Consider the following 121,896-nt stretch of genomic DNA (forward strand, 5'->3'; position numbering starts at 1 on the left):
AAATATAAATGAGGCAAACTCTTTCAATCTCATGAATTCTTTTTTTGAAAGTCAGCTGTGATTGTTTTACTTTTTAGAAGTCTGTTGTATTAATTCACTGCAAATTCTGTGGTTATGCAGGCAAAGTAATCCAGCAGTAATGAGAGCTGGTATTTAAAGCTGCATTATTGATTTTTCTCTTCCATTGAAAACAGCAGAAAAGGCTGAAAACACAATATCGACTTATCATTTACACATCCAACTAAAAAAAGCGGCATTAGTTTACAGTCGTGTTTTTGTCCACCCGCTGAATTTAAGGCCAGTATTCATTCTTTGTTTAGCTAAGAATACATAGTTTCTCTTTAGTGGCTAAACGCTCAACTATGTTTTCCAGCTCATTGCTAACATTGATTGCCTGGGGTTTAGTGTTTTTAGGGAGCGTACAATCCGTTTATCAGACCTTTTTTTTTTTTTTTTGCTGAAAAAAAAAAGCTGCCTGTTGGAAACAAAGTTGATGAAAGTGGAGTTGAAAGATTTAAACATCTTTGTGAAGGGAACTGCTGAATGAAGTGAACATTCACTGTGGCTATGTAACCTTTTCGCATTGCACTTAGTCATTTGGTCCATTGTTAATATAAAATAGCATTGATTAGTGCAGCTTTAAGTAGACCATTCATGTTCAAAAATAAATGCACAAGTCTTAAGAAAACTAATTTCATTTTTAAAGCAACCATCCAAGACTCATTACAAATTTGATTTCACAAACTGGGCAGATGCATACTTTATTACTCTACAATTTATTTATAAGTTACAAGTTTTCAGTTTACAAGCTTAGTTGCCGCTCTTGAAAATTCAGCCTTTTTGTGAACAGAGCAGTCTTTTTTTTACGTTGATTTTTGTTGCCGCATTACATAATACCCAGTGAAAATATTAATCAGGATTATGTTGTTATTGCCTGGGCTGTAAATAAAGCCGAGTATATTTCTGTTGATGTTAGAATCAGAGAAGAGGTGTTAATCGATACCAGAAACACATTTGACCAGAAGCTTCTGACTTTCCAGCTTGAACCCGGCTCACTACACATTGGACTTGCATGCCACGGACCTGTGTAGGAGAAGTTCTATAAATGTTGATGCAACTTCTCCTGGCCCTGTAAAAGGTCATAGTTTATTTTGTGTGGTCTGTTCCTACTACTGAATGTAACGTATGCCAACCTATTAAATGCTGGAACAGCTTCATATTATAATAACAGTCCATCTACATCCTAGAGATTCCTCCACTTTGTTCGATAACTGTCCCTGTGGACAACTGTTCTCACATATTAAATGTAAGCCCATTAAACATATCAAACCTGTTTCTCTATTCGTTTGCCAAACCGAGGCCTAAAGGCATCTTCAGACTTTATTGGTTTACAGCAGTTATTTTGAACCCTGGAGCACTTTCTTCCTCAGTTGGATTTTTTTGAGCATTAGGGAATGTGGCTGTCAAAACCAATGGGCTAGAGACCATGTGGAGGGGCTGGCTCCTCTTTAGGTTTTCAAACCAGCCTTGAGCTTCATCTGGAGAGAGAATGTGATCGGACTAGCTACAGGAAGTGCAATCAATATATAAATATCACACAGTGGGACTGGCTTGTGAAACATAACCAATTCCAAATGTAAAAAGAAATGTAAAATCACCTATCATATGTTCATCATTGTTTTATGCTATAGGTAGCCCTCGAAAATAGTCTATTTTTTATTTATTACACACACACACACACACACACAAACACACAAACACACACACACACACACACACCACCTCTGTGGTGCCTGTACAGTTCTATCTTAGAGGCACAGCAACACTGGGCCTAATTGTGTCTTGGAGCTACTGTGCTGCTCATCTCTGGAGATCTCATTATAAGATCCACAAGCTGTTCAGGCACGTACCAGCTCTCTTCAGTCTCTCATCCCATCAGCTTGTACATCATAACTGTCTGAAATCTCCATTGCCTCTCTGCAGTATTGACAGAATAAAACAATTATTGTTGATTAGGAAATTGCACTATGCACCTAAAGAGAGAGACGCACAGAGACAAACAGATAAACTGCTCTGCGAGGTGTTTGATCTTGCCGTTAGCTGTCAATAGCAAGTGTCTAGTTAGCAACTCTGATCCAAGCCATGAGAGTAGTGCGGGTTTCAAAGTGTTCAGAAAGTTTTGTCCATTTGACAGCAGATATTGCAATTGAAGGGCCTAAAAGCATGACTTTTTTTCACAGTCCTATCATGCTCTCATACCATTTTCACTCAGGGATAGTTACATGCTGTAACTATTTCTTGATGCTGAGACTCTACACAGAAGTCATAGCTGTATGGATAAAACTTTTGTTGTCAAGAAATAATAACGCCACGTAACTTTCTGTAAATTATTACATTACATTTTTTCAACACTGCTTGCGTACAGATAAGAAAACACGCAGAACTTTTTAGTTCTGTCTCTTCAGTTTAGGAGCCGCTGGAAGAAATATTTTTGAACTTTGGAGTGAGCCAGGCTAGCTGCTTCTTCCATTCTTTATGCTAGCTAGACAAGTGCAAAGGCAATAACACAAAAACAAATACACAATAAAAGCAAGAAAACAAAAAAATAAAATCGGGAAAGGCTCTCCTATAAAAATATGTTTTAAGAAGGGATAAAAGAGTTCACTGACTCAGCCGACCTGATTTCCTCCGTCAGGCTGTTCCAGACTGTTATGTGTACGTAAACTGGACTCCAAGGCACGACAGAGACAGCAGTATAGATAGCAAGCGAAGGGGGTCTTTATTGGAGAGTTCGGCAAATTTCTCAGAGGGCAAGGGGGAATGATCTGGGTCCAGACGGGGAACTACTGGGCTTATGGCGAGGCTGGAGCGGCGAGTGATGAGCAGGTGGGCAGGCAGGTTCGGGTGGTTCTGTGAGAACAAGGGGGAACAGACAAAGGTTAGCATGCACGAGGGAAGGTCACAAAAACTAGGTTGCTATGAAGCAGGCCAAGGTGCGTACCACAGAAGATATGATGTCTATGAAGATTCTCAGTCATCCAGGTCATAGTTATCCAACGAAGGTTAAAAATCAAGGGCAACTGGACTTGGTTGAAGATACTGAAAATACGCAGACAATCACGCGAAAACTGGTGTGCCGGACCCTGGTGTATAACAGGCGGTTGATTGGAATGAGGTGGTGGTGGAGACACAGCGAGCAGGAGCCAGGGGGAGAGAACCACGCCCACCTGCAACCAAGCAGACGCACAAGGGGAAAACAGACAGACAGACACAATAGGATGGGGGAAACAGCAGAGAACAAAAGGTAAACAGAGGAGAGGTACCACTAGATACAACACTGACAGCAAACGCTCTGTCCCCTTTAGTTTTCAGTCGAGACTCTGGAACAGACAGCAGACCTCTGCCCGAGGATCTCAAGGTACATGCTGGTGCATATGGGACTAAAAGGTCAGATATATAACAGGGAGATAGGCCATGAAGAGCTTTAAAAGTGATCAATAAACCTTCAAAGTCAATTCTAAAACATACTGGGAGCCAGTGTAATGAAGCTAAAACAGGGGTGATGTGGTCAAATTTCTTTGTTCTGGTTAAAAGCCTGGCAGATTTGTTCTGGACAGTCTGGAGTTGATCAATAGATTTTTGAGTTAAGCAAGTGAAAAGGCTGTTGCAATAATCGAGGCGTGATGAGATGAAGGCGTGTAAAATGCTCTGTGTCCTTAAAAGTTAACATTGATCGTGTTTTTGACATATTCCTAAGCTGGTAAAAACATGATTGCAAGTTTTATGGTGTGCTGCTCAAAACTGAAACTACTGTCAAACCAGACACCAAGATTTTTAGAAACAGGATTAATGTGCTGGGACCCGATGACCAGGATGTCTGTTTTGTCTGAGTTCAGCTGGAGGAAATTATTTGACATCCAGTTTTTGACTTCAGAGAGGCAGTCGGTGAACTCAGCATTCTAGGGTCTCTGGATTTGACAGGCAGGTACATTTGTGTGTCATCAGCGTAAATATGAAAAGAAATACCATGTTTATGGATAATATGTCCAAGGGGAAGCAGATACAAGGAAAACAAAATGGGTCCTAAGACCGACCCCTGAGGCACACCATATTTAACTGGACAGAATGAAGAGACATAGTTGTTTACAGAAACGCAAAACTTCCTATTTGACAGGTAGGATGAACACCATTCTAGGGCAGTACCAGAGATCCCCACCCACTGCCTCAGTCTGTCTAACATGATGTTGTGATCAATGGTGTCAAAAGCAGCGCTAAGGTCCAGGAGTACCAGGACTGAGCACATACCTTCATCAGCAGACATTAAAAGGTCATTGGTGACTTTAAGCAGGGCAGTCTCAGTGCTGTGGTACTTCCTGAAACCAGACTGAAACTTGGACTTGGAGACTGGATTTTTTCCATCTGCGCTCTGCTTTCCTGCATTCCCTTTTTAGGCTGCGAATGCTGTCATTTATCCAGGGTTGCTTACTAGCTTCAGACGTAGGCCTAACCTTTAGAGGAGCAGTAATATTTAGTGACGACAAGCAGATATGGTTGAAGTGATCGAACAGATTGTTGGTGTTGGAATTAGACGTGTTGTCTTTGGCTCTGAAAGAATGCGCAAAACTTTGAAACACTTTGTTCATTAAAGATGCGAAAACACACGGAGCTTGGTGAGGCGGCATGAGTAACAGGCGAATCGCAGCTAAAAACAATACATCTGTGGTCAGATATGGTCATGTCCACTAATTCCACCGAGGAAATGCTGACACCCAGGGTAAAAAACAAAGTCCAGTGTATGACCACGGTTATGTGTTTGCTCTTTGACATGTTGTTTGAAGTTAAAAGAAGTGGTCATATTTAAAAAGTCAGTTGCATTAACATTGGTTGGGTCATCAACATGAATATTAAAATCTCCACAAAGAACAATTCTGTCATAATTTATAACCAGAGTAGATAAAAATCCTCCAGGCGGTTTTGGGAGGCGATAAATTATAACATATGATAGGTTGCAGCCCTCCAACTGTGAGTGAGAACTTCAAAGGTGTTAAATTCATCACAGCGTACTCGATGACATTTAAAATTTTTTACTATACACGCTCACTAGCCCACCACCACGACCACTGACTATAAAAGAGGTGTCGGCTTCTGATCTCCAAACTTGAGACCTCTATAAATGAATGAATTATTTGATGCGTCTTTGTGGCCGTACACCTCCACAGTTTGCCCGGTTAGAACAATTAAGATGTTGGTAATCTTCCCAATCCAATGACACTGTTTATGTGTACGTGTGACTGTGTGTGTTAACTATGTGTGGTAACTGTAAAGAGAATAAACAAATGACATTTTAGACATCTGAAATAGTAATGAATAAAGGCAATATAATATGAAATAAACAAGTGCGAATAATGACATACATGAGGACGAAATGAACAAAAACTGCTGAAGAGAAAGCATGAACTAAATAAGGAAGCTTCCATATTTTACACACATGGACTGAAAAGGCTCTGTTGCATAGGCTTACTAATGACACACAGACTAGGTAATTTCGTGATGGTCCCTTACTGGCCCGTCAGCATGTGTGCCGTACTAATAAACGGGAGGGAAAGTCCGACCTAAACTATATATATATTGATTATAAACATGAAAACAAACACAGCAATATATAATATATGCTACGAAGTGAGACAGGGTGATAAAACACACGGCAACATCACACGTGATAAACCAAACAAACTAGACACTGTACTCAGGATATGAATGAAGCATTATCCATAAGTCCAGCAAAACTCCTCTGAACTAGAGACAAAAGATGTGACAACAGTGTCCTCCTGAACGGTTGCAACTGAAAGAGGGGAGACTGAAAACCGTCTCTTCGATTGAGGCACTTAATAGCTGACATGTCATGGTCCAGGATGACACGAGGGCCGCATTCACGGCGCCACAGACTGCGCATGCATGTTAGGTGGTGCAGTCTATGGGCCGAGTGAGAGACCTTCTGAACACTGACCCTCGGTTGACCAAAACAATCATATTGAGGCGGACACAGTTCAGCTAGCTGGCTATAGTCATTTATTTACAACCATGATTCAGTTAAAAACATCAAATCTAGGTTTGCAGACAAGATAAAATCATTTAAGGTAAAAGTCTTACTTGAAAGTGATCTCACATTGAAGAGAGCCATTTTAAATGAGTTTGTTCTAGGTGCTAGAGTTGGTGCAGTTGTCCTAATCCTTAAGAGATTACTAATATTTCTGTGTGGGATGTGCACATTTTGGTTTACTGGTCTATGCGTGCTGATGACAGGAATAGAAGTCTTTGGAACAGCGCTGGGAGCAGACGGCTTTACATGCCAGCAGGTGGAGACAGTTGTTTGTGGCAGTGAGCCAGAGATCTGTTCAGTGAGTGGTGGTGTGTCCAGGTGTGCTGCATGAATGATTAGTCATTCACGTAAGTCACGTGTGGACCGCACCACATGCTGTATGTGAGAAGCTAATATTTCTGAGCCCCGTTTGTTTGGGTGAAGTCAGTCTGTCTTAAAAAGAGACTTTCTTTGCCAGAAAATATTAAAGTTATCGACATAACACACACGATGAGCCCTGCAGGCGGACTGGAGCCAGTCGTGGAGGCCAAGGAGTCTACTGAAGCGGCCAGCACCGCGACCAACTGTGGGAATGGGACCGGAGATAAAAACGGACTTTCCACACTGCTTTAAAAAGTTAAGAAGATGGTTAAAATCTGATTTTTGTCAGCTCAGACTGCTGAAGAGCTGTGTCATTTGTTCCCACATGGACTATCACTCTTGTGATGAAGGACGAGAGCGACGGCATCAGGTCCTGGAGTTTTTTTAAAATGACAGCCGTGGTGGCACCGGGGAAGCAGTGAGTGGTAGCGTTAAAGAAACGGATGTTTCTGGTTATGGAGTCACCAATTATTAGTGTGGTTGGGGAGAAAAGAGGACGAGGAGATGCCGGTTGTGGGGTTCCAGAGCAGGACTGAGCAGAATCTGCTTCAACACTGCGTGCGGACTGAGGATGGAGTGTGTGAGCTGCCGAGTGTTGGGTTGGAGTAGCAGTAACAGACCTGAGAGAAGGGCTACCCGACAGTGCAGGGTAGAGACGGCCTCCGGAGCGTCTGAGCACAGCCTCCTTCAGGATCCTACGTCGGGAAGCGAAGTTTTTTGACCGGGCTGACGGCCGCCGATCAGGCCCAGCGGAAGACCGCGGGCCCAGCAGATCACCATTTGCCGCCAGTGCAGGAGATGTAGCCAGTGGAGGAGATGCAACAGTGTCAGCCGGCACTGTCCGCTGAAAGAGATCTGTATCAGGGAGACTCGACGCCGCAGGTGCATCCGCTGGATGGACCGGAGTGTCGTCAGACAGGGCTGCATAACGGTTGGAGAGGCTGAGGAGAGGAGGAGAGGCAGCCCTGTCTGAGCCTCTCTTGCAGCCACGGACCACCACTTCAGCCCAGGTTGACTGATGCTTCAGAGTCAAGCAGGAGGAAAGCCTTGGAGATGCAGTGGGGTCCCATAACACGGTGTCCTGGATGTTAGCGGTTGCGCTAAGAGAAACAATCTGTTTGGCTTGTACTGAAGCCACATCCATAAAGCCAGTCAGCAGGGAATCTTTGTCTTTGAGTTCCTCTGAAAGTCGTCGGATGTCTTCCATCAGGTCAGCAATTTTTTGTTCGCTTTCTTAAGGAGTGTGCAGTCCTCATGGGCCAGAGTTATCTCGGCTAGCATAACGTTAGTTGCCAGTCAGCTGTTGTGATCAGTGTGGCGTTTTTACGGTCATCTAGCTTAAAATCCATGTCGGATGACTAAAATCCTTAACCTGCGTAAAACTTAAGTTAAAAACTTAAGTTAAATAAAAAGGATATAAAAAATGTAACGAAAAAGTGTGGAATAAAACTGGATAAGAGTCAGGTTTTGATTGACAGACTGATCTTTCAGTGTGAGTTTCCTGATGCAAAGAGAACCGCCATGCACTCAGTCAGCTGACTGCCTCTCTCTCCCCCTTTTTGTTATAAAACAGATACCTTTTGCTACGTTTCCACCTCCCAGATTAAAACGGCGAACCAGAAGATGTTTGTTTGAAAACGTTGCTGACCTGGTCTGTTTGGTCTCTGTGCTCCTTTATCTCCTAAATATTTTGGCTACAGCCTTTTTTATTGCAGTTTTTACAGTTAAAGTAATGTATAAAGATGCTGTTTGTTTTGTTTTTGTAGTTTATTCCACAGTAAAGCTATATTTGTTAAGCTATAAGATGTTCACAGTAAAGGCTGCTATAGTTTAAGACTCTAAGACAGATGGAGTGTAATTTGTTGCCCATGTTTCCAGCAATAAAATAAACAGTTGTCATTTCATTATACTTTATCATCTGTTCATTTTAATACTTAATACATTCTTTTTAGGACTTATTAAATAAATATACAGTATACTGTATAATGCTACATGACAAATAAAAGGCTTCAAATAGACCCAGTGATCGGTGATCGATATTGTCTGATACTGCTTTCAGCAATCAGTGATCGTCCCAAAAAATACTGATCGGAGCACCTCTAATATAATCATTGTTTATTAGTAGTAGTGGTAGTATTGTTTTACAGTATATTCCCAGTTTTTGTAAATGGCACACTATGAAACAGGCAAAAATATAACAAGGAGAAATGTTTCCTATTATGCCAGCCCAGTGCCAGAGTGAACATCGGTCATCTAGGACAGGAACTATTAAAGAGGTGAAATATTGGATAGAGAAATTATCATTTTATCACAAGAAGTGCTCATAAACTGTATGACATTAATCTGTGCAGGAATGACCCACTCACAGTTCCCATAAAGTCTGGCTGTTATCCAGACCACAGGAAAATATGAGTTTTTTTAATAATCCCCATTGACAGATTTGAGTAGACGGAGTCAAAAGGTCGTTTCGATTCTATGAGGAAAAAATCAGGGGGGATTTTCTGCTGTGTTTTTCTTTTTAAAGAATTGAAAAAACTTGTGATTTTGATAAATATAGTCATACATATTTATTAAAGATAACATCTGCATTGCACCTATGCATAACATTTTTGACAAGATGAATCTTCATTTGCATCTTGTATATTGTACACTTACTCTACAATTATACAGGTTTTGTGTGTGTTTGCCCCTCAAACTTTCCTCATTAAAACTTTTTTACTTTTTCTCTTATTGCGCTGGCTATCTGTCCAGATAGCTGTGCTTTCCAAACAGGGCAGTAATTGCTGTCAGTTTCTCTGCAGATAAATAATACACAGATTGCACTCCTGGCTCTCTAGATGAATATATGAATATATGTGCAAACAGGATCCGTTCGTGGCCGGTCCAGGGAATTAGCATCAGTTTGGTCTCCCAATAGAAATGCTGCCTTTTGCTACACTTCTATGAGACACCATTGAAAGCAAACCCACAAATCCCTCCACCCCCCAGCCCCCCAGCTCGCAGCTGTCTGAATAATGAAGTCACCTCTCCCTCCTGGCTGTAGCCCAGGAGTAAAAAGACTATTGTCAGTATCACAATGAGAAAGAACGAGGGCCCCGTGCTCATGAGACGGATGCGGTGTCCTTGTCGATCCAACCCTCGGCGCCACTTCCCGCCTCAAGCTCCCTGTCACACACACCTTACACCCACCTTCCCGCCTTCCACCAGCCCATCACTCACTGTCACTCTGTCATCCAAAGTCAGGGAAAATGAAACCTTTAAAGCAGGCTAACCTTCCCTTTCACCTGCTGCAAAGGGCTCAGCGGCTATTGTCTGACTATCACGCATGCAGGGCTCATACACACACATAAACACACTGTGCACATGCAATTTTTACACTATACATGTGACACATTAACCTTAATCCCTAACTTTAATCCATAACCTAACTTCAAATGATAATAATCCACCCAAAATGGATTCTTTGACTATGAAGCTGTCACTCACGCTTTTCTGTAAACAGGCAAAGCACTACATTTTAAGTCTACAAAGGGTGAGTGTTTGCATCACTACTACCCCAAGTCCAACAGTAATTTTAAGCATACATTCAAATAATTATCTGAGAACATTTGGTCCTTTGGTCACACAAATCACTTAATGATAAGCTCCATATAATACCGTAGCTCTCAGGCTCTGCTGTCTGACATGTGCACCACACTTCCTCAGAGCTGCTGTAAATTGACTCAGCAAGCAAGCCTTTATGGCACAGAGCTGTAGCTCAATGAATCCATTCATTCTATCAGGTGGGGTAACATTATTCTGCAGGTGTTAAGTCCGGGGAAACCCATATTGCTAGAATAATAATTTCCCGGTTCAGACTATCTGCTGACATGGGGGCCATGAGACATTGCACTGGCGGTGTGTTTGTAAACCTTGTCGCAGACCAGAGTAAGATATTACCTTAGGAGGGCTAAAGCAGTCTTCGTTTAGAGGACACTCAGATGATGCATTGCTTATATGAAATGATTAGAGGCAAAGAAGCATGACATGGTGGCAAGTGCAGGCAATCTCTCAGGCTAAACCAGCTGGAAACCAAATTAAATTGGGCCTTTGGAACATGCAGGTTGGATAGCATGGCTAACCCCAGTAAAAAGGACTTTTCACTTTCCATTGCGTCCTAAAATACTCTGTATATCTGGGCTGGAGGATAGTGGAGAAATAGATTGGACACACAAGGAAGCCTCTTGTGAACGCAACAAATGTGTTCAGTGCTTTCAGGATAGACAGCACTTTTTAGCTTACATCCACTGTGTATGATGTCTGTGTTAAAGGGAAAAGTAGTCAAGTTTTGTCATTTTATTCTTATTTTAACTTTTATTAATACTTAAATAGTATTTTTATCCCAAGGTAACCCTGTTTGGTTGCTTAACTTGCATACTTGTTCGTGTTTCCGAACATTGATTTTCACGTTGACCGTTGAAAAGAAACTTGCAGCTTACATTAAAGCAAACAAACACACTGTTTAATACTTACTACTAATTAATATTTACACTTCTTGTCTTGTGTTTTTGTAAACGGGTATTTCCAAGTGTAAATTAAAAGCACTTTTAAATGTGTTTCTTGTGTAAGTTGTAACCTAACTTGTTTCCATCTGCTGCGCTGCTGTGTCGCACTCTTAACTGTGTGTATTTTTTTATGTAATTTTAATTTTGGTGTCATTGTTGCATATCTTTTTGGAGAAGTCAGAGACAAATTTTCACTACGGTGGACAATAAAGTCTAATAATAATAATTAAACCCTCTAAACAATGCAAGGAAATCAAAGCTTTTACAGGATTGCTGTGCCTTATTAAAGGTAATTGCGGTTTCAGGGGAGGGACACCAGTAAAGAACCTGCCAATGTTGGTGTAATATATTTATGATGATCTATGTCAACAAATAAAAATTGTGGGTATCTCTTGAACATGTTTTGATATTTAAGTAAAAACTATGTCAAAAGACACTCAAGTCATTCTTCCTTCCTTTGGTTGGACATGACAAAAACTCAGCAAGTAATTAAGTTCCTTTCTGGGTGTAATAATTGGAAAGCTTTCAGTGCTTTCTGAAAACCTGTTATCCAGTGGGTGGACTGAAATGATCACAGTACACAGGGCCAGAAACCTGATGGAGGCTTGAGGTGGTTGTAAGTGTAGGCAAAACAGGCAAATGTACTGGTGCTGGTACAACAGTACAAAAGAAAATGTCCTTATGTAACACCCAGCCAAGGGAGCAAAAGTTGATACTATATTCTCTGAATTGATGACAAAAGTGACATAAACTCTTGGGAAGAGAAAAACGGAGGCGGGTCATCAAAAAACTTTTTTTATTATCCTAATTGTTATCAGTGGACGATATCAATTTTTCACTTTTTACAATATATTACTATCATTAGACTGTCTTATACATTGTTTAATATATTATAATTTTCAAATAATTTTGTACATGCTTCTGGGACTGACATTCCCTGGTCAGATTAAGCAGAAAAATGAGAAAAAAAGGCACATGATTGCTCCTGTCCACAGTGAGCAATACCGTCCAAAGAAACAAAGAACTGTAGAGTTTTGTGAGTGCAGGTGAAATGCCTCCTGATCACATGATGGATTTGGTGACCAGCCCCTTTGAAGCCTATCACACGTCTTACCAGGGTAGCACAATATGTCCAAAACAATTTTCCAAATCACAGCCCAAAATAATCACTTTGATATGGCAACTGACAGCAAACATATCTTTTGATTTGCTCAGATGCACTCAGAAAAAAATGCTCTTTTTCATCTCCAAAGATGTGATAGTTTTACAGTAGAAACAAAAGAATTACTATGAATCTGAACCACCTTCTGGGGCTGCACTCAGGTGTCTTGTTACTTTGTTCTATACATGTAGCTGAATGTCAAAAATATGGGCCATTTCAAGCTGTCCGGCTTGCCGTAAGGTCTCTGTGAACACGCAGTGGAACACATGAATTGATCATATTCTTCTTTAAGACTCCGTGTTGGAAAGCTCTGTGGCCTGAGGGAAGCTCAGTGTGCAGTGCAGTCTGTAGTGTGAAATACCACACACTAGCACCATCAGTCCCTGCTCCTCTCTGAACTGTCCACAGTTTGAGATCCAACCGCTACTTGAAACACTGCCCAAACTGTCTCAGAGGTTGTTCTCTGGCTTCAATGCCTGGGATGCTTAATCCAGTTTCGTATCATCCACTTCTGACCAGAGCATCTCTGGACCACCAGGCGAAGGCCAAAGTTGGCATCTTTGGACATTTCTACCTCCAAGCATCGGCCAGTGTCCCTGCTGATGATTGGACCATTCTGCAACAAAACCACATGAAAATATGACACAATTTGCCGAATAACCTTAAGAAACAAGAGCAGAATAACTCCTATATTCTAATGTCGTTATTAGGAATTCAGTAACATGTGTATCTGTATGTATGTGTCTTATTTCATTACATTTGGTGTGCTGGAAGTGTTGCACATGTGATATTTTTACCTGTGTAAAGTCCCAAAGCCTCTGGGAAATCCTTGAAACAGCATCACATTTTTTCAGTCTGGGCGTACGTCCTCTGCCATCATCAACGAGGCATTTTGTGTCAGGCAGGAAGGTGGTCGACCCCAGGGGTCCTAGCTGGAGAAGACCCTCGGTGGAGTAGCGGGCGAGCTGCAACACAGAGATAACCAATATGTCACACTACTGGACTCAAGTACTGTAGCAGCAATCATAGCTTCAAAAAACACTCAAGTTTTTAGAGAGCACCTCAACATCCGTGGAAAGCACAAGCTGTAAATGATTTGAATGTTTTTTGCAGTGATGCTGTTTATCTGTTCTGTCCTACAAAGACATATAGCAGTAACTACACAACAAGTGAAGTTGGGAACAAAAAGAGCCTGAAGTTTTTAGGCCGTTATGCAGACTGCGTTACAGATAGAAAGGATGTAATGCTTTAATTTTATGCCTTTTTAAGGGGATTATTTTACGCAAAAAAGTTTATCTACATAATACATGGAAAATGCAGATACTGCATTCTGCCTTTGCATAAGCATCGCCGAAAGTCAGGGGGAAATGCTTCTACCATCAAAATGTGTTCCTTCAGCTTCCTTAGCCAGTTCAACAATTTGTTCAAGATCAGAGACTTTATTTCCATTATTTACAGTCCATATCTTATGTGAAATTAAAGTTTCTTTGCCAAGTGTCAAGTGCATCTACTCTAAGTATTTATATTGATATCAATGTAATATGTTAATTTACAATTTAATACATTTAAATGTGTTATTTAAAAGTTTCTTAACTGCAGCACATCACATGGTACATTGCAAATTCCACTTGCATCAAAAGTTAAGATTCTGAGAATCTGCTAAGCTATTTAACCTCAGCAGGTTTAGCTGATGTTTTTCTCTCAATTGTTTAGCGGCTGCCCCATTCATTTGTGTGTGGAATAACAAAATTAATTTCTAAGATGTCATTTTATCAAAATTAGTATTTTTCCATTACAGGTGTGGAAAAAAATCAATTAGCAAACTGTAGCTGAGGCTAGCTTTTGATTAGCTTGATACAGCTCTCGTACTTTAGCTTTAGAGTTTTCTGTTTCTCTGTTTAGTAAGTGAAGTACAGATATATATGTATCTAGCAGTATTTTCTTTAGTTTGGGTTGCAGGTATGTCTGTCTATGTGTGACCCTGCGATGGACTGGCGACCTGTCCAGGGTGTACCCCGCCTTTTGCCCGATGTCAGTTGGGATTGGTTCCAGCCCCCCACGACCCTGTACGCAGGATAGGCAGTTGACGATAAATAGATGGATGGGTTGCAGGTAGTGAGTCACTGTCTTGGTGGTTTTCTTTTCCTTGTTTTGTTCTGTTCCGTTCGGATGGTCTGGCTTAGCATCCTGCGTGTGGGATAAACTTGCCGATTGATTGTGAGCTCCCCTTGCGCTGGGTTAACGTGTCTGCTGGTCATTATATTTAGTTCATGTCAGCTAGTGTGTGTTTTATGGGCTCACTGATATCTCAGCCAATCTTTTTGTGCTTCCCATTGTTTAATACCTGTTTTTTTCTTTTGTTTTTTATTAATAAAGGTTTAGATTTGAACTGCTTTCCAGTCATACTTGCCTTCAGGGTGCTAGGAACATGTTGTTTGTGACTATCTTCCAGTTTCTTTGCTGTTCATCAATTGTATTTTACCTCCATTTATTGTATTTCACCTCTTTAACCAAGAATGATAGAGCTAGAGACTGATGTAATGATTTCTTGGGACCGCTGGGTAGCAGGATTAGGTTAGTTGGCTCTTAGGATTTTCTGTATGTAGGTAAGAAATGATACTGTAGATGTAGCATGTGCTTCATTTATTTGTAGTATTTATTTAGACAACGTGTTAGTACTTCAAATATTTGCTTAGTGTTTGGGCCCATACGTGCAAGCTTCAGATGGCTTAAAAAAGGTGTCCCTTTTCACAAATCTACATTATTCCTAATGATTGTACTTGTATTTTAATGTTTTGTAAAAAAATTAAACTAGACTGAACTGAACTTGGCATCATGCAGCGACAAAGACTACAACTAACACTGACACTAATAAAAACTAAACTAAAACTAAGCGTTTTCAAAAAAATAAAAACTAAACCAAATCTAAAACTAAACTGAAAGAGAAAACCAAAAGTCAAAACAAAATAAAAACAAAAACTTAATAAAAAATTTGGATTAAAAATCCAAAACTATAATAACCTTGTTCCTTATTACATGACGTTTTGTAGAATATTTCAGTGTATAGCATTGCATGAAAACCACAGTGTACAGCTTATTAATGCTGCAATATTTCCCCACACTAAAACTTGATCCCTCACTGTTTAATCCTGCACATGAAAGGCTCTGTGACGATAAGTATCTATTACGTAAGGATACAGTAGAGATAGCATTTATTATTTATGGGAGTGATCCTCTCTGAAAAATGAGATGCCAAAGATGGGGGGAGATCTTTAGTACGGCAGCAGCCCTGCTTTGAGGGTAACACACATACATGTCTGTGCTGAGTCTCACACACACACACACACACACACACACACACACACACACACACACACACACACACACACACACACACAGTTTTCTATTAAGGCAGAGTAGCTAGCTATGTTATTCACTGAAAAGAATGCCTCTGAACCAAGGCTGCTGAAAAGCTGAACAGTCCTTTATTGATGCAAAAAAATGCTATATCCTTTCCTCTCACAATGCAATCTTTTCCCAAAAAAGCTTGGGCTTTGGAGATTTGGGCTAAGAAAAAGAGAAAATACGTTGACTCCATTGTAAAAGCAGGTCTTGTGAGTACTATCTCTACAAACCTGTAAAGGATATCTGTTGAAGCTTTAAATGTAATGGTATGAAAACCTGTTATGTGGTTATGAACTGATAGTCCCTGTCCTTGATAGTACTTTTGTCAATCAATTTTAGCATGTAAAAATCTCTCCAAACTGATACAACCTTGCCCCAGAATATTTGGAGCAAGGACAGAGAATCTAGAGCTGCAGTAAGTGTCCTGTGTGGGTGTTGCTCCTTGTGACAGAATGCAGGTGGGTTTTAATCCAATGTTCTGCCCTAAAGAGCCACTCAGTACAAACAGGAAAACAATAAAGCACTACTTTGTGTGTCACTCAAGGTTCACTTGAGCCTGTTGGGCTGTTCATAAGGATGCTGATATGGATAATTCTTTGGACTAAGCAATGTCAGACATTTACATAGACATATTTCAAACTCTCTAATGTGAAACACATAAAACTGTGAACAATTTTTCTCTAAAGGTCGTTATTACAAGCAGTTTCTGTGTTGCTGTCTTGGGTCTTTCGAGGTTATAATGCTCTAAGCAGATTTATCCACGGTGTAAACTATGACTGGGCACAAGGAAAACCCCATATAATCCCCACTAATACCTGTTTACAGAGCAGTCAGGCAGCCTTTTATACGCTAATACATTTAAAATGGGACCATAACAAATAATTAACACAAGGAAATGATTCTGCCAAGCCAATTAACCTGTGCCTCATGCAGCAACATTAGACGCTCCATTGCCTTCCTGCCATCGTGAAAGTTTTGCAGCCGTATTTTGGAGGTCAAGCTAATCCCAAATTTCTTAATTAGCTCATTAATGGCGCAACACGGTGACAATGTAAATATAAGATGGTTTGTTTGTACATTGTATTGGGTTTCCGCATTTCTACCTTTCCTGTACCTTGCTCCACCAGGAAGTGAGTATGTTCCACACAAATTCCACAGATTATGGCAAATTTCTTAAGAAAGGCTTGGCTTGGGGCCTCAGCACTGGACCTAGCACATGTCCTCTCTATATGGGACTATGGTCCAGCACGGAAATGGCTTAAGAGGCCTCAGAGCATAAGTGCTGCAGAGTGTCCATCAGCACCCAAGTGCACTACACATAGCTGCAATTCCTTGTGGAAGGAAACCCATGACCTGTGTTTTTTATTGGTGAAATGACCAGTGCAAGCAGCACTCTGACTGTTGTTGGCAGATATTGCACTGAGGATAGCTGTCTGAGAAATATTTGGCCAACAACAATAAATTAAACATGATGCAAATGCACAGCAATAATAGAATAAGGCTTCAAATGTAAATAAACTGCTTGAATTAAACACCCATTTAATGTGGTTAAAGCACCGTGCATTGATCAATAAATTAACATGGTTGATTCTGTGCAGTGCCAGAGTGCAGTGCGAACAGAAATCCACTGTGTTTACCTTTAATGACAACAAAATAATCCCATACACCTGTGGACTTTTCATATACAGCCTGTTTATTCAGGAAATGCTTGATTACTGTGGCTTATTACTCCTGTCATAGCCTCCTTTCAAACAATTTTTTTTAGCAATATTGCCATTTCATGTTTTGAAAGGCTACTGCTTCGTGTGTGTCTGTGTGTGTGTATATGTGAATAGTGCAATAATGCGGGCTTGTAGCTCCTCCACTATGCTTTCAATGCATTGCACTATTGGACAAAGGTGAGACATTATCCATGATTTAGATTTCCACTGGGAGAGCCAGGAGAGAGACTCATTCATCAGAAGCACAATAAAGATTTATTCCGGCCAATATCTTTTTCATAAGTAAAAGGAGCAATGGTAAAAAGAAATGCAAAATCACAGTGTCCCACAAAATTAAATTTGGCCCACTCACAGTAATGTCGGTCATCACTGTAATCTAATGATACAAAGACACAAAATTCATCTCCATTTGTTTTTTCCCCCCCAGGGATCAGGATTAAAAGAGTCAGTGAAGCTTTACATTACTGGACCCCACTGACTTCTCCCTGCAGAGGAAAAGAGGAGAGGCTGGTGAGCTGCTGGCCTCCTTATAATAGTCTCTCATATGGCAGATAATGAACATGCCGCTCACCAACAGCAGGAGAAGTGGTTAGGAAAGGTGGGGGAAATGATGCATGAATAGCATTCACATGGTTTGTCTTCAGGATTATCTTTTGTTTCACAGCACAACAGGAAAATAAGCAAAAAAAACCAAACACACAAAAAAAAGACAACAGCCTCCCACCCACAGTGCCATTTGTCCTGGTATGTATTCAAACAAATTATTATGCTGAGCACACATCTTGTTGTTTTCAGAAGCATTCAACTGCATATTCAAATAACTACACCTGGGAGTGGCCCAGTTTTCCAGTGTTTCCTACTGAGCAAATAGAGCTGTTGGCGATGCGTTGCTCACTCTGTACTACCTTGGACCTTTTGCCTCAACTGACTGATGATCAATTTCCAAATACACCATAGATCCTGACATCATATTAAGCTAGTGAAAACATGATTTACCTAATCATGAAGCAGTGTGAATAGTTGGTTTATTATAATACCAAACTTCCAATGCCATTATATTCTGCACTTCTCTACTGTTAAGGAAAAAACACATACATCTCCAGTAAGATCTAAACTGCAAAATATACTGTGTAATTTGGGATTTACATTCTCTGTGTTTTAAAGCAATACATCCGTGACTAGATTAGCTCATTTATGGGAATTCTCAAGCCAATGTGTCTTTCAGATTTAGTCTTTTCAAAAGGACAAAACAGATTGTTCTTCCTGCTACTTATTTAAATGAATTTATAGAGTATATACAGTCTAAATATATATGTAATGTAGAAACTTCTTCAAAACGGAGATCAAAGTTTATTTTAAACATGCTTTGTCTGACTTTAAAGAAGATGTCATTTTAACTCGATGAGAAAAAGAGTTAAGACGCCCTGTAAATGACGTTAAATGACTTCTGCGGGTGAGATATTCGGGAAGATGAAGAAGATAAGACTGTATGGTTGAATAAGAGTGAATCTGTACATTAGTTCTGAAAATATCAACTGTACTGTAAGTGTTATTTTGTCTATTTAACTTTTTAGCATTAAGAACAATCCCCAGATCTTTCAGATCTAGGGTTTCTGAAGGTTAACGGTAATATTATTGATTAAAGGTTCAGTGTGTAATATTTAGGAGGATGTAAGAAGAAGAAGATACTTTATTGTCACATACACATACATGTTGCGAAATACATTCTCTGCATTTAACCCATCCCTCAAGGGAGTAGTGATCTATTGACAGAAATGCAATATAATATCCATAACTATGTTTTCAGTGGTGTATAAAGACCTTACATAATGAATCGTTATGTTTTTATTACCTTAGAATGAACCATTTCTATCTACATACACAGTGGGTCCTCTTACATAGATGTCGCCATTTTGCTCTGCCATGTTTCTACAGTAGCCGACAAACCGACTGTGTTTTATCACTTTGTTGAATACGTACGATGAAGAAGAAGAAGTATTACATGTAATTTGTAATATGGTTAAAACGGTTAGTTTGCTGTCCATGTAGAGTGAACTAGATGTCTGTGTTTTGTTTGGTTGCAATCCGTTTGGTTGCAATCCGCAACCCTCACCACTAGATGCCGCTAAAACTTACACACTGAACCTTTAAACAAATGGTGAGACCTCTTAACTAATTAGCTTATTAGCTTTTAGCTTATTCTAGACTATTGTAGAAGATTATCAATCTTCAATAGTAGATTAGTAGTTTGCATTTATTTTCAGATATTTCAGAACAGTCTTTTTAAACCTGGACCCAAACATTTATTTTTCAAGATGATTACATTTATTAGATGTCCTAAACACAGCGTACAGCCACACAGGTTTAGTGGATGTATCAAGTAGAGATGTGTTGAGACCATGCGTAATTATTATCATTTTGTCATTATAGGCAAGTCATGCCACTCAGCAGCCTTCTTGGCAACTATTTTGGACCAAGCTCCTGTCTGAATGAATGTGCAGTAGACCCCTTACGTCAGTGTGGTTCACACGATTGGCTGAAATATGTCTCCCGCCTCGGCTGTTAAAAGAAGACAATTGGCTTTCGAGCAGGAGGGACGGGACCACCGACATCTTTGGCGTTACAGGCTTTCCCTATAGAGTTGTATTGAGGATTCTTAAAGTGACGTGTCTCCTCTAAATTACGTCTTGTTTTATGTTTGTTAAATTTCCACTTACTCTTATGGTCATTTTACATATATGGAATTTGGTGACCTCCATGAATGAGAACACCTTGTGGGTGCGTGGGACCTTTAAAACTGACAGTAGACTCAGATACTTCTTTATCCATGAGATTCCTGATGTACATCTTTGGTAGTATACAGAAGTAGAATGTGCATCATGATTAAATCCATACAGTCCGTTTATGTATCTTCCAAATGAAGACTTATTATTCACTGCACTGACAATTTATTTTAACTACTTCACTGGTGATTTGGGGTATCATATTATAATCTGCCCTCAGTAGCTGTTCACTTAAAAGCCTTGGCTGAGATGTGTGTGGGGTCTATAGTTTTGTTAAATGGGAAGCAGTCAGGCAAACAGTTCTCTGCATAGTGCTGTTGCTACCACCATTTATTAAATAAAATTTGATTTAACTTCTGTTGGGTTGGAATCACATCAATCTTGTTTTAAAATGCAGAATATTTTCATTCATAAATCTAAGAATCTATAGCCACCCATTCACACACATTCATACACTGATTGCTAAGGTGCCAACTACTCATCAGAAACACAAATTAACATTCACACACTGATGGAACCGCCGTCGGGAGCAATTTGGGTTCAGTATCTTGCCCAAGGACACACAGTAATGTTATTTGGGAAGAATCAACACAATACACCTACTGACTGACAGCTTACTTGCATTGCATTATTGACTGATTGCCTGATGAACAAGGATGCTTTATGAGCACAGCAGTGGACATGGACACACAAACTATTCATGAGGCTGGTCTGACCTGGGAGGACATGCCGTGGCAAGGGTAGAGGATGGCTTTATCGTCGTCCTCAGAGCCCTGGTCCAGGCAGTAGCCGCTAGCTTTGCTGTTCCTCACCTGAAAGACAACACAGGAGTAACTGGTACTAAATGAATGTTTGAATTTTTGAATATGGTTGGAGTCAGTAAGAGACAAGAGAGAAGGTTCTAGTATGGTAGATGCCACCTAGATGGCCTTCAGGATTAAAGGTTGTTTTCTATGAAGCATTTTAAAGGAACAGTTCTACATTTTGGGAAATATGCTTGGTTGTCCTGCTGTTTATCTAATTTCAAGAAATGACTTCACTTTGACTTTTGTGAATTAAACAAACAAGATATTAAATATTAGTAGTGAGCTTTAGAGGTGCTGGAAGATTTTGTTACCTTAGATTGAGCAAGGCTAGCTGTTTCCCTCTGTTTTTCAGTCTTTTGTTAAGCGAAGCTAACTGCGTTCTGGCTATAGCTTTCACTTTAGCGTACAAACATGAGAGTGGTAGCCTAAGCATATTTCCCAGTGTTTCATTGTTGCATGAGTTAAGAAAAGAGTGGCTAACACACAAAAAAGCTATTTTCTTAGCATGACATGGGTTATTACCAAAGACACGTTTAAAATTTTAAACACATTTAAACATCCTGAAATTTAGCTGAAATTTTAACATGGTGTTGAAGATAACAACGACTTTGTTATAACCGCTCAAAAAGAACTTGCTGGCATGGTTACATTTGCCACAAAAGTTAATTTGAAAGCAAATCAATTCCTACTTGCATGTCACACTGACACCTGTCTACCAGATCCATTGTGGCTTGTTCACACAGCAGAGTCTTCTGTCATCTCAAAGTGACGACCTGGCCATGATAGGATATCATCACGCAGTGAACAGTCCCAGTTCCTTTCCCTCTCCTCCAGATGGTGGTGTGCATTGAGCATGAGCTTTGGTTCTGGCCGATTTGAATGCGTACGGCTTCATTTCCAGGTTGTGACATATCTATCATGTGCTGTTGTCAGGGAAGGTTCCACTCTGCTGGTCTGGTCAGCATGGCCGAGCTCGGTGCTGATGCTCAGTGACAGATGAGACTTACTTCAGCTGCAGTGGCTGTGTGGCAACACAAGGTAACTGTTTCCCAGCTTGTCGACAGATCTGAAATAGTGCCACTTAAGTGGCTGCCGCTCTAAAGAAATCCATTAGCTGGGTGTCAGAGCCAAAACAGGCAGCAGGGGAAACAAAGGGGGGAGTAAATTCTCACAACTTTGATGAATCTAGAGGTTAATTCTGATGTATTCTGACATTGCACTCACATTTATTTTCCATTGTAAAATTGATATCACGAAAAATGGTGCATTTCAGCAATCCTCCAAATAGTGTCTGACTCTAGAGTGTGTTCATTTCTTCAACCTGTCATAATCCTGTTTTCTTCCCCCAATGTGCTGAGTGCGTTGCCAAGCCCAAAACAATCAAGTTGGAATGGAAAACTAATAAGTGTTTAATTAAAACTCATTCTGAGGAAATTGCATTTAATCCTGTGCGGTGATGCTGCTTTGCTATAGCAATGAGATACCTTTACCTTAGACGGGCTACAGTGAATGCATATTTCTTTTTGCTTTAACGTGTAATTGTGGATGTTATGAGTCTGTCACTGTGAAGATGCTTGACTCTTTCTCTGTACATATCAGTTTGTGTTTGACCACTGCAAAGGGTTTTGTCCAAACTAAAGGAGATGTCAACTAGCTGCTGACACCTGTGTTGCATGGAAACGTTTCTCAAATAATAATTTCACAGAAAAGATCCTGATAATGTACAAATTAATAACTTCTCACCAACTCATTTTCTCTATTTATCATCTGTGGAATCAAATTAGCTCTCTGCATCCTCTTTAAACCACAGCTCTGTAATAGAATTACAGATGATGATATGGAAACATGCAGAGTATTTCTATAATCCTTGTAGCAAGTATCTTTCTCACCTCGCCGTATGTGATGGTGTTGTTGTAGATCCGCATCTCTGGGTAGACGTGCTCAAGGTACCAGTGGAAACTCCGACATTGCAGCCTCTTCCTTAAGGCCAAGCGCTCCGAGACATCCCCGAAATCAACCCCCGGGTTCTGTCAACAAATGATACAAAATAAAGACGAAAAAACTCTCAGCCAGCGGGCACTTTACTTACGAACCAAGAGAGAGTACTAGCTGCTGGAGATAAGGAAGACGCAAGAGTGCTGAGGTGCTGAGAGGACGCACCAGGCATTTAGTTTAGAGATGGATAGATGTGCCTGTCATGTGGGACCTTCATTGTTCTTTCATTAGACATGATCTGTGCTGAGCAAATTCTAATCAGCTGCTTAATTATGAGCCCTCACGGCCGTGCCTGCATTATGGAGGTGGCTACCCAGATTGATTAGGGGAATGCCTAATAGCTGCACTGCCCGGCACAGAGACCTAATCCTGATGTGCGCACACACACACACACACACAAAGCCCATTCCAGTATATGCATTTACAGTGCACTGCTTAAATGTGCATGAAAATGTAAATAAACACGCATTCTGTTTAACCATGTAAAATATACACTACATGTATATGAAAGGTCAATGACACTGACACATAGACATTGATGTAAAGGTACACACACACACATTACACATTTAGCTTAACTTACAATTTCTATATACGTTAGAGGTTGCACGCCTCTGGAGCAGCTAGGGGTTAAATGTCTTGCTCAGAGACACAATGGTTGATGTGTCACAGTGATAACTGAACCTGGGTCTCTCACACCAAAGGCATGTGTCTTATCCAAACACACACAAGTTGCCTTATTACCAGGCAGTGTTTCTAGGCAAATCCCCCTTATCAGTTCCCCCTCTCTGTTCCCCTGTCCTCAAGTCTACAGCCAGCTACTGAACTGAACTTGCTTTTGACATCTGTTAATAATGAATTCTAGTTGGAAATGTCCACTTTTTTTGTACCATAAAGCAAGTGTAACAAATGCATTCAATTTCAGTGAGATGTTGTTTGGTATTTGGACTTGGGGCTGGCTACTGTGGTGAATCATAAAGCCTTCCCCTACCAAAGTAATTGTACTCTCAGTGGGTACCTCAGACAATAACAAGAATCTGTGATTGTGTGTGTGGGAGGGATGGGGTGGGGGGCTGGATGGAATAATCGTAGTGTTAGGTCTTTGTACTGTACACAAAATAACTCTGCGCCACAGGACAGCTGGGGTAATAACGTGCCACACCACTGTGTTTGTAATTACACTGGAGAAGGGATGTGGCCTGATTGGCTAGTTTGTCAAAATTGCCACCCCCCATCCACAACATGCTGCACACACACAACAGTTACAATATTTCCCCAGTTGGCACTTCCTAACTTGACTTAGTGAGCTCTCATGCAATGATGTTTGTGCCAAATTTCTAGACGACACGCAGGTATCAGCAGCATATCAGACCTGTATGTGACTGCTACACAGCCGGTTATTATTTTGTTATGAACAGCAGTGTTGTTTTGGGCAGCATTCACAGTTCTTCCCTGACAATCATCTCATTCTGCATGGCTGAAGAGGCAATTAGGAGTCAATATTTAACTATTTACTAATGAAAGTAGCTGTTTATTATTTTGCAGCCCATCTCAGAAGACCCTTGAAAGCAATTAAGCTAAACTGATGTGTGCGAAAATAGACTGATTAGACAAAAGGCTCCTCTCACTCACTTGGTGCACCTCTCTCATCTGTCTGGAGTGAAACTCCACTGCTTCCTTGCTTTGCCTTTCCTCTACTGCCAGCGAGAAGGTCAAGTGGGATGAAATCTGAATTTTGAATTTCTATTGACTGGTGTCTCCGGAGACCCGGGCTGCATGTCTGAATGAACAAGTGAGAGGGGAAGAGAGGGGGCAAAGAGAGCTCAGGGATTGAGGGAGGGAGTGATTTAAGACGGAGAAAAACTTACGTTCATGGGAATGTTCCAGGCCATGTAGACGTGGGATTTGTATTCATCCATCCACACCTCAGCGGCTCGCAGGGCATTGCGCTTAGCGTAGTAATCTATGTCATTGTTGTAGGGCTTCTTTGTGCGCTCGATGTGAGCCACTCTGGCACATGGCAGGACTTCCATACTCCCTCCACACTGCCACACCTAGACAGCACCAGGAAAGAGTACATGTTGGGAGTAAAGTGGATTTACACAGTCTGTACTAAGCTATTTTTTAAATGCACATAAACAAAAGCTGGATCCTTAATTTCCACTATCTGCGATCAGTGGGAATTAAAGTATTTCACAGCTATTGCTTACCAGAAGAGTGGGCTCAAATTAGACTAAAGTCACAAATCTGATGACTTTAATATATTAATACATCACAAACTCAAAAAATAAATATTCTTGCACTCAGGAATTCACTTTTACTCAAGTTTTCTGACCCAAAATCGAGAATCCCAAGGCCCTCAGATTTTGGAACACAGCAACAGTGCTACAACAAAGTCAGCCCGGACAAGAAAGAGCTGTCAGAAAATCTGCTAAATTGTAAACAAGCCAGCAGTTTAGCCAGACTATTTTAAACACTGTATTTCAAGATACACCTGAAAGTAGGTTTAGCTATAAAATCTGTAATAATTTTTGCACAGAAAGACAGCAAGTACTGAAGGTCATTGTTGATTTCCGGGGGTTGGTCTGTAAACAGTGATGGATGTTTGCAATGGTTAATGGGAGTTTATTTTAAACCTGTCTGACTGTCTTGCTGCTTGTGTCCCTTGTCCCATCTGACCTTTCTTTTAGTAATCTAACCACATTTCCAGGTTTTAGCAATCTACTCAGTGAGTATAATGTAATTATTACCAATGGGAAGGATGGATAAAACTACCAAAACAATTTACTGCATAAAACTTTTAGAGCCCTATTTATAGCATTATTCCCTTCTCTTCTGACCGTTTCTGTCACATTTGCATTATGTGGCAGTTAGAGAAATTCATGTCTTAGAGCACATGTGTCAAACTCAAGGCCCGCGGCCGAATCCGGTCCGCCACGTCATATTATGTGGCCCACGAAATCTTTAAAGATTCATGATTGTCCTAAAATAAAAGTCTATGTTGCCATAAACTACATCTCCCACAATGCATGTCGATTTTGTGACCCGAGAAGTGACGGCATCCCGCCACTAGATTGCGATGTTTCCACACCCACTACGGTAATTGTCCGACAAGTGGAGATGAGAAATGTATACAAACAATCCCTAAATGTCCAAGACCAGAAAAATTGATGCAGAAGGAAGGATGCAATTTCATGAATGGTGGGAAAGTGAATACATGTTTGTGCTTCAAGGAGAAAACCCGGTAGGCTAGGCCTAGTGTTGTAGTACTCGAGACCGTCTTGGTCTTAAGACCACTTTTGATGGTCTTGGTCTTGTCTTGGACATTGAGGACTCGGGATTTTATTTCAAGGCCAGTCAAGACCATAACTTTGGGAGTATCAATAAATTGTTTTTGCATTGTCTGATTTGTTAACATCCTAACTTTGATTGGAAGTAAAACTTGGGTGTTTTAATGGGAAAGTGGATCTTTCAGATCACTTTGAGAACTACCTGTGATCTCGTTCCACATTTTATTGCGTGCCATGCAATGCAGGGAACTGGTCTTGATCTTGTCTTGGTCTCGATAAACTCTGGTCTTGGTCTTGACTTGGTCTCGGTTTGGGCAGTCTTGACTACAACTAGCTAGGCCTATGTCTTTTGTGTTATGAGGCAGTATCAGTGATGAAGGATCAACGTTAGTTAAGGCTCGTGCAGACTACACGACTGTTAGTGCCATTCACACTACACAACTTGCCGTCTTCTGACGGGATCTTGAAGTCGTTGTGGCGTTCACACTACGTGACTGATCGGTGACAGGGGGTCACACACTACATGAGCTGACAGCGACTCTTATCACCCGACACTGGTCTCCAAACCACGTTTTGTCAAGAAAACACACGTGACATGTGAAACGGGAAATGAGCGAACCTACAGACAAAACAGCTGTTGTTTGTTATTATAAAGAAAGCAATTACAAAGACAAAGAATCTGGGTGAAAGAATGGATTAGAATACGCAGGTAGCAGGGATCATCTGAGCTACAGAGAGAGCTGGAGGGGAGTAAAATATGTTTGTGGTGAAAAGTAGCTGCCTGCTCATTGGCTGGATGTGGATGTCGAGTCGTCCGACTCCTCCAGATATTTGGCATGCTAGATATCTGGCAGACGTCAGCGATGTGGCACAAATGTGTCGGGGAGCCGTTTTGATGCGTCTTTGAGTAGTTCACAGCGACTGCGACTGCCGTTGAATCGCTGATTTACTCCCGATCACAGCCTGACGGTCGCCGAGCGGCAAATCGGGCTAAAAATTGTGTGAACTAGGCTACAGTAGCCTATACGTCTGCATTTTTCCAGGTAATCAAACTATCTCTCATTAGTTGGATGTACGCCCTCTGCAAGGCTGTGTGCAGCTGGACTATTTGTTTTATCACATCTGTCCCTCATGTTATTAGCAGCTCACAATTACTGTATTTGTTTTACCATGGTTCTGCACCTCTGGACTGTGAAAAAATGAAAAAGGTTACTGTAAAAGATTATGTTTGATATTTCTCTTTGTTATTTACTTGAAATGTTTGATCATTGATTGATGGAGTAATGAGGGTTTTTAAATCTGATAAATTCATTTATTTATCTTATCATAACATAAATATTTACTATAAAAACTTTCTTACTAAGGCTATATTTTTTTACATCTGATAAATGTCCTTAACTTGAATACATAATCAAATAAAGAGGCAGTTATTTAACAATATGTTAAGGAGTAGTTACATTTATAGTCTTACAGTTGCAACTGGCCCTTTGAGGGTAACCGTGATGCTTATTTGGCCCTTGGGGAAAATGAGTTTGACACCCCTGTCTTAGAGTATCTCAGTTCAAATTTGATTTTAAATAAATAAAAAAAAAATTCACTCTATTTGTTATTTAAACATTGTGACAATATGAAATCGTGCATTAAATAGTAGTCAAGTGAATAAACCTGACATTTTAACCACTTATCACTGCAGCTCTGCAGCTGACGCCCAGGAGTTTAAGGAGGAAATTACACACTGTGAACATATTCATATCTTGCCACTTGAGAGCAAATTTAAATACAGGGACAAAGGTCAAACATGCATTTTCATTAATGTGTCAGTTGCACTGTGTTCATAACTGCACTTTCTGTAACAAGCCATCTGCTTTCTGATGCAGCTTACTGCTTAACATATAAGACGTATTCATGGACACACAAAAAATGTGCTGTTAAACATTTCTTTTAGCTTTTAACATGACACACATGTGCTGCATGCTGCAATTAGGTGTTATTGTTCTTTATTTTCTGCTGAAGTGAGAGAAAGAGTATGATAAGTGGCTCTGTGAGCCTATGGCCCATAAATGCAAAAGTCCTCGGAGAGTTGACAGCCAGAAAACCCTGGTGCTGTGAAAACTGCGTGTATGGCATAAGGAATGATATATAAAGCCAGGTAAATATAGCAAATATTTGTCATCTGCCAACATTGATTGATTGTAGGCGCAGGGATGTTGTGACACTCGTCCGACATACTCAGCTAAGAAAATAGAGGCAGGCAGTCAGATTGTAGCAAAACTGTCATTTCTTAGAGGGCAGCAAACAATTTGAATTTTAGAATTCTCTGTGAAATAACACCCTGCATTGATTTACAAATCTGCAAATCTATGCCGTGCTGTGGGAAAGTGGCCCAGGAGTTACACACTCGCGCAACGTCATCAGAATGCCATAGCATATGGTAATGTCCTTCCAACCGTATAAACTGCAGAGCCTCTACCACCCACAGTCTCTTAATGATGATCGCCACAATGGGTAACAGATGTTCTGATCCATTAACTTCTCTCTGAACCCAAAACGATGCCCCCTGCATGGTTTGAAAGGAGAATACTGCTGCAAAACTACTTTCTCAATTAAGTCCGGAGCATGGGTGAAGCCTGTGTTGAGCTGACCATGTTTATTTAACGCCATGGAGGTAAATACAGCTTCTTGTGGTTTGTGGCATGTTCACAATAATCATATTTGGAGTGGTTTATTCAAACTTTGGAGCTTTCCTCCAGTAGTCTAGTCAGGCCAGAACAGGGCCTTGAACTTATAGCAACAAATAACAACCTCAGGTGTGGGCCTTCTAATCATTCTCCTTCTGTGTAGTTCGCCTGTGACAAGTGATCTTAAATCAACTGAAGAAATGAAAAGGCTCTGAAGATGATTCAAATTTATTTTGAAAATGTTGCTCTTGCTGGTTTTGTTATTAACACACAAACGTGAATTCACAGTTGTTTGCTACTTTTTAGATTTGTGGGAAGACACTAGGGGTGTGGAAAATATTAGATTTTTAGATGCATCGCGATGCGGACTTGGAAGATTATGAATCAATTCACAAATGTCAATAATCGATTATCTAGAGGTTAATTTATAATGGTAATGTTGACGGATCCAAAGAGGCGGAACTAGAAAATGCAGAAGTGCAGCCCTGGACCGTCTGTGCAGTGCACACAATGGTGACGTGTGGTTCTCCCTGTTCGGCAGACAGACAGCTGTTAAGTGACTTGTGACTGCTGCTACTAACATTTCACATGATCAATAAAATCAATGCGCAAATAACGTTAATGATTTTCAGACTGTGCAGCGCGTCCTCTCCTCATTCTTTAAACGAAAACTAGATGACAGGCGGCAGGAGGTGACGGTGAAAATGAGCGGAGCAGAGGGAAAATATGAGCACACTGTTTCAGTCTGGCTGTAAATGTACAGTGTAGATCACAGTGTGTCAGTTAATTAAAGTCTATCTGGCGCGATCCTGCTACTGGGAAAGTCAAGGCAGTTAGCCCTAGCTAACATCTCCTCTTCAGACTGCGGTCTGGAAGCTGAGCAGGACGTTTTTTGCTGCTATTTAGGTTTGTTCTCATTCATCCACATATTGAGTACACAAATGAACGAAATACTGTTTCTCAAGGCCCAAGGTGTTCAATGCAAGATTACAATAATCAACTTACAGGACAAGACACAAACATGTAATTACACTAGACAAGACATAAAAAAGGTACAGATATATTAAGGTGGAGTGAACGATGTTTGGAGCATTGTAAAGTGCGTAGTTCAACCCCCATCTGAATCTATACTAATAACAGCGGTATCAGAAATGAAAATAGCAGAGGTCAGTAATAATGCAGTAATATTGTAATAATGCTATGCAATGTTAGCTACATTTATATTAAGTAACATTAAATATCTGCATTTCATTACTACCTACTTGTTAGGATTGATATAAATACTTTGCTTGAAAGGTTCAGTGTGTAGGATTTATTGACAGAAATGCAATATAATATCCATAACTATGTTTTCAGTTGTGTATAAAGAACTTGTATAATGAACCTTTATGTTTTTATTACCTTAGAATGAGACATTTATATCTACATAACCAGGGGCACCCCCTCCTATGGAGGTCGCTGTATTTTGTTTCTACCGTAGCCGACAACGAACAAACGGCGCTAGAAGCTGGCCATAATCACCGAGAAAAGTGATGTGTTTCCCCTGTCAGTGGTGTAAAATATGTGATGTTAGTTGTATTTATTTCATGTAGCCTTGTGCTTTTACGGTAACATTAGCGAGACAATCAGCTGATCAGTAATTGGCAATAAAATGGTAACATTCGCTTAGAGCATGGAAGCAATCAGCCAGCTAAACTTCTACTGCCCTGGTAGAAATAAATATGTTGTTGGATGGAATAGCATGGAAGCTCAGACACATAACATGACCATGTGCCTATCAAGTGATCAACAATGAATATCTTCCAAATTTGCATAAAAAAACCCAGTAATAAGTGTAATTTGTAATTTCACATGCTAAATGCCCATTAAAAATGTTGTACATTACAGTACAGTAAAATAATGTATTACAGGAGTATGAGACATCATGTAACATTTCTTGATGTGGCTATTGTTTAAGTAACAATAATATTCACAAAAACATATGGTTTTACTGAACAATCAAGTAAATATAATTTCTATCTAAACAGACCTGATTTCTTGACTTGCAACTCTCTAATATCTCACCAAGGACATCTTTTGTCCTGTCTCAGGCACCGTAGCTATACAAGTCACTTGGATGGGTGGTTGCAATTCGAGACTCTCAACACTAGATGGCACTAAAACTTACACACTCAACCTTTAAAAGTACCAAATCGTCACACAGTGAGAAAAATGCATCTTTATCCTACCCTTGGAATCAAATCGTTGACCTGATAATCATAATCGAATCGAATTGTGAGACCAGTGAAGATGCACACCCCTAGATGACACCTTACTTCACTTTAGGGGGCACAAAAATCGTAAGTAATGGTGAGGTACTCGTGGACGTTGAAGTAATTAGAAATGAATGAGTAGGTATTAGCATTGCACCACTCAGCAGCAGAATCCAGGTTAATCAGGATCCACTCATTAAAGAATAAGCTGATAGTAAATCTATGCAATTTTTTCGTTATTGTCAACAAATCCCATGAAAAGACCAAAATGAACAATGCATTTCCAAATACTTTCAGACTTCCTCACCCTGATCAGCCAAAATAATTACTGAAGATCAGGTCACAAATATGTACTTATTATTAAAAAACAGCTAAATATGTTCCTAAAACAGTTGCGCACTGTAGTTTTTAGCAATTTACTATTTTCAGCGTTGGATTAATACACATGTGGTGCTCTGTTGAGTACTTCTGGCAGCAGAATGGTGTATGTGGGATTGACTTAAGATAAACTACAGTGCCCATGTTTGTGGTAATGAAGGATCAGGGAAATGGTGTGACTCACTGATGTGTTTTTAAAAGCTTTGGATGACAATGGAGCTGTACGGCGAAAAGGATTAAGCTTCATCAGGCTTTGGGTACACACACACACAATACCCGTTAGCAGGATCAATTCAATGTTGATTTGGTCTTTGCGTGGTATATATAATATAGAATAGAGTAATTCTCTAGAAGTGGTATGTCACAAAGACTTTTCTCGAGTAACCTCTCATTATCTACTATATAGCCCTGGATTCAGAGATATTTAGAAGTTACTTATTAGTGATTCATCAATTATTCATTCTTAATTTGTTCCTTACAGCTTCCTTGGTAACTGCTCTGTATTTTGTGTATCTAATGAATAGACTAAAATGATGACAAAAAAACCCGGCAGGCTGAGCATTTGTTAAGGCAGCAAAAAGTCAAATCAAATCACAAGAGTGAGCCGCATCAACTTGTGCTCTTGTGGGAAGGCAAGATGTTTGAATCAGAATGAGCCATATGGCCATAGTGCGCAGCGTTCATGGAAATGAGACACTATCAAACATTTAGCCAAGTCCCAATTATCATAATTTACAGGTTTCTGTAATGCTCAAGGGTGTGTGAAAGCTTGTGCTTAATTGTACATTAATAAAGGCATCCATCCTCTTTTAGTCTCTCTCACCCTGAAACCCTTAATTGCCCTGGCTGTATCAGTAGTGGAGTAGTTCACTAGGGCTGTTTAAACACCTCCATTGACTGGCTGACCCCTCATCTCCACTGCTGGTGATCCACAGTGACCCTGGCCTAAGAAATCCATTAGTACTTTGGAGTAGGCTTCACCTGCTTTGTGCAGCCCATGACAAGTGCTGCTTTTCCACACTAGCCTTTATGGCTGGTGCATTTCTGCGGGAGTAAGTGCAATACCAATTTAATGGTAAGTGTTTAGCCCTTGCAGATTCCATCACCTTTTGTACCGTATTAAGCTCTGTGTAATGCCGTCTTTCTTTAGTTTCTTTATCTAGGTTCCCTGTTTACAATCAATAGTGTATGAGTGTGTGTGTGTGTGTGTGTGTGTGTGTGTGTGTGTGTGTGTGTGTGTGTGTGTGTGTGTTTGTTAAGTGCTTGTGAATATGTGTCGTGAAGCACTCGTGGATAATTGAAAATGTGTATATGTGTAATTGCAGTTAGCAGTTTGCCCAGCACTAAAAGCAAATTGAAGATCAATATTTTCTCAACCACCATTTCCAGAAGGTCAGCAACCTAATAGCTAACTAGGTTTGTGAAACAGGCTTTGGTTTCTTTGCATCAGGCTTCATGTGGTGTCATTGGACACACACACAACACAGTTTCTTTTTTCAGAAATGACGGGATCCACAAATCATCCATGCATTAAAATACATGCATACAATACGTTAAAAATACACAAAAGGCTATAGGTAGATCAAGTGTCAAGTATTTCTTTTCTTTTCTATTTTATTTCTTTCATGTGGCAGCACTTCACTACATATTGTTACCGCTCCAGAGAGCTGATAACAACTGTGAGGCTGTAATCATCTCAATAAGCATAATTTCTTATAATTATATATCACAATATGATGTGCTGTACATCACACGCTATGTAAACTCTAAAGCAACTATTAAATGCGATATTCAACAAAGTAAATCTGTATTATCTACCAATTTTGGTAGCTGTGGGTGGTTTCTGAGTTCTAGATAAAGAGCAGAAAAAGAGCATCTATTCCAAGAGTGTTCCAGCGCAGAAAAAAAAGATAGCATGGCTGAATAAATTGAACTGCTATAGCTTCTTACATACATGCTAAGCTCTGTTTACCTCTGGGAGCAGGGCTGAGAGATGGACCATCTATAAGCCAACTGTATGTGTTTTATCTTATGGGGATAACCTTGTTTGTCAATATGACTCAGTATAATCAGTATGGTTGGTTGTTTGTGTCTGTACAATGTGTGGGATGGTGACAAAAATATTTCCAGTCCTAAAATCCCATTACAGCAAAAGAAGTGGATGAATAGGAGGGTTTCTTGCTGCCACAGTTTAGAAGGAGCTCACATGTACAGTATAACCTGCAGGACACCACATCAAAGATGGCAGTTACAGGGTCAAATTTAGTGGTGCTTCTCAGTTGATAATATTTTACACTGTATTTAGATTGTGATCCACTTCTGGAATTTTTTTATTTTTTTATACTTTATTTAATCCCAAAACTCAATGTTTTCACTCTTGTTATTATGTTAGTATTTTACACACAGGTCCGAAAGACACACATGCACAAACAGGACCCACAGCAACACACTGAGAGATGTCAAAATGAGGGGGCTGCCACTCAGTGGGGATCAAAGGGGCTTGCTCAAGATCTCCTTTGGCAGTGCCCAGGAGTGAACTGCCACCTCTCCAGCTACCAGTCTATGCTCTGCAACTCTGGTCCAAGCTGGATTCAAACCGGCGACCTTCCGGTTCCCAGCCTAATCCTTACGGACTGCCGCCTCAAAGATCTTGAGATCAAACTGCAGTGTTTGCTTTTGCTGATATGTGACAAGTGGACACGAGCCTGTTGACTGCATGGTCACGATGTAACTGAAAAGTAATCGTAATTTGTCTTCTCTCAACAGGCTCCTTTACCAGAGTTAAGGGGGCGGTGGGCGGGGTACACTTACTCCTTGATTCAGCAAGAAAACCTGGGACAAGACATCAGTGCTGATGCGACCTTTTTCTGCGCGTGACAAACACCAATCTGAGGACAAACAGGATAGTGGTTTGCTGGCTTGAACAGTGTGTTTTACATTCTCTCATGAGTTTATCCTGCAGCGTGTCTCTTCGTAACTCGGGCTTTAGTCAAAGCATTAGGGGGCGGCTGTGGCTCAGGACACGGAGCGCGTTGCCCGTTAATTGGAAGGTGAGCGGTTCAATCCCCGGCTCCTCCAGACTGCATGTCAAAGTGTCCTTGGGCAAGATACTGAACCCTGACAGCACCTCTACTAATGACAGTGTCTCACTTCATGTTGTTGTATTGTAAATCATAACTATAAGGTATATACTATATATATATTTACACTAAATAAACTAACCACTAAGCCAAATGGTTATCTGCTGCTGTACTTACTAATGCAATTGGAGTGCTGTGTTATTTAAATTAATTAGGAGACACATGGAAAATAAATGTTTGGCTTCATGTATGAATGGACAATTGATTTCTGAAATATGTTATACCACTATATGTATACCACTGTACAAGAGAAAATTAGCTTTGGGGGGGGGGCATGCTGCAGTTATAGATTGTGGCTTTAAATATTCCATCCTGAGTACAGGGTCGCGGGGGGGCTGGAGCCAATCCCAGCTGTAAATATTATAATATGAAAATCACTTCACATCTAAATACCAAATAAGGCTGTTTTAATCTACCGTGAATCTACCTCTTATGACATCCCACACACAGGTCCTCAGGACTGCATTTTTGCAAGGTCCATTTGGCACTGACCCTTCATAAAATTGCAGCCTGCGTCATTAAGAGGAAGCACTTAACACAGAGCACTTTGATGTAGTGGTAATGTAATTGCTAATTTAATCTAATTGTCTCTGTACATGCAGTTAGTTAATTGCAGCTGGACCATTTGCGTGATAAGCTCCACGGGGCTACAGAAAACATCAGCCATAAAAAACATAAAAGCTATTAACAGCAGTAAACAGGTTTCTATCAGCACCATTACACAATACAGTCAATAAACTGGGAAAATGCAGCATACAGAGGCTTATGATGGGCATGTAGACGGGTCTCGGATTTAAGATCTGGGCCTTTTTCATGACAAAAAAAGTAAAATATACTCACATGTAAGTGAGAAAAGCCACTAGAGCAGGATAATATTTAAAACAACAGACTCCCTGATCTGGTGTCAAGCTATCAGGCTCAATTGATTCTTTTGTTCTGCATCCTTTTATTCTGTTGGCAAGACTTCGGTTAACTTTTGCATGGCCAGACATCCAGAGAAATAAATGGGATTAGAATAAATTTAACAGGCTACTACTTGAAATGAACCTAGTGTTGTTCTTTGGAAATATTGATGCTGCAAGGAATTCCAGCCATCTGACCCGACATATCAAAGGCAAAGTCAACCTTATTGTCAATTGTACCATTTACAAGGCACGCAGAGGATTGAAATTGTGTTTCTCTCATGACTCACGTTGAATGCGAGACAACAAAGGCCCCAATAATTTACAAGTCAAACAAATAAATTACAAATAATTTACAAACTTTAGTGCGAAAAATGTCTAATATAAATAACTGTCTGCGGTGCAATAGTGAAAATATTGTTCATGCTGTTTCCACAGTACAAAGCTAAGTAGCAGCATTTTTTGTTTGTTTTGCGGTCCTTTGTAGTAAGATGGCTGGTGCTGGATATGGGTGGGTTTGGGGTTTGCAGTTTAGACTTTTGGGGCAGAGGGGAGAAGAGGGGGGAGTGTTCAGCATCCTAACAACCTGGGCACAGAGACTCTGGTACCTTCTCTTTGATGGCAAGAGACTAAAGAGGCTGTGTGTGGGGTGCTGACTGCTTAGAGGGGTGGGAGTGAGGCACCTATGATTGTTCCATTGTATTCACTATATGCACTGCAAGGTTTTCAGTTTTTCTTTAGTGCAGCTTCCAAACCACACAGTGATGCAGTTGGTCGGGATACTTTCAATGGTGCCACGATAAAAGGAGGCCATGATTGGTACTTGCTCTCTTCAGTTTGCGGAGGAAGTAGATGCGCTTTTGGGCTTTCTTTGCAACAGATGTAGCATTCATTGACCAGGAGAGGTCCTTTGTAATATGCACACCCAAAGATTAGACGCTTCTCACCTTCTCCACAATAGAACCATTGATGGACAGCAGGGGGGTGTTGAGTGTGTGTTATCCTGAAGTCAATAACAATCTCTTTTGTTTTTCCCACATAAAGAAAAGATTGTTTCCGCTGCATCATGTGGCCAGCTAATTCATCTCATTTCTGTAGTGTGTCTCATTATTGATGTTGATGAGACCCACCGTCCATACACAAAAAGTGCCAAATAGTTTTAGGGGGGGGGGGAAAGAGCTTGAGAGAGAAGTTCAGACCCTGCCTCATTTCTCACTTCCACACACCTGGCCAATCACAGCATGAAGTGGGTGTGAATGTCACATTGTTGGTTTTGGTTACAGACATTGTCAGAAACAGAAATTCTGTGGTCAAAATGGAAAATAGGGCAAAGGAGAAGGAGCCAGTGAGCAGCTAAGAACACGGAAAGAGATGGTGAAAAGTAGTGCTGAAGATATGCATACATGACAGATTTGACAGACAGGGAGGAAAACTATCCTGCAGCAACAGAAGCCCCAGGTTTGCCCAGATGAATGTAGCAGTCTCCTGGGGTCAGCCAGAGTTCATCTCCACCTTTCTCAGCTATTCTGTGTGCATGACAGCTCGGCCACAGACACAGACAACTAGGTGTGAAAATGTGCAGGGATCTACTTTTGAACATAACTGAGAGAACGATTATCTGGAGCTGTGTGCACTGAAGGACAGACTGATTCACTGGGTGTATTGATCTTTTCAAAAAGAAGACGACATAGCATTCAGCCCCTTTCAGCAACACGCACATTCAAAACTGTGTCCTGATTCTCCTGTTTTGTCTTCTACTGTGACATTTTTCAAATGATTTCATCTTGATAGAAAACTCTTTGTTGTGCTCTTGATTGTGACTGTCACTATATATCTTTTTACAAATGTGTAAGTTTTTACCAGGATCCCATTCCTGTCCAGGTCCTGTCCACCCTGTGACCTATGAGACATAATTGCTATTGTCTTTGCTGTGGATAAAGCTATGGAAGTAAATTTCAACATCAGTTTAATTATTTTACATCTGTCTGACACCCCAGATATCGTAGGTATGACTGCATTCCCATCATCCTTATTCAAGTTACAGTGGCTTGCAATTTAAAAAAAAGTAACATTGACTTTACTCATTCTGGTCAGAAACACTGAGGGATATTCACAAAATAACAAAAGAACAAGGCTCTTACTTAATGTGTCATGTGTGAAATTTTGTAACCTCTCTGGGTCACTGGGGGCATTAATTGACTGCCAATCTACCTACTTGCTTGAAGTTTCTTCACTAAATGTCATGAAAATGCATGAATTCCTCCTGTCATTTGTTCTTCTCCATATGGAGCAGAAGATAATTACTACTGTGTCATTACTGCACTGCTGGCAGAACACTGGAAATTAACTTTATATAACTCATCTCTACTTTCAAACTGTTCCATTTATTTAGTATTCTTCGCAGCTCTCAGTGTGGTGGCTTGTGATTATGCAAACTTTCGACAACTCTTTGTGGTCTCTATTTCTGTCTATTCAAAAGAACATTTTACATAATTTCACTATAAGAAATAAGCCTAAATATCTGTTCCTTTTTTATTTTATCTGTTTTTATTCAACAGGCTCCGTTTGCATGCAAGTGACATTTCGAAACCTGAACAGATCATCATCCTGCAGTGTGACTGCTGCATTCAAAATTCATTGATCATAATTATGCATTAATCCAGCAGCTCTCAGTTCTGGTACTTGAGAACACATCAAAGCTGGTTTTCTGTCCTATCAGACAACAAATACCCTGCATGTCAAATGCCAGGTGGTAGTCAGTCCCTGACAAAATGATAAGAAAACCAGAAGGGCTGTAATACTTTTTCACTTAAGATGAGAACTACCACTACAAAACCTTGGTGGTGGTGGGTAAAGTACTGAAAATCTGTACTCAAGTAAAAGTAAAACTTACAATTTCCAACCTACTCAAGTAAAAGCCCTTGGTTAATAAACTACTCAAAGTACAAGTTACTTTGTGGTTTAATATTGTAATATAGTGTGTATGAGATTTTGCAGTGATTTGGCGCCCCTACCGGTTTGGAATGTAATATACCGCTGTCGTAAATAAGGACAGCTGTACGCTTGCATTTGTTATGATTACATTACTTATGATCAAAAACTAGCAAGTTGACAAGTTTTCTAGAGAATGCACTCAGCTTTGCATGTTGATATCTCTAATTTCGCTATTTCTGTTTAAAACAATAATTTTCCTTGATAAGGTCATTTTACAATATCATGCTTGCTGCCTAGCCTACTGGTGTTGCCTGTATCTGCTGTTATCTTGATATGGACATGTAGCCAACTATTTCATATGAAAGACGCTGCATATAATTTGCCTTCTCCAATAGCTCAGGCACCCAAATGCATAGTAGATGAGTTGTAATGAAGGTATAAACTAAATGTAGCAAAGTAAAAGTAGATAACTGTATTTTTACTCGTAAAAATAAAGTCTTAATAAGAAATTAAAAGTTACCCTTCCTAAAAAGAATTGTTGTGATGAGTTACATTTTAGAATTAAATGTGTTTCATATATTGTATGACTATTTTTCACCTTGGTAAAAAAAATAGACAAGACATCAAAAAATACAGAATGTCTGAAAGTCCAGAAGCTGAATATGAAGCTAGATTTTGCAGTCAGAGGAAACAGGGACTGTTCTGCAGCCATCAAATATGCCTCCATCACATTTCTGGTCAGAACCTTCTTTACCAATCAAAGATGATAAAACCTCAAACCTGCATTAATTTATATATAAATATATCATTTTTGGCCACTTTGGAGTTCAGGATGGAAGTCATAAAAAACACTTACAAGTTCTTAATCCGTGAGTGAAACCTTCAGCAGAATAAATAAATAAATAAAAACGCTTCAGGTATTCTTGGTAAAGTTACATTAGATGGATTCATGTGCAGACCTGTGTCACAGGACTTCCTTCAAGTTCACACGGACATTTTCACAATTATCTTGGATGAAAGCCATCCACAAACTTGCTGTATCCACTTGAGATAATGAGTTGTGTGCACTCAGTTGTGTCTGGGGAATTTTACACGTCCCTGTTTTTAATTGAAATGCTCTCCACTCTGCAATCTCTGCACCCAAGGGATGTCTTTTTGCAGGATAACATCCCAAAAAGTCTCACCCGTTTCAGAGAAATGCCAGGAAATGCTTATTAAGGGTGCAGGCTAGCCAGACTGTATGTTTATATTCTCTCTCTCTCTCTTTTTTTTTTTTTAAGGTTATGGGGAGAAAGACATGAAGACACATAGCAAGTGATTTTATGGTGTACTCTGGATACAATCTGACTTCCCAGTGATGTGTTGAATCATCCTGCGCTGGCAAAACAGTTATTAAACACAGAGAAGGCCGAATATATTAAAACAGGCATGGATATAACATTTCACTCATTTAGAATGTGTCACTATCTATGCAATGTTTATTCACACCAACACTAATTTCCAGATATGAAAGCTGTGAATATCACATGGTAGCAAGTCATTTATCAAAGCTGTTGTGTGAGTGAGGAGAGCGTCAATAGAGAAATACAGAGGTAACAATTATAATGTGAACAAACAGCATAAAATAAAACGCTACTCTTATAACATTAATTTTGGTATTCTAGGGATTTGTTTTTGATCTCATGAATTAGACCTTATCTAACACGATAAGGTCAGATGCTTTCATTTCACATTGGCATTTTAAAAAGTTAAGAATCAATGATATATAGACCTTCATCAGCCAAAGAGGAAATGCAACATTGACAGGTCTCTGGCAGAGCCTACTGTGGCCTTTAATTAGCATAAATAATAAATTCATATCTTTACAAAAGCACAATCAAGCTTGCTAATCAGGACAGAGCTCCAACAACATTACATCTAGTTAAGAAGTCACTTAAAATAACTATAATAAATATATAGAGTAAATACATGTGTACTAATAAGTGTTTTTCTTTGAGTGTGAAAACCTTTGAAAGGCAAAAATTAGAGCACCATGCAAAACATACTCACAGAGTCATTGTGTGTTCAGTGACATGAAGCCTGATCCTGAAGTCTTATTCAGTTCACCTGACATTTGACTGATGTGTTGCACCTTGTACGAGCCTTCAACAGCCTATGCCATTTCTTTGGTTTTTAACTGTGCAATGTAAAATAAAGACTGGTAAACGAATAGTTTGGCATTTAGGTAAATATACTTTTTTCACTGTTTTTCTTGTCGACAGGGAGAAGACACATGTTTGTATGCTAAATATGAAGCTACAGCCAGCTGCCAGTTATTTTAGCTTAGCATAGACTCAGTAAAGACTGGAAACAGGGGCAAAAAGCCCACACCTCTAAAGCTAATTTATTAAAATGTCATATCTCTTTGTCCAGGAAGACACTACATCTAACCAAGAAATTGCCCTGCACATAACCACTTGGAAAAACCACAATGTGATGTTTTTACATTTCTATTTTTGTAGAAATTAACAAATATAATATGATATTGACTGACCCTTAGAGGGGCTGCTAGATGAACTTCTTTTGACCTTTGGACAGAGCCCAGAGCCCAGGTAGGTTCCCCACCGTTTCCAGTTTTTACTCAAAGCTAATCTAATTGGCTACTGGTGGGACCTACATATTTACCACACAGACAAGAGAATGATATTAAACAGGTGCAAATGAGAGCATTTCACCAAATGTTTAACTATTCTTTTAAGATTCGTTACCCACGGCAGGGTACACTGAGCCCTCTTTCATTAAACTCATTTTCTTTTTAACACCTGTTTTTTCAACACATTTTCCCCAGTCACTTGACATGTCATGTCACCACTGCCATGCTAGCCTCCTTCACTCCCTTCCTCCCAGGTCTTGTGTAATGATGAGTGATGTTTCAAAGTGTTGGGAACTGAAGGCTCCCTTCTCCGTTGAGAGGCTGGATATGAGCCACTCCCCATAGGCCATCACTTCATTTCATGCCTTCGTTTTCAGCCTCTCCTCCTCATACATCGTTAAAATGGAAGATGTTGATGGAGAGATAGATAGATACAGGGCCCCTTTTAACTATGCCTGTCAAAAGCTAATTCCATCCGGTTGCTGGCCTTTGTCTTTGATTTGCCTGCCGATTTGCTGGTGTGGCCAAATCAATGCGTGCTAGTGCTCTTCAAATACTTCGGCCTTGTCAGATCATTTCAAGTTTTCAGCCTGACTCTGAGACATCTAACAGAGGCAATTACGTGAACAGATTAACTAATGCTAATAATGATAAGATGAGCTTCTTCTTGTTAAACGTTACTGTATTTCCTGGTGATGAGCCTGTCCACAGAGATGCTTCTCCATATAATTCAGTTGTCCTGAGTTGCAGAAGGATGTGAAAAGCACAATTCATCTAAAATTATTTTAATTACCTTGTCAAAATGTGCTCAAATTAAGGTGGGAGTATCTGCAGTCACTCTTGAAAAGAGGTTTTTAATGAAGTTTATGATTCACATGGATAATAGGCAAGCTGACAAGGTCTGTCTAATTACTTATCCCCGTGGCCCTGAACACCAAAGCAGCAACTCTCTGAGGTATGCTGATGCTCAAGAAGCCATGTTATCTTTCCAAAGCCATTTCAGACTGAGGAGTATGCTACATATCATTTTTAAACATAAAATATGCTTTCCAAACACACAATCTGTTGAGGCGTAAATTACGGATATAGCCTGGATCAGCAGGACCTGAAGTAACAACCAGACAATAATAAAAGTCTTGCATGGAACACATAGATGAATGCAAATCATGAGCGTTTATAATGCCAGCTGACTGAATGCAAATCCTACAGTAAATTCCACAACAACACAAAACGTATGCAGAGCTGCTCCTCTTCGCCATACATCAGCAGTTAAGTCCATCAATAGCTGCAGTAATTCCTCTGAAACAATACCTTATCTGAGTCAGAACGTTTCCACCTGCATCTATTCTCACTTGTCTCTCCTCCCTGAGATGGATGCAGGCTGGAACATACAGTAATGAACCATGGAGTAAGCAAACCTGAGTCTATTAAGCCCTATGGATTGATTCAGCCACTAAATAATGCAGACATTGAAAAAGACAAATGCCCAATCGATATCCAATGCTTTTGTTACCTTTACTCTGACTGTATTGATAGAGAGCAGATGGTTCCTCCCATGTTGTGGCGGCACTGTGAGAGAATGCATCAGTTCGGTACCAGGAATGGGATTAGCAAACAGAGCAGGGTTGTAGTTAAGGCTACCTAAGGCCTGACTCAAGTATCACAGCCCTGAAATAGATAAAATCCCCACAGGAGTTACTGTATACAGGAATAATAATAAAATAATATAAAGGAAACTGTATACAGCATGTAACCAAATTATTTTATGTATGGTGCCTTGCCCACAGGTTCCTACAGCATTCCTCATTATGGCATTAATCCAATAATTGTCCGCATTAATCTCTTCCATTTGATGAAGTGTAATATCAGAATCCCTTAAGATTTGTTCTCATTTTTGGAACGACTCGGTTAGTTAGAAAGGGCTCACATATGGTCAGCGCCCACTGTAATTTGCTGCTTGATGGACATGGGCATGCTGGTGATTTTTAAACTGCCAGAATGGTTGGTGTCCACAGATGGCTGGCGCTTAATGCCGCTTCATAACGACATTCCTGCCCTTTTCAAGGTGACCACTTTCGCTATGGAGGGCTGCAGCCTGTATGACTCCAAGGTGACCGGTACAGATATTGGGTGTAAGTCAGAAATGTTCATGATATAATCTGTATGATCTGAATGTTCCTGCATGTTAAAAACATTAGACATCCCACCGAAACACACACAAACATACTTCCATCACCCAGCACAAGAGAATCCTCAGTGTGATGTGGTATGATTGGATAGAGAGAGCGCACACAGCCTTGCTGTTTCCAAAAGGAACTTATCAGGAAGTAACTTGCTCAGGGCTTATCACAGCAGCCCCCGATAACTCCTTGTTGCCTGTAGATGACTTGAAAATTCACTGTGTTAGTCCTGGGAAAAGATCAGTGTTGAGCATGGCATTGCCATCATGTTACTGCATTCTTTCAGAAAGTTGACAGTAAGCCACAACAACTACAATAACATTTACTTGCGGAATGTCATGGTCCTGTACTTGTGATTTATGGGCTAGGCTGACTGAAGTGAGAAGATTTTAACACCAAAATGCAGAGCTTTAGGATCACTATCTGTGAAAAGCAGAGCCGATGTGTATTTGATGGTGTAAGCAGTCTTGCTGAGTCCTGATTCTCAATGCAGTAAGCCTGGATTTAAACTTGATGCAAGGGGTTAATAGGAGTCCCGCTCAAAGCACCTGCAGCTTAGGTGTATGATGCATGCCTGTGATATAACAGATGGTTCAAAAGAGGGATGGAAGAAGGCATTTACACCGTGGTGGAGAAACCATATCTCAACAGGGGAGGAAGGCTGATACACCACTTATCCCCCATCAACAATGCTGTCCTTTCATCCCTTCCCAGTAGATTGAACAATACTCGACCTCATGTGACAATGCTAATGACAGTTTAGACTTGGCATCATGTGACTCCAACTACCACAATGACACAATGTTGTTCCAACAGCCAGGAGCATTAACGAACAAAGTGGTATCCATCACCTTAATAACGACCCCACATAGGTAAATAGCTAGAACACCCTGCCAGTCAGTCAGAACTGAAGAAGCCTCTTGGTTGAAAAGTGAAACTTCTTCAGGTATCTTAAACCAAGTCCTGTTGCCCTTGATCTAATCTCCCTTGTATAACTATGGCCCGGATGACTGAGAATCTTCACAGACATAAGAATGTATTAAAAGATAATGGAGCCTTGTTTCAACTTGCGTTACACTGTATTCGATTTTTTCACTCGTTCTTATCAATCTCTCCCGGCATCAGAAATTTGTAGAATAAAACACAAACGGCCTGTTTTCTTTTTGCCATCTTCATTTTGAGGAAGCACACGGCAGCTACAATTTAGCCTACAGTATAGCTTCAGAGCCTACACACAGAGCCACTATAGGTACGGCATAAGAGGTATAAATCCAGCTTAAGTCAGCCACAGTCACTGTCAACCTCCTTATCCCCTTATAAACTCCAACCCATAGATTAGAACAAAACACAGCATAAAATGAAAGTAACTCCCAAAAATGCAGACAGAACTTTTACCGTGCTTAAGAGAAACATTCAAGAGCTGTTTCACTCAAACAATCCTTTTTACAGTCTCATAATGTTTAACTGTACTATAATAGTAATAATATCCCTGTATTATGACAGGATATGTGCATGTGCAAGTCCATAATTTATCTATTACCATTTAACTTTTGCAGTCACCAATTAACCTGAATGTTTTTGGACTGTGGGAGGAAGTCGGGGGACCCGGTGGAAATCCACACAGAAATGGGGAGAACATGTAAACTGGAATAAAATGTATAGTTATACAGACATGCATACATGTAAGACCTGATACAATACAAAGCAACACATCTGGAGTGTTCTAACTCCCTTTGAATCCATTTGTATCTAGCCAGATGGCTTGTGAGGTTAATCAACCATGTTAAAGTGTCCAGGTTTCATATTTGTATCAGTGGGGCAGATGTTCTCAAAATAAACTACAGTAAAAGCAACATCTGACTGCATCTACCAACTGCTTTGAAGCAGCACCTGTTATTGTAACGCTTGAAAAAATGCTTACAGGCTCATCCTGAGTTCACAGGTTTTTTGTATTTATTTATTTTTTATCAAGCAAAGTCGCAATCTGGAAAAAATTATGGACTGTGATAGGAGAGCGGTGGGAGGCCTAAGATGCAGATAACTTTAGTATGGTTTCTTGGGTTTATTATGTGATTGACTGGTAAATGAAGCATCTTAGTCAAGGGATAATCCATCTTTTAGATCAGGGCTGTTATATAATCTACAATATTTGACCATGAATAAATATTCCTTATTACAAAATGACATACTGTATCATAATAATTTGGAAAATGTTTCCATTCCCAGTTGGAGCTGAAGCAAACTGCATAGAAGCTGAATTTAAGCAGAAGTCACCACAATATTTCAGGAAATTGAACACAGGTGCTATGAGCTGGTCCTGTCTATTCCAGTATGGTATAAGATCAACTTCAGAAACATCAGATGTATAGCTAGGTGCCATAGGTCTGCAGTTCATCTGCCAACAACAAAAACAACAGAGGGAATCATTTCTGTGTTGGTTAAGGCTTTGTCCTGTGCATACATTACAGGGGTTTTTGTAACATTTTGGTACATTGACACCAGTCAAAAGTAAACCAACCAAACTCCTTGATGTGAGTTAAAAGGTAAATAGCAGTGTTCTCATATTAGGCTCACTTTATGAGGGTAACCTCTGACCCTGAGGTGTGACAGACTATTATGTTTATTTTAGGAGAGGCCTCCGATTCGTCCATGTAGATGGCAATCAGTTTTCTAAAATTGTGACTGGTTAAGGGGCGGGACTAACAGGCAGAGCGAATTGGAGTACACCGGTGTTTTGCCGAATGTGTGCGTTTTCTGTGGCGGTAGCGACAAGCTGCAGAAGAAAGAAAAGTGTAATTTAATTAATGTACAGAGACAGTTAGTAGCCTGGCTAGTTTATAATAAGTTTGTCACACTGCTACACAGTTTTGTGTATTGTACTGTGTGTTAGAGCTAATAGTCTGCAGATAGCAACAGGTTAGCACCATCGCTAACAGCAAGCTAACGTGGTACGAGCACTGGAGCCCCTGACAGCGCTGTCTGTGACCGGCTGTTAACGTTATGCTCCGATGGAGACTGTCCTGTGGATTGCAAAACATGCGAACAGCGGGAGTCACCCGGATGATGAAACTGGGCTCAATGTTACTTCGAAGGGCAAACATCGCTGCCCAACAGGCGCTCCATTGAGCAGCACAACAAACACTGCGGGGCCACAACGAGTCGGTGGGCTGTCTGAAAAACTTCAGAGTCATCCAGAAGTTTGCCCAGAGGGAAAGCCATCATGCCGCCTTTCTCCTCAGGTGAGACCTCAGCTGGGGTGAGTGAAAGCATCGTTTATCATCCTGACTCTGCTGCTGGTCCCTGCATGGGCAAATTGTTGTGCTGGATTGTGAGGGATATTTCAAGAATAACTATCGTAGTTGTTTGTAACAAGAATAACACCAAACTTGTGAAATAGTATGTTAATAAATAATTACACAACTCTATACAGACACATATTGTATATTTCAATTTGAATTGTTTGAAAAATTAAAAGAAAAATATTTATGCTCCATGATGTCTGTAATCTTGAGTTGGCTTGTTCCCAGTAAATGTTTTGTTCCTCCCCATCAATGCACTCCTACAAATAAAAGCTGTATTTGTCTCTTAAAGGAAAATGTCAACTAGCCTATTTAAAGAACAATTAATGCCTAACAGATAACACATTAAACAGGATTTCTTTTAGGAATGTTAACTGAACTGGTTTTAGTCTACGGACGTTAGACAATTTTTACTGTGAATTACTTTGGTTTCTTATTTTAGTCTATTATTCCTTAGCTCATATGTGTATGTAGTATTCAACTAGTCTATATACTGCATAATAGAATTCCTGAAATTCAGTTATGGCTTTTGGTTTAGTGTGCCACCCCAGGATTTTTAATGGCCCCATCTGGCCACCCCTAGGAAAATCTTCTGGGGGTGCCACTGATCGAGGATATCAATAGGATATTCTTGGGAAGTGTAAGTCAATCAAAAGAATCTAAAACTTTGTGAATCATGTCTGTGTGTTCAAATTTGACTGTACAACTGAGAGACATAGTGAGGTTTTTGTTGCAAGTTATGGCAATAATTGGGCACTAAGAGTTTTTAAAGTACCCTAACTGCTGCTGCTCCAGCTGCTTACCGTGTTGGTGGTTTTGGTTTTCTATGAAATATTTAATACAAAAAACTTTAAATCAATCTAATCTAAACCCAAAGTAATACATGTACTGAACTGTTGTACTGTAAACTGTCATCACACTGCCATATCTCTGCATGGGATGCAGACGGGACCAAGTGAAGTGTAATTATGTCCCACTCCTCTATAGCTGCTGGTGCTGCTAGACTTTAATTAGCTCCATTCTCCTCACTACAGAAAGATTATGACCAGATGCCCCGAGGCCAAACCCAGGTGGTTATGGAGATGAAACTTCAAAGAAAAAAATTAGAATGGTTTCGATGTTCATTACTTCTGAACGGAGTTCCTGGTGAGTTTAATGAATGTCACTGAGACAAGCTGGCCACCCCATGAGATCACACTTGAGTTTCTTAGATTTGGGAGTGACTGATTTATTGGACTGTTATAAAGACAAGACATATTTCATAAAGCAGCTTGGATAGTTTTCTGATGGCAAACTGAACACATTTTTTAGGCAGAGAGGAGGTTGCCATCATGTTGGCTGGCAAAACATCGAAAGAATGACTGGATGTTGTGATTTTAGTTTCTAAGTAGTGATCTGTACTTAATTGTTTAAGCTGAACTGTGTTTGGGACTGCAGGCCTCTATTAAAAAACTAATTAACATGTGGTTTCAACTTTTTCGAGTTCCCCATTTACCAAGTCTGCACTGGCACACACTGCTTGCATAAAGCTTTCCCCTTCTCCTGCATCAACCAGCAATCAAAATTGAAATAAGCTGCCTTAAACAGATAAAAACGGACCTTTAAAAGAAAAAAAACTTATGTAAAACGCCTCCTGTGTAGACACGCCTTTAGTGGCAATTTTTTCGTTATATATTTATTTAAAGGGGCATTATGTAGTTTCCAGCGGCCACTAGCGGTGCGGTTTTAAAATTGCTACCAGGTGTGTGCTCGTACGCGTGCTCGCTTGAACTCATGAGCGAGTAGAATCCGAAACACAACCACTTTCATACAGAAATCCTGCAGGCTGTGGCTTTTCACTCAGACATGTTCAGGTTCTGTTACTTCAACATTCCCATCTCAGAGGCAGATCGACACCGGCGCCGTACCTTTGATTCAGCGCAGCGAGACACCGGCATATTGGCACAATAACGTTACTCCCGAAAAAAGGCAAAATAAGAGCAGCTATAGACAGGTAGGGAGCCAGCTTCACACAACATGGTGGAAACTCAGTTAAACTCCCACTGCAACGTTACAGTAATATTTTTATCAGCTTGATGTTGAACTAATCCATGCTCGTTACATGATAAAGTTACAGTGACTGCATTGATTTAGCTGACGTGCTACAGCGTTAGCTCGCCTGGTGCTTTCAGTCTTTGCTATCTGTGAATCTGTCACTGGAGGCTCAGCAATTTCAGCACAGCTACATGTACTGGATGATAATGAAACGGTTAGTGAGCTGGACTGAATATTATAACGAGATTGTGTCACACTTTATAACAGTTAGACCGCAGTAGGTAAATTTACTGTAGTGTTAGTGGATGGCTCTTCCACTGGGTTGTATATTATGTGGGTCATGTTAGTTACAGCGACTGAGAGGTGGAGAAGCTGTGTATCGGTAAAAGGCAATAAATCTAAATTGAACGTTTTGAAGCAAACACCAGCAGGTCAGGGTTAATGTAGCGTTAGCTGGCTGCTTGTGGTTGCATTACAATAGGATGACATCACATAGACCATTATAGTTGTTTTGTATCCTTATGTTGAGCCTGTGTTTTGCTGTGAGCCGGTTGTTTTGTGGTGTTAGTGGACTGCATCTCGTTAGCTGCCGTGTGGTCGCTGTAGTCTGAGAGAGGCTCGGGAGCACGCACAGGGCTGAATCCGACCCGGAGACCTCACATTAAAAGCAGAATAGTGGCTGATGCGAGCAACGGAGAAAACAGGCGTGTGCTTCATTTCTGAGTGAGTTTTGAGCCCATTGACAATAAGGCAATGAAAATTAGATTTATTAAAGTCAAAAACTTACATATAGCCCGTTTAAGTACTTTAATTTTGTCATATTAATTTCTGCTACTGTCATGATTCAACATACAAGTGAGTTAGAAGATTTTTTGTGATTTACTGGAAAAAAAATACACATGTAGAATAAACAAAATTATCAAAGTGAGTAAAGTAAAACACTATTATTTCATAAGTTATGAGCTTTATGTACCTTCATACCTTTCTTTACTTCCACTAAATACCATTGTTAGCGTGCCCTGTACACTTGTGGCCTATAAGGAAAAAAACCTTCACTGATATATTTAAAGCCCAGGCCATGTACATGAACTAAGTCAAGGATGTGATTTTGCATTGATCACAGTTTCCCAAACCTGTCTCGATACACTGCGATGATGTTTTAATACAATCTGTCTTTATTTAATTTTTTAACAATATTTTTGAGGATTAATTGTTCACTTAAATGTGGTATGACGTTTCAGAGGCTAGGAAAAATGATTACTTTATAATGAAAAATATAGTATAAACAATGGCCCCTGACAACTTCTATACAAATATAAAAGGTATCATAGTGTGAAAAAATTTGAAAAAAGTGGACCCCAAATGTTAAGGTTTAGTCACCAAATCACTGATTCATATTTAACACTATGTTGACTGTCATTCCCTTATCTTAATTTATACGAGCTGTTAGCTTTGCAGAAGTTGTGAGAGTAATTAAACTATATGTAGAAAAAATTCACTACACATCAGCTTTTTGTGGAACTAGCTGGAGCATATGAGGAGCAGCTGCAGGGATGACCCTTGATTGATTTGATGTAGTAGTATACTTGCTGACAGAGTTACCACAGCATAATACTTGTGCCCACAGGAACTTTGAAATGAAAAGCAATGTCCTGGTCTCCTGAGATGCACTATCAGCAAAGACTCAGCAATGCAGGAGGGGTGGGAGACGCATTACAAGATAAACTCATATCGACACTCCTGGCAGAAATCGTCATTTCTATCCCCAAACATTTTTCTCTGTTTGCAAACGGAGCCTCGTGGCTGGCAGGATGTTCTGTTCAGACAGGCCATTTCCAGTTATTTTAAAAGGTGAGGATATCAAATTCCTACTTAGCTAATAGATGTGGCACAAGGGACAAATGTGTTATGAGAGTAAGAAGCATCAGTTGCAGATCAAGTAAAAAATATATCCAATTGATTCTAGTTAATTTTACAAGGTTTGTATAATGTATTAGTGGTGTGGCTATAGATTATGTAGCCTATATATCGCTCGCTACATCATGCTGGGAGCATCTTTTAGATATCCATTTTCTTTGTCTCTGCAGTTTTACCGTCTCTCTGTTCATTTCTTTTCATTCACAGGCTCTACCCTGTAAATTATTACACCTGAACAAACAGAAAACTTCAGTGGGATCTATGATTTATTTTCCTTTCCCTTGGTTTTATTTCATTCTCTTCCTCATGGAAACAACACCGCACGCAGTGCTTTGTACTCTATCATCAGCCCTGTACATGCCAGTCTCCTTTCTGCTTACAAAGAGGCCAGTTCTTTGGATCCTGGAAGCCGTTTTACCCAAAGCTAGACACAGAATCTGGAACGCACAATAAATTATAAATACGCCATAACCTTTCGGTGTGAACCCTGCCTTTCATCAGCCCCCTGTAGTCAGATGGTCCTGGGCAGGCTCAGCCATTGTGAGTTGCCCTGGCTAATTGTTATACATGTTCTTGTCAATCAAGCCTATCCCAAATGGCAACTCCTCAGCCGGCGCTACAGTGAGCTGCCTGAGCTGTAGTAGCCTTAGAGCAGTAATTGCTGTCCACTCGCCAGAAGCCCATCTCCATTCCATTAGCGGCTGTACAATATGAATGGTTGAAGCTGGTTGTTGACTGCAGACCTATTCAAGCTTGTACATGTGATGAATAGCCCCTTTTCTGTGGCATGTGTTTCACTTCCACATGGACAGGGCAAACAGGAGGAGAGGTAATTACATTTGTGATGGCATTGTGTTCGCAGGCAGAGAGGAATACTTCACTTGCATCAAAAAGCAACAGTAAATATTCACAGAGACTGTGAGTGAGGAGCTTCTGTGTGTGAGAGAACTAAAAGAACATCACTGTTACACTATGTCACATAATTCAACAGGGTTGTGCTAACTTTATTTAGCTGCTGTAGCTGAAGTGATCTCCCCCATGAACCTCGTCTAACTCAGGAGCATGGTTTGTTGGGTACATATAAGCAGCTCTACTAAATGACAAACCACTGTGTAACCTTGGGGGAGGCCGTTGGCAGTTGCCACATAATACATAATGCTAAGATATCACTCTATGATAAGTGCAAAACAACTATCAGGTAAAGACATAAAAAGATGATTGTGTCATTATTGTCAATGGCAAAAAACATGCTATTGACGTATGGGGAAAAGCTACTCTGTGGAATAATGAGAGGCTCTGAAATTGTCACCAACAATTGTAAATGTCTCTGGCTTCAATAAAGCACTGCCGCAATCTGTAAACCAAGATCTATTCTCTGGTCTCAGTGCTTTTTCAAAGGCGTCCGACACTTCAGAGGTGTTGTTGAAGCCATCTCGAGATTTTGAAATGGATGTGGGGATGACGTTAAACGAGGGAGTGGGATCTTTCAAGCATTTCTCATTCCAATAAGCTCAAGGAGTGCGTTTAGATTCAGAATGGTTCCACTTGGCTGGAGAGAAACATTTTCTGAATTTAAACGCTAACCAATTCTTCAGCAGGCCCTTCGCTCACATGAAGCGTTAAATTCAACTCAAAGCAGCAGCAAAAGAGATTTACATTTTCCGTATACAGGTTTTAGAGCCTTTGGTTTGGCTGAAGATTTGCATTAAGGGGATTTTTTTCTCCTGCACTTCCATCTAAGAAACTTTGCAAAGTTTAATCATGGCTTCTGTTGACGCCCCTGGGTTTTGCATCTTAAGCTGTAGCCCTCTGGCTGGGAAACATAAGAAAACTTCATCATAAGCTGTTCTAAAGTCTGAATATAGATTTCACAAATCATTTCCGACCAGGACTGTACATCTAAATATTACCCCCTCAAATATTGGATTTGTAATTGTGGCTTTTTGTGTGGCCTTCCTGGTGTACATCTGCACACTAAAACTCCTCCAGATTTGAAGGGATGGCTCATTAAAAACAACTTTTCTTACAGCAATTCTGTGAGGAATTTCATCTTCTGCTTAACAAAGTGGCTTTTAACTCAGTTTAAAAAAGAATAAAGTCTATATTTCAAGTTATTTATCAGAGTCTCCTTCCAGTGTGAATCCATTCCAACAGCAGCATCAGTAATAATGTATGGTCCTTACCCGCATGCCGAGCTCGATGTTCTCGCCTCCATAGACCTCCATGCCAGGATCCAGCAGACCAATGTCACCAAAGTATTCCCGATCAACCACAAAGGAGCAGCCAATCATAGCTGGAGTTCTGGATGAGCACAGAGAGACAGCATCTATTGAATTATTATTATCTAACCACTAAACCTGTATACACAGAGAGAGAATATTAAAATATTCAATGCAATTACCGGTTCCAGTGTTTTCATAGTAAAGTTAGCGTACAGTCTAGAGACTGATCAACTGAATGTAAATGTCCAGGTATGAAACAGTTTTGGTTTTTCCTTCCTGATTTAGAAACTTGCAAGAGCATGTTCATGCGCGGAGAATTGGGATTTTATGGTAAAATGAACATTAAAAAATATATTTTACCACTGGAGATAAAATTAACTGTGGTTAATGCATGTGTGCAGCATAGAGAGACTCTTGTTTGTTTCAACTCCACAGTCTCATATGTGATTAAGATGCAGTATATCCGATTCTGCAGGGCAACGAGATGATGGGCAGGAAGCGTAAAGTGGCTTTATCAGAGCTTTTTGCTGAAAACAGCTGCCTGCTGCTGCTGGAAATGAGGTTGGTGAGAGTGAACCAAAACAGTAAAGTGAAACCAAAGAATGGAAATATGCAAATAATGCTCTGGATCTCTGAGGGGAACTGCAGAGTCGTGGGATTATTCTCTGTGGGTTCATCTCTGAGCTATACCCTTCATATTACACATAATCATCTGATACACTGTTATAGTAAAATTAGTTAGCAAAAAATACTAATGCAATGAAATTAAAAGTACTATAGAAGATAGAGAAAAAATAATACATTACACAAGTCCTATTCCCCTTCCCATTCCAGTACAACAAACCAAAATGGCATTTTCAATGTAATTATCAGATTTCATTATATTTATCACTAAGCAGAAGTACCTAAAATACTTTCAAAACTACTACCGTTTAAAAGCTACCAAGTTCAGCTAGTAGAGTAAGAGAGTGTTTTTCACTCAGAACACAAAGAAAGTGGTTATTTTCCACCTTTACGAAAAGAAATGGTCCCACTTTAGCTGCTGTCCCCCCAGGGCTGCGTTTCACTACTATTATCTGTCAGTTCTTAAGTGCTCTGGGACAAAGCCCCACAAAAAGCATTACATTCATACAGAGTACTGAGCTACGTTATTTTTTCTCTAAAGTGACCAATGAGTGGCTTTATTATTTTTTCTGAAATGGCGCCCGGGGTAAGTTCACCATATATTATTACACACACACACACACACACACACACACACACACACACAAACACACAGGAGAGGCAAATGTGTGTCTTTCACTTCAGTTTGAAAGACATGGCAGCAGGAAGTACCAGCAGGAGGGAGCTGCATTATGATTCATTGACTCTGTATTAAAAGAGTGCACTGAGCCATACAGTGTGGGAGCCAAAAAGGAAGTTGCTTTTAGATTTAGACCCTTATATAAAACACTGTCTGGATCACCACCATGCAGTGTAAACTTCATAAATCTTTATGCCTCCTAATAGTCGACTAAACTATTAATGTCTTCACAATGTTAATGAGAAGAGTCTTAGTCAACCAACTTTTCATTGGTCAAAAAAACAATCTCAAGCTCCATCCTGGCCGTTAAGCCTGTGACGACAATATCCAAGTATTGATCTCTTTTGTTGCAACGTGGATTAGCTGTCTCTACCTGGGTACTCAGACTACCGGGGGAGTGTTAGCAGGAGCTATGGATCTCCGGGAGGAGGAGGTGTTCAGGCCCGGCGTGAAGGAACCCAGCAGGGAAAGCTGCTGGGGAGCGGCACCAGAATGAGCACCAGAACAGGAGCTGAGCAAGCAGGCAACAGAACCAGGCTCAGCAGCCTCTCATTGAACACAGACCAGGACCGAACACCCCGACACCAACGGAGGCTGGTTTAACCAGAGGGAATACAGTAACGAGATCATTTACATCAGCTTAACATTCATAGCAGGTGCTATGTGTCAAATTGATGTGTTGCTCATTTAAGACATTTTAAAGAAACATTAGTGTGAAGTTATAACTAACCATTTAGTTGTGCTCTTTTATTCGCATATACATCCAACAATACAGTGACAAACACTTCTTAGTGGAAAACACACACTTAAACTAATGCTTAGACTGTCTTTGCTATCATTAGCTAATTATTCCTACTACCTTTGTTCCACACTTGTTAAAATTACTCATGCTTGCTGACTTGTTCGCTCTTATTGTCTCATATAGTTTTTGTTTAAATTATAAGATGGTAACGGGGAGGCTTTGAAGTGCCAGTATTTGCACTCACTGTGCAGATAAAAAGACAGACTCAGCCCTGTTCACCTCATCCTTTCTCCTCTCTTGACAAGTAACCTACCTTGCCTGTCTGCAAACTTTGTGCAGCTCTCTGTGAGTGTTCCTTTTAGAATAAGCTTCCTGGCAATGTTAACAATCTGTGTTTAAGTACAGACTCAGCGCCTTACGTCAGATGCATGTGATGATGAAGTGAAAACCTCTTGCTTTGGTGGGTTATGTATTGATAATGTTTAGTGAAAGAAAAGAGAACAAATTTTAGCAATGTTTCGTACCTCCTGTATTTGCCTAGTGTGCAAGGTGATCAAACATGCAATATTTTGGCATGAAAAAGTAAATCCCCTACTAGAGCCAACTAACTGAAGCCATTTAAATGAATAATCACAGCCAGCTGTTCACCACAACTGCAGATAGTAAGGATGAATACTGTACAAATCTCGAGAATCAAACAGTGACACTGACTCACAATTTTACAGCAGTGTTCTGCAATCAAACAAAGCAAAATCAATCATAGAAGAGGCAGAGGTACCCATTTCTTCACAGACAAAAGTGTTCAATAGACTTTGATGCAATACAACCACAGTCTCTGCTCTGTGTGGCCCTGCCATTAGTTGTGTGTGAAATACAACACACTCTCCAGTGGCTTTTTTGTAACATTTTGTAAGTGGGAATGACACACCCAGCCATTGTTCTCTCTCCATCACCACTTTTTTTCACCTGCACTGTTGTTCTGGCTCTTACCTTACCTACATGTGTACAGCACAGAGTAATCACTGCTCTAAGGTTTGTCAAACAGCAACTCAAGACAAAGTGTGTTTGTGAAAACCGTAGTAGACATCACAGATTGATTGTGGCATCTTCCAGTTCTCACTTAATGTCATTTGGTTTAGTTATTTTTAGTGTACAGATGGTCAGCCTGCAGGGTTTCATCCGCCCTTCACACCCCTTAACTCTGGCCCCCAAATCATTTGCTAGCAGTATGCAGTATGAACATCTGATACATCTGGCAAGTTAAAGACTTTCATTTAAGATTACTCATCCTCTCCCAGATAAAGACATTGCAGTTGAACTGCTTTTTGACCCTGACATCTGACTTGCCTGTGACCTCTCATTACAAATTGTAATGAAAGCCCTGATGCTTCAAGTAAGGTAGCAAAGTAAATGCACACATTAATGACATTTTCAGTAATTAATAAATAGCTTTTTAAAAGTAATAAGTACAGCGATATTTTTAAAGTCATAATTTTACTATCATAAAAAACCTTTTAACCATGAAAGTCACTATTGATATACATAGCCACGCCCAATAATAATGACAGTGTGCGAACTATACCATAGCTTTCAAGGGAGCTCACCTTTTGTTCCTGAGACAGACTGTGATTCTTACTGCTGAATCATTAATAGTTGCAGCATTTGTCTTATTATATTATTATCACATGTAGCCATTTTGCTACAATTACGTTTCTTGTTTGCGACCTGACCTTTCTTTTTTCCGTGAGAGGGACACTGACACTCCTGATTACGCATGGATCCATGATGGAGAAATATAGAAATTAATGGCAATGAAGCATGCTGTCTATATTTTAGAGACCCCCTAAAATATCACAAGTCATGCTTTTAGGGGAGCTGATGTCATTAAGAGGAGCTAATTCTTCTCCCTACGTCATGTTCATGTACTGCACTCAAATGCATTTAGTCAGCAGATTTTTGTAATCTGCTTAAGCAATATGGTTAGACTGAAGTATTTTGTTGAAGTATCCTTTCAACAAACAGGTTCCTTTAGGCCACAACAGATTACAATCTTAAGAAATTACACAGATTTTTTGTGTAGACCTTCCTTATAAAGCTAAAACTTTTTCCACTTAGGAAAGACAGACAACAGTCATTTTGGTTAAAGATTTCAGGCTGTTGTCCACACATCAAAACCACTTGGTAGCTATTTCCACTGTCTTCCTATTCTGTCTTGTCAATAATTGCTGTGTTTGCCAAAGAAAACCTCTTTTTGTCAGATCTCCAAAGTGGTTGCAATCCTCTGTACTCTCAGAATGTGACAGTTTTGTGCCTTCTTGTGCCCTTTTCCTCGCTTTGTTGTTGAATGCATCCAAACTACCAGAAAAGGCAGGAGACCGAGCTCTGGATGGCAGCTGAGCTTCTGTTGTTGATGGGCAGAAACCATGAGGAAACAAGTGGGAGAATGATTCCCAATAGAAATCCACAAAGCCGACACACAGCTGGTCCTTGAGGCGATCAGTCCAAGTGTCAATAGGGAAACACGAACCAGCTCTACAGTGTCTGAGGCTGTTCTCTTATCTTTCTCCTATCTTAAGTCTAGCACTTGATGCTGAATAATACATGACTTTCATGGAGCTTTGATAAGACATTCAATATTTAGGGCCACAGTATGAAATGTTATTCTGTTTATTTGTATGAGACCAACTGTATCAAATGAAACCATTACTGCTTTGGCTACGCTGGACCGAGCAAAGTAATGAAACTCTGGTACTGAATTCAGTTTTTGTTGCCCTTGGTCAAAATCCGCCAGTATGTGTGAATGTTTTAGCTTATAGTTGTATCAGTGTGTTTCATGTGTGCATAGTGGCTAAAATGCAGCAGCAAAGGATTTAAGTGACAAATCAACACATTTGCTTTGTTCTGATTCCAGTAACTGTTCAAGCAACTGAGTGACTGACAAGGTTGACCATAAAATACCACAGGCCTCCCCAGCCACCCATTACCCAGTGTGAAGCCTCTGATCCTGAGGCAGGCTCCTTAAATTCTTGCAATGTCTATTCTTGATACTAAAGTTGACCAGGCTCTAGAGGGGTGTTAGAGAGAGAGAGAGAGAGAGAGAGAGAGAGAGAGAGAGAGAGAGAGAGAGAGAGAGAGAGTTCCTGGATAGCTCACAGGCTAATGCAACTGCCTTTGGTACAGGTGATAGTGGGATTGATTTCTGGTCAGGGTGGGGGTATCCTGGTGGACCCTTAGACAAGGTCCTTAAATCTACTTGTCTACCTCAGGCATGAGTGAAACCGCAAATACAAGAGCCATGAGTGAAACAGCAACCCATACCATAGTATGGCTCATATCAGCCATACTAGGGAACCAGGGAAACCTGATGACAAATGGGCTACTGGAACAAGACTAGAGCATAAAATATGGATCTGATGCAATGCTACTATACAAGCAATCCCGGTGAGAGGGGATATATGCAGAGACTGTGGGATATATGGATGCTTCGAAACCCATTATCAACACTGACAAAGAAACAACTCATAGCTCAGCGTTCAGCAATCATCTCCTATCACAACTAAAGATTGATTAGGTACAACAAATATGCCTTGGAGAAGGCTAGAGGCCAAGATCAAGGCAACACAAAGAGAGGTTCGTCAGCTCTCAGAGATACAGAAAGGAGCAAGGAAGGGGCTACCTAAGAAATACAACATGCTGTTGATACCTGAGGCTCTGGAGACTGCCAAACAAAGACTTACCGCTCTGGCTACCGGCCTAACAAGGGAGAAGCAGAAGCCAGGAGAATAAACCGGATGTTCTCCACCGAACCATCACAAGTGTACTCTCAGTGGCTGGGTAATAACACAAGATCAGATCTACCCAGGGCTGAGACTGAACAGTACTGGAAGAACATATGGGAGAAAGAGGCATCCCACAACATCAGTGGCTAGTGGATCCCACAACACTCAGTGGCTAGTGGATCTAAGAACAGATTACAGCAATCTCCCAGAACAAGATCCAGTAACCATTACAATGGCAGACATCCAAGAAAGAGTGGCAGGTATGAAGAGCTGGACCAGGCCCTGACATGATCCACACCTACTGGCTGAAGAAACTAATTGCACTCCATGAACGCCTGGCAGCACAAATGATCCACCTGCTGATGGATGGAACCCACCCAGAATGGTTAATCCAAGGACGGACAGTCCTAATCATGAAGGATCCCCAGAAGGGAACAATCCAATCCAATTTCCGGCCAATAACCTGCCTCTGCACAACATGGAAGCTCCTGTCAGGCATCTTAGAGGTTAAGAAGAGTAGGCACATGGCTCAATACATGGACACTGGTATAATAAACTGGCCAAAGGAGGAGATAGACGCCACTGACGTCAAGACAAGAAAGCTCCTCACAATGCATGGAGGGTTTCACCCCAAATCCAGCACCCTGAGACTGTACACTAAGCGTAGCGAGGGACGCCGAGGGCTAGTGAGTGTCAAGACCACTGTCCAAGATGAAATACAAAGATCCAGGAGTACATCAGGAAGATGTCCCCCAAAGATGAAGCGCTTAGTGAATACCTCAGGAAGCAGAAACCCGAGGGTGAGGACAAGGAAGACGAAGAACCTTCATGGATAGGCATGTACCACAGCCAAAGAGAAGAAGTGGCTGATATCAAGAAATCCTACCAGTGGGTGGAAAAGGCTGGACTGAAGGACAGCAGAGAAGCACTAAACATGGCGGCACAAGAACAGGCACTCATTACAAGATCAATAGAGGCTGGGGTCTACCACACCAGACAGGACCCCAGGTGCAGACTGTGCAAGGATGCCCCTGAGACAGTACAGCACATAACAGCAGGGTGTAAAGATGCAGGCAGGAAGTGCGTACATGGAACGCCATAACCAGGTAGCTGGCATAGTGTACAGGAACATCTGCCATGAGGATGGGCTGGAAGTCCCATGGTCAAAATGGAAGATTTTTGTGTATTATTTTGCTTTATTATACAAATAAGTTATTGGGCTTGTTAACATCAACTGATGTTAATGTTACAAAACTTTAATTGACTGAAATCATTAAATAATTGGGCTTATTAACAAATTAATACTGTATTATATATAAAACAGTATTGCACTTTGTGGGAGCAGTGACGCTGCACTTTGGACTGAAGGTTGACAGGTCAAGTTTGGGAGTTGAAATGCGAAGGACATCACACAGATGGCTGTCGGTCATTTTGGTTCTTAGTCTGCTTTTGTTCAGAGTTAACAGCGAAAATGTTTGCTCAGATATTTTTGTTGAGCAGAACAGACTCAGTATTTTTTTTGCATGGCTTCTCATCAGAGGAAACTTGGCCTTTTCTGAACACCGGTAGAAGTAAGGTAGGGAGAGGAGCTTTTTTTCACTTTATTTGCATCCATCAGGAAGGGAGTCGAGAACACCTTGATTTCTTTCTCAATGACAGAAAAATCCTGGAAGCGCCGACTTAATTCTTTCATGAGAGATGTTATCACAGACACACATTTCCTTCCTTTTTAGCAGAAAGGTCAGCCTTTGGAAAAGTACATTTGATTATGAACATTGTGCAACACTGAAGTTGCGTATTTGTGTCTCAAAGAGATGAAGCTTTGCACAGAAAGCTTTCCTGTGCGCATAAAGTTGCGTCTCAAGCTGGTCTCTGAACACTTGTTCAGCGTGTTAAGATGATAAGTAAGATCAACCAAAAATGCAAGGTCTGCCAACCACAGAGGGTCACTCAGCTCATAATCATCAATTTCTGATCTCAGGGAATAAACCCGCCACAGCACGGAGCCGCAACTTAGCCAGCTTAACTGAGAATGGTACAGTAGGTCGCCGTATTCAGCATCGACATCAGATAAAAAAGCTAGAAATTCTCTATGGTACTGCAACAAGCAGCTCCTCCTTAATGCAAAGGTTATCCTCAACTCTGTGCTTCCATCACATGCAATCGAGTAAAAGATTTGCTCAATGTTCTCTTCTCGCTCAGTACCAGTGTAAGATGTGTAGTTCTAATGTTGGTTTCATAGCATTGTCGTACATTATACTATCTCATCACTGCAATTATGCACTGCAGTATGTTGTTAGGATTTGCGGCCAGTGGTCCATTTTTAATTGGCCCACAGCTTTAGTTTGGACACCTCTGCTCTAGAACAACCTTGCAGAGAAGACTGTGCTTGAGTAGTTAATTTACTTTTATGATCTTACTTTTATTTTCTAGGTCAGTGTATGCTCTCTATGCTTGTACTTGACCCTGTGGTACCTTTTGTTGTAAAAAAACAAAACAAAAAACTGTACCTTATCAATGTCTTTTGTGATTCCTGCAAAATTCTTGCACATAAACTTCTCTCTTTCCTATAGCCAAGTACTGAATTGTGCTTTTTCCTATTAAAAAACATTGCAGTAAGAATCGTTTCATATGGCTGTGTGTTTTAACATCTTTATTATACATTAACAACTTCTGAACTCAAGATTTTATAGCACTAAGACTGCAGTGGCAATGCACCAAGCCCACAGCAACATTTGCAATCCAGCAGTGCCATGAATATGGAAAGGATGAAAAATAATAGCAGAGCTACTTCATGCTGGCTCCGGCTTGACCTCGCACACTTGGCTCCTGCACCAGCAACTATAGCTACAATTCATCCATGTGAAGCAGCATATAAAAATTTTCAATGTGTCCTTTGAGAGTTTTTAAATGTCCATACCATAAGACAGTTAAGTCATGATATTTCATACATTTTCGTAGTGCCATTTATTTCCTTGCATGTCCCTCTGAGACCCATGCATTTATGCATTTCATCAGGGAGATCAGAGCTCAGGGACACCCCAAAGTGCTAACCCTGCACCTGGGAGGAAGTGACAATGTTTTGTTAAAGGGCGTTTTAATAGGTATTCTACATGCATCTGCTTTTCAAATTTTGCTCATATTTTTTCTAGAATAAAGCCCAGCCAGAGATACTAAATAGTATCAACACGTAGCAATAAAAGACATCATATCAATTTTTGCAGCTACACCTCCCTTGCTGGTTTTGAACATGTTCCAGTTACTGATGTCTCCCTGTTGTTGTGCCTTCAAGTTCATGCAGGCTCAGCCACACTGCCAATGTAACTAAATCATGGTAATCTTCTCTGTTCAATGATGTAAGATGTTCCTATTATCATAACAGTTCTGGCCAATTCTGATTTGAGTATTCAAAGAGAAGCTGCTGGTGGGCTGCATGTCCCAGTATCTCACTTGATATTGCACATCCAAAATGCATTTTAGTGTCCACACTGATTAGAAAAAACATGGAATGGACAAATAAGAAATCTGACTCTTTCAAGCAGATAAACACCCATTGATATTCAAATTCTGTCTACAATACCTCTGTCCACTTTACGCAGATTTGTACAATATCCAGAAAGCCTAACCACAGTTCCACATTGCAAAAACTGAGCTCTCTCTCAAAAACAAGAAAAAGAGCATTAAAACGGGGGAAATATTACTTAAAATAAGCAAAATTATCTGCCAACAGAACAAGAATATTTGGTAAGAAGAAATATCTTGTCAGACAAAAAACAAGTATATTTTGCCTTCAATTAAGATAATTAATCTTACTAAGATTTTAGTTTTTGCAGTGCAGTGTTTTCCTGTTGTCTTGATAAAGTCTTGGTGAGTTTCTCTTTTTAATAGAAATGCTATTTTACAGGGATTTCACTGTTACCTTTGTGGAAATGTTCAATATTAATTTTTTACAGCTTCTATGAGCAATATTGTAATTCTGTGATTACATTATATTCTTTTTACCTATCTGGTGATTATTTTATGTAGATACTGTATATACTGAAACCAAGAGCTCTAACCACATTTCCAGTTTGTGACTTCAACAGTCACAGCATAACTGTCATGTCCGCAGATGAACCATTTGGTTTAACTAGATGGACTCTGCAGTTAGTGTTACTATAGCTTGCTCTGGCCAAACAGATGTTGATTGAAATTTAAGACCATTTCCATGCAACACAATACTATTGTGCTCTTTCTCAGTCAATTAAAATCCAATATGATTTGACCTAGGACACACATAATGAATTCTAGGATTATACAGAAACATGATACAAGCCGGTGCTGTCCTCCAATCAGCGGCGGTATAATGGAATGCCCTGCTCATATTCAACACACAATTACACTAATGACACCGCATTGCTGTAGCCTCGTGATCCTGCATCAAAATAAGGATATTCATCATGGTGATTACAGCTTTCTACTGGAAGGCTTTATTTATGCGTTTGGGTGGGACGTCAGACTACTGAGCACCTTGGTTTGATGGTTCCACACATAAATAAGTCATACCCCGAGGCTATCCATATTTTATCAAACATCTTCATCTATAATAGACGCTGTTCGCCAGCCGAGGCCCTCACCTGATAGGGGCCGTCTCATCGCCCTTGTCCAGCCACTCCTGCGGAGGGATGATGTACATACACCACAGCCCCCAGTTGTATCCATGGGCGGCGTTGGCGTACTGCTGCACCTCAAATGTGTTGTACTTGATGTTGTCTATGGCGGGCAGGATGATGCGGGTATGATCCTCCTTCATCCGGGTCAGAATAGGTTCAGCCCTTTGGATAAGACAAGAGGCAGAAGTTAAGAGGACTTTCTGAATTAAGTATGCAGATTTGAAGTAATAATATTAGAATGTATAGATTTGGTTTCGAGAATGACCAGATGGATAATGCAACTGATGTGAAAGCTGTGAATGTGGTTTCACAGAAACATTGAGCAATCAACCCAAATATTTTTTGAAACATACTGAACAGAGGTATATAGTGTAGATCCTGATCCCTAGAAACAATGCCAGGAGCAGCTTTGGATGACTGCAGATGTCATCTCAACTTTCACTCTAGGTCTTCACCGTCGTTGCCATCTGTCGAATCAGCATTTATTTATCATTCAAAACAATTGCTAGGATCTGCTTCCCTCCTCTGTTTATGATGTGAAGGTCTTGCAAAATGAATTTTTTGTGGAACAACAAATAATATCATATCATATTTTATATCCGCTGCTCGTGAAAACGAAATGTCAAAATGTGACACTTATCCCGGTGAGAGACTTGATAAGAGGTAAAACCTGATAAACCAAAACACATCAGGTGAAAAGAGAGGCTTAGTCAGCTCCTGGAAAAACTATCCACTTGTTCTTTTTTCCCGTCTATGTGAAGGGATGCAAGTCAGTTTCCAAGAAAGTCCTTTCTCCACTCTGCATCTCATGGCTTTTGCTCCAAGGCAGCTTTGGCTGGCACACATTCTTATAGAGCACATCAAATGGAGAGCAGGGGCCATATTCACAATACATCTTGGGGCTATGAGTAGCTCTTAACAGGCCAATTTGTGAGAAACATCTCAAAATGATAGGCTTAATAAACACATATAAAAGACATTAATAAAATGTTTTTGTCCTCATGTATCATTTTAAGAACAGCTCCTGAGTCTGTAGAAAGTTAGAGGTAGTGAAGACAACTCAAAAGTCACAAAAAAACAAGTCACAAATTGGAAAATGGAAGCTGCTGGCAACCGTCTAGCAACTGGTTCAATAGTTTTGAAAGACTTTAAAACCTTCAGGTTTAAAAAAAAATGTATTAAAGGTATTGTGTATGTTGATGATGAGAGCAGAGCTAGTTACAATTCATGTCAAATCTACAGTCAACACCGACTTCTTTTGACAGAGTAGTTTGACATGAAATATATTTATTTAATTTCTTATCAAGAGTCAGATGCGAAGATTAACAACAGTCTCATGTCTTCAGTGCAGAGCTAGAGTTAGAAAGCGATTAGCTTAGCTCATCATGAACACTGGAAACACCTACTATTCTAATACCAACCAGGGGCCAGATACAACTCTGTTGATTCCCAACTAAAAGTGTGTGCATGCACAAAGACTGAAAACAGATTTATAAAGCTACATGTATGCCTGGTTCTGTTTTATAATCTCAGTCACTGTGGCTGCACAAGCATGAGCCTCATTTTCACACCCACCAGTTGCCATAAATGGATGCAAACAAGCTTAAACATCCGTTTACATATTGATAGTTGTGCAAGCTCCACCACTCATTAGACTTGTCAATGAGAAGAACGGCAAAGAAGTACAATTTCACAGACTGAGTTGCATCAGCAATGTTTTCCAACAGCACCAGAGCAGCTCACATTACGCACGGCTGTGGTTTTTTATAGAGCCTGTACCATTCTTTCACCACAATATTGGTGATATGTCAATTATCAAACGTCAGAGGGACGATCAATGATTCATTTATAGAGGTATTGAAACAGACATTTAATAAAGTGCTAAAAAAAATCTGAAATGTTGAGAGCCATGGAGATATTTTTAGCCATTTTATTTATTTATGACTTACTTTCACGGATCGGGCATAGTACCGACCGATCACTGACTCTTGTATGGGCCAATAGCCCATGATCTGGACTTCATCAAGGACTCCTAAGAAATGACTTTGCCATGCAGAATCAAAACGTATTAACTAATATGTTATGTAACCATATAAAGATAATGTAAAGTTTTGAGTTAACATTGCTGGGTGCAGGGACAATAACCCTAAACTATCAAGAACTGTTTCTTTATATGGTAAAATAAGTGTGTATGATATTTTTTACAAAACATGGTTCAATATTTTTTAGTGACATGTTTGGTAATTCGGGACACACAGTTACATCAGTGTAGGTCATTACTTCCAACCGTAACTGTTTAATTAAATATATATCTGTATAAGGTTACTTGATAATTTGCATTGGCCTATTAGGATGTGTTATGATGGCTTCATTATGTCCTCACTCCACTTGTTGTAGCCTAGTTGCAGTGTTTAGACTCTAGATAATGAAGGTAAATGACACAGGTAAATGAGTATATGTCTAATTGGAAAATTCATCATAGCTTGCAATAAGAGAAAATGTAAGTTGAAAAGCCACCCTGCCTGATAAAATGAATGAATCTCAGGGTGAAGTTATGCCTGCGTGTGAGAAATGAGACATCCTTTCCTCTGAAGCCTCAGCAGCGTCCATCTCTGATAACAGCAGCAGCTGATCGCAGCTGGATCAGCGGTCAGTCGGCTCTAACAGCTGTAGAGACGTTTTTCATGGAGTTTGTGTCTGCACACTTCTGCACATGAATAAAAATATACATTCTGTATTTGTACTGTGTACTGTGCCCTGCTCAGAGGCACATGATCATTTCTACTGGCAGAATATGTTTATATTATTTATTCATTGTTTTCATCAGTATTTGTTGATATTCTGATTGAATAACCCAGAATGATTAAGGTGTCTTTTGAACAGTGGAAATGATTTATTATTTATTACAAATGATGTGACTCATATCAAACCCAACACTCAAAAATTGTCAGGCCCACTGATGTGACTGAATGGAAATGACGATAAATTATGTAAAAAGTGAGTCTTGCTGACAGACAGGCTTTCCGACTCTCTGTGACTTAAATTGTCTCTGTAATAAAAGCTAATGGGGGAAATAACAGATGATGAAAAGAGAAATCTTTCTATTCATTTAAGAAAGTTGTTTGTGGTCCTTTGTTGTTCCGACCTACATTTAAAACAGAAACTAGTTTTAACTAGAGGGTGAATCAGAAAACAACTTGTGAGTGATACACTTAAGTTTACTATCTTCACCCCAGTATGAAACTCCAGTGATGCTGTGATGTATGAAGATCAGTCTGATTAGCTCCAGCGTCCAATCAAGAACTGACACTTCAGCAAAGGCTGCTCTTGTGTATCCTCCCTCAGGGCTCCTAAGAGATCTCCTCCTCGCTTCTCGGAGCACAAATAAGAGCACTGGGACTGCCTGCAAGATGGCGGAGCAGAACGACTTCCGGTTCAAGCAAGATGTACCATAGAGCGCACACGAAATATTGACTCTTGGGAGCGCCACATGCGCAAGTGAGAAACATACTCATTAGAATCGACTGCGCAATATCGAGCAACTACTGAATTGTCCCTAGCAGTGATTTTGATAAAAAAAAAAATTTAATTTAACCACTGTTGTCCATCAGTGTCTAGTCAATTTATTTGGTACACAAACCGTGAGGGACAAATTGGCAAGAGCGGAGAACATAAAGCAAAAGGTGGAAATGTAGTCTGTCAACTACAAGTATATTAGGGAAACAACAAATAGAATATGTTCCTTAAAGTCATATGTGCATGTTTTAGTATTTCCTGGCAGTCTACAGTTATACAGACCTGTAAAAAGTTTGGGCGCAGTGTGGCATCTTTCCTCTGACCGGTAGCTCTGTGTCGCTGCTGCCTCTCAGTTCCCCTCCACACCTTAGCTCTGTTTGGGTGTTAATGTTAACATTTTTGTGGATTTGTGGTGAGATTTATGACTCGTAATACGGTATTACCACTTTCTTTCGCAACTTTATTATTGTGGGATAGATTTTGAATGTACAGAAAGTTTTGAACATGAGCAGGAAACTTGCTGAAACAAAGAAGCTATTAAAGCCCAGGCGTTTATACCTGAATTAAAATGAATTCATTTATCATTGAAAAGGTGCCAAATGCAAATTTCAAAAGGAGGGAATATTAAATCATGCCTACATGTGTGTTGAGTTAGAGGGTATGATATTCAATGAGAAAAGTTGATTCATCATTCATTGCTGCATTCATTGCATTCATTCACATTTAACCATAGTTATTCATGGTTGCCTTTGTTTATTCATTTGTTGTATATATATTAGTAATGTGTAGTTAGTTTACTGTTGGTGTTTGTTATGTGTCTAGTTAGTTTAAAATTAATTTATAAAGAAATTGATTGTTATGTGGTTTGTGTGAAATATGTACATGAGTTAAGAACTCTGAAGCAACCTTCAGATCGAGACTAAATTAATTAATATGCTATCAATTTTCCCCTTCTCAAAGGATTCTGCTCCGAAGTGAATTTAATGTGAGATAAATGTGAATATTGATTTCTTCTGACAGCTGAAGTGCAAGCAAATCCACTTCCTCTTTCCAAAATTAAGGTCATTCGCTATAATTATTTCAAGGCATTCTAAGCAATATGAACAGCGACAGTAAAACCACAACTTTTTACATTACTGTTCTTACACTTCAAAATACTGGCTGAGGAGAGTTGGGGATCGAACCACCAATCTTCCAATTAGTGGACAACCCACTCTTCCTATAAGCCACTGCCACCCAAGCCACGATGTGACATTCTCTCCATTCCTTAAAGTAAAAGCTGCTCTTAGCAGTTTTGTTAAGGGGCACACTGTGGTACCATTAAGTAGAATTTGTACTAATAAGATAAAATACTCCTGATTTTTGTTGCCTGTGTCTCTTGGACACTGCAATGGTTTTTCATCGATGCTACCAGGGATGTAGCCAGATTTTTAGAAATAAAATGCTAGTGGTCACAAATTTTGAAATTACTTTTTTCATTTGAGTTTCTCATTGCATTGAAATCCCTTTTACTGTCAAACAAATGGAGCAGTGGAGCACAATTGCAATATATTTCAGGTTTTGCCCTATTTGCAAAAAAAGACAACAATATGGTGTTCAGAAAAAATACACCGGACATGAACTCAGTGTCCTCAACGTGAGCTACGGGCTGGGATGCCACATACAGTAATCTCCCTACTGCTATTTAAAGCCTTGGCCAAGAGTAACATGGTCTGAAAATCCATATGGTACTCAAGGATGCTGAAGCGTTGCTGGCACTGCCTACATTTGTATAATCTTCTCATGCTGAGAGATGATCTTCACCATATCTTCAAAGCAACTCTTCACACGCTCAGTTCTTCACATGATATACTTCTAAATTTACAAAAAGAGGATGCAATTATAAAATGATAAATGTATCTCTTAAGAATACTCCCACACTCCAACTTTCTCTCTATCTCCCCACCCACTGACTTTCTTTCTCTCTGCCTTCACCCTGATCCCGCCCCTCTCTTCCCCCCATCTACTTCTCTTCAAAATGTGAAATCCATTTATCTTCCGAAAGCAAAATTACTACTTATCACATGATGGTAGGGGACAGAAAGTACAGAGGGAACGGACCAAAATTGAAAGTGGAGGATGTCAGTAAAATATGAAGCAGTACTTGGAAAACGCCATCATTTAAAAACACGAGAGTGGTTGGTAGAAGTAATAAAACCACCATTCTGAGAGGCAGGCTCTTTCTGTCTTTACTCCAAAGCAAGTTACAGAAACATGTTTAAAAGTGTTAGCTCCTTTAATTTGTGGCTTTGTTGATCACCAAAGCTGTGGGCAAAACAAAAGTTGCTAGTCAGTGGACATGATAAGGTAAACAATCAGTACAAATCAATAGTTGAAGGTGGAGGTAAACATTGAGGAGGCAACTCAAGTTTAAACAAATATATTTTGAGGTTTTGTACCAATTAAACAAACAACATACAACTTGTAATTTAGTGAGCTTTAGAGGTGTCGGTAGGTAGACTGACTTTTAATCAAAGCCATTTGATTTCCTCCTGTTTCAGGTCTTTATGTTAAGCTATACGCTAACTGCCTGCTGATTTCAACTACATATTCACCAGACAAACATCAGAGTGGTAATGATCTTCTCACTCTGTGACACATTGGGAAATACACTTATTCATTCTTTTGCAAACTACTTTCTTTTAACATTACCAGACTTTACCTGTGTTAGTATTCTTTTTGATGTAAAACAATAAAATTGATCTGAGAGTAAAGCTTCAAAAATAACTTTCTGAAGATAAGTGGCCTGAATTATTTTGCTGCTTTTTTACTGCTGCAGGTTGCAATATAGAATGAATTCTTTTTGAAACCTTTTGATGTCTCAAAGCTGTCAAACAGTTATTTAACTCAATGAGTCATTCCATTGTTGGAAAAAGACTGTACAAGCAAACCTTGCTGACTGAAGGCCAACATATTGTCTACAGTTTTGTGTGTTTGCTGGAAAAAGTATTGTAGCAGTGACGTGGTTAGTTTGTCGAGGTTAGTTGAAGCTTTGCTGCCACTGAATCTCTTTCTACACTCCCTAAACTTGAGGAGTTCTCTTTCTGCCATCCCAGCATCTTCTATTCATTTCTCCCTGTCCTTGAGAACCCCAAAACACCCCAGAGCCAGCCAGCAGCTCCTGTACCTCAGGGATCCATAAGGCTGATAAGATAGAGATGCTCTTGAAATCAGGACACATCTGGTTTTGATAGACGAGCCTGTGTCATTCCCCTTCCTGTATCTGCCATTTTATCTGCATAACACCGAGAGGGTTATTCATCCACATCGGCCCTAATCATACTCAGTTCTATATTACAATGGGATTTTTCCCCCTTCCAGCGATGACTCATCTAATATTGTGAATACATGCTGACAATCTCCATTGCTCCACTGTGCCATTTCTTGTAGCGGTTCATACTGAAGCAGGGACTCTTTTGATTTATTAACTCTTCATGGCTGACTGTTTGTCTTTTATAATAGCCAGTACCTTTGTGGAGCTTAACATCAGGCTGCACACACATTTCTCAGAATTAAACAAACAGAACTGAGTGTCACAAGCCAGGATAAATATCACTGTACAATTGCAATATATCTGCTTTAAGTCAACCTCAGAGGATGTTTCTTTATCTGTCCTTCCTTTGTCCAATTTGTCCAGTTCTTCTGCCTAGATTTCTTATTTTAAATTTAGACATTAATGGATCTCAAATTGTTAATGACTCTGAAGGGGGGAATTATCAGATAATGGAATCTATCTGCACTAAGAATTATGCCCCAAGAGCAGCAGGGCCCTCAGTGCCTAAAATAAGAGCTTCTTAAAGAGGTCATATAGTGCTTTTTGGCTTTTTCCCTCTCCTTAATTGAGTTATATACCTTTTTTGTACATGTAATAGGTTTGCAAAGTGAAAAAGCCCAAAGTCCACCCCAAAGGGAGTTCCCATCTCCCACAGAAAACTCTGCTCTGAACTGCCTGAAAACAGCTCGTTTGCCTTTTCTTTCGCTTTCTGGTGATGTCACAAAAAAATACGAGACATACTGCTCGTCAAGTGGCTAGTCTGACACGCCCTCAAAAACACCAGTGGAAAAAGCACACAGTGAAAAGACGTCCGCCTACTGCCTCTCCTCTCCCTTCCAAACACTAGTTACCCTCCAGGCAGTCAATGGACATAAAGTTGTTACTGTGATGTAGAGACAGAGCTCAGTTAAAATGCTATGGATGAAAGATACTTTTGCTACAGATTAATAACTCACCACTCTGAAACTCTTGCTCCAGTCCATGTTGCTAAGCTGGTAAGGGGATATACAGCTGAACCAAAGTCGTGTTTACCGGCTTCTCACGTCCTGTCCTACTCTGCTTCTGATTGGTTAGTAGTCCTTAAATAGGAACTGCACACGTGCAACTCCCAACAGAGATCTTTTAGAAGTGAGATGCATCTAGGGCTGGACAATTAATTAAAAAGTAATCGAAAATTAAATTCAGAGCATTAGAGTTTACCATGCCGGTTATTTCAGTTTTTAATAAATATTTTCCCTACAGTGTGCGTTCATGTACTTTCCCCTTAACATCCTACTGTGTGTGTGCGTGTGTGGTCACGTGACTCCGCCCCCGTCCAAAGTCCTTATAGGCTATACTGGAGTCAGACTGGAGTCAGGCAGAGGTTAGCTTCATTTTCCAGCAGTTGGTGAAACAACAGACATCCGTTTTAGTAACGCACACACTGTGACCTAAACTGTACATTTACTGCCAGACTGACAACAAACTCACTCGCTTTTTCCGTCACTTGCCGCTCGCTCCCTCTCATTCTGGTACAACACCTAAATAAAATTATGAACCTGAAAATGAGCATAATATGACAACTTTAAATACTGCACTGGATGTAACGAACAAGAAAAGCACAGCAAATTGAGGAGAATTATATTTCTGGTGTTTTTATGAGAACCTTCACAAATGTCGCTTTATGAAAAATTCATTTAACTCTGGTTCCAGTGTAATCTCTTTAATTTGACAATGTGTCAGCAAAAAGTTGGGGTTAAACACAGTGCCAAGGTTGTTTTTTCTAAATGAACTTTGACAGTGTTCATGGTGACATCACAAGTGTCAGGGTCGGGCGAGTGACTGAGAGGTTTGAGCCCAAATGCCAGCAGAGTTCTCTTTGTAATAATTATTTCAACTGATGAAAACTCAAGGCATACACAAAGTGGTGATATCCAAAGCCTGGGTGAGAAAAGCAAAAATCCATAACAGACCGTGTATTCCAAAAAAACCCACAGAAGAACACACCAGGGAACAAAACACTCGACTAACGATGATGACCAGACACAGACTAACAGAACAGTCAGCCATTCATACATGGACAAACGAGCAGGACGGTAGCACAACAAGTGACAGGGATCAGAGCAAACAAACCAAGGCACACTGGCAGACAGAAACCAAGCATGAATCAAACACCCAACTCAGACCATTTCAAAATAAGACAGGCGAACCGTCTAAACAGACAGATATACAGACCAGTGGCCTGTATTGCTCAGTGAGGTAACTGGCTTATCCAGGTAACTGTACTCTGTACTCAGTGTTAATGATGAGAAGTAGGCTATTAATACATAGGCTACCACTTGATATAATATTTTTAGATTTCATCCTGACTTGTTCCACTGGGGTTGCAGCTTAAATTAAGTTATTCTTTACACAACAGTATTACGTTCATACATCGAGCCCTGCAGCCTCGTGATTTTAGGGAGGAGATCTTAATTAAATAACAGGCCAGTTTCTGTCATGTGGCCCATCTGTAGGCTAAAATTGAATTATTTTAAGTGTATTCACATATTTAGGTGACTATTTTACGTGTCCAAAAAATATGTGGCCAGGGTGCGGGTTAATAAACGTAAAGTTCCTGAAATTAAAGTTACAAAAAATCTAAATCACTCTGTTGGTTTCTTCTGAATGCGTCCAATTCACGGCAAAGTCTCTGAGGTGCATGATAATATAGTGATTGTTGGCTAAACTCAGTATTTCCTCACTGCTAAATCCGACTGCGAAGCCTAATATAACTTTCCACTGCATGCCTAATGCACAGCAGAGGTGTGTGATGTTGCAGCCCTGCAAAGTGAAGTTTCCCTCATAAATGTATGATTGTAATGTCAGAGAATATTCAAGTTTTTTACTTGTAGATTAATCTTGGAAATTCACTTTTTTTCTTGGATTATTACCCCTCTCTTTTTTTTACAATGGACCTTATGTGCAGACCTTTACATCTTAATCATATTACACATAAAAGAAGAGTCCATACACTAAACAGAAAAGTAAAAACAAGAACACTGTGAAGATGTTGTTACATTTAGCCGTTGACGTGTCTTTACACTCCTCACATCCTGACACTATCATCAGGCTTTCTTTTGGGGAAAATACAGAGCGCTGTAATGAAAAAACTCTGCCTGCGAGGCCGAACATGCCCCTTTTATGGGAACGCGCACCAACTCCAATGAAGTTAACACCAACTCAACAAACCAACTTCTTATTCACCGTCATAGTAACACCGTTTAACACCAGTGTTGGCAGTCAGAGTTTGTCAACCCTGACTTTCCATGATAGGTTTAATCTGAGTGGATTAAACTCCCTTCATATTACGATCAGTTATTTAAAATGTGTTACTTTATTGTCAAGTAAAGCTAGATCTTTTAAACTCTGGATTGGCAGAACAATTTAGTTAGTATATCTTTTGCATCAGTTAGCGAGAAAAATCAAGGCTCTCTTAACTCTGTCTTGAGCATAAAGAAATAACATCATTATTTATTAATTTATATTTAGGCCGGAAAAGAATGACCTTGTATGACATAGCAGAGGGATAAATATTGTTGACCAAAAGGCAATCTTCAGATGTGGTATGGTACTTCACTGTGTTCAACCCTGTATTGCTGTTGCCAGTCTCCCCAGCTGGGCTTTAATAAACAATGCTGTGTAAGACATCATGAGTATCCTTATCCAAACAACCCCCAAAAAGGGAATGGTTTTGCAGGCAGTGGCCACAGACAATTGCTCTCTCCTTATCTTTCCTGACTGATTGTTCCCTAGGTTTGCGTTTTGCTTGCGTCCTTGTAACTACTGGTAGCATGGGGCTATCCCTGCAGCCACTTCAAGCTGCATAGGTAGTCCGACTCCTCCAGGTAGGTACATCCATACGAGCCATCAGAAGAAGGTTTGCTGTGTCTCCCCGCACAGTCTCATCCCAGTAGCAGGACAGGTATCTGCTCCTTTGTGCGAGGAGGAACAGGAGGAGGTCTGGCAGAGCCCTGCAAACTGGTGTGCATGTGCGCATGAAATCCTCAGAGCCATTGTCAGACCTAACCCTGTACAGTGGGCCCTGGGTTCCTCCTGGTGCAGGACAATGCTCGGCCTCATGTGGCGACAGTTCGTAGACAATTCCTGGATGACAAAGGCATTGATGCCAATGATTGGCCCTCACGTTCCCCAGACCTGAATCTAATTGAGAACCTCTGGGACATTACATATTGTGTATCTGACGCTGCCAAGGAGCTCACTGATGCCCTGATCAAGGTTTGGGAGGAGATCCCCCATCAGGAGCACGTCTAGATGTTGTCAGGAGTGCATACAGCCACATGGGGGCCATACACACTACTGAGTCACATTATGAGATGCCATGATGAAAGTCAAGCAAGTTGGATCAGCCTCTAATTTCAATTTCTTTATTTTGAATTTTGGTGTGATTTTAAATCCACCTCTCAATCGGTTGGTGATTTTGGTTTCCACTGACTGTAATGTCATTTTCTTCTCAACGAATTATACATTGTACAGCAAAGATTTTAAACTTTGACCAATTTCAGTTATCGAGATCTGATCTGTGATTGACTGTGAAGTTTTTTGAGCAGTGTATAAAGGTACATAGAGATGGCTGGTTATAAGTATGTATGTGTAAGCAAGCTTCACTGTATTAAGGTCACATCTTTATTTATCTATTTTAATCAAATGTACGTTGTTATAGTTTATTTTATTTTAATTTATTTGTATTTTTCTAGTATTACAATTATTATTATTTTCGATGATTACAGTTCTCACTATAGCACCTATTACAACATGATTAATTGGGGGTTATGAACTCACATTGTCAATGCATTTCACTAACAATAATGTATATTTCAGAAAATAATCACAAACTTACAAACATATGCATTTATACTTAAATGTTGCCACAGATTTAGATGTTAGTGGTATATTTCATTTAAAGCAAAATAAATCTCTCTTTTTAGAATGGTTTAATTTTTGTTCACTGTTTATTGTATTAGATGTGATTTATGAAATATTTGTATGAAACCATATTTACACCATACCCTGTATAGAACAATGACACTCTGAGGGCGTTCTTTGCTAAATTCACACCAGTGCTGAGAACAGTTAACAATGTTTGACTGTTAAAGAGTGAAGTAATACTGAGTTAAAATACCAACACTTCAAAAAGAGTGATATTAACACATGATGTGGACCCAAATAGAGTGTTGAAAAGAACTCTGAAAGTGTTAATTTTTGTTTGCTGTGTATGTATGTTGCATATGTGTGATGATATGTGTCTTGATGTGTCTTTGAAAAGAAGCCTGCATTGTTTCAGCCATTTTTAAGCTCATTAAATCATTGTAAATATGAGGCCGTCCACAGTCTTGCTGTTTGACAGAGCAGCTCAGATCTGCTCAGTACACGTAGAGCACATATTAGTATTGGCCAGTCGCCTGCCCCCCCTATAAAAAATGCAGAATTCAAAGAAAGTAAAAGGTGTCCAGGCAGAATTTCAATTCATTAGCGTGAGGGCTGCAAAAGCATGAACTGGAAAAGGTTCTTACAATGCAATGTTAGATAACACACTACTTATAAATGCATTTACTCAGGATGTGGTTGATAATGTAAAAATATAAAGGGGGCATACATCTCTGTCTTTTCTGTGGTTTTGGAAGTCTGCCTGGCCTATACTCTGTGAAGCACTCAGTATGGCTTCAGCCTCCTTTCTCGTCTCCAGACAGATACAAACACTGAGCCACCGCCAGACACAGTAAGCGAGAGAAAAGGCATGATTTATTTTGGCAAAAAAATATATTTCCTCAATCTTCAACAACTCTGAACTTTACCTTGAATTTAATATAATGCCGCCTGGGCTGCTTTATAAACAGATAGAGCTCCATGATATTAACAAAGGACTGATATCAAATATGGGTCTGACAAATATTACATATTTCATAATTACAGGAGGCAAAGGTTTGTTTTATCTGTGTCTTACTTTTATGATTGCCACCAGTTTGTCTTATTCTTAGAAAAACTCACCAGGTCACATAGCAGCGGAGCATTCAAAATTATTCAATGTGTTGCTTTCTGAAGCATATATTTCATTACAACCTCCCTGCTATGACAATCTTATCTCCAACACACCCTCAGCAGGGAGTGTCTGCTACACTTCTAATCATCAATCGTTAATAATTGTGCAGGGGCTTCAAAAACCAAATAAATATCAATTTCCCTCCCCTCAGCAGCTGCATGCATACAGTAGGTCATAATTACAACACTCCTATTTCCTGCCATTAGTCCTGTTTATTTACAGAGCATGCAGATGGAAACAGGCCCTGTTTAGAGCAGAATGGACAACCTTTGTATCGGGGATGGATGGATATATAGCGTTAGAGGAGATAGATTGTGAACATTTAGCTGATGCAATACCACATTAATGACACGCAATGGTTTCATATCCTCATATTAAAGCAGAGCAAAGCCGTGGAAATCAGATTCCATCACTCCTCCGGTGGAAAGCGCTCACTTCTTAGCTCTTCATAAACCAACATGGTGTGAAGGAATGGGAAACAGCTGTCAAGTGCACCATACAGCATGATACAATTATGTCTGCTGTAACAGTAATGCGAACCAGCATTACATTTCAGCTGCAAATGTACAGCACCCCCGGGAAACGCCATGCCAATGAATCACAGCACTGCAGCTAAGAGTTGGCAGCATTGTCTCTGGCTCAGTATGCACAGGCGGTGTGTACAAGGTCAGTGAGGGAGACTCAACACAACATCTAGACGAACCATCCATCATACTTATCACTGTATGTGCAATGGTGAATAATCACATTATGATAAATAGGGGGCTTCTTCCATTGTAATAAATAGATTGTGTAGAGACCACGAGTGAATCTATCTGAATAAAGGAGAAGAACAGGATGTTTGTGGACACACACACACACACACACAAAATATATGTAACGCTGCTAGAAGATCCCTGTCATCTCCTCCATTGCTATCTCTCTTTACCCAGCATGTACTTGTAGAAAAATCACAGGGATTCTGCACTCCTACTGTACTCCTGTAAATAAAAGCTAACGTAAAAGCAAATGTGAGGCAGCAAAACAAAAAATGAAGGCAGCAGGCTATCAAAGGCGGGTATGTGGGTGACGGTGTGTGGGGAGAAACAGAAGAGAGAGGTGTGTGAAATTCACACGATAGCAGCAGCTAAACTAAGAACTGTGTAGAGCTGTGGGGGGAGGTGATGGGATGGCACGGGAACTGACGAGGAGGTAACCTATACGAAGGTGAATGGGTTATGTGGGGGGTGTGAAAGGTACGTCTGTTTTTGAGCAAGAACAGATGGGGGAAACAGATGAGGGAACCGCCAGGGTATCAATTATCACCAATATTGCACCGAGGCAATGATGCAACAATGATTCTCCCTGTTTGTTGGTTGGACTGCCTCCAGGTCCTCATTCTACAAAAAAAAAAAATGCTGAGCAGCAATAATCAGGTTATATCAAATCACTCCTTTGTAACAGTAAATGGTTGGTAGATAGTATAGTATATGAATGCTCTATTCATTTTATAAGCAGGGTCATGCTCACCCTTACCTTTAGCGCTGTGATGTCATCGTTATAAACCGAGAGAGAGACAGCAACCCTCTAAAGTACTATCCAAGTTAATAAAATGAACATTAAGTTTGTTGTAACTGACAGTAGCATTGTTTTACACCCTTACCAAATACTATATATGTCTATATATATCTGTCCGGGTTCAAATCCTGCCTACAGCCCTTTGCTGCGTGTCGCCCCCTATTTCTCTCTCTCCCTCGTTTCATCATTATCCGCTCTCCTATCAATAAAGGCTAAAAAAAAGCCCCAAAAATTATATAAAAAGAAGAAATTATCCAGACTGCTTCATTTCCTATGTAATATTGTATTCTACTGCCATTATACATATACATATATATATGTTCATAATATATACATATAGTGTATGTATGCAATAAGCTGTTAACAAAACATACATAATAACCTTAATTAATCAAATATTTAAGCATGAATTTTATTTGAAATACACCTTCAAAAAATGTAATTGTAATTCTAAACTGATTCTAAATAAAAGCTTGGAATATATTAATTATTATATTCCAGGATTTGTATATACACAAAACTGGAGGTTGTATCTATGATAACAACAAAAAAATATATATCTATATGTGTATAGTAATGTAATAACTCATCTGGCCATATTGCATTATTGAAAAAAGGTCCAGATGAAAGTAAAGTTGTCTTTAAAAAACAAACACCATCATGAGAAGTCATCCTGCTTTGACTACTAGCAACTCCTTTTTACACTGTACAGACAACAACCTGCTGAATTACATGGATATCAAAGAAAAAGTCAACACTTTTTGCACTGCAGCAGTGTATGTATGATTTATGTATGCTTCCACTTGACAGTTAGGACTCTATGAACATGGCGTGACATTTGTTGCATATCCTGTGACTGGTCTGTATGGCTAAAAAACAAAATTTCAACAAAAGCTCTACTGCTTACGCTGTTCATAACTTTTTATATAAGAAAAATATAATAGTATTCATTTACATTCCCAGAATGTAGTAAGTCAAAATGGCTGACCTGCATCCAGAGACTCTGTAAAGAATTTATAACTAAAATATTTCTTTCTGCTATCCTCCACCATCCCCCCTCCTATTCCTCCATCCCTCCTTGTCCCCCTCTTGCCTCCCAGGCAGCTTCCCAAGGAACAAACGCGACACTTCATCTTCAAACACTGACAGCATGACAGGCTCAAATTAGGTGCCAATTACATGTATTTGAGTGACTTGTTTGCTGGTAAACCTTAGCAGCAGGCAGACATTGGACTGAGACCCCCAGAAGTAATTTCATATCGCAAAATAAGCTCAGAGCCTGCAGGTAAAATAATGTCGAAACGCTCAACATTTGAGCTCCCTCTTTAATTACACTCGCTCTCCTGCCTTTCACACTGTTTGGCTCTCTCTCTTGTCATAAGTGTGAATTTGCTGGACAGGTAGTGTCATTTAAATTGGGATGTCTTTTTATTCAGCTCTAACCAAAGCCCATTACTCACAATGTAAAAGGAGATGCAAGAGAGAAAAGCTTATTAATGATAACACCTTACTAATAATAAGAGTCATTCTGCTGAAAAGTGCTGTCTCAGTTAAATTTGGCCTGGTAATATATCAAAATGCTTAGGGCAGACTAAACTGCATATTTCAACGATAATAATCTTGCATGACATCCTTCTGTACTGAAACATAAAAAGCAAAACACAAAGGCAAAGGTGAGAAAGGACAGAGTAACAACTCAGACCTTCTTGTGTTAAACATGACCTTTTCTTACCAGCCAGTGTTGAACTCGACGTGAGCATCAAAGAAGCCGACGACAGGACCCGTGGCCGCGTTCCAGCCGTGTATTCTGGCTCTGATCAGGCCTTCCCGCTTGCTGTTCCTCACAATCTTTACCAGGCCTGGGTAGCGTTTGTTCACATATTGGTCCAAGTTGAATTTCAGCTCCACTGAAAGAGGGCAGATTAGAGAGAATCTTTCTTTAATTGACATCCAAAAGGCAGTGTGAGAACATTAACCAGGCAGCTGCAGCAAATGGCCTCACTTGCCTTAGACTCCTTCTGTCAGGACTGTGGAGAAAAAGAGTGTTCATTTTGATAATTTTTACCCTCTTAGCTAATAAAGTGTAAAATGATGGTAACTAGTGTCGTGCAAGTAGCTTCAAAGATGTAATAAATTACTCATTACATATTCTCAATGAAAAATGAAACCAACTTTACTTTCGTTACGCAGCTGAGCCCCATCAGAGGCCGTTTTGAAATACATCAAAGCCTCCATACCCACATGACACACCCACAAATAGAGAGGAGACCAACTTAACGTTATCCCCAGCAACTCCAATAGTCTCTTAACCTCACAGTGAAGCTGCAGGGTTTATATACCCTCCAACTCTAAACAAAACCTGGCGATTTCTGAATGTGGGCGTACCAACGTTAGCAAGGCAGCACAACATGTAATTAAGACTATTTTGTAGATATCTGGAGTTACATTTCTTCTCTTTGTAATTCTATCCTCGCCCTCTTTGACACTTTTTACTCAAGTCTCAGTGGAATCACAGTGTAGAGTTACAGAACCACGGGATTCAGAGACAAAAACATCTTGTCCACCGTAACGTCCATCTCCTGTCAATGCCACAATGTTGTGGAGGTCAGCATATTTATATTGTTACACATCAAACAACCAGCCAACCTGAGTAATGCAATTAATGAATTTCAAATTGTATCCCCTTATAGTACTTGTTACAGAAAATAGTAATCACATTACTTTAAGGCATTATTAAATAATGCATTAGTGCCCAACACTTATGGCAGTTGGTAACTGCCAACTTTATGTACATGATGGCAGCTCCAAATAGTGAGAGAAATAGCATCTTATCACAACCTTTTACTGCTTTATAAAAAGGATACAAAACAAATATGAATGGTTACAGACCTACACCTACCTAGATCATGTATTTTTGCAGAAAATTGTTTTGATCTTTAGCAGCTTAGATTGGTTTCTAACTCAAACTGTATCAAATGCAACTAAATCAAGAAAGGCAGCATTCATTTGATTAGCCTAACTGAGACACTCTTCAAGGTTACTATACAGGTTGCTGTTCAGTGTGACTATCTATTGCATTCCACTGCTGATGTCTTTATTCCAGCTGGATTGTAACATCTCTCTTCCTCTGCTCCTCACATATGAGGCTGGCTGTCATCACTGGAAACAACGTTTGCCAGGTAAACAGCCAGTTGCACAAATTGCTGTCTGTGTTTCGTTGGAGGATAGATGGCTGTTTGAGCTTCTCCTCTGGGTTACTGCTGAGCGTTCCACTTTCTGAGGAAGAGATTAATAAGGACGCTCGTGGCTCTGAACAGCATCTACACCTAGCTTCTGACTGCGGCTCGCAACATAAATCAGCCAGAGAAAGTAAAAGAAAAAAATGGCAGTCTAATCCCCTGTCTGTGTGACTGAAGAGAGGCAGTGAGTAGAGGTGTTGTCAGGAATATTTTTCTAGCTGAAGGTCTTAACATATAGCAGCTCCTGCTGCAGGAAGAGAGGGTGAATTTGGAAGCAGTGACCCTTGAAGCAAGTGGGTGTTAGCATTGGACACCAAATTAAAGCAACCACTGAGGCATGGTAACTTGGTTTCTGTTTTCTCGGTTTGTGGATTTATTGTTTTCTATTTTAATGAAGTGATGAAGAAATGGGCTGCAGGGTGGCTCAGTCAACTGTCAACTTCTACTGTACCTACAGTGCTTTGTTAGGTACATGTAATTTACTTGAGTATTTCCATTTGTGCTACTTTAAACTTCTACTGCACAATATTTCAGGGAAACTGTAATAACTTACTTCATAGATTAACATTTTTACATAAAAAATACATTATAAGCTTATAAAATACATTATAAGCTTATAAAATACATTATAAGCTTATAAAATACATTTCTTTGTTAAAGATTGGTTTCCAACCTTGTGTCTGGTTGGGGCCACTTGTCACAGTTAAAATGTCTATAAATTGTTAACAGTTCCAACAAAGAGTTGTTTCCCCCCTAAACTTCTCAAATGGTTTCATTTAAATAACTGTTTGAGGCCTAGTGAGGTTTAATTATTTGTAATTTTTCAATATTTCACAAAAAAATTAAGATTAGATATAAAGAATCTATTGCTTGGTGTTTTTCTCTCTCCCACTAATTATCTCATGGCCCTAGGTTGGGAATCACTGGACTAAGCTACTGAAGTATATATAAAGTAAGAACTAGCTCCACCTCCCACAACTGTAAAATGGGAGTTGCACAGTGATGCATCATTGTCAACGTCTAATAATGTATCATATATTCATAATATCAGTCAAACGGGTTTTTGTCTGTTGAACAGTTACTTTGTGTTGATAATTCTTCTGTATTTTTACTTGGAATAGAGTATTTTAGTTAAGTTTAAAGGACAGGATCTGAGTCCTTCTTCCATACTGTCAACATAATTTCACTCCCAGCTCATCACATATGGACGCTTGGTCAAGACCTCTTGGTGTCGCTTTAATGCCCTGGGTACCCCTTTAGCATTGTTTTTCAACACGTAGGGCTCCGGGGTTAAGTTAGCAACAATAAATCTGCACGTCCGGTTACACTTTCAAAATTAAGCTACTATTTAACGTTGTGTTTAAATGACATTGTAAACATTTTGTTAGGTTTAGGCACCAAAAGTACTTGGTTAGGTTTAGGAAAACATCATGGTTTGGCTTTAGAGTAAATAACGTAACTTACGCAACTTACTATGTAAGGAATAACACTCACTGTTGACTTTTTAATTCTCATGGGAAACGAACACCAGTCTCCTGGGTGAAAGTCCAATTTCTGGCCCACCCATCCACCCCAACCACCTCCTTACTCAGACTTTACAGTTATATATTATACACCTACCTTCAGCGTTCAAAAATGACACTACAGGGCTTCCCCCAGTCCAGGGCATTACAAAGACTGTGCATATGTGACGACTTGGGAGTGAGAACGTGTTGCTCTAATAGTACTGATTTTAGTGCATTTCTGGAGATGATGTAGGTTCACTTTTATCCAAAGGAATCTCCGATGTTGGGTGACCCACCCACATGAAGTCAATCCCAAAACTTTAAAATACAAATTGTCTCCTAAATGGCAGTTAGCACTCTACCCACAAAGAGCCGGACTCATCAAAGTTAGACCGTTCCTCTTTTCTCACGTCTTTGGTAAAAAGCATCTCACAGAGGTGGGTACAAATGAGCAGGCTGTTAGCATTTAGTACTTATGTCACGTAATATAGATTTATGAATAATGAGCTTTAACTGTACTCTATTCCCATTTGAATGAGTCACTGTGAGGGGCTGCATTGTGCCTCTTTGAGGGTTCAAAGATGTTTGCAGTTTGGTTCTGTTGAAGGTTTCAAACCTGCGCAATGAGTCTCCTTCATCATCAGCGTATCCTGCAGCTACAATATGATAAAAGCTATTAGAGTGTAATAATTACTGTGCTTTGCCGGGAAAGAGAAAAGTTATGGGCCTCCCTCTGATCCTGAGCAAATAAAGCATGGACTGCATCCATGACAGGAGAGTTATGGAACAGGGAATACATTTTAAAAGGACTGGCAGTGCAACATAGCAGAGGATAAATAACTATCCATCATATATGAATTTAAAATGAATGCATAGTAGGCTGTGCGAGGAGCACCATGAATTCCTTTGGCAACATGGGAGATTATGGAAGCCGCTGTGTTAAGGATAGATGCTAGTGAGGTACAAAACAGGCTTTTGGTTATTTAAACGGTGGCAAAGCCTTTGATTTAAAACTTCCATGCTGCAATGCTTGAATTATGGCCTCCCACATACTGCTTTCTATGTGCTCAATAAATTACAGGATACCTGTATTAAAAATAACTTGCAGGATTTTCTGTGTTTCCGTTTTAGTAAGATCAGTCTCACAACACCCGTCAGCTGTGTTTGGCTGTATATTTACAAAGGGTCTGGTAGAGAAAAATGATCACCCTCAGAGAAAAGACATTTACTTCTGCTACACAAACCACAGGCCACATTCTTATGGACTGATATGGAAACAGGTCGGAAATTGATTGCTTTGAAGTTGCCTAACTGGCTCACCACAAGTGTGATGTTCATTAAATATTCACAAAAACTGTAGCCAAGTAAAATGATACACCTAATCCTGGCAGAGTAGCTTTTCAGGAATACCATCCGGATGCTACAGCATAAGCCCCTCATTGTAAGTGGGAAACATTGTGACAATCAACCTATGCACTGCGGAAATAACCTGTGCAGCAGCAATATGGAGGTTTTCCACCTCTCACACATTTACTGGAAACAGCACGATGGTAAGTTCTTCGTGTTTTTTGACCCCTCCGCCCTTAACCCACTCTGAACATTGTTACATCCACTTGATTTAAAATTCTGCTTAGGTAACATTATGCTAGTGATATATCGATTAATCATTCAGGCCAATATCTGCCATTTTGAGATAATCTGCATCAGCCAATGCCCGCAGGCAGCCTTGTCACTGAGCTGCAGTGGAACAATGTTAGCGTTCCCCCATGTGAGTTTTGGGAAGGTGGTGAAAAGGTTAGTTTGAAGCCTAAATGTCCTCAGTCACCATCATTTTCTAAATGTTAACAAGTTTCTCCCATCCTAAATGATAGCAGATCTAATCTAACGCCAATACTGGCAAGCGTTAAATATATATTGTTATACTGTAGATAATAGTGCAGCTGAATGACGTTACTTCTGACAAATTGTACCCCACTTTCCCTTAAACACCAGTCATGTTCTGAAATCTGAATCATCGCTCCTCCTCATTGCTTTTCATATGTTTCTTTTAAAACTAGGCAATTGTATTACCTGCTCAACATTTATAAACATACTGTACACTGCTTTCTGGCAAGTAGTGACTGAATGCTGTATGTAAAGCTTTAGTGATGTGTGATTGAGTGTCTCAACTTGAGTGCAACTAAGGCAAATTCTTGCTCATTAATTGTTTATTGCAACTGAGTCAATCCTTCATTTAGAGGCAACAGATTTGTAATGAAACATACAATTAGAGAACCCCAACAAGCTTAATTGGATTAAATGAAGAACAAAAGGATATCACTGCATAATAAATAGAAACAGTGTCTTTCTCAAAATTACTTTTTTTTTTTGCAAGCGTCACAATGTGTCAGATAGATTTCCAGCAGTATGTTGATCTGTAAATCCTCAATTCAGAAGCTTTAATCAGATTTAATGTATGCAATGTTTAAAGTAATTCTGCTCCACGTGAAATTAATATTACAAGCTGCACTCAACTCGTCCTCAGTTTATATCCTGTTTTGATTATATGAATCATTAAGTTATCAATTTGGTGGTGGTATTTGCTGGAATTGAATCCTGTAGGGCTCATTAAGCCTTTCCTTGCTGCTAACATGGCAAACAACAATGAAGTGGAATCGGCTTTTCTGACACATACACACACACAGTCAAAGCTCATCAATGGGGATGGGAATTTAGTTCAGACTGCTGGAACCACTGCTGCGAATAAACCTCTCAGCCACCAATAAATGTCACCGGCTGTCCCAGCAAAGGAAATGTGTCACGCCGACAAGGCAAACATGCTTCCTGTGCATGATTTATTATGCCAGGAGTGAGTGTGGCTGTACCTCCACTCATCTCACTGAGCCTTGTTTAAATGAGAGGGGACAGACAGAGCCATCCAGAAAAGGTCAAGCAGCCCAGCCTGCATGTTAATTGTCTAATGTCACAGCAGAGCGGCTCCCCAGAAACAGCACACACTCATCTGCACAAATTATCATCACTGTTGGTAAACATACACTAAGAGCTGCTGACGGATGTGTGGGTTTGCAGAGAGTGACCAGAATTTGAACTTATATTAAACATGCACAAGGCAAGTGGACACTGAAAACATTAGCGCCTAGTAGTCATGTACCGTGATATCAGTGAACTGCACTCAGCAACACTAATGCTAAATGCTACTAAAGATGTAACAGAAGCAGAAGTTGTAACTGCAGCTGTTTCGCTCCTGGTACATCATATTTAATTTGTCTCTTCTTCTGAATAAAGTTGTCTCCGCCCACTTCATTCTGTTGTCTACACAGTTCTGATCCAGTTTTCCAGCCTGAAGCGCTATTTTGGCAAATTTAGTGACTATTCAGGGTTCAATTAGCAGCCACATCATCTTTTGGTGTCAAAAACGTCATAAAAAACACAAAAACTTGTAACTAAACTTGCAATTGAATTTCTTTTTCTTAAATAGTTTATCTATTCATTGCTCAGTTGTGCTTTCCTCTCTTTCTTTGTTTTGCCACATGGAGGCATTGCAACAAACTGTAAATACAACATTGAATTATTATTTCCTTATAAAGTTGACACGGTGAAGATTTGCTTTTAGAACACAAAAGATTGAAATTTAGAAAATGTATCTGGCCAACTGGTGAATGTAAGCCCAATAATCACTATATTTTTAGCTCTGTTATGTTCTCCACTAAATGGAAACATCTGTCTCTTTAGCTGCTAAATGCTCCACTATGTTCACCAGCTAGTCGCTAATTTGGTGCTGGGTATTTAGTATTGTGGGTTTTTAGAGCCTTTTTGCTAAAAACGGCTGACTGCTGGAAATAACACCGATGAGAGTGAAACAAAGCGGTTGCGGGGAGGCCTCAACCAAAAAATGAATTTTACAGATAAACAGGTAAAACGCTCAGTAGAGCTGAGGGCAACTTCAGTCCAAATGCTGAACAGTGTCTTTTAGACCCTTGCAATAATAACACTTTGTGGGACGTAGGAGAAAATAAAATATTTGTATAAATAAAAAATTGGTATTTTGTGTTATATTGTAGTCTTTGTGATGAAAATAGGGTTTGTTCTTCAAAGATCTATTTCAGGAAAACCCTTGTGAGAGTCAAAACGTGTGGGGCAGACTGATGCTATGACATAATGAGGGGAGGGGTCGGCTTCCTTTTTTGTCTGACTTTTAACGGCTCCCTGTTTAATGGTAGGCAGTAAGAGCCTCAGCGGGGAACGGAGATGTGCCAGTGGTGACTCTTGCTCAGCCTTCTTTCAGTATGTTATTCATGCACCCTTTTCCTCTGCCAGCCTGAGGGAGGCAGGCCTGTTAGTCTGTGCCAAGTGAAGGAGGGCCAAGTGTCGTCTGGAATCTAGCTCATTGTCCCTCCTTATCCAAACGGGAAAGCTTTTGGGATGTGGAGCTGAGCACCGTCAGCTGCTGTGGGCGTCATGGTGTGGAGGCAACTGAAGCATTTGCCCACATCACCATGGAGACAGTAGTACGCAGCAGTTTAGAAAAGGACAAATCCCATCCTCTTTCCTCTTTTGTTTTTAAGCTATTTTAAAACCTGCTGTTCAAGAGGCTAGCCTCAGGGGTTCTCTATCCCTTCAACTGTTACTCACAAAACCAAACACACGCAGAAAGCTCAGAAACCTGTCACACACACACACACACACACGCCCATACTAATATAACATAAGAAGACTGAGTTCTCTGGCAAGAGTCCAAAAACATCACACTAACTCCTTTGTGTATGACGCCTTAGTTCACCTTCTAGTATGGAAGACAAAACATCAATCAATTGGGTGACTGTCTGACCTGAAAAAGCAAACCTACAGCATTACACAATGATAAACTGCATAGTCTACAGGTTTTATGAATTAAAGTGTGAGAGGGTAAACATGTAGATGAGAAACGATTAAAAATGATGCAAATGGTCAGAGAGATACCTCCATGGTGACTTGAAAAATCTCAGTGACTACCATCAATTAAAGTTCAGCAGAGCACATACAGTAAGAGACCAGGGATTAAAGGCTGGTTACACATACTGCCTAGTTCTTTTTTTATCCTATTAGTAAAGCTGTAAAAGGTCTTACCGCTGTCACTGTTGTCATCCACCAGGATGATCTCCTTGAGCAAGTGTGCCGGTGTGTGGTTGACCACACTGTGGACGGAGCGCAGGATCACTGAAAGTGCCTCATTCACGAAGATGAAGACCACAGAGATCTGAGGAAGGTCCTCCGCGTATGTCAACAGCTTACACCTGTTAAGATAAATTAAAGATTATTAGCCAGTGCTAAAACTACCTGGATGTCTGCATATCATTCAATGAGAAAAACACTCTGTGGATGCGTTTCATGTGAACAGATAATAGATAATGTTACGCTATGCTTTTTTGCCAAGAGGTAGATGAGAAGATTAATACCACTCTCAGGAGCATCCAGAAGATGGTTAGTTTATAGACTGAAACCAAAGGGGAAACAACTAGCTTAGCTATGGCCAAAGATAATAAAATCTGCTAAAAATCTATCTATCAGCAGATTTTGTTACCTGTTAGCCCTTTCTCCATTTTTAGGATTTTTGCCAAGCTATGCTAAGCGGCTGCTGGCTTTAGCTTCATATTTACTTTACAGACATGAGAAAGTCTTTTCTTAAAGCCCAGCAGGTGTGCTATATAAAAAAGTTATTGTGTAATGATTCCAGGAATATATGTAGCAGAACAAATGTGAGAAATTTTGACTTCTGCACACTAAAATGTGAAAGTCTCAACACTTATAAGAAAAAGTAAAAATAAAAATCCACCTATGCAGTTTGTAATCATGAAACTTCATCTAACTTTATAATAGACTGTGTAAAAGACAAGTGCAATTAAGATTATAATAAGATTAACAATTTTTCTGGGACACCCTGGAGCTTCCTAAAAGATCCCTAAAACCTCTTAAATAAAAACCCTTTAGAAAGCAGCAGGAACCCCCTTGTGGTCCTCCGATACCTTAAAAAGAGTCTCTGTGTGGCCCTCAACACCACTTTGACAGCAATGGTATAAAACTTTCTCACAGCAGCCATTTTGACTAATAATATTAACAATGGCTCTGTTCTATTTGTGCCAGTAAACATGTGCAGTAGCAGGCCTCTGAGACTGGCACACCTGCATTAAATAGCATGCAAACATAATGTGATTAGTTACACCTGTGTGAAAAATCTAAATGTTCACCTAGAAATGTCTACGAGGTGGATATGTTGAGAAATCAGCATCATAGTTTCCTATAACCGGTGGGAGTTTAACGCTTTCTCCTTTTTACAATTAAAGAAAATATTCTGTGTCACATTCCCAGTGTATTCCTGTGGTACATACAGCATTACGTTTCTCACCAAGAACAAAGAGACGTATTCTGGATAAATTTTTCCTCACTGCATCAAACAACAAGGCAAAAAATAGCACTCCTCTAAGATATCATTTGAAGGCACACAACCATTTGATGGTGAAGCTGGAGCTCCCAGACCTGGATATTATATACTGTATGTGACTACTACTGCAGTATAGCTGCCATACTGCAATATGCTGAGATAAAAGTATATTTCTCCAGGGTCAGGAAAAGAATGTGTGTATTTTTTTACTCAGTTTGACAGGTTCATGACCAAAAAACATTTAGTCGCACCAACCACAGTATCCTTGCTATAATATTATTAGCATAAGACCATTTAATGTTCATTACAGTCTCCTAAAAATGTGTTTTTGCATTAGCAGATATATTTTGTAATAGGGTTGAGCCCTGACTGTTTTCTCAAAATCTTTTAGATTTTAAAAATAACTTCAACTTAGTTTCATTCCCCTCTACAGAAGAGGATAAGGGCCGCATGTGAAAAAAAGCTTGCTAGCTAGTTGCTAACAAGCATATGGACAATGGAAATAACAGTTTTCACAAGGAGTAAACCTCAGCTGTGTTGTTTCAGATGTGTGAATCCACAGCTGTAACACTAGTAGTGAGTTGGTGAGGTGATGTATTGCTGGCTAGCTACCTAACGTTAGCTGCGGTTAGCTGGAGATGATGCAGTCTGAAATTTCAAAAGTCACTGATAATTCAGAAAGCCCTTCATGCAGTTTGACCGTTTTGAAGTTTTACAGCTAAACTCTGCGACTGGCACATTAGTGGGAAAAGAAGAGAGTAGGATAATAGAGAAATAGATTAATGTATAGTAAGGCGTAATCATAAGTGTGATAGCAAAAATAACAACTTAAATTTCATTCTCCAATCACACAACACTGTGTCACTCATGAAATGTCACGTTAGTATCAACCATGACGTTTTAAAACATAAGAACAGTGGCACTCAAACTAAAGTACACTAAAAAGGTATATTCATGATCGTGTCAGCAAAAATATTTTATCCAGGCCTTTTCAAAATACCATCTATATTTAATGCTGCACTTGTGAACAAAAGTACCCAGGTTTAATAATAACATGCAGGCTTCTTTGGCTTTTACAGCACACGTATAGACTATAGAGACTATAACTATTAATATCAGCAATAATAATTACAAGCCTCCAGATGTCACTGTGTTTGTTGAGTAAATGTTATTTGTCTAGTATTCACTTCAGAGTGTTGAAGAGCACATTTACTTGGCATGTTGGGGATCCTTGATTTGCTATTAGAGCAGCCCAGTTTATTATGGCACGGATTCAGATGTAGAACATTTGTCAGCTAAAAATTAATTCTGTTAACTCTACTCCAGTATAACAAAAATAGGTTTCAAGATTAGTATAGCTGTTTACACCAATTCCTACCCTACACATGTTTTGTAAATTATAAATAGTACATCAGACAATTTCTGCCTGTTTTTAGGTAGCAGGAGTGAAAATTAATTATCCTCAGCATTTGTTGTGTTATGGTTTCAGAATGATGAAGACAGTTGGAGAACAATTACATACAAAATAGGATGTAGGCTCTTTAGGATGCTTTTTTTCCTGGTCAACTATCAGTTTTTTTTTCTCAATGATATACAGATTTTTAGGCATTTATTTATATAAAACCGCTTGAAAAGTGCATTTAGCTGCTGTAAATGGGGGGGGGGGGGGCTAAGCCCTAAAACTGAACCAATTTATCTCTCTAACAGCTTTTAAAAATGACATTATGGACATTTTCAAAGACACATGCAAGTGCATAATAATTTAGTGTTTTTAGGCCTATTGAAAACTGTTATTATGCTAAGTCCTTATCTTTTAAGATCAATACACAGAGTGTATTGCAACGCTGTTGCACTCTCTCAAAGCTATTTATTCTGTCTGCTACACTGCATTGTTTATCCCCCACTGTATTGGTACCTTCGTCTTTTAGTCTCTGTATGTTATTGCCTTGTCTGTTCATTAACACTGAATGTTTGTTTAAATAATGGTTTAATAAAAAATAATAACAGTAATAAGCCCCTCGTTTTTGTCCTGTCTCTACGTCTACATGCAGTAATAATGCTTATAATGAGTTATTCCTTCGCGAGCTCTTTGTCACACCAAAGAACATAAATATTTGGGGAAAGAAGCTGCTTGCCAGATGGCTGTGGCTGGGTGTGTATTGCCTTTTAGTATCCTTTGGGCTCTGTGCAGGTACCTCACCTCACTGATATGGGTACCAATGATATTCTGGGTGGTTTTAATCACCCGCTGCAAAGGCATCCTGTGGAAGACCATGCACAAACAATGTCAATTAGTGATTTTTTTAGTATGTCAGTATGCTTTCTGTTGGGTCTCTTTAAAAAGCTGAGAACTTTGGGAATGTAGAGAATAAACTGCATTGTTACATTCATCTTCCATAACTAATGGTCCGTTGGAGAAGCCAGATCCTGTCAGAGTTGTAAATGCAGCAGACTCCAGGCAGCCAAAAGCACAAACTGGGTTTGTTCTCAACTACTGTGGGAATTCAGAACAGAAATGATAGAGGGTGGCTGTATGTGGAGAATTCAAACACATGCCTCTAATGACATAGAAAGAAACCTGGATAAATGTTATACAGGGAGATACATAATAAGGTTTCTCTATGGTCCATGTAAACATGATCAAAACCAGTTTAAAAAAAGCAAAACTGCATGACGAATATACTTGAAATTTAGTAAATGACTCTGACCCAATTAATAAAATGTACATTATGCTGTGCAAATAAATATACAGTACAGTCTGTCTGTTTGCACATGGAGAAAAGTTAATAGTTGAACATTAATGACAAATTCAAAATGTACAAGCACAACAGACCCTTTGAAGTAGTTTGTCTTGTGATCCATTAGCTCGACCTATATATTTTTCCTGCTGGATGACTTTATCTGCAGCGACAAAAAATCTGCAGACTCATCTGCTAGCTTAGACGGGTGTATTTTATTCACTGTAGTTAAAAAGTTAATTAAAATACTGATGTTATTAATTAATAATGTGTTTGTTTAATTCATTCAAACGAATTGCGCGTAATTTCAAATTCATTAGAACTTGATTTTTGAAAAAAGTGACAGCCCTAGTACTCTTGTTGAGTGCATACTCGGTTGAAATGAGTAGCGGGTACAGATAATGTACTTTTTACGAGTATCATGTGTAAAATGAGTATCATGTGTAACAAGTAAAATGTGTTTTCTAATAAACTATGAAAAATAGTTTTTTACTATTATAGTCAAAAAGCTCAATTCTGATGAAGTTTTCTAATAAGTATCACAAGTTCTCATTAACCCATACCATGTCTTAAATAACTTAACCCACGTCCATGTTAAGTACGGACAGAGATACAGATGGTGGTGTTCTCGCTCATCCCTACCTAGTGCATTCACTTTCTGTCCCCCTTACAAATTCACAACAATTCTGTTACTCTCTTCTGTTGTTAATCTCAAGTCTGCCAAACTTCCCTGTCATTTCCAGTAAAATACGTTTTTTTTCTCACAGATATACTGTGGCTTTGAAGTCAGAAATAACAGCGTTGACTGGACGAAAGCACTCAGCTGACTCCTGTGGCAACTGTGAACACACATACAGCCAGCATCTTGTGAATCTTTCCACACTGCTCCAATTAGGCTCCAAACGCAAAAGCTGACAAACGCATTTCACTCTCTTCTGCCTTCCATGTTTTCACATATCTTATTCAGCAGCGCTGACTCATTATGTAGGGATAATGAGGTGGCTATTGTAATTGTTGTGGTTGAATTATTTACGAGATTTTGGCTGCAATGGAACACTTGTAATATTGTTCTATATTAGAATATCAAATTGACATGAATCAACTATAGTGTAAACAAATCTATGTGTTTTGTTTAGCTGCTGTAAATCCTGTTAGGTTTTCAAACTCTTTTGCTAAACATCAAGGCAGAGTAGAGTAGTGTTAAAGATGTTGAAGTGACGTATTGCATTTGCCAGGTGAAATACCATCCACGCTACAATTATTAATGAGAGAATATATTGATTTGTCAAAGTGTATCAGTCTCCCATGCTATCACCCATTATTAGATGTGATAGAGACAACAAAAATCTGTGCTAGGGTGTTATTTCAAAATTAACTGTGTCATCATCCTGAAACACAAATTAGGGCTGCTGCAGAAAAGAGCCTCCATAATCTCAACAAATAAACTGTCATCACTGCCCATAGGAAGGTTTAAGCAGTGGCCAAATGTACTATGTGATGTCATACTGTATTATTTCTGCATACAGAAGCACATGAAATTAAAAAGCTCAGCTCAGCTTTGAATAAATGGAACAGTGGTTAAGGCACTCTTGATGTTCACCGTGTAGTTTTTTATTTATTTATAGTTACTGGTAGCGATGCTTCGAAAGTCAAAATTCCAGTGTGGCATTGCTACCTTTAACATATTGTGTTCAAAGACTGCACGTTTGCTGCTCTTCCACCTGTGGTGTGAGCCATCTGAACTCTACTGGTGCCCGGTGGCCCGATACTCCGGTGAACTGGGATGTCAGCTTGAGTCAGCAGCATCCATGGGGTCAGGCCGCATGGGGGACGGCCACACAGCAGATGGATCCCAGCACGGTACTAAAGTTACGACCTCCTTTCTCCACCCACTGGAACCCTCCTCTGACTTCACAGCCACTGGTTTGTGTGAGTGTGTGCATGTGGCGGGCATGTGTTAGCAGGTTCTCACCTTTCAACAATGAGAATTGGCAAGAGAAGATATAGCAATTATGTAGGACGGTACAACAGATGGTATCTTATTTACTTACTGAAATTATGTAGTAAATGCCTTGCATATCACAATAAAGAATGTGAGTAAAAGGGATTTCCAAAATGACTATTTCTACTTTACTTTTTGGGTTTACTTTGCACATCTATGTAATACAGCATAACTGGGGAAGGTATACTTCCCCGGGGAAGGTATACTTCCCCAGTCATATCAACTTTCATGGTAAATTAATCCCTTGAAATTTGAACTGGTTGCTTTTAATATTAATTGTGTCAGAATTTAAATTTATTGCATAGTGTTGCACTCTGCTTTAAGCTGTCAGTTCAGTTAAATGTCTGAACTTTAAATGCAAAGAGGGTGTGTACATAACTGGGAAGAGACTAGACAGATGGAAGACAAGAAAAAACATCCTAAAATATTTTGGACACTAGTTCATATGTTGTTGTTTTTTAGCCCTGTAAAGATGATAGAAATGCAAAGAAATTGACACAGTTCTGGGTGTTGAAGTTTGTGTTTTCTGTTTCCTGTTTTATTTTGAAGTTGCGCTGGCTCTTTTGTCATTGTCTTACTTTGCTTACTTTCTATCCTGATTGACAGTACTTACTTTATGTTGAGCATTCAGCACTGTTTCTTGTGTTCCCTGGCTTCTTGTGGTGGATTTGTTTGTGCTTTGTGTTGGGCTGTCTGCCTCAAATTCCTTGTAAGTTAACCCTTTTAGTTGTTAAAAGTTGCAAACTACATCTACTAAGCCTTGTGTTCTGCATCTGGGCCCAAATTGTTTGTTTTCATATGTCAGTGCTCAAGCTGAACGTAACAGAAATACTAGAACGAGGAAAGAGGGCTGATACTGACAGTGGCTGAAATTGTGATTATTTTGGATAAATCAAACTACAGGCCTGTATTGTATAAACCAGATATGATTGTACAATTAAAACATGTTGTCCCTGCATAACTCTGATTTACCAAATTGTCAATCCCAAATCTCTAGTTTAGCTGTCATTTAGGTGCAATGTGGCTGGAATTTTATTTTAAAACATAAAAAAATTGTTAAAACTTTATCGACAAAATTTTAAGCAGTAACAGTCTTGGTGTCACAGAGGTCTATCAGTGTTATTTAAGTTAGCATGCTAACCAGCTATAGCCTGTCCTCCGTCGAAAGTAGATGAACATAACAGAGTTGCCTACTGATAAACATTTACATTTTATGCCCTTAAACTTCTGTGATCTATAAATATGTCACACACACAAAAAAAAACTATTCAGTGATCGTCCAGGTAGAAATGACCAAAATGTTCTTGGCTAAGCAAATTAGCATAAATTCTTATCTTGAATTAGAGAAAACTGAATATGCTAGCTGGGGTAGTCTTGTAGAAACCTGGGACACCTTATCCAGGTTTCTTAAAGGAGACCTATTAGACTGCATTTCCAGTCTTATATTGTTGTTTTTTGACTCCTGAATGGCAGCTTTGCATGATTTAAAGTTCAAAAATAAAAAATTCTATCTTTTACTGGCTTTTCATATAGGCCTTCATTTCAGCCTCTGTCTGAAACAAGCTGTAGATGCTCCTGTCTTTTTAAGGCCCCCACTGTCTTCTGATTGGCCAAGACCTGAAGCATGTTACCAGGCTGTTGTTGTCGCTGAGCGGTACCAGAGACATTTTAGAGGAGACATGCCACTCAATCACATCCTCAATAGAATTCTATGGGGAAAGCTCATAACGGCAAAAATGGCGGTTTCCCTTCTGATGCCGGCGCAAGCAGGACGCTGATCCAGTAGCTCCGTATGTGTCGTGTTGTTTTTAATTCTTTAAGTGTGTTTTTTTAAACTTTAACGTTAACTCTTTATATAACACTAGCTGTGTAAAACTTTATATATCCTATGGATACAATTACTTTTTACGGACAACATAGCAGTGGACAACTTGTTTATTCAAGGGAGAAGCTGCTTTCATTCCACCGAGACGGCATTTTCCACCACATACCTGAGGAGCTGAGGAAGAAGCACCGAGGCTGCAGAGCCGGAGCGAAGGTGAAGGTTAGGCTAGCGACTAAGCGGTGGAAGTACAAGCCCACGGTTCCAGGGGCATGTTACGATGAAGGAGATCGTGTGCAACAGAGACATTGAGTTGCTGGCGATAGGTCGCAGACCGTACTACATGCCTAGAGAGTTCTCCCACACCATTGCTGTTGCTGTTTGCGTCCCGTGCGCACGCAGAGACCGCGTGTGATGTAATACACGCCACCATCGCGAGACTGCAAACACAACATCCAGATGCATTCATCGCCATCTCTGGGGATTTCAACCACGTGACACTGGACTCCACACTGTCAGACTTTCACCAGTTTGTAAGCTGCCCCACCAGGAAGAACAGGACATTAGACCTCCTGTATGCCAACGTGAGGGAAGCTTACATTGCCACTGCTCTGCCCCCACTGGGAAAGTCTGATCATAACCTGGTCCTGCTCACGCCACAGTACAAACCACAGATCCAGAGACAGTCCATGACCAAACGCTCCTTCAGGAAATGGTCTCCTGAGGCAGCGGAGGCTCTGAGAGACTGCTTTGAATGTACTGACTGGAGCGTCCTACAGGAAGCACATGGTGAGGACATCGAGGGGGTCACACACCGCACTACTGACTACCTGAACTTCTGCATTGACGTTCTGGTCCCCACCAGAACAGTACGCTGCCTCCCAACAACAAGCCCTGGATCAACAGTAATGTCAAGGACATCCTGAATAGGAAGAAGAGGGCATTCAAGGATGGGGACAGAGATGAGCTTAAGCGCGTACAGGGGGAACAGGGCGAAGGAGGACTACAGAAGGAAGGTAGTACAGAAGCTGCAGCACAACAACAAGAGGGAGGTCTAGGATGGCATGAAAACCATCACAGGCAGCAAGAAGTGGAGAGGGGGATGCTGGGAGAGCAAACCAGCTAAACCTGTTTTTTAACAGGTTTGATACTCCAGCTCCCACAACCAGCGTCGACCCACGCTTGGTGACATGGATTACGGACTGCCTCACAGTATGTCAGACTGAAGGGCCACACGTCAGACACTGTGGTCAGCAGCTCCGGAGCACCACAGAGGACCGTGCTCTCTCCCGTCCTCTTCACCTTGTACACATCTGACTTCCAGTATAACACCGGGCTCTGCCACATGCAGCAATACTCAGATGATACTGTGATAGTTGGCTGCATCAAGGATGGACAGGAGGAGGAGTACAGGAACCTGGTAGAGGACTTTGTGAGGTGGTGGAGAAGGAAGAAACCACACCTCCAACCTGTGTCCATCGAGGGGGTCGATGTGGAGGTGGTCAGGACCTACAAATATCTGGGGCTGCAGCTGGATGACAAGCTGGACTGGACAGAAAATATGGACACTCTCCACAGGAAAGGGCAGAGCCGTCTGTACTTCCTGAGAAGGCTGGGGTCCTTCAACATCTGCAAAAAACTGCTGCAGATGTTTTACCAGTCTGTGGTGGCCAGCGTCCTCTTCTATGCTGTAGTTTGCTAGGGAGGAAGCAGCAAGAAGAGAGATGCCGGTCGACTGGACAGACTGGTGAGGAGAGCTGGCTCAGTGGTGGGCTCAGAGCTGGACTCTCTGGTGACAGTGGCAGAAAGAAGGACCCTGGACAAACTGCTGTCCATACTGGACAACGCCCGCCACCCTCTGCACAACACCTTCATCGGGCAGAGGAGTGTGTTCAGTGGCAGACTGCGGTCCCAGCCCAGCTCCACCAACAGACTTAAAAACTCTTTCGTCCCCCTGGCCATTAGACTGTACAACAGCTCCTAGCCATGGCAGGGAGGACAATAGACAAAATCTGTACTCTTTACTTCCATCTGCACTCCATTTGCACTGTTTACTGTTTTTGCACTGTTTTACTGTGGCTACTGTGTTATAAGTTATTTAAATTTTATTTAAATATAGGTTTAATGTATGTTTAATGTATGTATGTTTCGTATGCTACTGGATACTTGAATTTCCCTTGTGATAAATAAAGTATACATCTATCTATCTATCCCTGACTTCTCCCCACCTGAACCCAACTCCAATAAACTCCATGTACTGTTCCCTGTCCTCAAACTGGCGTCTGTTGGTCTCGGAGGCTGTTTGTGCCTGGTTCACTGGGAGGCTGCTGAGCCTGGGTCTGTTGGATGCTCACCCGGTTCTGGTTCTGGTGCCCACACCAGACTCCTGATCTCCTCTAATTTTTTGGAAGTGTGAATTCGACAGGTGACTTCTTACACATTGATTGTAAGATTGTAAGAAATCGGCGACATTGTTCGATAATATTAAAGTTTAATAATGAAAAGTAGTGATGTATTTAGATAGTCAGCAACTTATAGTAACAAACTGCTGGTAAGTCACATTGTACAATATTTTAATATCTGACTGATGGAGGGTTGCCAACTTTTGTGAGTAGCAGTCCACAGACAGAAGGCAAACAGCAGGGAAGTGAAGGGACAGTCAAAGACAGGGAGAGATGCAAGCCACAAACAGCTGTTTCTACACACCTCCCCCTGCTGATTTTGACAGGGAATCGTTCATAAACTCAAAAAAGAGATCTGATAGTGCTACATTCTTGTGTGAGTGCTCTGATTAATAAATGTATTCTATGATTTTGAAACAGAAGCCTTATGATGTTAAAACAGAGCAGGAGGGTTTGCTTCTATCTATTTCAAATCAAATAGTCTAACCTGTAAAATCAACATCAGAATCAGAAGGAGCTTTATTACTAAGTAGTATTATACACGTAGGAGGTATTTGCTATGGTGATTAGGTGCTAGACATATTTCTCTACCACAGACTTCCACTGAATTGATAAAAATACAGAACAAAGCACACCTTTTAGTTAGGACAAATCTGTATTTTACGGGACAGTTGGCAACCCTAGACTGATGACACCTTCCTAACTAAAGGTGACCGCTCTGCACTGTAGCTAAGGTTAGCTTCACAGCCCTAAATCGTAGCAGGTCTCACTTCAGAGCTTTTGTTGCGAAGTTAGACTGATGATATTGATCTGCTTGAAAATGTACTTAGGACACTGTTCACCAGCTTACGGTAATTTGCAATTCACACCTGCCAAGTTACCTGCTACTAGATACTTCTCTGAAATAAATGAGAGGCACCTTGATGTCACCTTCCTAGATTGTTTATGTAGAAAAATACCACAGTAACGAGACACAGTCCATTCACTAGTCCATTTTTAGAAGTGTTTATTCACTGACATGCAGAGAGCAGACATGTTGTGGACTGTTGTGGAAAGCTTATAATTCCATGCACTGTTATCAATCACATCCATTACCGCAGCCCACATGCATTTGACAGCAGAGGTAATAAAAGGAGTCTTATCTTTGTTGTTTTTCACCTACTAATTCTTGTTAATTAGTGAGCTTGTTACCAAGCATTTGGCTATTTACACATCCGGCAGTGTTGGAGTACTGTTAGCTGGAGTACCTAACTGATTTATTTAAGTTCAGTGGTGTGGTGATTGCACAATGGATAAGACGCATGCCCTGAGCAGGACACTTAACCCCTAGTTGCTCCAGAGGCCGGAGGCCTGTGACCTCTGACATATATAGCAGTTGTAAGTCAGCTAAATGAATAAATGTAATGTAAAGTTAAATATTCACTCTCCTTTTAGCTCTGTTTTGGTCTTCACCAACTCTTGCGAAAAATACCTGGCTATTTAGCTGTTTCACTATGTCCACTAGTCATTAACTTTGCTAGTCTGCAGTTTGGTGCTGGACTGGTGGTGTGTACAGTTTTTTTGCTGCAAAAATAGCTGCAGTGGCCTAAAACTACATGGGGGAGCAGTAAGTGTGAGCCATAGCTTACGTCATGTAGAGCAAAGTCGGGACGTTATTCTCTCTGGGTTCCTCACTACAAGCGAACTATTTCACATAGTTTCCTTGTTAGCCAATGTTTCTATAAAAATACTGATTATTATATAATTCTTCTGCTTTTGTAATAACCCAAATGTTATTTCCGTGATTTCATAATAAAATCAATAGTTTAAGTCTAATAGCCAGACCCCTTTAGTCTCCGCACCTTTTATTTTATTTTTTGACTTTTATCAGTTGACTAAAAATCTGCCTAAATCACCTCTTTTGTGTGACACTACGGCAACAATTTCTTGCATGACATCATAACTAAATATTGGCATTGATTCATGCATAGGAATGACAATCTGCTGCATATGATCTCACTGGCCAAGTCGGCTAGTGCTTGCTGTTGTGGACTGGGAAAGCTTATAATTCCATGCACTGTTATCAATCACATCCATTACCGCAGCCCACATGCATTTGACAGCAGAGGTAATAAAAGGAAAACTAAACCACAGAGTGTTTATGATGGAGCACACTGCGTACGTCTATCTATACTTTAAGCCCTGCTCTCGCGCTCTATTCTTAAGAGTAAATTCACAAGTGTTTTGATTGATAACCCCTCCGCTGTATCATTTCAGTCCTTCCCTGTGCATTTATGCTCTCCCTCAGCAACTCCTTTGTTCCCTCTCACAGCTTTTTCTATTGCCTCTCTCAATCAACCTTGCCAAGTCTATAAATACAATGACAAATCTGGCAGTGATTTTGAACGGGGGACTTTTTGCACCATGGCACTCCTTTGCAGAGACACAGCATGGCAACTGTGCAAAATAAAGTGCAATGCATATTTCACTCCTGTTCACGTATACGACTAGTAGAGAGGCTGTGTTTAATGATTATTACCAGAGTAATATCTTGAAAATGTCAGACAGGGCAAAGCAGCCTCATTGCTTCTAGTTGAGATGTGGTGTGAGGCTGTGTCAGTGTCGAGATCGTAAAGTAATATTGTAGTTCCATTGCCCTAGTTACTGGATCCAATTTAGGGCATCGCTCAGCCTTAAATTTGTACCTGTCTGCAGTAGCGGGGAAGCCTAGTAAAGCCGTAACAGGATGAGCGATCGACTCATCTGTTTGTAATGGGACTGAGCTCACTGGACAGCACTCATAATTTGACCCGGAACAAGTTTTGACAGAAACAGAGCGGCAGATTAAGATGAATTCCTATCACACCTCCCCCTTCTCCTACTCCACCAGCCTGCAGCCCCGGTCGCTCCCTCTGACTTTTTCCCCACTGGCCGCTCTTATTTGCTGTGAAATTTCACATTAACCTCCAATAACCCACCCAGTGCAGGCAACACCAAAACGACTTTCCAATCCGCGAGCACTCCTCTCAGAAAGATAATCGTTTGCGTTGTCATTTCTCTTCCCCCCCTCCCTCCCCTCCCACATCAAGGAGATAAACTCTAGCAGTGGAAAGAGCAACAATTTGCTGCAGGAGCTCCTGCACCGCGGAGACCTTCCGATCCCATTCTGCTGTATCAGACGCTTAGGAGATGAGGTAAGACTGTTTCTTTAGCCTCCCTTTCTGGTTATCACCCTCAAACAGGCAGACAAACACACAATGAAGTGTCCATGGGCAAGCTGAGCATCTGTTGTGCTTCAATATAGTTTTGGGTTTAACAACTATTTTGGCAAAATATAAATCAAATCTTCGACAAAGTGATGACAGAGATAGAGATGCGATTAGGTGTAATTGAATAAGAATCCTCTTGGAGGAGAAATGGAGGGCAGGTTTCATGCCTCGAATAGCATTTTTCTATTTGTGAGTGACACAAGTTACATTTAACATTTTTAACGTTTGTTTCTTTTGTCTGCATCAGTAATCTTACCAGCTTGCTTGCCTTTATTGTTTTTTCTCTTCACAGCCGATGAGCTGTTATCATACATAAGCCTCCCAAGGACAGCGAATGGCAGCCTCAGTCACCATAATGTAGAGCCTACATAAGTCCCTTGGTATCGCAGTTAAGAATATCACTTGCAGAAGTGAAGGACAAAAGAGAGAAATACAGGCTAGCGGGCAGTGAAAGGGGATTACAAGTTTTTGTGCGAGAGGCAAGCCAACAATTGAGGCTATAATTATTATTATGAATTGGTTTTGGAAAGACAGAGGCTTGAGAAAGTGCGGATTGTTCAGTCGTTGTGATGGACTGCGCTTCCCTGTAGTCATCAAAGTCCTCATCACAATGACTCCTGTTCAATTAAAAGCCCATTAGACAGGAGGTGCCTGGTTCCTGCATTTAACCTCACTTCTGCAGTGCTGCAGTCACCTTTTGCCCGCAGGACATAATTATAGAATCAGATTTAGAAATCAGAAATATGTAACAGTGCTGAATATTGTATGAGGCAGAGAGCTGTAGCAGCTTAAACTGAGGGCATAATTCGGTTCATGTGGTCTGGACCAAGGTTCAGCACCGTGATACATTGATGCCTTTTAGTTCTGGTCCAGTTCATTTTCACACCAGCTCTTCACAAACGAACATAGAGCTATTTATGTTCTCTGGTGTCCCAAAGACCTCAAGAAATAACTGATTGTTTGTGAACATTATTAATCTGCAATTTAATAAATGAAGATGACCAGGAAGAAACAGGCCAAAAAAAGAGGTGATACCACGAGGGGATTGTAGGTAGGACACAAGCACAGCATCATTTAGTATTCTGACTGAATCTCACCACGCTCACGTGCTGATGTGCATATGTGTTACCATGGTTACAAAAGGATTGCCATAAATATATACTGTAGATTGCATATATAGATAATTTATGAGATTCCTTCCTTGACAGTTCACAGCCAGAAGATGGATTCAATAGGATATACTGGAATATTAAATTCATGCTAAATCACATATCATACTTATCATCCATTTTGATTTTACACCACAAAAGTACGACACCGGGCGGTCGCTGTTCGAGATCGACTTACAACTATCACGCCAGCATCAACGAACCAAACCTCCTGCACAAACGCACCAGTTTGCTTAAACTGAAACAAACAAGTTAGGTGTTAAGGCAACCTTAAAGTCCTTACCAGTGCCACAACAATGCTGGCAGCAACAGTTTTGCGCTTGGCTATTTCATATCCGTTTTCTTTCTGAGAACAATTCCTTTACATACAGAGCTTTGATGTTTCTCTTGTTCTCCAAAGAGCTGCTTCAGTGACATAAACACAAAAAGCAGTGAAGACTATGTTTGCACTTTTCATTGCATTTGATTTCACAACAAATGTACTAAGTCTTTATTATACAGTGTGCCTATTGGATAGCTGTCATAGACCGAAGCTTTGTCTTGTTTAACACGACATGTTGTGTTTGTGCTTGGAGACTATGTGCTTGTATATATGGGCACAAAATATACTTGGTATATCAGAAATTGACACATGATGGATTATTGTAGCCTGAGCACGGAAGAAGGAAGAATCTTACTGTTTAACAGAGAGTGAATGAAGACAGACCTGCAGAATCTAGTCACAACCCATGAAACTAGCCCTAAATCCACACGCGAAGACACATCACAAAGACAGCGCCGTTACAATCACTTCAGCAAACCCCCAACACTCACTTTCCTTTTGCTTTAAGTCACATTTTTTGTTAAATCCGTTGATAAAAAAGAATTTCTTAAAATCCTTCAATTCCACAGGCACTCTCTTATTAATTAGCGAGCTCCTTTTTACTAGCTCCCCTCCTCCCTGTTCCACTCTTGTCTAATTTTTCTGGGCGTGAAAAAGAGCTCGAAACAAAGCCGGGTGGATGAAATGAATTGTTATCCCTGCTAAAGCCCTTAGAAACCTCTCTTGGCCGTCAGATTTCCTCCCAGTTTCTCTGCCTGTCGCCATTGTTCTTTGACACTGTGTGATATAAATGCCGCTGGCAGCTCTGATTACCCCCCTCCCCAGTCCATCTCCTGCACCACTCACTGTATCACAGCTGTAGTTCACTTTATAAATATAAAATGTATTTTAAAAGAACCATTGAGGCTTGCTGGGTGTCCACTGGGTCCCTTTCATAAAAAAAATTGGTAATTCAAGTTTCCTTTAATTGCAGCATTGTAACATAGCTCTTCAACTATCCCCATAATCTTGTGCATGTTCTTTCATGTTAGGATTAGGCGTGTCGGAAGTAATTTTCTTTTGTGTGACTCCCCATGGCTCTAAGATACCCTATGGCCAAAATGACTGTACTGCATGACAGACGGATTAAGTGCAGTTAGGCAATAAGACAGACAAAGAGGAAGAATCAGGAAGTAAGGATTGGCTTGTGAAAGGGGAGACTCTAGGAACCATTATGATGTGCAAGGGAGAAGTCACGTGACAGACGGAGAAAGCTGGAGATGACGTACTGTAGCTACATTTTGGTAGCCTTGCTAGCTCTTCTACTTGTGTTTTGGGTTTCTCAAAACTCTCCACAGCAAAGTGACAAACACAACTTGTTAATCAGCTTGATGCATTTCGCTCTTCTTTCATCTCTATTTGGTTTGAACGAAGCAGTGTCTCATCAGTGTAATTAATGCAAACATGTCCGAATTGAACAAAGATGTTATATGAGAGATTCTAACTAAAGACTTGTAGCAAGCCAATCTACCTTGTTATAAATGCAAAATAACATGATTTTGAAAAATCACAGGAGCCCTCTGATATAAGTTACCTTACAGATGATGTATTTCAGTTTTTTCCCTTAAATATTAAAGAAATATCAAATGTTAAAAGGTGTAAAGTCCAAGGCTGCTCTTTTCAACACCAATGGGTCACAAACAGTTTATTTACACTGCTAACATGTTATCTGCTAACAACATTAATGCTGGCCATTGCAAAATGAACTCCAAACATCACAGAAGTGTACTTGTTTGAATTATGTTTTTTAGATGCAATACACTGCTCTGTGACTCGTGATATCTTGGGTTTGTGCAAGTTTACAACATGCCTTTTGCCACTGGGAAACTGGGGGTGGTCAGTGCAAAATCATAAACCACCAGGTGTACAGGAATGTTCCCCACTGGAAGCCATTAAATTTACAAGGGTGACATTTGCATTTCTCTTTTTGGAAATCAAGGAGAGGCAGTTTTTGATCCACATGACATGCCATACATCTCATTAGCACGCAGGTACCAGATCCAGTGTTTTGCAAAGTAAGTCTTGAAAAAAGATGAGGACATTAGGAAATACTTAAAGTTAATTTGGGTATCATGTTGCATTGGCCTCAAGTGATCCATCCACCAACCTCTCCCTGATCTGTGGGGGACATAACAAACTCAACGAAGTGCATACTCACAAAGTGCATACTGACAGTCCTTTGTTGGATCAACAACGGTTCACATCACTGCTACATGTATTTAGAAAAAAACACCATATTTTCTCATATTTCTCCATAAGGGAATAAAACCAAAGAAGAGATAGTGAACTGTGGAAGAGTATGAGCAAAAGCATGAGAAAAGCTTATAATTTCTGACTCACCTTGTACTGCAACTCAAATCTATCAGTAAATGTCCTGGACATTCACCAAAATACCAATAAATACCTAAAAAAGACGAGGATAAAAAACTTGATGAAAATGCCAGTATGCTGGCAAAAAGTCCTGCTGTACGTTGAGTGCCTTTACAAAAACAGAGCCTTTAAACAGCAGCAGGGATTAAACTGGCAAACCTTCAAGTTACAAGTCTTTCTAGCTTTACACAACCCTGCCAGGGGGAAAAACAGGTGTAGAGCTGTGGTTGGAAGGAGAATGTACATGACACAAAATGAGAAGAAACAGGAGGTGGACATACTTTTTAGGCCTGTAGTCGGGGATACTTCTGTCGAGGGAAATGCGGTCACTGAGCTGAGCGTTGTAGCCATACTCCTCATATTTCCCCTCGGCGTCATGACTGTCTTCTCCCAGAGTGGCAGCAGCTCCCCCTGGCCAAGGCCTCCTGGCCCCTCAACTAGCCCCATAGGCTTTGCCAAACCTGCCAAGAAAATGACAAACCAGAGTGACAATCATACAGCTGTACGTTTGTGTGTGTGTGTGTGTGTGTGTGTGTGTGTGTGTGTGTGTGTGTGTGTGTGTGTGTGTGTAGGCACCCACACACACACACACACACAGGTGATAAGAGAGGCCATGCAGGGGGGCAGCTGATTGACATTCTCCAGTAGTGTGAGGAGACTAGTGTATGGCAGCTGCGAGACCCAGCGGGGCTCATTCATACTGTCATCATTACACTGTCTGTCAATGAAAAAGCTGCAAAAACACCCACATGGACACAGGTGTCACAGATGTGAGTAGAGCAGAAGCTGAGAGACACAGTAGTAACACTATAGCATATACTGTAATATGTGAGTTATAGCGCACAGCTGTAGGTTGGTGTGGAAGTAACAAATTACATTCACTCTTGTTGTAACAAAGTCTTTTTTTGTGTACTGTAATAGTCTGTCACTTTACTTTTACTTATGCATTTTTTATTTTCAGGTATTGTACTGCTACATTTCAAGACACAGAGTAAAAACTGAAGTCATATTACATTTAGCTGATGCTTTTATCCAAAGCAACTTACAATTGCTATATATGTCAGAGGTCGCACGCCTTTGGAGCAACTAGGGGTTAAGTGTCTTACTCAGGGACACAATGGTGGATGATCACAGTGGGGAGTTGAACCCGGGTCTCTCACACCAAAGGTATGTCTTATCCACTGCTCCATCACCTCTCTCACTCACTTGAAGTCGTGATGAACAGTGTACATGAGAACAGAGAGAAATCAGAGAGGAAGCTGCTGGTATGTCTGCCGGTGCAGAAGGGGAAGAGCTCCAGAGAGGTGACACAGTGGAAAAGATACCTGCTGTAATGTGTAATGGTATACATTCACTGGCAGAGCGTTGGGGGATATGATGGGTGTGGTTGCACCCAGGTCGGGGCTTGCAGTTAGTAAACAACATGCACAACAATGCAATAAAATTAAGAATGGCATCATCACGGGTTATGATTATGGTTAGTATTGTTGTAAATGTAAATGCTCTGTACTTGTATAGCATCTTTCTAGTCTTTACAACCACTCAAAGTGCTTTTACACTACATCATTCACACACTGAGCGCTTGTACCCCAGCATACTTAAAAAACTACCTTAATGAATCACTGACTTAATGCACCACCAGGCAAGAACTAAGTGACACAAATCAAACCACCAACAGGTTCATGCTGGGTCTGGCTATGATGCTCATGGTGGATCCTCCATCTGTGACTTCTACGCTCACTTAGGAACTTTTGACAATCTCTGTCACAGCTGACTGCCGAGGATTTGGCTCAAAACTTTTGAAAACTTTGAGGAAGCGAAGTGGCACAGAGAAGCTGAGTGCTTAAATAATGAGTTGAGCATGAACGAGCAGTGAAGTTGAACCTAGAGCAGATTGTGGGGGACTTTGTGGTGCACAAGACTCAGAATGATGTTCAGACGTTTGAGTACAAAAGCAAACTCAATGATTGTTGCGATACACTGCACAGAGGAGAACGTCAGCAACCACTGCACGTTGCCTAACGTGTGCGTGTGCGCTATTCCATGTGTAAAAACCAGGTTGGCTCTCATTTTGCTTTTATGTATGTGTTTGTGGGCTGTAGCTGCAGTGGAGTTTACATTGTGTATACATCTCCATGTTGGCTGCCTTGGTGCTGCTCACTCTGTTGTTAATTCATAAGAAATGTTGCTTAATTTATGTGGCTTAATATTGCTTGTTGCACCTGTTGCTGTGTGATATCACTTTTTAGTTATTATCAGGCATTTTTGTTTAATTTAAAAACTGGCAAATTCTAGAATAAGAAATGTTTTCCAGAGATCTCAATCATGTTAGTCCATTAGTCTCTCATAAGTCTACCCTTAGATACTGTATATAGACCATTGTGACCTACACTCTTCCATAAGTAGGTCCAAAATGAACCCTATTAGAATAAAAGGTTTTTGTTAACAATTAATCTGCAATCTTTATCTATTTTAATCAAGTTTAATTAAGTTATATGAATTCCACACTAGTGTTATTTAAAGTTTGTAATGTTTACAGTACTGTGTGGTATTGTCATGATGAGGGACCCTGTGCTGCCAGCATTATGTTGATGAGAAAAATACATTTCCTAACCCTGCTGTTTTCTTACTGTTATATTGTTTGGCAAACGTAATATCATATGGTGCTGTCATTATGTCATTTACAATGTTGAAAGTACCTCACACTGTGCAGTTGTGTGTCATGCAGGTATTATTTAAGAGCACTTCTCTTTCAAATTAGTGTGATTAAAGTATAAATGTTATACAAAATGTCAGTGCAGCCTTATCAAGTAAGCCTGGTGATGCTTTGGACAGTTGAGATTTGGTCAATATAATAATAATAATAATCTTTATTTGTAGAGCACTTTTCAAAGACTAGTTACAAAGTGCTTTAACAGGTGTAAAGACAATAAAACAAATACTTGATAAAAGCAAGACAACACTAAATACACGTTTAAAGTAAATATAAAATATATCTATGCATCCATCCATCCATCCATCGTCAACTGCTTATCCTGCGTACAGGGTCGCGGGGGGCTGGAGCCAATCCCAGCTGACATCGAGCGAAAGGCGGGGTAGACCCTGGACAGGTCGCCAGTCCATCGCAGGGTCACACATAGACAGACAACCACTCACACTCACACCTAAGGACAATTTAGGGTCACCAATTAACCTAGTCCGCATGTCTGAACGGTGGGAGGAAGCTGGAGCACCTGGAGAGAACCCACGCAGACACGGGGAGAACATGCAAACTCCACACAGAAAGGCCGGAAATATAAAATATATATCGGGAAAGGCTCTCCTATAAAAGTATGTTCAAAGAAGGGACTTAAAAGAGTTCACTGACTCAGCTGACCTGATTTCCTTGGGCAGGCTGTTCCAGAGCCTCGGGGCCCTGACTGCAAACGCTCTGTCCCCTTTAGTTTCAGTCGAGACTCAAACAGCAGACCTCTGCCCGAGGATCTCAAGGTATATGCTGGTGTGTATGGGACTAAAAGGTCAGATATATAACAGGGAGAGAGGCCATGAAGAGCTTTCAAAGTGATCAGTAAAATTATCAATTCTAAAACATACTGGGAGCCAGTGTAATGCAGCTAAAACAAGGATGACGTGGTCAAATTTCTTTGTTCTGGTTAAAAGCCTGGCAGAATTTTGGGTCAAGCAAGTAAAAAGGCTGCTGCAGTAATCCAGGCATGATGAGATGAAGGCGTGTAAAATGGTCTCACTGTCCTTAAAAGTTAACATAGCTAAGCTGGTAAAAACATGATTGCGCAAGTTTTGTGATGTGCTGCTCAAAACTTAAATTACTGTCAAACCAGACACCAAGATTTTCAATATTATCTAGCAGCAGTACCGGAGGCTGCAGTTTCAGGCCCCCCGCAATCCTGGGACCACAGTTCTAGGACCGTAGTTCTTTTGCAACAGCGCCATCTAGTGGATTGGTGGTGATAATGCACAGAAACACGGTCGATGTGCACAGCTGTAGGGTTAACGGGTCAGCATGCATATAATCAATAACTTAGGTTTAGGCACACACCCTGTGATGGTTAGGGTAAGGTTAATTGGGTTCGGGAGGCTGTCAAGAGCTAGCTAGCCAGCCAGCTAGCTGGCAGTATCAAAGTAAACAAGGGTCCTACAACTGCAGTTCCGGTGCAAAAGGTTTAATGCGATTCACTAGGGAACCAGTAGATGGCAGTATTTTCTTTGCCATTTGCTGGGACCCAATTACCAGAATCTCTGTTACGTCTGAGTTCAGCTGGAGGAAATTATTTTACATCAAGTAAGTGAACTCATTCCAGGGTCTGTGGATCTGACGGGCAGGTACATCATCATAAATATGAAAAGAAACACCATGTTTCTGGATAATGTGTCCAAGGGGAAGCAAATATAAGGAAAATAAAATGGGTCCTAAGACTGGCCCCTGAGGCACTCCATGTTTAACTGAACAGAATGAAGAGGCACAGTTATTCACAGACACACAGAACCTCCTATTGGACAGGTAGGATGAAAACCATTCTCACACCCAGGGTAAAAAACAAAGTCCAGTGTATTACCAAGGTTATGTGTTTGCCCATGGACATGTTGTTTAAAGTTAAAAGAAGTGGCAATATTTAAAAAGTCAGTTGCATGAACATTGTTAGGGTCACCAACATGAATATTAAAATTGCCACAAAGAACCACACTCTCATAATTTAAAACAAGAGTAGATACAAACTGATGATGATTGATTGATTGGTTGCAGGCCACCAAGTTTAAAAGAGAGCTTCAAAGGAGGTAAATTCTTCACGGCGTACTTGATGATATTTAAAGTTTTTCCTGTGCACGCTCAGTAGCCCACCACCACGACCACTGACCTTGGGTTTGCTGAAACAATTATATTGAGGTGGACACAGTTCAGCTAGTTGGCTATGGTCATTATTTTGCAACCAGGATTCAGTTAAAAACATAAAATCTAGATTTGCAGACCAAATAAAATCATTTAAAATAAAAGTCTTGCTTGATAGTTATCTCACATTTTAAATGTATTTGTACTGGGTGCTGGAGTTGGTGTAATTGTCCTAATCCTTAATAGATTACTAAGATTTCTGTGTGGGATGTGCACATTTCGGGTTACTGGTCTATGCGTGATGATGACAGGAATAGAATAGTATGTCTGAAAAAAAGAGAATTCCTGTGAATTTCCATAGGACATGTTTTGCCCACTTTACGGTAATAATACAAAAGTTAAATCTTCCCAAAAAGTAAAAGAGGATGAAAAGATTTTGGGGAATGCCTGGAATATCATACACAGAAGACCTTTGACCCACCCATGCATTACTGTAAGGGTTAATTTGTTTCTGACCTGACTGTATTATCCAGAGACAGAATGATAAACACATAATCATTTGGACTGAAACGTGATTTCAACTTAACTAGTCCTAACAAGAATGCTTATAAAGCACCCGGTGCCATGTAGTTAATTTGGATTTGTAGATTTAAGACACTGATTTTTACCGAGACCTTTAGTCCAACAAAAACCACCAGATGTTAACTGAGCCAGTAATGGCTCTATAGGGCTAATTACAGAAGCATTATGGAAGCAGCCCCCACAACTGTAAAGTGGTTGTTTCACACAGGTCCTTTTATCCACAGAGAATCCCTGAAGAGAGGCCAGATTGCGTATCTGTCTGCTTAGTGGTGAATGAGAGCTAGTCCTTGGTCAGCCCCATCACGTTAGGCTTCTTTGGTCTAACACAACTAAATTCAGCACCGGATTTAATGTGTCAGACTTAAAATACCCCCTCTGCTCTCATTAAAATGACTCATTACTGTGATTTAACAGACCGTCACTTTGGTACCGTGACAGTGACATTTTCAAAAAGGGAAGGATAAAAATTGGGTGCAGTGTCAAAAATGAAATCTTGGCTAATGGGGGAAAAGGCCTGTTCACAGATTCATACCTCTAAGGGACAGTATTAACATTATTGGGGTGGGGGGGCTGATTTTTTTTTTTACCCCTGAGGTTACTTAAAACTCAAAGTAATTTAAAAACTCAATATGTTAAAAGGTACAATATTTTTTCCTAAACCAAATAACATATTAAGAGTGGAAATAACAACACATTATCTAACATAATACATGTGTTTTGTTTACCAAGCATTCCTGCTGCTGTCTATTTTTGAACCAAGAGCTACTAAATGAATAGAAAAATGGGGCACAGGCGGCAGATCTGTGCCTGCTAAGGGCTTCAGCAACTTCACCCATTAGTAGAGGAGGCTGTGTGTGTGTGTAAATAGGTAAACTCTAAATGATACTGTACAGCGTTAATACAGAGTAAGGGAAGGCGACTGTTGGCTAGTGAAAAAATGACATTCTCTTCAAAGAGATAATGTTTAATCACTACTAGCTATAAAGATCCACACCAACTGTTTCTTACAACTGATATTGGTTCCAATAGCTACTTAAAAAATAACGCCTTGACACAGAGACATGATTGTTGTCCTCTGCATTTAGTAAAACCAACTTTTAAGATCCATGATGCACACAAAAGGCATATTTTAATATAAATCTGAAGCATGAAAAAATTATAGACTGTCTCTTCAGCAAGTAGAAACCAATGCAGGGCCATCAGGTAAAATGGGCCAAATAAGGTTGGAGCTTTATGGCACTCTAAAATTTTACAGCCAATCACAAATACTGATCTTGAATTGTTGCTACAACACTAGTTGACATGTAAAAATAGTTTTGAGATTTGAGATTTCTATAGTGGGCGGAGCAAAGCCTACATGAAGAAAAGAGAAATCCTATGGAAAATGAGCTCGACATAGCAAATTTCAATTATAAGTAACCTTACCAACAAAGTTAAAAGTTTATGAAAGATATTTTGCAAGGCTCTTTAATATAAAAAAAGTCCAAATTTGTAAAGAAAATATACATTTTAGCTTTAGACTTTTTTAGCTTGCTAACCCAGCTAGCTAAAATGGGCCACGTGTACACACAGGCTTACTGAAATATTTTAAGAAATTGAGGGGGGGGGAAAACAGGTGTATATCAATGTAAAACCTAAAAAAAACATTTAGTAAAAATTGAATTAATTTACGCACAAAACTATGACACAAGACACAACTGTGCAGAAACAACACAACACAATCAGCTCATTTTTAAATGCATTTTTTTTTTCAACTTTTTATTGAATGAAATGTATTTAATATGTTGTTACTTTGTCTCACCAAAGACACTAATGCCAGTTTCCTGCAAACATTTAAATGATTTCAGCAAAAATTTCTGTGTTGTTCTCTCTTTACATTTAACTTAAACTGCAGGCCTGAGATCAGGTAAAATGGGCCAGAGGCAACATGCTGATACTCAAACTCTCATAATTACAAAACAATTGTACTTTTTCATATTTTTTGCCTATTTTAGCTGACTTCACCTCACATACATATAAAAACATAACCTGACCCCTTTCCTGACCGCCCTCATATACTCCCCTAAGTTAAAATTTTGTCCAACAAGAACATGTTGTCAGCTTTATTCATATCTGTCTCCGCCGGCTTGACTATTGTTTGAGTCTTTAAAATTCCATGAAACTGCAGGATAATGTCAGATAATTGTTATGCGCGCCAAGCTTCCAGTGTGGCCTCCACAGAAAAATCGAGCTGCGTCTGTTCTCCATATCAACAGATGGACACACAGACAGTAAGTAAACAGCGCATACCAATGAAGAGCTCAGCTCTCAGCTTCACCCCTCCAGGAACTGCGGAGTAATCACCATATTTGGATGGCCTCAAATCCTCGGGTGCTACTGAAGATTTGTAATTGGAGCTGAATGGTTGCAAACTGGCTTCTCCCGCAAGAGGGATTTAGCATCCCCTGCACCAGTCAATGTGGTGGCATTTTGACAAGTATGGGTGGGGGTTCACGTCACAGACTAGCCATCTGGCATAGCGAGCCATGTCACACAATAACACAGATACCCTCCAGAGCCGGAGACTCGAGTCTGGAGGGCCGCACTGTCTCTGCATGAGTCTTGGAAGCAGGACAATGCCCGCCAGCTTTGTTTTCTGGTAGCTGCGTTATTTTGTTTTGCTTGCCCCTGCCCTCCACTTCCTCTGTCTGACTTAACAAAATTCCATTATGGGATGAGAGCCCTGAAAATGTGATCCACTGTTGCCTGTCTGTAGCACTTCAACATAAGTTTAGAGATTCTGCAGGGGCAATCTCCTGGAGAGTTTGTATTTGTAACATTAAAAACTCACTGCAGCAAATTGATGCTATTTGGAAGCTTTGACTACAAAGTTTTGTAAATCTTTAGCAGGGTTCAGTTTTTATGTAGCTGCTGATAAAGATAATGCCTGGTCGGTAATTTGAGGTAGTTTTGAGTTTGCTCTGATTGGCTCTGGTTTATCTTTTATGTTTTCCCAATTTCGTCTTTTCTTCTTGTGCAATTTGTTTGGAAGAAGGCAGAAAGTCATACAAAAACTAAATGTGTGTAAATTATATCAATAGCAAAACCCAAATACTTCTTTTACATAGCGACGTTTTTCCCCAGAATAGACTGTTTACAAACAAAAATAGAAGCTTTTAACACATTCCTTGCTAACACCGTGAGGATTAAGAGCTTTGTTCCCACGGCGACTGCCTGAGTTAAAAATGTATGTGCATACGGTCCTGTGAGGCACTTTGTATAAAAGCATTCAGCAAGTGGGCTGTTATGTTCTGGTCAAAAAAAAACAAGACAATGACCTCACTTCTCACTGTGAGAAACAAGAGCAAAGACACAATGAATGTTGATTTATGAACTAAAAAAAATATCATACCTGTGGAATTTGACTGAACAACTTAAAAATGTCCGTGTGAAGCATTCTTTCATTCCCTATTTGCGATGCGGGATTCACTCTCCAAGCTGCACATTAGCACTTTCATCATCATTTACTGCCCAACATCTGCTTCTTCCACTCAAGCGTCATTCCCATCCAAAGTGGCAGCTGGATGTGGAGCCTTGAAAAGTCAGGTGCCAGTTTGAATCTCATTGTGTCCAAGTATACATCTGTCTTGTGCTCGTTCCCCACAATCCATTTGTCCAAATCCCTCCGACATGATACATTAAACCCATAACAGCTATAAATTATACAGCAACCTTCAGGATGTGTCTGTTTTGGCCTTTATAAGATAGAGTCTCAGATTCAAAGATGACCCCATTTTTAATGAATGATTTAAGAGAAAGAGTGGATTTATGTGTGTCCAAAGTGATGCAGCAGAGTTCTAAATATTGATGAAGAAGGGAGGGTGGTGGTTTTCAGTGATCTCTTCAAGAAGAGGAAAATAACTTGTTCTAGGGAGGTTTAAAGCCTTCAAAGGTCAAAACAAATCTATGAAATATTGAGAGCTGGGAGAAGAGCTGCCTTCATTCTAGCACTGCCACTCATAACAACAGCAGGCCATGTCAGGATGTAACAGTTCGGATCGAGAAATTAGTAGACCCCTAATATATTTCTAAAGAAAGGATGTTCATGCTTTTTGAAAAATGAAAGCCCTACCTGAGTTTGCATTACAGTGTGAGTACACCAGATATAGAGGGTCTGGGCATAAAGAGCACAAGCTGCAGAGGCTGGAAATTTAGTTAATATTTTATGTGTTACCAAGCTTTATTCATCTGTTTTCATATATTTTGCATGTTTTTAAAACTGTAGTCAGGTAGCTACATAAAAATTTTCCACAGAAGACCCCATTCATAGTCTCAGCAAATGGTGTATATTGGTAACACGGAATAGAAAGCATCTTCAATCTAATATTAGCAAATTACTAGAGGTAATTTACAGATATCTACATTTTAATCTGTGTTCTGATTTACACAACCAATTATCTACTGCCTCTCGTTTCTTTGTCCAATTGTTTCCTACTGCCATTTAAACTCCTGTGTGCAGGAGTTTAAATGTTCACAGACTACACAAAATATGATCATATTTAAAATGTGTACCCCACTTAATCAAATAAAACTGTAATGTGCTTTTGGCAAACACTGTGCCATAATAGCTAAATGTGACATGATGCTTAATTTAAAAATAAATGGAAGTGTGCATGCAATAGGGGGAGGTCAAGACAAAATAAAGTTGAAGTGTCTATGAAATAAAATTTGTAAGCTTTTGACAAAAAGAGGCTCTTTTGGTCTTTTGCAAGAGTGAGGCTCATGAGGTATAAATTACACCGGTGCAGCATCAGTGAAGCTTTATTCAGCACAGCACAACAAAAGTTACTGCACATATTCTAACGCCATTTGCATCTGTTCAAAGTGTATTATCTCTTCCAAAGTGTATTATCTCTTCATATCTGAATAATGTATTTGTATTTGGATACATCCTTAGTGTTCACTCTAAACATTTCAAAACACTTTTTTGGAGAATTCTGTCAAAATTCTCAAAAGATGGATAACCAATCAAAGTGCAGAAAGGCATTGAAAATCAATTTAAATCATTAATTATCTGGTATACTGGCCTATATGTCCCTCCTTCATCAGATGCCATTATTAAATGTTAGTAATGTAATCACTGCATGACTCTAGGCCAGCAGTATAAATAAGAGGATTGCTCGCTCCATCTGAAATTGCCATTATTGTCTGTGGCTGACTGCTGATTGTCAGGTTAGCCGCTGAATTCATTATCATGATTCCTCAAGGCTGAGCAGAATTGATTCTTATCTGTTTCTGAAACTGTTTTGTCGACCAGAGCCTCATCTCCATATCATTATTAGAATATATTTCATTTTGTCAGGCTTCACCGTGCTGTGATGTGGCGTCCCTGCAGCCGCCGCCATTACACACTGCACAACAATATGTAGGCACACCGCGATATGTATCATTAAGATACAGTCGGAGCATCAAGTGTGTGTCAGCTTGGAAGAGAGAGAGTGTGACATTTCTCATTTCTCATCAAGTCTTTGCCCCAGCAGGCTTAGCATATAAACAACGTTGGTTTCTTTGCCATAATTGAGCATTATAGATAAGAAGCATATCTGGTGCTGCAGCTGGGCCTGTGAGGCTGCCACCCAATCAGCACCTACGCACCGGGAGAAGGCCGGGAGTGACATGCATGGCTGATGACGAGCATCAGTAGGACCATGAGCTGAGGGACAACAGCCAAGCTCAAACAATGACACATCCAGTGCCGGTCAGAGGAGTAAACTGAATAGTAGCACATTCACTTGCTAAGAGCAATCTGTTTTTTAAGAAGCTTATTTTTAGAGCATTTCTGCTTCGAGTGACAGAATAGAAGGAGAGAGGCGATGAAAAATAAAGTGAGGTAGTTTTATGTTAGTGTATTCCAATTTAAATGTGATAGTAAGACCATCAGAATGAAAATGATTAAGTTGGTGTTATTTTATATTTATTGGATGTTCTTGTACTAGCCTATTTTGTTCTTTACATCTCCATCTTAGTTTACCTTCACTAAACTGCTCCCCTCAACAGCGATTATCCACTCATACCTTTGCACCTTTACCTAGGCACAGCAGGTCTGTCAAGCTTTGGATCAAGTCCAAGTAGGCTAAAAAAGTCCTAAGACGGCCTTTTTAACCAACTCATGGAGCAATTTGCTAGCTAGCTAAGCAGATAAAATCTATATCAACAGTTGTTACCAGCCAGAAATGAGAAGCCTGCTCTTGTCTACCTCTGCCTGAAATCAAGGACCCATTGTTTAAAAAATTACAAAGTATTTCAAGCGATACATCTGTCACTATTCTACTTATTGTAAACCGCATTATGTGTCAGGCATAAATAGAAATCTTGGAAGATGTAGCAGCACTAATGGAGAGGGACAGGGCTTAGCAAACTGTGAATTAATTCTTTAATCATGTTTTCTCTGCACTAATTGAACATCAACAGCTTAGTTCAAAAAGTTCATATGAACATTAACCTTAAAAAACCTTTTCAGTCAAACTAAACTTAAAATTTGTGCATTTCTCTCTTTCTCAATAATGGCAGCTAATCTTATCTGTGCATAGTGTTAATTTAGTCAGACTCACAGGGCTTCAGCAGGTAAGTACTGGTCAGGAGGTATTTGCTGGTTCTAATGCAGTACTTAAGGTCAAAACAGTGCTTCATAAGCTTGTGAACAAGCTTAAACTCACCGCATCCGATTAGCCAAAGACGGTGGCATCCACAGCAGAGGCAGTGCGGCTGATAACCCTCATGTTGCCCTTTCTGCGCAAAATGGGCTGCTGATAAAGCTTGACCGTTGTTTTCTTGTTGGGAGTCTGGTGACCATCCATCAGACGGCCATAAAAGAGGAATTTTGCGACTTGTTTATGTCCTTCAAATCTAATTGGACCTTGCTGCAGCTCCCATGGAATGCCATTGGTAGGCAATAAACAACAGAGGGAATGGGCAATTACTTCATATCACTGCCGGACATGGTAATAGTTATTGGCACACTGAGTTCTCCTCTCGCCATAGTTATTCCCAATGGTCATAGAATACAATTTGTGGTCTGTGCACGATTTAGAAAAAGGGGCAGTGACCTGGGATATGAGGATATGATTAAGTATGCCATTAAAGAGCTCAAGACAAATCATGGAGGGATTGTGACAGCCAGCGAACGTTTCCAGCCTGTGTGCACTCCTGGGTACACATTGCCACTGTCAAAGAAAAATTATGTAACTGCAATTGATTCCTTTTTCTGTTTCACACTTGAATTGCGTAGAAAGAGACATGTGCCTGTAGAGCTTGTTTTGGGAATTGTAAATATGAATTTTTCATGCTCACAACTGGAATTTGTTGAATTGATGAATTAAGCAATTTGCGACGTGAAGCTCAATTTGGAATTCAGGATTTTAGACTCACACCTAAGTTCAAGACGCTTTTTATTATATTCCTATGTTAACTGGGAGCCAGGCCACTGTGCCAGCTTTGCACTTAGTTCATTGCTCGTTCTTCTCTTCAACCCATAATGGACTGTTACTCTCTCCACTTGTGAAAGACCTACAAACTGTGTCCCAGCTACTTGGACTCAACTGTGCCGAAAGAGGAGTCAGTTTTGAGAATACTTTATGAAGCTGATATGATGTTCACTTACTGTTCATAAAACAAATGACACAAAATGCAGTTATTTTGACTGTGTATATCTGGCTTTAGAGAAGGTGGATGCCATTCAACCAACACTCAGAAAAGTCAATTACCAATTACTCTTTGCCAAATAAAAAATCTCTGCAATTCATGTTTTAAAATCCACCCACTCAAAATTGACGAGACACATTGTCCTTCAGACCTTAAAGGATTTTGCAGACACAGTGTGTTTCTGTCCCACAGCAGGGAAACTGTACGGGGCTGACCGGCTCAGTTGCATTGTCTCTATAAAAAGCTAAGTGACTGAAAGGATGTATTGTACTTTTTGAGAGGCGGTGCCTGCTGGCTGGATGCCAGATGCCAAGCATAACTCAAAGTGACAGAGTGACCCTCAAATAGTTGCAGAAGGTCGGGCAAAAGAGTAAAGATTGTGCCGAAACAGCCCACATTCGCACTGTTTTGTGGCCATAAACCTGTGAAACATCCTTAACAAGTAAACAAAATGTGATTGAGTAAACAATGAAATGGACTGTCAAACCATTTTTTCTGGATCCTTACAATCAGTTAGAAATAGAGATAATTCAACAATCAATTTCTTTTCTGTATGTTCTTGAATTTGGAGTTTTAAGAGCTTTCAGCATTGTAGTGTAGAATTGTAGTTAAAGGGGTATTAAGATATCTGTGACCTCTACTGGTGGCCAGCATGAAATTCAACAACACAACCTGCCTCCTCCTACACAATCCACATCCCTCACAGCCCCCTTCAGCCTGAGCTTTAGTAGCCTGTAATTTATACTGATGATAAAGTCACAATGCCCCAGGAGTGAACAGTAAGCTAGTAAATAGAAACTGACTTTACTGATAGATTAGAAATCAATCAGTAGGCTACCACCTTGCCAAGGAGTAACATTCCACCATACTGATTTCTCATTATTTGGCTTGAGAACAAGACGTTTTAGCTTTTGTAGATGAAATGTTGCGTGAATAGTGTGGAGTTTATTTTGAGTTTGCTGAAATGCTTGTGGGTGAGAAGTTTTATTTGGACTAAATTATATTTTTCAAAAGGCTGAAATTAAGCAAACTTTGCAATCACTGAGTTGCTTTAGATCAACAAGTTGATCAACCCCCTGCAGATGCATTACGATCTGACGCTGGTTTTGCGCACAAATGTTTGTTGGGTTTTGGTCGGTAAAAAAAAGACATTAGGAGACATGGCCTTGGGCACTGGGAAACCCTGACAGGCCTTTTTCACAATTTTGACATTTAGGAGACAAAACGATTAATCGGTTAAATGAGAAACTAATTCTGTTGCAGCCCTAATTGTCATTCATTTAACAACCACCTGAAGCCCACCGACTCACCACTGATTTTGTTTGGTTAATATAATGGTCAGTGTATATTAAACACTAATTCAATGAATATAATTGAATGCATGGGAGTATGAAGTGTTAGGGGTAAAATAAATAGGGGTAGAGGGTAGAAAAAAAGTGGTTTGCTTCATTACGTTTTATCCCTGATGTAACTAATGTCTCTATATACATAATAATCAGATACTGGATATAAACTTGGAATATTCCATGTACTGTATCCAGTTAAGTCTTTTCAACTATCTGTATGCACCATGTACCAGATCTTTAACATTTTGCGATTGTGTGGCTTTGGAGGCAGAGGACCGTGAGTAACACAGAACCAGATTTTAAAGATTGCGGCTCTGCTGAAAAAGACCAAATCTGCTCCACAGACTAATGGCCATGTGAATACATGCAAGTCTGTCATTCCGTTATAGAGCCATTACATGAGACTCTCCTTCAAAAGTCAGACAGCTTGTTAAATCCGACATGTTTCACCAGCAGTGCCTCCAGTGAAATGAGCTGCTGCTGAGAGACAGACTTCCTCTAAGTGAGATTCTATACAGATCTGCAGACATCAACACCTAAAGCATAAGTTTATGTGAAGTTTACAACAAGTCAATTACGGGTGAGGGGTGTCACAGCCTGATAGGTCGTTAAAGTAACAGCCCAGTAAAGTCTATCAACTCAAATGGTATAAGCACGTACACCAAGTATTGCACTGTAATACATCACCCTGCTTCATTAGCTTCTTAACAAGAAGGGTTAGTGTTTTAAAGGCAGCAGAGCTTTACTCACCAACACGTTTAACATAGTTCCATGTGTAAAATAAAGCAGAATTTTCACCGCTTTACCAAAGAAACGATGCTGAGAAATATGTAGACTATGAGTCATGCTTCAGATCATGCTGCCTGAATACCTTTTAGATTTTGGAAGACAGTTTGGTCAATTTTGAGTGATAACAAAGTACGCTCCTCTACATTGCACACGGGCTGTCGTTTTTTTGGAGGTATGGCCACAATACATAAAGTGTTTATTTGCCTCATTATATTGATTACCTCTTAACCAGTAAATCACAGATCCTGCCCATGTAATAATCAAGCCGTGTCCTACCGTTTAATTGATTGTAGACCACATCCTCCAGCCTCTCCAGCCTCTGGAGAATAGACTGTCTGTCCACCAAGTTGGAAACTTTGCCATTCCTGGCTCGCAGCCTCTGGTCAGACATACGCCCTAGCTGGATGAGCTCCTCGGATCGGTCCTGGATCCTGCAGTAGACCGAGAACAGGATAATTCCCACAAACACTAAAATGTTGACGGTCAGCAAAGTTTTGATTTTGCGTGCCACAGCCATGAAATAGAATATTGTCCGGCCGACTCAGTCAAGCCCAGCAGCTGTCCATGTGTGGTGGCCTGCTTTGCCACCTTAATGTGCGTTGCAGGAGGATGGTTTTTCCGCTCAGGGGGAGAGAAGGTCAACTCGTGAAGACCCGGGGAGCTGACGGATCCGTTCAGCACCGCGGACAGCTCTGGAGGCTGCGCTCGCTTCTTCTCTTAGTGGGGCATCACATCCGTCACATGGAGACTGGAGGTAGGAAAGGTTGCTGGCGGCCACGGTGCTCGGCTTCCGCCGGTGAGCGAAGCTTTTACTCAACTAGCCGAGGTACAGCTGCACACGCTCTGCCGTCGTTTGAGCTACATAGCCTATTGCAAGCGAGAAATGACGCCAGGGAAGGCATTCATCCCCTTGAACAGCCTGAGGCAGTTGCAAAACATCTCTCCTCTGCACCGTGATAAGTCGCCAGTTCCTTAGCCCCAATATGTCTCGTCCATCTTCCAGGAGATGCACTGTAATAACCGCTTGTATCGAAGCGTCCTTCTGCTACCACTGCTTTGCTGTGACATCTGCTTTTTCAAAAGCGTTGTGGTCACTCGATCCGTCCCGCTCTGCAAATATGAACCAGAGGAGCTTATGTCCAGAAAATATGTGCATGCTTCAAAAACACGGCGGCGTTTCTCTCTCTCTTTCTCTCTCTCCCTCCTTGTCTCTCTTTTTCTCTGTGTGTTTGTCTTTCGTCAGTTCATTGTTGTTTCCCTTGTGCGGTGCAGAGTAAGATGAGTTGAGAGCTGATTTGCCCTCAAATGCGGTGGGAGAGACGCAGCCGGACTCTGGCATGCTGTCTCTTCTCCCAGCCTCCCCGCTCTCAGCCAGGGAGAAAAAGCCGCCGCTGCGTCCTGACGTTCAGAGGCACAATCATGAATATTCAGGAGCTGTGTTGGGCTCGCAGGATAAAATAAACAGCACCACTATGAAAGCAGCAAATAATTCCACTTGGCAGAGCAGCCTTCTCCCCGTATCAGTTAGTGAACTGTGAAAACGTGTGCAAAGATGTGTTAACAGATTTTTTTTTTTGCCATTTGATCCGTAATGCGATGGTTAATAGAGTCCATCTCTCTTCTGATGCCGCGGTCAGGGGCTTAAAGCTCTAGTGCCTCACATCCATGTTGCATATAGGTTTTAATTTGCATGTTATGAAACTC

The 121,896-nt window shown here is 40.2% G+C and overlaps 1 protein-coding gene across 1 annotated transcript; it reads right to left on the reverse strand.

Moving 5' to 3' along the window:
- Positions 1–11,783: 11,783 nt before the first annotated feature.
- galnt9 (polypeptide N-acetylgalactosaminyltransferase 9) lies at positions 11,784–121,550 on the reverse strand. The gene is given in 12 exon segments (XM_038704785.1): positions 11,784–12,782; positions 12,964–13,131; positions 20,792–20,887; positions 22,771–22,908; positions 24,745–24,930; positions 52,696–52,813; positions 63,175–63,372; positions 79,408–79,582; positions 87,526–87,692; positions 105,231–105,363; positions 105,366–105,410; positions 120,469–121,550. Coding segments are annotated over 12 exon segments (1,812 nt in total). The 5' UTR covers positions 120,710–121,550; the 3' UTR covers positions 11,784–12,635.
- Positions 121,551–121,896: the final 346 nt, after the last annotated feature.

This window comes from Micropterus salmoides, unplaced genomic scaffold (genome assembly GCF_014851395.1).
Source record: "Micropterus salmoides isolate LMB-PRFRI ecotype aquatic unplaced genomic scaffold, ASM1485139v1 Ms_hic_scaffold_7, whole genome shotgun sequence".
Lineage (NCBI taxonomy): Eukaryota > Metazoa > Chordata > Actinopteri > Centrarchiformes > Centrarchidae > Micropterus > Micropterus salmoides.